Source organism: Lemur catta, chromosome 1, assembly GCF_020740605.2.
Source record: "Lemur catta isolate mLemCat1 chromosome 1, mLemCat1.pri, whole genome shotgun sequence".
In the NCBI taxonomy this organism is placed as follows: Eukaryota; Metazoa; Chordata; class Mammalia; order Primates; family Lemuridae; genus Lemur; species Lemur catta.
The window spans coordinates 154,180,192-154,324,370 of NC_059128.1; the positions used below are offsets into that span (position 1 = coordinate 154,180,192).

Below are 144,179 nucleotides of genomic sequence, written 5' to 3' on the forward strand. Positions count from 1 at the left end.
GTCTATGAATATATTTAAAAACACTGAATTCTACACTTAACACATTGACTGCCACACTGAAAAAAAATTCCTTGGGGCCATGGTGTTTTATTACAAAAATAGAGTAGAAACTTTGAATTGTTATTTTTTATTATTTTCTGTGCATGAGTTATATGCAGCTTGAAAAATAGTTCTTGCAGTTCCCAAGGTGAAGATAGGTATATATGCTTCATGAGGGCCCCAGGCTCAAAACTAGCATGAGTTAAAAACAATTCACATGGCAGTTAATGTGTTAAACAGGATAAACTTTATGGTATGTAATTGTATCTCAATAAAGCTCTTATTTAAAAAATTAAAAATAAATGTTGCATGTAAAAAAAAAAAAAGAAAAAGAAATGTCCCAATTACCCAGTCATATGGAATTCATCAAACATATGGCTGTAACCCTCTAGTGGCATTTAAAAGGATTTTATCCTCACATTGGATATATAGAATTCTTTCCAGAGAAACCCACATTTTAAGTCTTAGAGTAGTGAAGTAAAAATAAACTCTTGAAAAATTATGCTTTGGAAAGAGAAATCTATACATTTCTTTCAATGTGTTTTGATTTGATTTAATTGGCTGCTTTCAAATATTATTTTTTTTTGGCTTAAGTATTCATTTATTCATTCAAAATATCTTAAAGCAGCTAATATGTGCAGGACACAGAGTTAAGGGCTGTAGGTCACTCAGAGAAATGTAAGGCAAGGTTAATGTTAAGACTGCATAAGTGAGGAAACGTGCCCATGCACTGCTAAAAGTCCTGAGTCGGGTGCTAGGATGCCATTCCTACCCTGGCCATAGTAGCTGCTGCTAATTAGACCCTTTCCCATTAATCCTGAAGATTGCCTTCAAAATCTTTACAGAATCCTGCTTAACAGACCCTATCTATCACTAAGCACAAAAATTGAAACTTATTGGCCAGATTCATAAAATCCCCTCATTAGATCCAGTGAAGAAAAAGACTTCTTCATAATATCAGAGCTGGCCAGTGCTTATTTAGGACTAGAATTTAGGTCTCCTGATGCCATGCTCTGTGCCTTTTCCTGTGAATTATTAAATACTAATAAATAAGTAGTAGGTGGATGGTAGAAGTTGTGCTAAGTGATCTATTAATAGAACTTTAGAAGATGAAAGACAAATATGGGCCAGCAGATTGAGACTTCTTGGATGGTACAGGGCTTGCAAAAATGGGAGGCAGAGAGGAAGCCATGCCAGGCTCCAGAAAATGCATGCAAAGGACCTAAATGAGAATGACCACAGCATCAGAGATGCACTGATATCCGCGGGAGATACACCTTCAAGTGTACCAGAAGACTTCCCTATCCGTCATAAATGCAATTACTAGCTACTGGTACTTGAACACAGCAATTTTATCCTGTGTGCATCTTCACTTAATAAACATATGGCCTTGACAGAAGTAACACATTGTGTTCCTTTGTTTTTACAAGTATTTATTGAGCACTTGTTATGTTCCAGGTTCTGGGCTAGCCTGGGCATTCAAAGAAGAAAAGAAGACAGTCCCTGCTAGGGACTTATTACAGGGATGGACCAACAGTAGTCACTGGTTTTGTGAAGCTCAGAATGAGTGTACTTGTCTTCTGCCTTCTTGAGAGTGAATTTTTGTGGGGGTATTGGTAGGGGGAAGAGAAGGGAAGTATAAATTGGGGTCAAACTGTTGAGGACTGATAAAGCCAACATGATAAATTTGAATTTTATTTCATAAACCACAGAAAGAAGACAAGACTTATTAGCAGATAGTCTCCATGACCTGCGTTAGGAGAGGAGCCTCCAGAATGATCTAGCCCTAGTCTCTTGTTTTCACTGAGTGAATTAATTGACAGGGAAAGGCAATACCTTGTCTGGGGCCACACTGCCAGTTAGTGGCTATAAATAGAATTCCAGTGATCTGATTCCTGGGCTTGGTTGTACCATCCTATCCACATTAATTCCCAAATGTCTGCATGGATTGGAGCTAGAATTACAGTGACATAGCTGGGCCTTGGTTCCTGACCATCATGCCTGTTTACTTTATTCGCATAAAGCAAATGATGAATGCAAATAGCATATGGAATAACACCACACAGTGCCACCTCAAACTTGCACCTTCCTTTGCTTCATAGAACTATTAGGTTATTAAGTAGAAAATGTCAGATTTCCTTAAGTACTAAGTTTGACAGTTGATATCTCTGACATTTCACTTTGACACTTCTTGTTTTGTTTTTATTGTGGAGGTACATCTTCAATCTTTCAAACATATGTTTTGGCTTGTGATTATCTTTCAAATTTTTTTACAGCAATTTTTGTGAAACCATGGATAAGTCAAAAATTCGTGTTATTTTGGAATATGAGATCTGTTATGGAACCAATGCAGCACAGACAGCTCAAAATATTAACAAAGTGTTTGGGAAGGATGTGGCTAATGAACACAGAGTATGTGGATGGTTTGAGAAGTTCCTTTCTGGTGATTTTAATCTTAAAAGTAAGCCACCTGAGACCAAAGTGGATAATGATGAGCTGAAAGCTGTAGTGGAAGTAAATCCATCTCAACCTATGCATGAATTAGTAGCAAGGTTTGACATTACTATTCTAACAATATTGGACCATTTCAAACAAATTGGCAAAGTAAAGAAGCTGGATAGAATGGGTGTTCCGCATGAACTAAACAAGCATCAGAAGAGAAATCATCTCGAAGCTTGCCTTTCTTTGCTGTCATGACATAAAGGCGGACCATTTCTACACCGTATTGTTACGTGTGATGAAAAATGGATACTTTTTGACAATCACAAGCATTTGGCACAATGGTTGGATAAAGATGAAGTGCAGAAATACCATCCAAAACTGAATATTCATCGAAAAAAGCTATTGGTGTCTGTTGGTGGTCCAGCGTTGGTATTATCCACTACAGCTTCATAAAACCTGGCCAAGTGATCACAGTGGATGTCTACTGCAACCAAAGGGATGAAATAATGAGGATGCTTTTGGTTAAACAGCCGAGACTGGTCAATAGAGACAGGCCAATCCTCTTGCAAGACAATGCTGGACCACATGTCTCACAAACAATGCTGCTGAAACTACAAAAGCTGGACTTGGAAACTCTCTGTCATCCACCATATTCACCAGACATTGTACCAACTGACTACCACTTATTCCAGGCTTCGAACGACTTCTTTCAAGGAAAAATATTCAATTCTCAACAAGGTGTGGAAAACGCCTTTTGTGATTTCATTGCCACTTGCTCTCCAGACTTCTTTGCCGCTGGCATAAACAAGCTACAGTTAAGCAGGCAAAACTGTGTCTATAGTTTAGGTGCATACTTTGATTAATTGTACTGCTTCTTGTTTGAGATATAATAAACTATACTTTTGATTCGAATTTGGACCTTTCATATTGAGTGACAATATTTGGTTGGCAGTGTGCTGGGCCTGGACTTTAAGAAACCAGCTGCATACAGCACCTTTGATGATGTTGTTTGTAATTAATATCAAGAAGCTACTCCATAGTAGAGGAGTGAGGACACTCCTCAGCAGACAGTTAGTTGCTGCATTTTTTGGTGATAAGGGCAATTCCTATGGCTACAATCATTTCTTTGATCTGAAGGAAGAAGACTTTTGCAGTTTGTATAATATTGGTCTCTTCTATTCCCCCTGGAGCTTGGGTCTCATTGATCATACTTGATCTGGTATCTCCTTCAATGAGAATGAATTAAAAATGGAACTTCCTGAAATGCCGACCTGAAACCTTCAGAGAGAATTGAGAAACAATAATGAGATGCAAACATCTAGTTAACACAATTTAACACAATTAGAAAATTTCCTCCATGAGAGAGAAAAGTCAATTACTTTTAAAAGCAGGGACAAGAATGCTGATGTATAAATTAAGGCCCGACTAGGTATTAGCATCAGTGTGTCAAGTGTAGGAAGGCCATGCATGAATACCAAATGGTAAGGTTCACGCAGCAATCTTTCAGAATGCCTCCTATTTCTGGCCAGAAGACACAGGAGTGGTGCTGAAATGTATGATATGAGTGGGGTAAATATGGAGTAGAGGAAAGGAAGGCAGAGAGGGTGGTGTGCTGTTGGCTCTGCAGCTCTATGGAACCCAGACGTCACTTGGGCCCTTTCTTCCATTGGAGTTTTTAAAGCATGGCTCTCCTTGACATCCCTACAACTTCCCAGTCACAATTCTGTATGGCACCTTCCATTTTGATCCTGTCTTAGTGAGATCTTCAGTGTAGCCACTGTCTAAATCTAGCTTGTTACTCAACTCTACCCTCTTCCTATCCTAATGGCTTCTTAGAGAAATTCAGCTCATTCTTATTCGAATTTTATGGCATCACAGGAAAGGAGGGTTCATTTCATTTTCCCCAGCTCTCCACCCTAATTGCCCTGCTGAGTGCTCAACCCGTCCAGTCCCCGTCCAAAGCTGTGAGATATGCCGCCTGGCTGTGAGTGACAGGATGGCACACCAGACAGAAAACCAATGGAGCTGCCTTTTCAATAACAGAGCCATACTTTAGCTTCATTTATATGATATACAGTGTTTACACTACTTTCCCCTTGCCTGTCTTCAGGAACAATCACTCTTGGGTGACAGTCAGTGACTTTCACTCAGTCATTTCTCTGCAGTGATTGACCCCCAAAGTAAGTTATTAAACAGATAAAACTTCCCGTTCTATATTGCTTTAATGTTTTCAAGCTGCCTTAAAATCATCCTTGAAGTGAAAGATGGTGGGAATGAATAAAAGATAAATAAAAGAATGAATACATGATATGAAGCCAAAAATGAGTACTTCATTCCTCCTTCTTTACCTGCCATATGAACTTGTAATTAAATATCTGAAATATTTTAAAAGTGAGGTCAGTGTAATACACATTTTTATTTCTACCGTTTTCCTCCTCCACTTCCTAACACTCTGAGATTCGTGATAAATGTTGATAACCTCAATATAAAAAAGTTAGTCCCAACAAGAATCTCAGCTGATATTTTCGTTTGTTTGTTGTTTGTTTGTGGTTGTTGAATTTTTTTTTCAATACTGTGAGAGCTTTCACCTTTTTAGAACTGACATTTTACCCACAATTCTGCATATGAAAAACTTTTTCTTGGTATTTTATACTCTTGAAGTGCTCTATACAATTTAAATCTTAAATGAGTTTCTATTTTACAAAGCCGTTAGAAAGTGACTATTCTGTTTTTGTAAATGAAGACTGTGCCCCACCTATGTAGTCTGTGTCACAGACTGAGATCTTACAAGGTGCCTGGTATCTTGCTAAAACAGGCCTTCAGTGTCTTCAAAGAGGTGCTCTTGAGATGGGCCTTAGGTCACCATAGCTAACGTTCCTGCCATGAGGGCCACTGGAGTTTGGATTTATATGAATTGTGTCTCTTTATTCCTTCACAAGAGAATGGGTCCCAGTAACCCTTTCCTCAACAAATATTTATATACAGTGTATTAAACAATTATTCAGAGGCTAGTTTGAAGCAGGCTCTAGGTCAACAACTGGGGATATAAGAATGAGGAAGAGCAAGGTTTTGTAGGATCAATAGAAATTCCTGGTGAGAAAAGCAAGAAAACAGTATCTCCAAGTAGTAGGAGCAGTGGCTGAGTCCTTTACAAACATCACTTTTACTTGAACCAGAATACAACTCTTCTCTCCTGCAAAGATTCTCTCAATCACTCAGGAACATATTTGGCTATGAAGGTACTTTCTGGAGGGAAGATGTGTTTTAGCCTTTCTCCCAAAGATGCATGTCTTATAAGCCTTGCCTCTCTGGAACATCTTTATACACTTTTACAGAGTTTTCAACCATCAGATGTATATTTGAAAGTACTCGTGGCAGGGAACAGAGACCCTTTTAAGTCTTCTTCCAATCACATGGCTTAAAGGAACTGATCTTTTTTTTTTTTTTATCTAGCACCACAGGCTGTGCACCTGTGGAAGAAATACTTACAGACTGTTGAATAATTTTACATGGTTTTTAACTTTACTAACATATTAAGAATGTAAGGCACTTGAAGACATCTTCATTGCTTCTGGATATAACTTCACCTGTAGCTAGCATTACCTCCAGATTATTCACATTTTCTTTACTATTTAAACCAAATTGAGTCATATTTTTCATTTCTTGCCACATTTAAAAAATGCCTAACTCATGCCTGTGTCTCCCACACACTGGGCATGTGCCAAGAAAGAGAAATATAACATAGTTCTTGACTTTAAATAGTGAACAGCTATTTGAAGGAGAGAGAAAAGTATAGAGTGATACTTATAATACAATGTGGTAAGTATTGGTGTAGAATTAATGTATTGCATTTAGAATAACTCAGTTAACATATGTAATGGACAGGAATAATTCCTTCCTAGATCATTTACATAAAAGGGAAATTGGCTGTATTTTGACCTAGAGTTGAGCAATAGCTCTTGGCTAAATTGATCACAATGCTAAATTTCATCATGATAGTTGTTCTTGGACCTGACCACTTATTTGATTACCTCCAGCTGAATCACAACAATTCCCATCTGTGGACACTAGGCCATTCCCCCAGAAGAGTGCTGTAGAATTCATAAAACCTCTGAAGTAAAAGCAGTTTGTCCTTGAAAGAGCATTATTTCTACAGGATTATCACAATTGCTGTGTTTTTTTTTCTTTAGAAAGGAAATGGATCAATCTCTGTCCTCCTTTAACTTTGAAAGTGATAAAAATCACCTACAAGCAGAACTGTCAACTGAAACTTTGCAGATAAAAATAGAAAACTTCCTGCCAGTCACAAGTTTTCATTCTTTCCTTTATCTTCAGCTCCAAAGAAGCTGAGAAGTCATGAAGCATCCTATAAGCCAAATGCCACATTCCATTGCAAAGGAGATAGGATTGTGTGAAAAGAAACTGTCTCTTTGAAAATTCAGGAAAAATATATTTCTTTAGATATTTCATATGGAATATATTCTAGGGGGCTCTGCACTGGGCAAAGGGGAACAGGAAGAAAAGGCCGAAAGAAAGAGCAAAGAATGACAACTAAGAAGAGAAAGAGAAAAAGATAACCATAAGCATAAAGAAAGGAAGTAATAGGACAAAATAGGTGATTTCAGGGATAGGACAAGTTTGCATATTGTATGTACATGTTATTAGTGTGACAACTATGATCCCTTGATCTTATTTTTTTGTACCAACAAAGCAAAGGCAAACCTTGATCTTATTTTTTAATGTGGCAAAACTCCAGACAGGATACAAAAGCTACATCATGTAGTATGTTAGATATCTTGTTGGAAAGGACTACTTTTTAAGAACAAGAGAGCAAAATATTATGTGGCAGAGAGAGGTTTTTATGAAAGGTTCCCTTTGTGTTGATTGAGGCTTTTCAAATCTGCCCCTAATGGAAGGATTTGCAGTCAGATTATCCAGATTAATTCACTGAGCCAAGGAATCATTCCTTCTTTTATCCTGATTTTTAGAAAATTAAACCTAATGTTAAAAAAAATAAATCTAATGTTTAAACCTAAAGTCTAGAATATTCAAGTAAAATTTGTTGACTGGTGATTTAAGGAGAAGAATTCAATGGCTTGGACTCACAATTGAGCATTACTAAGAATAAAAAAGGCTGGTGGGATAGGTGAGGGGGTTTGTTATTAATTCTAGTGAGGATGGGAATACTTCCAGATTTGTTTTACAATGGTTTTAAGAAAACTAACTTTTTTAATAAATGATTCTTAGTATCACTAGAGACCCACATATAATACTAATTAAAAATATAGGTTTGGAATGTGTTGCTTAAACAAATAATGAAAAATAAAATGGAATGGACTATCAGCAGGAAACTGAACACCAGCTTCATTTGTATGGAATGAGTGAAGTATGAAAATGAAAGAAAGAATGTTAAAGTTTAAAATTTTTCCTTCTTTGAGTTAGCAAAATGCTATTTATAAGACAGGTGCTTTTGAAATAGGAGGTAACTTGATTCTCCCTGCTCACTCACATCGGTGCTAATTATTGTCTGCTGTGGAGCATGCAGATAAATTCCTACTTATTTGGTTGAAATAAGTGGGGATTTTTATCCCCAGTTATCCAGTTGAAATTCATCAGGGCTATGATTAACTAAAGGAAGAATTGCCCCAGCTGGACACAGTCTATGCCCTTTCCAATCAGCTGGAGAGAAAGCAGGAAAGCCCATTTCACCAGTCATCTTTTCATGGGCATGAGGCCCACCTGGAAATTCTGGGGCCTGGGCTAAGGCTATGCGTCTGATTTTCCATAATCATCAGACATCTTTAATCACATACCTGGTACCATATAAAGATGCCCCTGAAACCTGAGGATTTTGTACAGTCTGATCCAGAGTCATTTACCCAAATCCATATCTATGTACACTCATCTTCCAGTCTACTGACCTTACGGGAACTGATAAAGTTTCCAAGGCTTCATTTTGCCTCTTGTATTTGACTTTTCAGGCCCCATTTTTTGCTTCAATCTTGCTTTTGTTTCTTCAGCTCTTATTACAGTCTCCTCTTGTCAGTTTTGCTCTGACTTCTAGGACATTTTGCCGTCAGGACTCTTGGTCACTCCTGTCAATTATACCCCAGTCTCCAGTTGGGACCGAGCACATTCAAACTCTGTCTCCTTTTAGAACTGCATGGACACCTTAAAAAAATTGTTTCCATGATACAAGACAATGACTTTGTAGCATCCAATGTAGTCACAGATTTTAGAGTCAAAATTTCCCAGCATCATCCCATGCTCCTTCCACAGCCAATGCATGATCTGCCTTCATCCTTCCTGATGGAGTCATCTGGTGCTTGCATGATGGGTGCGGGAGGACTGACCAGGCAGAGTGGATGCTCAACAAATGTGCAATGTTGTGTTTTCTAAGCAGTAAATTCCCATTTGGGCTGGTCTTTTCTGATCCAGAGCTGCCTCCCAGTAAGTGCCACCCACTGGTGCTGACCCATCTTTCTACATCTGTACAAAATAAGCTCTGATCCACTTCTGAATAATCACTCTGCCCATAACTGAAAATCGCAGCAAAGCTTCCCCTAGGTACCCTCTTTATGAAGCTTAACTGTATTTGTTCTAATAATAGCCTCCTAAAGATACGTGTTTTGTCAATGTTCCTCTTAAGATATTTGCCTTAAAAATGAACATGTTCCATGTGAACACCAACAAGTGAAGAGGAAGTGGACAAATATGGTTTTGGCTGTAGACTCTATACTTCCTTCTGTAAATGATCACGTTAGTTATAATGTCCTCACTACTAGATTATAAATTTATCAAGGCAAGAGATCTTGTCTCATTTTCTGTACATGTACTATCTAGCACTGACTTGGTCTAGTATTTTTGAGTAATTGAAAGAATAAATGGAAGCAATATTACTTATTGACTTAATTTGCCCTTGCATTTAAAGTATGTACATATTTTATATTAATTACTGCTATTATATCAGATCTTCCTATACTTGTAAACAATTGTGCAATTGATTTTCTGAGCCTAAGGTGTAGAGCATGACATTTATTTATATTAGAGTTTATCATCTTATTCTATTTTTTAAAATAACTTTATTGTATGTATTTGAGCTTTACAACATGATATTATGGAATACATATAGATGCACAGATACATGAGAGAGTAAAATGGTTACTATAATGAAGCAAATTAACATATCTATCATTAACTTTAGTCCTCATGTTGTGCATTAGATTTCTAGAATTATTTAATTGCATATCTGCTATTTTATATCCTTTGACCCATTTTCTCTCCTTTCCCACCACCTGTGATAACTACTGTTTCATTCTCTATCTCTGTGTATTTGAGCACTTTCTTTAATATTCTTATATTTTTTAATATAAGTGAGACCATGTAATATTTTTCTTTCTGTGTCTGGCTTATTTCACATAGCATGATGTCCTCCAGGCCCATTCATGTTGTGGCAAATGGCAGGGTCTCCTTTTTAAAGGCTGAATAATATTCCACCGTGTGTGTGTCTATGTGTGTGTATCACATTTTCTTTACCCATTTGCCCATCCATGGGTAATTAGGTTGTGTCTATGTCTTGGCTATTGCTAATAATGCTGCCATGAATGTGGGAATGCAGGTATCTTTAAGAGGTGGTCATTTCATCTCCTTTAGGTATACCCCCAGAAGGTGGATTGCTGGATCATATGGTAGTTCCATTTTTAATTTCTTTAAGAGCCTCTAGGATGTTTTCCATAATGGCTGTACCAATCTTCATTCTCATCAACAGTGTACTAATGTTCCCTTTTTTCCATACCCTTGCTAACATTGTTATCTCTTATCTTTTTTATAGTAGCCATCCTTATTGGTGTGAGGTGTTATCTAATAGTGGTTTTAGATTTGGTCTAACATACTGTATGTCTTTTAAATTCAAATTTTCTAACCCTTTCCATTGGCTAGACATTTGTAGACTAGCTACTTGCTAGTTGTTCCTCTTCAGTTCTAACAAAGGAAGCAGGAAATGGTGTTTAATATATTGGATCATGTCTCTGGGGAGATTTTACAGTTAGAGAACCGTGATCTGTCTTCTAATTTCCCTTTTATTAGCCATATCTCCACTCTAAAGGATCTTGCCCTATCCACGTATTTTCCTTGTGCACATACAAAAATGTACCTACTAAAAGATGACTTTTAAACTCACTTCTAAAGAGTCTATATGATTATATAATAGAGGAGCTTGCTCTAATGGCCAAAGAATAACCAGCAAAAGTAGGACCTAATGCAAAAATGTTACAAAAACCCACAGAGCACAAAACTGTGAGAACATTTTATCATCTATGAATAAGGGTTTCAGACTTGGTTATGAAAGAGTTTGATGTCAAGAAGGGGCATACTTTTTTTTTTGTTTGTTTTGTTTTTCTCTCATCATTGGCAAGAGCACAGGGGCTTTCCTTAAACTCCCAAAGCAGCTGCTGACTTTTGTTTACGTTCCCCAGAGGCTTTCTGACAAGAAAATAGACTAAACCCAAGCTACTCAAAGTGTAGTACATTGACCAGCAGAATCAATATCACTCAGGAGCTTGTTAGAGATGCAGAATCTTGGGCTCCACCTTAGGCTTACTAAATCTAACTCTTCTTTTTACTAGCATTCACAGGTGAGTCCCTCTTCAGATTAAACTATGAGAAGCACTTGAGCTATAGGTATGAGACTTGAAATAACCCAAGAATCTAAAAAAAATACTGATGTCTGTGTTCCACCCTTGTAACCTCTGGTTCAGTCAGTCTGGCTTGTGACCTAGACAGTGTGATTTTTAAAAAGCATCCTGAGTGATTCTGATGTGCAGCTAAGTTTGAGAAGCACTGCCACCAATAGCATAGTCTCTGTAGATCTCCATGCTATCACAAGAATTTCCCAAAACTCCCAAGATGGCGGAGGAATTGAATCTGTGCTTCCTGATGTTAAATGGACCAGTCTAGTGATTCACAATCTTCATTGTACATTGGAAGCACTTGGGGAGCTTAAACTACTGCTGATGTCTGGGTCCCACCCACTAAGATGCTGAGTTCATTGGCCCAGGGTGCGGCATGGGTGTCAGGACATTTAAAGTTCCCCCAGGTGACTCTAATGTGTAGCCAAGACTGAGACTTGCTGGATTATACTCTAAAGGCTGCAGAGCTCACACCATTTTGCCCTAGCTACTCCTCCTTCCTCCCTCTTGCTCATCTCCATTCCCTGCCAAATTTCCACAGGGGATGTTCTGAACGAAGAAACTGCTGCAGAGGCTTTGGCTCCATTTGGGGTGAACTGAGTACCCATTAGTTGGGCCTCAGCCTAATGGCTAGCACAGCTACGTGGGCCATCTTTACTCATGGGGCCTGGTGGAAGGCATTGGCTGCTTAGGCAGGGTATTCTACTCAGTATTTGACTTATTGGTCATCTCACAAATTAGACTCAAATTGATTTTTTTCTATTTATTTATGTTTTATCGACATAGTTCTGTAACCACAAAATGTAACTGAAACATGGTAGCCAAAGAAGAAACTCCCCCGTTGCACCACCATTTTATTTCCTGCTCACTGGTTGGCTCTCTAGCAGAAGCTGGCATGTTGGAGGTTCCCGTGTGTCCTGCTGTGCAGCTGGTCTCAGATAGAAGCCCCTCCCTGCCGTGTGGTTTGTGTTGAGGGTGCCGCTTCTGCCCACCAGTAATCAGGAAGGAAGAGAATGAATACCTTTTCTACTAAGTGAATTTCAAAGAAGGCTTTAAATATCCTTAACTAAGGGGCTTGGGGGATTACCCCAAAGGAGTAGAGAGCTGAGGTAGGGGGATAGAGTGCTTGGCACCAGGTCCTATACCCAGTTTGGGGTAACATCCATGAAACAAGTAATACCGTGTAAGCCTCTGAAAGGAGCTCTCAGCCATGAACCTCCTGTTGCTTGTTTTTCCTTACTTCCTAAACTTTTTCTCCTTTAACTCTTTTTCATTCACGTGTTCTCCATTGTCCATTTTTCCTTTGGGAACTACCAGATTTACCAAGAATATGATCAAATCTTTAATCTCCATCTGTCCCTTCTTATGTCCTGTAAATTTTACAGTCTTGGGCATTGGTTGGCAACTTTTTTATCCTCTGTTTAGTTGACATCGCTCTGTTCTCAGTATTCAAGACTCCTGCAGTGAAGGGGCTGAGCTTGGTTCCCATGCACTCGGGGTGGGGAGGAGAAGAATGAGTGAGGGGTTCTACTCCAAGCAGAAGATGGTTCCCTCTAGGAATATCTAAATTCAAACATATCGTGATGCCATAAGTTTTAATTTCCTTCCCGGATTCTCAAGTCTGGACAACTTCAGAAAAAAACTATTCCTCATATTAATTTAATTTTGACTTTTGTGAACTAATAGTGTGACCTATAATGAGTAAGAAAGCATTTACCACTTTCCTGGGTTAACTCAAAAAGCATTTTGTATTGCCATGACAGAGACTCTCTAAACCCATATCACAAATCTCCCCTAATCCCTGGAAAAGGCTGGTCAATACCACACAGTGTTAGTTATCCAGAGTTTCTAAGTAAAAGAAAGCATCATACTCTTCATATTTTTTAGTGATTGTGAGATATTGAAAAAAATTCATCAGACATAAAACAGATAGCAATGTTTGGTTTAGAAATGGAGTCTCCATTCCAAAACAATAAACAGGGGACAACATATGTGTGTGTCTGTGTGTGTGTGTGTGCTAAAAATTGATGCTTAGAAGCTATTGACATCATTCATAAAACCTTTTAAATGTATCAGTAAATATCCTGTATCTTTCCTACTCACAAAGGCGTTGAGATAATTTCTCAACATACAACATTTTATTTTATCCTGAAGATTAGCAACTCCTTTTAGGTTCCTAATGTGACTTTGTCCATTAATCTGAGCTCTCAAGATGAGATTTCAATTTATAATTCTAATATTTTGACATAGAACCACACCCCCACAGTAGGAGAGAAAGAATTTGGCTTCATATCTTTTTCTACAAGCATGACTACTGGTTTCCTATTTCTTTAGTGGGGATTTTTTATACAGTTTGAAAGGTACCATTATTTTCCTTTAGTGATCATATTTTATGTCACATTTCAACTTCTATGCCTCAGATATTTGTCACCTCAACATTGCTTTGTCGAGTCTTTATTACACCATGGCTCTCTTTTCATTCTGCGCATAATGAACAAGAGCATCAAGGGAAAACTGACACTTTTCATGAGTTTATTTCTGAGGTAGGAATTCATTTACATTGTATCACGATATTTTAGTATCACACTGGGTACACTCCATTTCATAGATAAGAACATTCAAATTGATAATGTTGCTGTGCAAAAAAAGCTAAATGGGACAAAAATGGTATCTCTTTTCATAAATTCTTGGATTTAATTTGCATACTTTGAGTATGACATATAAAAGACAATTTATTTGAAAAACTCACAGGCATTTCCTGCAGGACAATATGTGTCTATGCACCTGCATTTTTGCTTCCTTCTTGAAATAAGGGGCGAAAAACGTGTAGGGTATTCTCAAATGGGAAAGCACAGGTATTTGTTCACCCTGTTTCCACTCTCAGCTGACTCCTTGTTTTCTTCTCATTCTCTTTTCAGATCTTTTCAGACTCAGATTAGTCCTCCACCTTCTTCAAGGAGCCACCAACAACTCTTCTTTCATGCACTGAGTTTCACCTTTATTCACGTTTTTGTTTTTGTCTCTTCAAAAATACTGTCATTTCCTTAAGTTTAGGGACTGTGTTTTATACTTCTTACACTTATTGTAATAGGTTCATACAGGAAATTCATTTCACTTTTCCCTTTTGCATTCATTCAATCAATAATTCATTCAACATATTTGTTGAGAGTCCTCTAAATGCAAGACATCATACTAAGTGCTGTGAAGGCTACAGAGAACAACACAGGCGCTACATGTTATTTAGTGTAATGACTGAAACTTCAGGAAGAAATATTCCTCAGAAAGCAGTAAGAAACAGCGACTGAGGATGTGCTATCTCCAACTCTAGCCTTATAAGAACCTTCAGAGGTCTTCTGTGAACTTAGGTATCTCCTCATTTACTTGGGGGTATACATCCAGCCTCACGGGCCAGGAAATTTCCTGGATGCTAAGATACCAGCAACAACTCTGGCATGTTCCTGGGGTGGTCCTGTAAGATCACAGTGGGATGAAAGATCCTAGAGATGTTGTGATTATTATGATGACTGTGGAACCTGACTTTTTATTACTGCTCCTTTACATTTTGGGACACAGTGAGCAGGAATCATATAGGTTCACAGGCCACTTGGATTCTCCCTAGTTGTGGCCCTCACTACTTTGCTCTAGCCCTAGTATTCAAATGTCAGCTTCTGAGTGGCAAAGGACAGAGGCTGGCAACCTCAGTAGGTATTTGTTTTAATCGTCTCCTCTTCACCACGTTGTAAAGAGAGGGATTCTTGCCTTAGAGCTAGAGGATGGCCAAACAAACAACACCTTACACTGGACAAGTGAGACTGACAGCCATTTATTAGTCACATATATTCATATCTCAGGGGAGAACACAGCACATCATGCAGGATTACACATGGGCTGTGCTCAGGAACAAAGCAAATAACCAGTGGCTGTGGGAGGAGGCTTTGTGGTACCAAGAAGATGAGGTGCCTCCTGGTTGCCACAGGAGGATGTGATTGGCTTGTTTGAATAATTCTGTGAGCTGGTGGTGAACTGAAGCCCAATACTCAGGGATAAGTAAGGACCATACCTAGTTGCCATGATAAGGGGAGTTGTTTAATTAATAGACCTTATTCATGGAGCACGGGAAGGGGAATCTGCAGTAAGGTCATTTGTGTTCCTTACAGTTTCACGAGATGTCAAGGCAGCACATAATGCTGAACCCTAATTTTAGATCTTATATCACATTATTATACTATTTACTTTCTGTACATTATATGCATATTATATGCATTATCTCATTTAACCTTCTTAATAACTCCACTGAATAGTTATTATTACCTCTTGTTTTCTAGACAAGAAAACTGAAGTTCATAGAATTTAAGTCACCCAAGTAATTTCCTGGTAAATCCAAGATTCAAATCTGGATCTCTTTCACTCTATAGTTGTAATGTACACAGTGACATAGATTGTGAGGTACACCTCATGAATCATACCAGGACATGCTTTGAATTAACAATGCATTTTGACACCAGGATGTAAATGAGAAAGTGTGGTGGAAATTTTTCATGCCATTGCTACCTGCTCTTCTCCATGAACTACAGCTCAACTGATGGGAATCCTTTGGTACAGCGAGTATCTTGGTCCTAAAGTAAAGTGCTAATCATCTTGCAAAACCTTGGCAACTTCCATTTCCCATGGATTATATTTCCCCTGAGTTTTATAAAGTTTTCAGGACAATCTCAGGGAGACATTTTAGATTAAAGTTTAGTCACATGACTTGGAATTGTTCTAATTAAACATGTCTATGGCTATTTTCAGAAGTGAGCTAAACCTTAACATATATTCATGCCTACTATTATTTATCTTTTATGTCAGAATCATACTGAACATATGAGAACATCTTGATATTGATGAATGGTTTGTTCAAAGAATTTTACAATGTAAAAACATAAGTTATTCCTATACACATCACATACATAATGTATTTCCTTTTAAAATAAAGTGGTTGTACCCTCCAGACTCAGAATGTAGTTCCCTTAATTAATTTCTCCCCATTGATGTTGGGGGCCATTCACTTATAGTAGGAGACAGAAACCTTGAGGGCATGCTTTTGCTTATCCTTTTACCTTCAGGTGTACTTTTGGGGTTTTTCCTTATGTTTTTAAGGGTTATAGTAGTCAGCTACTGCTGGCATAATACTGCATAACAAACAATCCAAACATCTTAGTGGCTTAAAAGAGGAAGGAAATGGTTATTTTCCTTGCTCATTGTTATGAATGTTATCAGGGGTGACTCTGCTTCAAGCTACCAGATGGTCCACTTCAGGGATTCAGGAGGTCTGTTTCCTTGGTTTCTCATCATTTTTAGAGCAGTGACTACCTGAGATATGTTCTTCTCATAATGAATAGCAGGAGGACAGGAGGGTGAGGGGAAGCATTGACATTTAGGCTTTGAATTGGCACATTGTTACTTTGGTCCAGGGAGAAGTACTGCAAGTCACATGGCACTGGGTAAGAAGTGCCAGAGCATCATCCAATCTACTATAGGGGTGTTTGTTTTCCCCCTCTTTAAATTTTGTCTCCTGATTCCTCTTTCTATATATCTATATTGATAACTATATATAAAATCACAGTAAACAGCTATATGTAAAGCCACTTTAAAATATCATTTAATTTAGGCAAGGCTAAATCCTCAGAAAAAGAAGATTAAAATTATACAGAGATTACTTCACCCTCAAAGCTGGTATTTTTCTTACTTTTGGTGTCTTTTCAGGATGAATCAAAAAGTGTTTTGGAGATATCTTTCTTATTTGGGAAAAATTGGCAACTAAATTTATTGTGTACTTTCTCAAAGAAAAGGTATGTGTATGTTATGGCTAAAGCACCCAATTTGCCATAGAGAAGAGCAATGTGAGCATTCATGACTTGGGATTCAGCATGTGCCCAGAATGTGAAGCATTTTAATTTACTGTCTTGAGTAAGACCTTTTACCTTGACTGTAACTGTCAGCTCCTGAAGTGGTTGATAGATTCTCAGTACTTGCTGTGTACTGCAAAATGGGTGATAAGCAGACATGCATATGGTTATTAAATTGTTTAGTTTATTACTAATGATGAACAAAACAAGAGTTCTTATGCCATCATGGTCGCTTGTTTAAAACATACAAATGATAGACTTCGATAAAGTCCAGTGGCCCTTAATTTGTAAAATGCCCAGCTGTCCCCATGACAGGCAGTAGCTAAATTCAGGATTGAAAGCACAGACTTGGAATGGGATTATGTGACGCTGACACAGGAGAGGCAGCACAGCATATTATGTGTCAGAAGACTGAGGTTCATGTTCCCTGTTCTGCCTTACTCACTTGGAAAACCTGATGAGACACTAAAAGTTCTGGGGTATAGACGATAATAAAAGCACATAATACATGGTCTCAGGCTTAAATGAATTTTCTCAGGTGTTAAATTATCATGATGATTAAAAACATGTAGACCTCTGGTCTCCTGGCATGGGCAGCATGTTGCAGCTGTGGCTTGGTAATGTAGCCTCTAGTGTCAGATTGCTTGAACTGAAATCCCTGCTCTACCATCTGAAGAAGGTGTGACCTTAGGTGAGTTTATCATCCTCTCCAAGGTTCGGTTTTCTCATTTGTAAAATGTGAATTATAATATCTACTTTAGAGGGTTGCTGTGAAGAATAATCAAGGAAGGCATAATAAATTCTAAGCATGATACCTGGGCACATAGTAATTGCTTAATAAGTGTTATTAGCTGATAAATATTATTTTTGTTATTTTTCAGTGTATGTTAAATCTATTCAATACAAAAGAGTTCCAGAGAGCATTTTATTATATTGAGTCTTAAAAGCAATGCACTTGTTGACAAAATAACTTCTTTTCCTTTGGATACATACCCAGTAGAGGGGTTGCTAGATCAAATGGTAGGTCTACTTTTAGTTCTTGGAGGAATCCCTACACTGTTTTCCAAAGATGTTGTACTAATTTGTAGTCCCACCAACAGTATATAAGCATTCCTTTCTCTCTGCATCCATGCCAGCATCTATTGTTTATTGACTTTTTCATAATAACCATTCTGATGGGTAAGGTGGTATCTCATTATGGTTTTAATTTGTATTTCTCTGATGATTAGTGATGTTGAGCATTTTTTTCATATGTTTGTTGGCCATTTGTCTATCTTCTTTTGAAAACCTTCTGTTCATGTCTGTTGCTCACTTTTTGATGGGGTTGTTTGTTTTTTTTCTTGCTGATGTGCTTGAGTTCTTTGTAGATTCTGGATATTAGCCCTTTATCAGATGTATAGTTTGTGACTATTTTCTTCCATTCTGTAGGTTGTCTATTTGCTCTTTAGATCATTTTATTTGCTGTGCAGAGGGTTTTTAATTTAATAAAGTCTCATTTATTTATTTTTGTTGTTGCTGTAATTGTCTTCGGGGTCTTAGTCATAAATTCTTTGCCTAGGTTGATATCTAGAAGAGTTTTTCTTACATTTTATTCTAGAATTTTTATGGTTTAATGCCTTACATGTAAGTCTTTTAGCCATCCTGAACTAATTTTTGTAAATGGTGAGAGAGAGGAGTCCTCTTTCATTCTTCTGCATGTGGCTATCCAATTTTCCCAGCAGCATTTGTTGAATAGGGCTTCTTTTCCCCAGTGTATGGTGTTGTCTGCTTTGTCGAAAATCCATTGGTTGTAGGTAGATGGTTTTATATCTGCGTTCTCTATTCTGTTTCATTGGTCTATGTCTCTCTATTTTTTGTACCAATACTATGCTGTTTTTGTTACTATAGCCTTGTAGTATAGTTTGAATTCTGATAATGTGATGCCTCTAGGTTTGTTCTTTTTGCTTAAGATTGCTTGGGCTCTTTGGGCTCTTTTTTGTTTCCAAAAAAAGCATAGCATTATTTTTTCTAGATATGTGAAATATAATGATAGTATTTTGATGGGGATAGTATTGAATTTGTAAATCACTTTGGGCAGTATGGAAATCTGTGCTTGAATATTTATTACAGCACAATTCACAATTGCAAAGATGTAGAATCAACCTAAGTGCCTATCAATTCATGACTGGATTAACAAAATGTGGTGTGTGTGTATATATACATATATATAATATATGTATATATACACATACACATATATACACACACACCGTGGACTATTACTCAGCCATAAAAAGAAATTTACCACAGACTATTACTCAACCATAAAAGGAAATGAATTAATGTCTTTTGTAGCAATTTGGATGGAACTGGAGACCAATAACCTAAGTGGAGTATCTCAAGAATGGAAAAACAAACACCACATGTACTCTCTAATAATTTGGAACTAATTGACGGGCACACGTGGGCACAGAGAGAAGTCAAATCATTGGAAATCAATAAGGTGGAAGGGGAGAAGGGTAGGGGCAAAAATTTCCCTAACAGATATAATCAACACTATTCGGGTGCTAGGTACACTAACAGCCCTCATTTAAGCATTATAAAAGCTATCCATGTAACAAAAACATTTGCACCCCATTAATAGTTTGAAGTAAAAATAAAACATGCACTTCATCTTATTTTGGCAACCAGACATTAATCCTACATAACATTTTTGTTTGGTCTTTTAGACTCCACGAGATGGCACCTGAATGATTTGGGAAAGAACACTGAGTTTTCACACACCCTTAAAGAACATCTCTTTTGGTGAACTCAAGATATAGCATCCCTCAGCCTAATCTCCTGAACAAAAACCTCAGAGATTGGGCAAGCTTTCCAAGAAACAGGTCCACACATGTGTGGAGATGTAGAAGGAGCTAAAAGGGCAGAGATTCCAGCTGATTATAACTCTCAGGTCAAAAGTTAGACAAGAAATTTAATAAACTACATTAACATGAACTCAGTCATTTTCCTACAAGGTGTCAGGCCATTGCAATTTTTGATTTAAATCTTTCATTAAAAGAAGTCTTTAATAAAATTAACTCCATCTGTTTCTGACAACTAGAAGAAAAGATTTGAGACCATTTAATATGTGATACAGTTTAAATCAAATCTATTTTTGACTAGATCAGGTTGAACTGACAGTGAAACCATGTTGACTGGCTAGAATAATTAAGTTGGTTTTATGAAGCTTCATTGATTCCATGTATTTTCATCACCAACCTCATGATCATCAAACTTGAGGGCCAGTGCACAACAATAATAACTACCAAAATGATGATTGATAGCATCTCACACGTCTGGTTGCATCTCCCAAGAATCTCTCAAATTCACCTACTTTCCATCTCCTCTGACACAACTCTAGTCTAAGCCACTAGCTTTTTTCACCTGGATTTAGTGCCATAAATACTTGGGCTTCTTACCTCCAATCTTTCCCTACCCCTGACAACTCATTCTGAACACTGCTGAGAGTTAGCTTTCAGAAATACAAAGTTGATCATGCTCCCACCCAGCTTGGAACTCTTCAAAGGATTGCAGTGGGTGGGAGAAATGGGGGGGTTGTTATTTCCAGGAATTCAAGATAGGAGAGGCAAGAACCTAGTGGGTTATGGGGATAGAGACAAGAGATTATTCTGAAAAACTAGATAGGGTTGATTAGGAAGGGCTTTGTTAGCATTAAGGGGTCTGGCCTGAACATTATCGAGAAGGAAGTAGGGAGCCACTAAATGTATCTGAATGGTGTGCATATGTCTCTTTCATATGAAATTTTATAACTATGTACAGAGAAAGAGAGGTCTAGAAGAAAGTTCAGAATACGAAAGAGCAGTTAATTCTGAGTGGTGGGCTTTGGAATCATTTATACTTTCTTCTTTGTGTCTTTTAATATTGCAGTCATTTTCAGTATGATTCTATATCCTTGTGTTTTTAAACATGGAAGTAATTTTCACTTTGCAAGAAAAATAAAACAAGTCCTTCTTTTTTTAGCACACCACAAGGCAAATTAAAACATTGGGTTAATTGGGCCTCTCTGCACTTGTGTCTCTCACTGTAGCTGATTCTGTGGCACAATGAACAGTTTTCTAATAGGCTTCCCATCGTCTCTGCCTTCCAAGTTTCTTGCCTGCAGAAGTCTTTTGAGTCTCTCACTGGCAGAACCATAGCTGCTGCCAGCTCAGCCGAGCCAGCGGTGTGCATCATTGACCAAATGGTAAGCCGATTCTAATTACAGTGTTTTTGTTGCTCTTTGAGAGAAGAGAGACAAGAGTCATCATTTAAAATCCTGGTCAGAGTTTTTAGAGCCCTTAATCAGAGAAGTGATCACTGGTGTTATAATCCGAGCCAATCTACTGTGAAAGTTGCTGGCAGGGAATTGAGAAAGACTTCCTGTTTTAAAGCCTCTGTTTTTAAGGAAAACTATATTAAATGAAGTAGTCAGGATTTTTAGCTCCGAGGAAAATTCCTAATGAAGCTGGGACAGGGATGGAGTAAGAATTTGGATGTAATTAAATATGGAGCATGCAGATAATTATATATTAATATCATCCTCTCAGTTAAGATGCTTTATTACGTATGGCCATTTTCCCCTTGAAAATAGTTACCTGGAAATGAAGGCAGCACAATCTGATTATTTATTCGTTTGGTCTCATTTGCTCATATAGCTACATGAAAGTCCTTATGTCTCAGAGTTACTATACTTCTTAGCACCAGGCATTTGCAGAAGACTGAGTCAGATCTATTTCAAAAGCAAAGTTGCCTCTAAAAACTAAGGGTAACACAGAAAGATCCAGATATAGCACCCAAAATGTGATGGACTTAATTGATTGATTGTATTTCCTAAAATTTTCACCTATTACCTTCCAAGAAAACCTTCCAAAATACTCCTTGTAGATCAAGGATTAATATTAGTTTTCTAGGACTGCACACAGACTGTGTGGCTTAAACAGCAGAAATGCATCGTCTCACAGCTCTGGATACTAGAAGTCTAAGATAAAGGTGTTGGCAGGATGGTTTCTTCTGAGGCCTCTCTCCTTGGCTGGCCGATGGCTTCCCTCTCACAGAGTCTTCACATGGTCTTTCCTTTGTACACAGGCATCCGTGGCGTCTCTCTGTGTGTCCTATTCACCTGTTCTTACGAAGATACCAGTTAGACTGGATCAGGACCCACTTTAACAGCCTTATTTTTATTTATCTCTTCAAAGGCCCTGTCTTCAAATACAGTCACATTCTGGGGTACCAGGAGTTAGGGCTTCAATATATGACTTTTGAGGGTCATAATTCAGTCCATAATATATCCCATCAGTTGGATAGATTACATTGAGAAAACCCAACAATGAAGCAAGTAAGATATTACTTGTTTTCTTATAATATCAGCAATGATGATGACATAATCTGACAATTCTGAATATGGGCCTTTTTGAACTCCCCCTCCTCCCCCAACAAAAACAACCCGAGGACTTGCTCAAGCCAGATCATTACTCTTCTCCTTGGAATTGCCTGGGGCCCTTCCTTGGAATCACCTTCCAAAGGTGATTATGCCTCATAAATGAGAAGTGGACAGTGCATGAGCTCTGGTGTCAAACAAGCTTCCTGAAAGTCCCAGTTCTCTCAATTATTACCCAAGGACACCTTGAGCAGATCATTTAGCATCCCTGGGTCTAAGTTTTCTCATTTGGAAAATGATGCTCTCATCCACTCTACCTTCCTCCTTCCAAGGTGGGCAGGGACCAAATGAGCAAAAGCCACTGGGGGGCTGTAGGATTGGGAGACTTGAACTTGTGCTTGATCTGGAATGTTGGTGATTCAGTCATGGTTTCATAGCAAAGCATGACTCGTTATATGACTTTTCTGGAACATGAAAGCCAGTTTGGTGAAACAAATTGTAAGAAATCAGAACTTAAGCAATACAATATATGAAATGAGTCTGGGAACAATCTATAAATTTGAGGAAAATGTAAAAGGCAGCAAATAAACATATTTTTCCCCATTTCATTACATGAAGGGTTTAAGAGATCTTAAAGAAATACTTGTAATAAAATGGAAATGTGCCAATGATAAATCACAAACAATCCAAAGTAACTGATGACACGTATAATAGATGGTCAAAAGTAGAAGAAATTAGACTGCAGCTAGATGGGCTATGAGATCATATGTAGTTACTAAATTTGAAGCACAGATTTCTTTTTCCTCCAAATTTCCCAGCATGCAAGGCAAAATAAGGAACATTATTGTGGGTACACACGACACTCACTCTCCATGAGTGGACAGAGTTCATTTTTTCTATGGCACCAAAGTTTGGCCAAGTGCAATATTCCAGAAAAAATTTCTCGTGCAGGATGCTTTATAGGTCAGTGTTACTACTCTATTACCCTAGATCTTCAGCAGAGAAGAGGATCAACAGAAAAGGCAGGTCTGAGCCCAACTTCCAGAGGTTTCCAGTTCAGTAGATCTAAGTAGAAAGTCATATTTTTCAAAAGCCATCTTAATCTGTCTGATCATCAGCCAGGTTTGGAAACCATTGATGTAAAGTATATTCAAATGTCTTAAGTTTTGTTTCCCCCAATAAGTGGGCACTGAGACAGGATTTGAATGCAAAGAGTTCATTTGGGAGACAGCAATAGGGGAGTGGAAAAGTGAGAGAAGAGAGGGAAGACAGCAAAAAATGATGCCTCACCAAGCCCATTACCAAGATGTGTGAGTGGAGCTCCATCTTGCTGGGGAAACTCCGCCAGGCAGGGTAGGATATATGCTGCTAAAAGCGAGAGATCTGGGTGTTTATACACAAGTTCTCAGTAGTCATCGGTTGAAGCTTCCCCCAGAAGGTGGCAACTCCCCAGCATTGCCACCCTGCTGTAAGTGGCAAAGTGTGCTGTGGTGCCAGTTAAAATTTTGCTTGTGTACATGGAAATGGAAGGGGTGAGGGCAGATGTGGCTGCCACAGAGCAATGCATTGACACCACCCTCACCACCCTCCCAGGAGCACCCTTGGAACTAAGGACAATCATTCCCATTATTGAGGGTATATATACATCCGCCCTGCCCAAGAGCCTGGTTTACTTTAGGAATATATGGGATTTCAAAGCTGGGCCTTGGGGGATGGATGTAAAAAGGGATGAACCATTGTGGTCCCCAAACACCAGGCTCTGCTAACTAGCTGAGAAAGCTAAGGCTTGCTTTGTTCTTCTGAACCTCACTTCACTCTTGTGCAAACTAAGAAAAATGTTTTTCCCTGTCCTCCCCCACTTACCGTCATAGCTCTTAGATGAGGCTTCATAAAACTAAATGATGTTGCCTAAACTAGGCAATGTGATATAGGTGGAGCAAAGGACATTGAAGACAGCTAGACTCCCCTTTCACAGACCAGCTGTGTGATCTTGGGCCTAGTTGCTGAGCCTTAGTTTCCTCATCTGTAAAATGGAAAAAATGATAATATCTACTTGATAATAAATGTGTGGGAATTAGGAAAGGTAGGAACAGAACTTTGCACTATGCCAAGAAAATGATAACTGTTCTTAGGGAAAGATGGAATTATTTGGTAAGAGAGTCTTTATTGTAACTTATGCACAGGGATTCCTCAGTTCATGTTTTAATGTGAATATAAAAGGTCTTGTCAATGGTAAAATACTGAAAATGTCAGTTTAAGTCAGTTCTGGTTGCCCCCCTCCTGCCCCAAAGCCTTGCTTCAGGTGCACTTTCCCAAGATTTTCTTCTTCCTTTCTCATTTTACATTCTCCTTTTGTCACTGCAGCTGGCTTCTACGGGAGCTCAGGAATTGGCAAGGTTGACTGTAGGGATAAAAGGCTTTGAGGGAAGACCAGCATCTTTCAGATATTTTCCTTCAGAAAAAATGTAGACGATCTCAAGGAAGAGGGATTTGTATGAATTAACCCCATCCTGCTCCCTATGGGCCATTTTATTTAAAAATCTATTCAATAGTCAATGGCATTAGCTCAACAGATTGCTTGCTAATCCTTAGGCCAACAGCCAGGTTTCATATTGTCTTCCTTTTTATATACTCTTTTCTGAAAGAAAAAAGTGTTAATAAAGGAAAAATAGAAGAAAAAACATGGGGTTTTTGTGCCACCCCCAGAGAGACCCACAAAGTATTCATTTCAGGCCTAGCTTTTAAAGTCAGATCCAGAGAACTTCTATTAATATCATTTGAATGCCTGGATACCCACAGGGAAAGAAAGTAAATGCATTGATTCCTTTGTGAAAGTAGTTAGCAAAATTCAGAGCATTTGTCAGCCAAAGAAGGAACATAGTTCATGAAGTTGATCAACTCAGTTGCTGTTAGTGATGAGTGTAATGTTTTCCCTGAACTTGGAGATGGCCTTAAAAATATATCTAATATTAATAATTTCCCAAGAAACCTGAAGTCTAGGCTATCCCTAGCCAAATTACTGGCAGATATACTTTGTTTTTAGTGTTCCTATGATCTTTTTTCCTGATGTTTTCAGAACCTAATTCCCTACGTTACCCCAATGTGCATGTGGACACACATACACACACACACACACACACACACACACACACACACACACACACACACACCCAGGGGCATGCTTCTTAAGTGGCTCACACTAGCTTCTGGCTTTTTTAATATTGAAGAAGTTACAGCCATAAAAATTGGTAACTTTCCTTTTTATTGTCACACACTGATGAAACTGTGGAACTCTATGTCCATCTTGTTGCCTCAGCAGCATAATTTCCCTGAGTTGGAAAGAAAAGGTCTTAGGGCTCAAGGAGTGCTCCTGCCTGGGTCTGTGTGACCCACTAAGTCATTCGGCGCATTTTGGACCATCCATATAACGAGCATGGACAAATATGAGATGAGGAACGCAGGTCTTCCTTTTTCTAAAATTCTAATTCACCTATTTGGATTTGGGAAGAGTTGGGTATTTACAAATGTATGGTAATTGACTTAGTCTCTCATTGGCTTTGTCTGGGTCAGACCCAGCCAACTTGATGAATCAGGGATACCATTTTGGGAAGCCAGGCTGACAAGAGCTCTGGAAATAGAGAAGGGCATCATTTAAAAGTAGTCACTCTCCTCCTGCCAGCAGTGCCGTACTCAGGGTTTATGTCATTACTCAAGGAAACCAATGCTAATCGACTCTCCCTTTCCAGGAAGTCACACCAGGATCATTCTCTCCACCTCTCGCCTTGGAAGCCAGGTCATGCACAGCAGTCAGCAGGCTATCTGGGGGGGCTACTTGTAAAGGCACACAGATCCTCTCATCATATCCTAAAGGAACAAGAAGGTTTTTAGAATCATAGATACTCTTTATTATGACTCAGAGGTAATGTAGGAGCCTTACATGTTATTCTGCTTCTTGATGACTGGAAAACAATTTATCAGGAAAGGCAAGTGATGCCCTGTAAGGGACATTGGATGGGGAATGTGGATGCTAATCCCCAAGCCAAAGGTTTCCATTACAACATCTATAAAATAAATAGGTGAGATCAGCCGTAGGACTGTTCCAGTCCTGACAAGGAGCCCACCTATCTACAGCAACCTGGACATATTTTTAAGCAGAATTTTCTATTTCCCACCTTTTCCAGATAGATGATAGAACTTAATGTATGAATTGAAAGTCATGAGCCAATAAGGAAAACCTACCCACATCCCACACTGCCTTGTGCCTGTTGAAGTCAGACAAGAATTACTATGAGGAATCAGCGAAGGATGTAAAAAAGAACAACGTGTACCTGGCAGAATTTGTATATCAGTGCATTACAATTTGCCAAAGTGTTCTTGAAACTTAAGTCTTTCATTACATAACTTTTCATCAATTTGTTAAAAATGTTCTAGTTGGGTTGGCATGTTTTATGATTTTCCTTGCTTTAAAGATAAGCACATTGTCAAAAATTAGACTAGCATTCCCAGGTATTTTTGGATTTAAAAGGCTGAGGTTAAAAGGAGAGGGTTGAGAAAAGACATTGTTATTTAAAATATTTAGCAGGTAAGGTGGCATGTGCCTCAGATGATGAGATGATAGTTAATTTCAAAAACCTTACAGTCCAAAAATAGGTAGCTCTCCATGAGTATAAACATATGCAAGGGTCTCGAAAATTAAGGAACAATCTGGGAACAAAACTGGAGGGTGCATGTTGGGCTTTTTTCTGTATAGACATGAGGCTCAGTAAGTTCTTCCACTGACTGGCAACATATACTGCTGGTCTAGTGGGACAGAACATTTCTACAAGCTGACAGGAAGAGCACGTCCTCCAATTCTGGTCAAGAATGGGCCCAATAGTCTGTTATTTGTTTTAAAACAAACAAACAAAAAATTAATTTTCTCCTCCAATGGTTTATAGATAATTCATGGCAAATTAACTTAAAGTTTCTTTTTTTTAATAAAAGCACTTAGGGCACTGTTAACTGATAATCTACACATAGAATTCAAGCAGGGGAATTATTAACCTATGACACACTTCTTAGCTCTATGTATAGGGAGAATTTCAAACTAAATATGTGGGAATTTAACTTTCTTGCATCTGAACAAGGATATGATTACATACAACACTCTTCAGAGATTTTTTTTTCCTTTATAAGTACTTTTACTTTACTAATGCAATTGGCCATTAGGAAAATAAGCTGTTATTGGTACAGATATAAAGATTATTTTGGAAGGAGCAGCCGAGAATGGATTATCTAATTTTTCAAAGATTTTCCAAAATGAATGTGACTAATACACTCAAATAAACACAATCAATTTAACTTTTTAAAAGGTTGTCTTAGCAAAGGCTTGATTTTTCTTATTCTTTAGGGAAAAAATATGAGTATTCAGTTCAGTTAGGCGTCACTCTGTGGTAGTACTTACAGAGATATATTATAACATTGTCCTCCAGGGGGCGTTAATTCTTCAGCAAAGCTTCAATTGCACTGGAAAGACATTCAAATTCAGTTAGCAAAAGCAGACAGTCTGGCTTCTGTTTTACTGGGATGTAGGAGTTCTAGGGCCCATATCCTGAATTTTACATCTGGGAGTTATCTCAGGCTTCTAGACTAGATCTTACACTTTTTAGTAAGTCTAAGGTGGGTGTGACAAGTCCATGGTCCTGGGGTGTGTGCTCTGAGCCTAGTCTGGCCACATTGCTCTGAGTGCCTTGCTAAGGGTCTTGGATGGGCTGACCCTGACTGTCCTCTCTGGTAAACCTTTAGAGAGACTATTGCTACAGATAGGGACTCGAGAGCTTTCCAAGGGCAGAAGTGGGACTCGTGGAGGCCCAAAGATAACCTAATATGGGTTCGAGAAGGCCATGTGCTTCAGAATGGCAGAGGATCCCTCTTCCCTACATCAGTCTCACAAAGGGTTATTTTTAGATGAAAACATCACTTAGGAGGCTGCAAACCTATAGGTTTTAGGAATCAGCAACTTTAGGTAGTAAAGTTTATGAGTTTAAGGCAGCACAGTGCAGTGGGTAAGAGGTCCACACATTCTGGACTTGACTGGGTATTAAATATTTGTTATACTTCTTATAAACTCTAGGATTCTGAGCTAACTACTTAATGCCTGTGTCTCTGATTCCTCATTCACAAAAGTCTATCTCGTAGGTTAGTTGTAAGGATTAATTAAGACAATCTAAAGAAAGTACTCAGTACATAGTAAGTGTTCCATAAATGGTATCAGTTCTTATTATTCCTTAGTCTGGAACCAAGATCCCCACGATATGGTTTCAGCCTTGTCTCTCACTCCTCCCCTACACAGACTGCTTCTTTCATCCCAAATACCTCCCTATACTATTATTCCTTGCTACTTCTGTTGCTTCTTTCTTCCTTGCCTACATCATCACCTCATGAGATCCCACTCAGGTTTCAAGGACTATCTGCAATAGTACCTTAAAACCAATCCACGGCCAACCAAATGTGCGTTCTCCCACCTCTGACAAGTGACAGGAACACAATATCTTGATTATGTGGCAGATGCACAGGTTTATATGTTTTTCAAAACTCAGAACTGTACACTTAATATGGGTGCATTTTTTTAACATATAAATTATACCTCTATAAACCAACCCAGTAGGAAAGTAACGAGAAGACCTGACTTCGGAGACAGAAAGACCTGTTTCAAATTTAAGTTCTAATACTTCCTACCTAGCAAGTCATTGAAACTTTTTCATTTCCAGTTTCCCCCTATGTAAACAAAGCAATTGTCACTTTTTCCTCTTGTAATAAGGGTTAAGAGACTCAATAATAGTATAACATGCCTCACACAGTGCTTGCACACAGTTGATGCTACGTGATTATTAGGACTGTCCTTCCTAGCATAGCTATTTCCATAGCTATTTGTCACATGCCCCTGTCCAACAGAAGGTAATCTTGAGGACAAAATATATGCTGTCTTTTTCTTTACTGTTCTGTCTAGCATAGCATAGAAGCACAATAAGTATTTGCTCTCTGTAGCTAATCATACCTATTTTTGAAGAGTCAGTGCCAAAAGGCATCCTGACTTAAGCCTCTGCAGAATGCCACACTTGTGTACAATCACCTAGTAAGGCTCAGTATTTTAAAGTCTGAGAGATATTTAACGTGGTCAATAATTCAGCTGTGGTTCCCCAGTGTACAGTAGGGCTTAATAACACATTTTTCATTATGATTGTTCTTCAGGTTCACAAGGATTGTGTTTTTCTTTAGAACAAGGGGAATGACTGTACTGTTTTCTTGTCCAATAAGTCACTCTGTTTTCCATGGTTCAAAGTTAAACTTTTATTTGGTTTTAAATTAAAAAAATAAATTTCATTATTAAATAGTGAGATGGATCTAACTAATGTTCAGATAGTAGCTTACTCAGGAACATACCACCAGGGGTACAATTAAGGGGGTGGGTCACCTAAACTAAAATTATTTGTTAAGTTGTAGTGTTTGTTAAAAGTTCAATAGTGCCATAATTCAAAAGAAACTGAAATACAAAGTTTTAAATGTTTACAATGGATGGGAGAAGTAAACCACTTATTCTACTGCAATCACAAACTACTTTCTTTCTCATTGCCAATTTGGACACTATACCACAGTGCTAATGTCATCGGGTTCATCTGCTTTCTTTTGCCTGCTTGGCAGGGATTTCAAGTATTCGAGGTGTCTCCGGGCATCCTCCTGATTTTGCCTCACGTAATATACCACATATGAGATCACCATGGTGAACCAGCCAAACATGGTGACCAGCATGGCATAATCGGTAGTTTTTTTAGGGAGGTTACAAAGGTCAGCATCGTTGGCAGCATTGAGGAATGGTCTCCCGGCGTGTTCATCCAACACGGAGGTCTTACAGATCACATTGTGGGCTGTCTCGTGATTGGACGCCATGCTCCTCAGAACTTGCTGTAGAGTACAGTCGCAGTGCCAGGGGTTGTTGGCAATTCTGGCCCTGGCCTTCAGGTTATTGAAGGCATTTTTGTGCACACTTTGAATCCGATTGTCGGACAAGTCCAAAGTCTGCAAGGTTTCAGCTACTCCTTTAAAAGCATGCTCATCAATAAACTCTATGCCATTTTTGGACAGGTTGAGAACTTTCAGTTGATGGAGGTCCTTAAAAATCTCATTGGGGATAGATGTGATCTGATTGGAGTCCAGATACAATAAGACTGTTTCAGGAGGAAGATCTCTAGGTATTTCCTTGAGATTTGCATTGCTACAGGTGACATTTAAACCCCCAGAGGAAGAACACAGACAGCCCTTGGGACACATACTGGCAGAATGAAAGCACAGTATCATAAGAACAAAACTTTGTAGGAGGAGACACATGGAGAGGGAACGGGTCAGCCACAGGTCTACCAGATTCATGCTGGAATGTCAGCATAATCACGAGCCCATTCCTCATTTACTCCAACGCATGTGGCAACGGTTCCAGCCCTGTCCACACCGTTGATTTCCTTCTTGTGTGGTTCAAAAGGCTGCAACTAACACATGTGTCTCTTCATTATTCCTGTCCTTGCTTGGGCACCTAAGGAAAGGGAAACAGATGCAATTAGCTCTTTTGCAGAGAGAGGTGCATTGCAATTAGAGGTGCTATCAGATGGCTGGCATTCTAAGTGGGCAGGAGGGTTCGTTATACAGGTAATTTCCATCAAAACCACTGGGAGTTATCTGTGAAATGGGAGTCTCCTGCTCAAATCCCAGGTGCTGGCAGAGAGAATCGTCAATAAATGAAAACATTTCCGAATTCTGTTGCCTTGTTTTCAGTTGTGCAGAATTAGAGCAAACACTCCCCTTTTCTCTCATCTCTACTGATTCTCTCCACATCCTGGACCTCTTCTAAATTCTGCACCAATAAAATTTAATTACATCTTTCATTCTTTCTACAATAACAGATGCATTAATACAATTTAGCCCTGCACTTGGGCAGCAGTGAGAAATAATACCAATATTTCATGGTTAATGACCATAGGCAGGAATATCTGTCATGGTTTTTGAATGGATGTCCAATTTCGGATATTGTCTCCAAAGAAACATCTTACTTGAATTAAGAAAATAATAAATGCATTCCAGCCTTCACAACAAAATATTGCTGGAGGCTGACAACCAAGAACCTCTAGAAGAGTTGCCTCCCTTGTGACCTTCTGATATTACATTATCCCGGGGAGGAGGCTTTTAACTGAATTTCCAAAGGATTCTCTCTCTGTTTTCTAAACAACAAATCCCCTCCCCAATATATCTTCAAATATGACACACACTTATAAGACATTTTTTATATAGGAAGAGAATTAAAAAAGAGTAGCTTCTAAGAATTTCCCAATAGACTATTTTTTCTTTCTCCTCTCTCTCTCTTCTCCCACCATATACACGTGTGTGTGTGTGTGTGTGTGTGTGTGTGTGTGTGTGTGTGTGTGTGTGTTTGCAGGGGCCTCAGAAATTATAAAATTAAGTGATATAAGCAAGGTTACAAAGCTTATTCAACAGCAGAGAGCAGAGATAAGAATGTAAGTTAACCCTCAAAACTACCCTTCAATATGAAGACAGGCACACTTTTGGGACCAGTTCACAGAGGAGATGAGTGGATTTCAGAGAGATTATGTGACTTGCCCAAGGTTAAACAGCTTGTAGGTGTAGACATAGGACTCAAGCCAAAATCTTTGTTCTGACTCATTACTCTGCTCACTGTCCTCACGGTTCTCTTCTGATCCCATCTGCTCTATGAGGATAGTCAGGATCCAGCAAGCATTGCTTGTGATTTCTGTTGCTGTTGCAGCCCAATCCCTTGTGCTATGGATATTGCTCTAAGTTGAGGACCCCATGGAGCTCAATTGAAGGGGCCCTCTCCATTGTGGAGAGAATTCACGCCTGACTGAGAAGATTTCCTCCCAGGATCCAAGAAACAAGGAGAGCATTCACACTCCTTTTACAGCAGTGTGAAACAAACAACTTTCTGCATGAGCAACAAATGACTTTCTGCAAACTTATCTTTTATGAACATCCCAGATGGATAAATACAGAGGGAAATGACTCCAAATGTTACCAAACTCACAGAAGAGAAGATTAATGTGAGCTGAAAACATAATGAACTGGGTTGTTAATCATGGAATAAATGAGATTAGCAACGGCAGAATGGAGTGGATGTGCTTTTAGAATCCTGAGTCTCTTAAATGCCAGAGAATGCTAAAGTAAGACCCCTAAGCTTACCAAGCCATCCATCAACAGCTCTTTTCATTTGCAGTGAAAGTGTCCTCCCTTTCGTGTTTTCCTTCAAAACTGCATGGCATGGCATTTGGGGACTCTGGGAATTATCTAGATGGGAGAGAGAAAAAGTAAACAGGTATGGAAGGGGAGACACTCAGAGAAGAAAGAGAGGAGCAGAAGGACAAGGCAAAGGATGCTAGGAGGAGGGCATGGAAAAGATACAGGAGATGGGAGAAATGATTGTGACTGTAGAAAGTATAGGGGGCCACATCAATCAAGTGACTCCCATTCACTGAGTATGAGTGACCAGCCTAACACCTGCTGAAAGGTGAGAAGCCTTTTTTGGAGGACACATGTCACATTTCTTCTGAGATCGATTAAAAGAGTATAGCTATAGAAGAGTGTTCCTTAATCAGACTGTAAGTTTCATGAGGGCAGAGACTTTTTCTGCCTCATGCAGAAACAACATAAAATAATTATAAAGTGGAAAATACACTGGGTTTGTATCCCAGCTTTAATCCTTATTAGCAGTGTGCCTTTGGGGAGGTTATGCAATCTCCCTAAACCTCATTTTCCTTATCTTCATATAGAGATTGTAAAAGCACCTAATTACAAGGTTGATTTGAGAACTATATGAGATAATCCATGTAAAGCACTTAGCACAGTGCCAAATAGGTAGTAAAAGCTCAATGCTTGTCAACTATAGTTACTATTATTATTCCTGAATATATTCTCAACACCTAGCATAGTGTTTTGCATATAGTAAGGGCTAAAATATCTGTTGTATGAATGAAGCAATGAAATAATTAAAGAGTCTAGCTGTGACTTTTCTTTTCTATGGTGATTATTTTTATTAATATTTTTGATGTAAACATTGGCTCATCAAATGTCTACTGCTTTTACATGTCAACATGGCAGACTTTCTTTGGATAAGTCACATAAGTGCAGGTTCCTAGGAGATGGAAGGAAAAATGGAACTCTTTCTTAGTAGGCTCCTCTAGACTTCGCCATGGTTTTTCCATAAAGACCACTCCAATGGTCATGGTTACAGATTAGAAGTGTTTAAGACACAGCTTGAGTTCTCTACATCAGATCTCAATCCCTCTTGAGAAGGAATCTGCCCCAAATGGTCCACCCGTGCACTGGATGGAATGTTTGTTAGGAGCATCAATGCAGAGCATCCCTTGCATTGAAAGAGGTTGGATTCAAACTATGTCTTTCATCTTCTCTCTATGATGTTTGATAGAAAGAGAATAAAACCTTCTGGGATTGGCTAGATTTGCCAGCCACTATAACTCAGTCTCTAGAGCCTTCACTCTCAGCCAGGATAAAGTCACAAAAGGCACAGGATGTAAAATTGCTGAGCCTTTGGATGTTGCTATGGTCTGAATATTCCTGTCTCCCACAGATTCATATGCTAAAATCTAATCCCCAATGTGAAGCTATGTGGAGGTGGGGCCTTTCAGAGGTGATTAGGTCATGAGAGCAGAGCCCCCTCAGGGTGGAATTAATGCCTATACAAATGAGGCCTCAGAAAACCCCCTCACCCCTTCTGCCTTGGGAGGACACAGAGAGAGAAGATGGCCATCTAAAAACCAGGCAACAGGCCCTCACCAGACAGCAAATTTTCTGGCACCTTGATCTTGAACTTCCCGGACTTCAGAACTGTGAGAAATAAATTTCTGTTGCTTTAGTAGCACAGATAGACTAAGGCAGATGTCCAGGAGGCAGACAGCAAGGTCAAAAATATTGAGTCAAGGTCATCTTCACCAGAGGGGATGGAAGAACAGCTCTCTACTTCATGATATTGAATCACCAGTTTCTAAAGAGACTATCAGTTTGACATTGCCTTAATCATTGGATAGGTCAATAGTGGCTGTTGAAAAAGGAAGATGAGGAGATGTGCCTCAGAGAAAAAAAGGTGGACATTCTTCTGACATTGGTTATCACCCAGCAGAGTACAGTGCTAAAGAAGAGCTTGAAAATCTAAAGCTCCCTCCTGCTCTGTTTCAAATCAAACCCACACAAACCTAAGGCAGCAAACAAGCTGTATTACTGGGTAAAAAAGGGTGCCTCCTTACCAACTTCAGAATGAGCGGGAAGAACATAAAGAAGGGCCTGGGGTCACATTGATGATGGCACAAACAGCCACTGCAGTAAATGCTGTCCATTTGATAAGGAACAAGACCCACTAAAGAGAAAGACCAAGTTAAACAGCATATTTTCTACAACCTAACTACCCCTCTGCAATTCCCAACTCATGAGACTACCTTGTTTGCATCCACTCATTCCCTTTAAGTGTGTCTGGGCCAACCAGGAAGCCATAATGTTTCTGGATGTGCTGTTTGGATGTAGGCAATGCCCCAGAAGAAGATGATTTTATCCCCAAACTCAGGCCTTGCTCATATTTTTTGCTACACAGGTTTCTGAGGTATAGCAGTTAATGCTGGGATTGAGTGGCAACCATCAAATATAGTTTCCAGAAGACAAAAAGGGCACTTAGCAGGGTGTTCATTCAGTGAGAAGACAGTTTGTTCAGCTGATTAATAGCTCTGTCTTGCTTCTTACTTCTTTCTTCTCATCATTAAAGGATACTTAGGGACACTAAAGGGTTCCAACACAAAAGCTTTTATTAACCCTCTGAAATAACCGAGTGTACCAATTCAGAAAGAAATACCAGATACACCAATTTCTTCCAATTTTATAGTCTATGCAACTTTGCTACAGAACAGGAGGATTTGATTAAAAAGCAAAATGTAGCAAAACAGGAAGGGCTTTTAATTTACAACACAAACTTCAAACCAGTGGGGAAAAAAATCCTCATACATTTAATTATTTAAAATTTAAAACTTCTGTATGGCAAAAACGTAAGACCATAAACAAAGTCAAAGAGCAGATGACAAAACAAAGGGCTGATGTTTTTAATATACAACAACCTTATAAATGAATAAAAAACTAATATAAAAGAAAAGTGGAGAGCCAGACACAGTGCTATGAACCTATAGTCCCAGCTACTTGGGACACTGAGGCAGAAGGATTGCTTGAGCCCAGGAGTTCAAATCCAGCCTGGGCAACATAATTAGGTCTCATCTCTTAAAAAAAAAGGGGTGGTAGTGGGGGGAGCAGAAAAACAATATACACTAATGACAATATATATAATGTATACTATGTATACAAAATAAACCACATGAAAATATTCTTGATATCACTCACAGTAAAATAAATTCAAGTTAAAGTACCTATCATCATGGTTAAAATTAGGAAGACGATCTAGTCTCAATGAATGTGTGAAGAGAGAAGCACACTCAAACACTTGAGAGGATAAACTGGTGCACTCTTTACATAAATATATGAGGATTTTAAGAATATCTATCAAAATTCTTAAATTTAAGAACAAGCTTGTGCTGATGTTAAGATGTCCAAAGATGACCCCCAAAAGCAGCTTGAAAAAGAATATAGTATAATCACATTTGTGTAAATGTTTTTAAAGGAGATAAATATACAAATATATGTGTGTGTATATATATAATATGCTTACACATGCATAGATAATTTCCAAAAGGATATATCAGAAACTATTAATAATAGCTACCTCTGAGTGAGTAGAACTGAGGGGCTGTCGGGGTGAAAAGAGAAATTGTTTTTTATTTTATATCCTTCTTTATGGTTTTAACTTCTTCTGGTATAAAAGTGTATTTTATTTTACAATAAATTAAAAAATATAATAATAACATAAAGGGACTAGAGATTAGCCAAAATAACTAACCCAAATTTAATGCCTCAGAAAGTAAGTGTTCAGTGCATGACAGAGTTGGACAATGTTGGCCAAGAGGGCAAAGGCAAATGAGAAAACAATGAATTTTTAAAAGCAGAACATGTTCCATGATGAGAGACTGAATATACAAATGGACAATGGGCTAACCATATATAAAGATAGAGCGCTGATCCACAATCTGCAGCAATCAGCCAAGGAAAACAAACCACAAGCTCTGTAGCAATTGGCCAAATTATGCAGGATCTGATTAATAACTGAAGATTCCCTAATTTTTGACCCTGCTTCCGTCTTAGGACTAACCAGAGAATGCCAAATATGCACCCATAACCAATCACATAGGATGTTCTTCTAGTTAGCCTGCCTTTCGCTTCCTCATGTCAACAGCCTCTAATCAGGGCATACCTAAAGCCTTCCTTTCTTCCCACTATAAAGCTTTTTACACTCCCAGGCCTACCTTTGAGTCTCTGTCAAATGCAAGGGATGGTGGCTGCCTCCTTGATATAGAAAGATCCGAATAAACAGCATTTGCTTGTTCTCATTTGGGTGGTTTTTGTTTTATTTCCACAAAACCTAAAGTTTTAGTACTTGGTCTTTTCCATAAAAAGTTTATACTTTCCTATAAAGTGAGTATGGGTTGCATAAGCCATCAATCTGTGTAATTCTAAATAACTAGAGAGAGTTGAGACCTGAATAATTCAGGTGAATAAACTGTGTAGGTAATTTTCACCACTGCTGCTCTTTGGGATCACGTTTGTAGAGACAACTCCTTCATTCACATCTTTAGCGCTGAGTGCTGTCATGAATTTTAGTTCTATATTTCCATTCACAATCACCTACCATAGGAAGAGCCCATCATGGCCTCAAACTGGGCATATCTAAAAGTAAAATCATAATTTTCACCCTTCAGCTCCAGCCAATGACCTCAGCCCTCCATGATAAGCTACCCTTTCTTCCTTCTTGATTTCTTGAAAAGTTTCATTTTCATTCTCCCTTCTACCTGTCCCTTGCTTTGCATTCCCATTGTCTCTTTCCTGGTTCAAACTTCCATCTTATTTTGAAAGAGTAAAGCCGCCTTCATGGACTGCTTCTGTCAGGCTCTCTCTGGTTCCTTTTTTTTTTTTTTTTTCCCCTAATGTCAGGTTAAAGTAATGCTCTAACCGTGTCATCCTGCTGTCAAAAAGCTTTAATGACCCCTTGGTGGTTCATAACAGCCTCCTTTTTCAATTGTACCTGACATCACACTTCCTTACACAGACCTAGAAACCTGAGCTCAATAAACATAGCTTAATGACAAAGCTGATGATGAAAGGTACTTTATCCCACAGATAGGAGATTTATTAGAAGCCACCCCAGCTGAGGATCTCCACAACTTGGAATAGCTTTCCTGATTTCAAATCCAATTAGGAAGATCTGGCCCATGAGTCATTTAGGTGGCCCATTAATAACAACAGCTGTGATCATTTAATCAAGGATATGAACTGACAAGGCAGGCAGATACACCAGGAAGAGCAGATCCTTATACTTAACAGGAGCATAATCTGGTTGCAGATCCAAAATTGTTTCAGGCAGGGCACTCCTGAATATCTCCAAACTCTCCTTTCTCTAATATCCTGACTCTACTATATTATTTACCATTTCTACTTCAAATTAAAGACCTCAGTTTATCTTCCCTACTACTTGACCATGAGGTTTCAGAGTGTAGGGTCAGTGTCTTACCCATTTTTATACCCTCACATTCTCCTGGTAAGAATTTAATAAGTATTTATTGAAAATAATAAGGATACATTCTCATTTCATTATAAAATAGCTGTCATTTACTTGACATTATTACATGTCCAGTATTGATTAAGTGATGAACTCATCTAGCAGGATGGTAAAATTGAAATTCTGACTAGGTTCCTGGTTAAATGGATATAGAATTCCAAAGGGTGGGGTTAAGTTACCACATGAAGCTTGGCTGATACACGTTCTGTGAGTCTAACATCTCCTAGCCTACTTTGAAGATAAAAAGGGTCAAAAGGTACCTACCCTCTCACCTCCCCACGTGACCCTTGGAGCTAGACCAAGATCCAGCTCCTAGAACAAGATCCAGGTTAATCTGTTGTTTGGAGATAGAGTTGGTTAGGAGCTCGGTGATGGTTTGATGTTGTGGTGAGCCTGCACCCCCAGAATTTGTCAATAAAGGATGGGAAAGTACTTCCTATGGGCCAGACATGCTTACTAGGGGGGAAAGAGATCCCCAAAGGAAAAGCATGTTGGGTCTTATCTCACCATCCTGTAGAATTCCTTGGTAGGGCACAGGGACTCCAGCAATTGTAGGGTCAATGCTTAGATTTTGGGGAAGTGGATCATGTGGAATGTATCTGTTACCAGAGTCAGGGGGGCCATGTGTGGGAAAGGCATGAAAGAGCCTTATGAGAAAAGCAGCAGGCCCAGGCACCATGAATCCTCTAGTCCCGTTCTACCTCCTGGAGCTGCTGGCACCTAGCTATGCCCAGCTGTGGGTGCGGAGGGAAGGAAGGGCAGAGAGGAGAGATCAAGCTGCCCACTATACTTCCTTTCCCTTTGAGCCTGAAACAGAGAGAAGGGGAGAACAGGTGAATATTAACTGAAATTCAGAGTTTTGGTTAATCTCTTGAACTAGACATTTAAATGATGATATTTACATTTAACTTTGATTTACATTAACTGAGTTTGTGACTTAAAATAATGGTAGGACAATATATTTATCCTACATAAAATTATGGGGCTGACTGAAGTTTACATTTTAGAGAGTAGAGAGGATGATCAAGAGAATAGAAATTAAAGAAACAGTGGAGGCAAAAAGTAAAGTTGCATTTTATTCTCGTTACATACATATCACCTCACACAATCCTTACAACAACCCTAAAACGTAGCAATTGTGACCCTTGCACGGATGAACAAAAAAAAGAGGTTATGTAACTGGTCCATGGTAACAGCTGCTAAGTGACAGAGGCAAGACCTTAACTTTGGCTTCCAGAGCCTGTGTGCGCAAACATGGTGCCATACACAATTTTATACCGAAACTATATATTTTTTCCTTCTCAACTAATTCCACTAAGATGTGGAACAAGGACTGGATTTTTTTTATTGAGGAAATTGCTGAATGCTGAAAAGAAAGACTAGTTGGCTAGGGAGAGGAAGGAAGAAAGGCTGAAGTATGCATCTAAATCAAAAGCTCTAAAATTATACATTTGCTTACATTTGTGAACTACTTTAGATGCTTGTAGGGCAAGTTCACAGATACACTCTCATTTGATTATATCTAAACATCCCTGTGAGATACACATGGCGGACATCATTAGTCCTATTCTAGTATAGTAGAGGGACTTACAGGATGGAAACTCCTCAAAGTCACACAACTGGTTAACAAAAGGACAGAACCTGGATTTCAAATGTCCCCAGAACAGGTCCCATTCAACATGCCTGGGATTATACATCTCTTTTCCAGGCTACCTTTTGATATAAAAAGTCTGTAAACACAAGTGTTGAGTTTCAAATGCCAAACCAGTCCTCTGTTGACCTTTTCCTACAAATTTTGGGAAAATCAAAGGTTGGGAAAATCTCCTGTTAGAATTTCTTAAAGGCCACTCTGACACAAAGCTTTTATTAGAATCACATGAAATCCATTTGTTCCAGCTCTTGGTCAGTTTAGGGACTGCTTTTCCTCTTTTGAAACTTATTTCGCAAAATAAATCTTTAAGAAAACTTTCAATGTTTTGGGAAAAAAACTGACTCTTCTGAATGCACTACTTCCTTCCTACATGATCTAATGCCCGTATATCCTCAGGGTGGATTTATAAGTTCTTCCTACCCGTGAATCCAATGGAAAAACAAATTTTTAAAATATACTTTTTTTTGAACCAGGCATGCATCCCTCTGTGGGTATGGAACACAGAATAAAGATACCACTATGCCTTTGCTAACATCTGTATTTATTATGCAACATGCTGCATGTTTATGGGGAGACTGAGTGGGAACCTATCCATCTTGGTTTCTTTCTGTTTCTCTACTATTTTTTCCCAGCAAGTGCTTATGGCATTTACAATATGAGAGTTTTGCAAACTTTAAACGCATAATCTACATAAATGTAGGCTCCCAAAGACTCACCAGAGTCTAAGATAAGTTGAAAGCTGCCTTTAGAAAGCCCTAACTTATGCTGACATCAGTTGTATTTCCAAGTAGGATGAGTGACTGTTACCATTTAATAAAAAAACAAAATAAAACTTTCCTGCTTAACCATGCATTATCTTTCTTACAACAGATGCTGTGATAAATATTCATTGACTTGGTAGGAAAAGCATAGGATTGAGATCCAAAACCAAGGTCCAGAAACTAGATTCAAACCTCAGCTTCCCAAGGAATGAATTCCAGAAATTTAGCAAATTCACCCATACGTCCATGCTTTTGTTATCCTAGAACTATCATTATTTATATCCACCTCACTGGTCTCATAGTTACAAGGATAAAATAAAATATATGTGAAATGTGCTTCAGAAACTGTCAATGACCATTCAAAGATGGTGCTCTACCATAGGCTTTAGTATTTAGTTATTTTCCTAAAAGATCATTCTGTTTTGAGAGGCTCACAGTTCTTTTTCTTAACTATAATCTACTAAGAAATGATTCTCACATTACCTATACAATTCATGACAAAATATATATGTAACCTGAATCTAATCAAGAGAAAAGGACCAGATCAATCCAGAAGTTGAGGCATTTTACAGAGTGACTGATCCAGACTCTGAAAGGTCATTGATGGAAAACAAAAAAGCAAAATACAAAAACAAAGAAAGAAAATAAAACAACAATAAAAATAAGCTTTAGAATTGTCCTAGATTAAAGGAAAAGAGATGTCACAACTAAAGACAATGCAAGAGATCAAGTTTTGGATTTAAAGAAAATGCTAGAAAGGGACATTACTGGAACAACTGGGGAAATTAGAATGTAGACTGCATGGTAGATATTAATTGTGTCAAATTTGTATCTCTTGAACTTTATCATGATGTGAGTAGAACAGAAATAATCCTTATTCCTAGGAGGTACATGCTGAAGTATTTTGGGGTAAAGTGTTACAACAACTGCAACTTTCAAATTATTCTGCAAAACAAACTATATCTCCCTATATGGAGAAAGGTAAAACAGAAGTGGCAAAAAAATTAACAATTTGTAAAGGGAAGGTGATGGATACATAAGTGTTCATTGTACCAATTTTTTCAACTTGTCTGAAAGTATCACATTTTTTCAAATGAAAATTTGGGGTAGGAAAAATTCTATTTTTTATTTTATTTTTTTTTAAAAAAGAACTTCAAGAGGAGAAGAAATGCTTTTTTGGTGAAACACGAAAGCCTTAGGAAACCCAGTTGGCCTTAGAGTGACACAAAAGGAAAACTCAAGGTCAAATAATAAACAATTCTCTGAAATTGCACTTCATAAGCTCCAGGACTAGATAAAGGACAAGTACATTGCCATATGAGACATGCCAGGTGCACTTGGTGGCACCATGGAGACCATGGCATGGCCACTTACTAAGTGTATATTCTTTTTGCTCCACAGTTTTCGCATCTGAACATGGGGGTAATAAGGGTTCCCACCTCACAAAGGTATGATGAGGATTAATTGAGGTAACACATGTAAAGCACTTAGAAGGGTTCTGTTATATGATAAACTCTCAGTAAGAGTTATTACTCCCACCACCACCACCACCACCATCATCATCGTCATTATTGTCGTCTCACACCTTGTCTTCTCTCTGCTGTCACAATGTGCAGCCTACAGAGCACTAGCCTCCTCTTATTGCTCCCATTCCTATGGTCCTTTTTCCTATTTTTTCTAGAGAGTCAATAATTGTATTTTTAATTTATTATTCACTTTCCTACGTTATTCCAAGGAGGATCTGAATGTCCACATTCAAAGACACAACTACAGCAGAATCATGGAATGATAAAGAAAATAAACCATGTAATGAGGGAAAAGGATGAAGGGGATAATTGTGATGGTAGCTAAAATCTTATGGGCACCAACTATGTGAAAGGCACTGGACCAAATACTTTGCTTTAAAGGAGGAAAGGAATTTTGCCCCAGGATGGCCCATATCCAGAGTCTTTCCATATCTGATTTAAATGATGAGGGCTGACATTTTCATGCTGATGATATTTAGATGTGATTTTGGACTTTGAATTGATGCTTCAATGGGTTGAAACTTTTGGGGTATGTTAGGATGTGACGAATATATTTTGCATGGAGGATAAATGCGAATCTTTGAGGGCCAGATGTGGTAAGCTAAAAAATGTCCCCCCAAATATCTAAGTCCTAATGCCTCGAACCTGCGAATGTTACCTTTTATGGAAAAAGAGACTTTGTAAATGTGATTAAGTTAGGGATATTATGATGGAGAGATTGTCCTGGATTATTGGGTGAGCCCTAATGTAATTTTAAGTGTCCTTATAGGAAGGAAACAGATGTAGCCACTATTTTTCCTAAGAATAGTCACTAGGGAAAAATGATGTCTTTATGTGTTTTCCATTAAAAACTTAACTGCAAAGATATATGTATAAAATTGTTTTCTCATTGAGACATTGTTATATCAAACAACTTAAAAAAAGAAAATATTTTTAAGAACTAAAATTAGTCTAAATATTCATCACAAATAAATTGATTTAATAAATATGGTACATCAACAAAAAGAATGAAGCAATCTGCAAGTCCTGACAAAAAGATGTCAAGTACATATCACTGAGGGAAAACAGCACGTATGATGCTATCTGTGTGAGACAGAATAAACAGGTCTACACATACACACACAGGCAAAAGATTTAAAAAGTTATGAAAAAATAATAAAAAATTGATAATAGTCTTAGCTTTTAGGGGATCATTCTGGAGCCTGATGGAGTGGAGGAGAATTTTTATGTTTTATCTTACACCATTTTCTACTGCTGTAGTCTTTTTTTTACCATGAGCATAATCACAATAACAACCAGGTAATAAACAAAGGGTTTGGCCAGTAGGCATCGTTTGATAACCTATCCTCTGCTGGGAGCTACAGAAGATACGAAAGCGTATGAGACATGGCATCTGTCCTTCCCAGCTGAGCCGTCCTGGACAGTCATTTAAACTTTCTGAACCTCAGCAAAGTGTACAGGAAACACCACAGGCCTGAAGCTTGATAAACCAAGTTCAATTTGCAGTTCTGATACCAGCTAGGGGATCTTGGGCAACACAATTCACTTTTCTGAGTCTCAGTTTCCTCAGCTATAAGGATAATACCTATTTCATGGGTTTCTGATATGGCTCTGATAATGCCTGTCTCATATCAGGCACTTGACAAATATTATTGACTCTGCATATGTTTCCTAAGGGATCAGAATCACATTCAGATTTTCTTAGGGTTCTGTGGAAAGTTAGACTGCTGAGAGTTTTACCAAAAATGAGTGTTCTGAAGTCATGTAAGTCTGAAAAACACTCTTTTGAGAAGAGGCAGCAGCCTGTTAAAGGTTCTGAGAACTCTCAGCAAAGTAATTATTAACTCAGAATTTCCCAAATATACTTGGCCCCCTGCTGAAACCCGCCCCCCATGCCTCATGACTTTTGCAAGGTAACCACCCACAGAATAAGACATTGCTAAATTCAGATGTCATTGAACAACATTTGATACTACCTCTACTACTACAACAACTAAGAATAATAACACATTCTCACTTTACCCAAATATTCTGGAGGAGTATGAGGTGACAAGTTTTGCAAATGAAAATTCTAGTTGTACTTGATTGCTATCAGCCTGCATAATATTATCTATAGGGAAATGCCCAACACTAACTAATGTCTATTGTAGGCAGAGATGAAAAAATTAATAATTCCTAGCTATGAATAACAGTTATTTTGTTTAATTAAATAAATGTCCCTTGATTAAAACTATTCATGCCTATATGTAAATAAAAATGAATGGGCTATTATGTTTCAATTTTATACTGATATTTTCTCATCAGACACCACTTTTATTTTTGAAAAGATCATTTAATAATATGACCTTTAAAGTCATTAAAAATCTTATGAAGTAGTGTTTTTTAAAAAAAGGGCTTTGGAGTTAGGCATACCTATATTTGTCTGACTTTGTCATTCAACCTTTTACTAGTTACTAGTTACTGCTAGTAATTTGTTACTTATTCGTTTTGTGATTTTTAGGGCATATTGCTTAACACTGCACATCGATGTTTCCATCCGTAAAATGGGAGTGATAATATCTATTTCACATGGTTTGGTAGATTGTTCCCAAAAATGACTTCCATGAATCCTCATCTTATATTATCCATGCCCTTTTGCAATGTTACCGTAAAGCTCTTCCCATGAAGAGGTGGAGTCTATTTTCATACTCCTTGAATCTAGGCTGGTTTGGGACTTGCACTAACTATACAGTGAGGCATAAGTGACACCATGCCAGTTCTGACCTAGGCCTCTCTAAAGGCCTTGCATGTTCCTGCTTTTGTTCTTGGAACCCTGCCCAGCTACCATGTGAACAAGCCCTGGCCAGCCTTTTGGATGATGTGAGAACATATAAAGGAGAAGCCAGCTGTCCTGGCTGAGGTCCCCCAGCCTAGAGCCAGCCACACTCCAAATATATATAAAAGTCTAGCCTAGATCATCAGAGCCAACTACCAGATCTGTGGCTGACCACAGACTAGTTAGGCCAGCAAAGACCAGAAGAACCACCAAGCCACTCATAGATTCGTGAGCAAAAATACATGCCACTGGGTTTGGGAATATTTGTTATATAGCAAAACTAACTGATATATGACTATTTTCAATTAATATATTCATATTTCTTATCACAAACCCTGATTAATATTTAACATACATACACTAATAACTAATAGAAGAGTATGTTTCTTGATAAAAGTATAACAGAGACCTCATTCAAAAATGTTGTGATTGCCCAATGCTGAAGGACATCAATAGTTTCATTATCATTAGAAACCAAATTATTTAATTCTATTTGCTGACCAGGACAGTCAATAATGTTCCAACTTGTTATAGTAACCTCTAAGCAGCCCAGAAAAACTGATACACAAATGAAATATATTCATGCAATTCTAAGGTCAAATCTGAATGATACCTTTAGATATTAGTGTTTGCTCATATATCCCTGGTGTTTAACACAGTTCCTGGTATGAAGTCAGTGCTGTATTAGTGCAGCCCATTGGTTAAGAGCAGGAACTCAGGAGTAAGACTGTCTGAGTCTAAACCCCAGTTTTCTTTATTAACTTTGCCTTGCCTCAGTGTTCCCATCTGTAAAATGAGTAAAACAGCAGTACTTACGTCTTCTATTTGTGGTAAGAATTAACTGAGATTATTTAAGTAAAGTACTTAGAATAGGACCTGGCACAGTCAGTGCACAATAAATATTAGCTGTTTCTCTTTGTTGAATGATTTTTGTTTTAAACACATGCTTGGAAACAGAGCCTGTGCCGTAGTTCTAGGCATATGTGTATAGCCATCCTAGTGCTTGCAGCTCTCAAAAGCTGTTTTACAAACACAAAGAGAAACATCAAAGAGATGACTACAAAGGAAGCAAAGGTTCTAGAGATTCAGTGAAGAATTTAAATGCCATGTCTTGGCAATTCTGATGAAACAGAACTGAAATAAATAACATTTTATTAATTCAGGGGTTATTGCCAGCATGCGGATAGTATGAGGTTCTCACTCAGTACTTTGTCTGCAAAGGGCACACTCTCCATTATTCAGGCCCAAGAAGCAGGATGCCAAGGGAGTGCTCTCCCCCACTTCACTTTGGCCATTTACCACCCTCCCTCCAACCCTGCAACAAGCCTTGTCCATATTTCACACAAATTCTCGCTGAATTATCCACTCTGATGACCTAAGACTGAGGTCTGGATGCTGATTTCAATTAGAGATGAATAGAGAAATCATTTTCACTGGCTTATTCTTGCTTCCAATTTTCCTCCTAACTAGGAATTCAAAACTCTGATTCCAGAGTCAGTGAAGTAGGTAGGGGGTTTGGGGTTGAGTCAGATTACACAGCTAATGTATAAAAGGGAAAGCCAAGAATCATCTCATAACCAAAGTAGCTCCTCTGAATTTCATAATTTTTCCTTTCCAGAACTACTATCCATCAAATCAAGTGGAATTGCTACCCCTCCAGTAAGTCAGCAGAAGCCAAGTGGTGTATCAATCATCTCTAACCTTCATGGGGTTTTCCCTTGATTTCAGATTTAGAGTCTTCATTCTGTGAAGCAACCTAATGTACATTTTCAAATTTCATCTTCTCAATGATCACATGGGGAATCATGTAAGGGCAAAGTTTTCCTCATTTACTTTATCCTGTAATATGTTTTCTTTAAAAAAAAAAAAACAAAAAAAAAACTTAAGCTCTCTTTAAGGGAGAAAACAGAATGGAAAAACCAGCCAACCGCTATCTGTAGAATTATGAAGTCTACAAAGAACTTGGTGGAACAGTATCAATGGCAATTTAATTCTAACAGTAGGATCATTGGATGGGCTGCCTCCTGCTTAACTAATGATGCCAATGGACTAAATGGAGCAGCTCTTCTTTAAACCAAAGGCTTGGATATAGTCTAGAAATATTCTTCCCTCTCCGTTCTCCACCTAAGCCCTCTACCGTCTCAGTTAGACACAGGTTTTTTTCCAGCCAAGAGAAATTTTCCTTTTGCAGTAAAGAAAACCCCAAAAAACAAAAAAGCCAATCAGAACTGAGATTATGGCCCATCTTTTTCATACTATACAGTTCACTGAAGTTCCACAGGAAAATAATGTTGCCCTGAGTTAGCTTGATTGTCCTCTGGGAACCACCCGGAAAAATTAACAGCTACCCAGGGACTTAGCTTTTGTCAACAACAACCAAATAAAACTTTCCAAACCCATTAATTGCATGATGCAGTAAGACTTCCTCTATCTCCTTTATAACATGCCAATTTAAATAAATATTCTCCATCCCAGTATTTGTGGTTCTTGCTGAACAAACCAGCAGTTAAGAAAACTGAAAATGGTAAGAATCAGTTCAGGTGAAGCTAAGAAAGTCAAATGAGAGACAGTCATATCCAGAACAAGATAATGGAAATCCCCATCTTGTCTCCTCTAAATGCTTGCATAATTTTTAAAAAGTAACACATCATCATATTAACATGCAGCCACAAATTTCATTGCCTGGTTTCAGGAAGCATGACCAAATTGCTACCATATTAAACCAAATTTTACCCACATTCAGCTCAACACACCCGTGTTGGGTCAAGTGTGACCCCATTATTTTTACCCTACCTGTGGATTTTCCTTCATGCAGAGTTGCAGCATGTGAGAACAGGAAGGTGGTGAGCCTGGTGGGGTCTCCCCGATTCCCTGATAATAACACTCAGGCTAAGTAGAAAGTCAGCCCACCTGAGCACTTCTTTGCTTTTCTGTTTCCAATTCAGCAATTCCCAAAATCACAGATGGGAGGATTGGACAGAGCAGAGCAAAACAGCCATGCGTGGGTGGGCCCGTGAACCATCTGACTGTCTCAGCTGTGGGTATCCCCAGAGCTGCACTGGGGCCAACGACACAGTATGTACTCAGGACACGTTTGCTCAATAAAGGGCTGCATGACTGAAAACATGACGGGAGCTTCTCAAGAACCTAAAAGCCTGATGAGTTGAGGGCTGGAGTCCTGGGGGCGGACCACCGTACCTTTAACAATGCAGACTTTGCCAGCCTTGATTTGTATGGCAGTCCATATGGAAATGGAGGAGGCGGAGGAAAGAGATAGAGACACTAATTGTGAGCTGCTCCCGTGTAATCGGGTTCAAAAGAAAAGCAGAGAGCCTCCCACACTGGGGAAATGGACAAGGCAGTGTCCAGTTTATGAAAGCTGACATCTGGCAAAATCAAGAGGACAGTGCCTCTGCTCTCCCAGACAGCCCCCCGGGGATGGCTACTGTCAGAGGGAGGTCAGGCTCTGGGGGAGCCAGCATTGTTTAACATGTCGAGACTGGTCCTGGTGTCCCAGCTGCACTATCATGGAGCCTGTGACCCTGGTCTGGCCAGCATGTTTGAGAAACATCTAGTCAAAGATGGAAGCAAAATACTTATGGAGAGTGAGAGTTGGGGAGAGACTGAGTCTGTGCTAAGTAAATTTTTCACGTTAAATGTACCAGCATTTCTCTCTTTCCCCCTACTTTGTCTGCACTTTAGAAGCAACGACATCATTATCAACCCTAGGGAGATGGAGCGTCTGAGAGTCTACAAGGGCTCCTTGTGTTCAGCTGTTGGAACTCCCTGGAGTCGGGGCAAACATCGTAGGGATGCAGATACTGAGGTCTCTCCGCCTGCAAAAACTGGTGGCACTCACCCCAAGAAGGGGAAACTGAGGCCTGGCCTTGTAAAGAGCTGATTCTTCTGCTTTCCAGAGAGTATATTATTGTCTGTTGAGGGATCCAAGCAGATCTCTTCACAACTGACCCACAATAATTGACAGCAGGGGCCTGAAAAGTATACTCTAGGCAGTGATTCTGGGGGTGGAACGGGACAGTCATAATTCTTTACTGGTGCTGGCAAAAATTCCCTGACCAGGCCAAACCTTCTCCCCCAGGACAAAGCAGCAGCAAGTATTATTCCTTCTGTAGTCCTGTATTTAAAATATATGCCTGTGCCTCTCTGCAAGGGAGCATTCTTCTCTGTTGACCAGAAAAGAACATTTACACAGGTGTCTAGAAAGGCCTGAGGACATATTTTTAAAGTTTCATCCTTTTCCTATTAAACTGTTAATTAATCCCATCATAAAACATCTATGTTATGTCCTCCCAGGTGCACCAGGAATACCTGAGTTTCTTTCTGAGATGACCAAGATGGAAGCTTCAGTGAAGTGTTTTTGCAGTGCCAAAGCAAGGAAGAATCTAGCAAGTCTCTCCAGAGGCTGCTTGTGAAGCATCCCTGGTTTGGCGGCTCTGTCCAGCGCTGCTGTGGGCTGAGATAAAGCTGCAGGAGGTGGGGGAGCCAAGGCTAATTCTTGATTATTCAGGATCTGCATTATCTCAACCCCTGATCTCTTCCCATCCCATCTGCCTCCTCAGTCCTGGGTCATTTTCACCGCTCATTATCGTCAGCACCAGAGGGAAGGCAGAGAAAATGAAGGGAGATGAAATTCAAATGAATCAATTTTGCCACTTGTTAGCAGCTCTCGGCTCCCAAGTACACAAGGGGAGGAGGCTGCAGCTCTTCTGTGGGTTTCAGTTCTCTGTGCTATTCTTGTCCCCCGTGCTGCCAGGCAATATCGAGTGGGATGTATGGAAACGATCTGTGGGATGAAAAAAGAAGGCAGGGGGAGAGCTCCCTGTAACAGTAGCTTCTTCAAAGACAAGAAAAAGGAATTGTATGCTCAGCGGCAGCATGCCACACAGAGTAGCCAGATTTTATTAAACAAACTCATGTTTGGAAGCATACTCTCCCCTCAGAACTCGGGGAAAAGGGATGCTAAGACCATTTTTAGAGTCATTATAATGCAGAGGATACACTGATTGTCATAGCAGCAACAAGAAAATGAGGAAGTCTCCTTAAAAGATTATGCCAAGGACAGCAAAAGCAGAAGCAAGCAAGGGCTGTATTAAAACCCCAAAGGATAATGAAAAGGAAGAAAAACACATTAAGACCTTTAAAAGCACTGTCACCAACACAGGTAGGATGGCAGGGAGAGGATAGAGGCCCGAAGCAGACAGAATTGTCTTTTTTCTCTCTGAGCTTATAAAACAGGAAGGGGTTGGACTATAGTCGCCAATGTCCTGTCCTGTTCTGTCTGGGGTGGACACTGTGAGGCACCACCCAGCTGTTCCTGTGACTAAGGACTTGCCCCAGCTGCTGGGAGTGCTGGTGGCAGACAGCTTTCAGCTATCGGCCCCTTCAGAATTGTTTCTGAAGCTGAGAACTACTTTTATCTCCAGAAACAGCCCACGTCCAGTGACTGGCCAGTGGGGGAAGATAAAATTCTGGCCATCTCAGCCCAGCGGGGGACAGCTTTGAAGGGCCAGTCTAGACCCAGAGCTGCCTATGGGCTGCCCAAGGCTGTCGCTGGGTCTGCATCACAGCTCGCCTCCTCCCTCTCTCCATTCACAAATGCTGATCCCAAGGAACTCCTTAATAAATCTACCACATGCCAGCCCATCTCTGAGTCATCTCTCCTTGAATCTCAACATGTAATAGTTTATGGTCACTACTTTTTGTTCATCCTACCTGCGATGTTTATGTTGTCACTTTCTCTGAGGTGAAGATTTACTTTTGTATATGAAGTTGGTACATATCACAAGAAGAGAAGCTGTGTAACACATCAAAGAAGAAGTGCAAGTTGGGGAGGGGGGGTGCAGGAGAGGAAAAGGTGATGTATTATCCAAATGGGAATCGAATAAAAAGATTGGGCTTCAAATTAAATAGGAAAAGAAACAGTGTTGAAGTTATCACAAGGAACATGGCTAATTAAGAAGTAACAGTTTGCCTGAGCAAAGCAAGGGTCATAGTCTATGTAAATCCTGTAAGTAACTTTGTATGACTAAGCCTAAGAAGATGGTATTTTCTATTTGGGGGAACTGCTGGCAATATAATCTTAGAGAATGTTTCTCTCCAGATAAAGATATCGTAAGTGAGAGACTGGACTAAGTTATCAACAGAGCATATCTGGACATATTCCCCACTGAACTACTGATGGGCATTTGACATGGCATTTAGACCCCAGGTCCGAGAGGAGTAAAGCAAGAAACTCCACAGTAAACAGGGATTCATGAAACCCAGATATTCCTGAATTATCTTATAAGAATTTCCATCAGTTGAACTGCCTAGGTAAATTAAGGTATCATCATAGAATAGTACACAATTGTTTTATAAAATGAGTAATATAGATAGATATATGTTTACATATGAAGAGAGAAAGATATAGACACACATATAAATGAAGTGGGTATATATACAAATGAGGTATATATATGAGATATATATATATAAATGAAATATATACATGAATATATATATAGAGAGAGAAGATCTGTCACATCTTAATATTAAAAGAAAAAAATTCCAGTTGCAGAGCAGTGTGTGTGGTGGCATCATTCCATTTTAATCAGCATATATATATGCAGCCGCAGGTACCGCTCTCTGATAATTTCACAATTACTAACTTACTCAGTACTCATAATCATTTTTTGAGGTGTTCACAATTATTGTCCCCATTTCCCAGATGAAAAAACTGGGGCACAGGGAAGTTAGTTTTCCCAGGGTCACAGAGTTTAAGCTAGAATTAGAACCCAGGCAGAATCCATGCTAAACACTATATTGGGTTTTCTCTCACTGTTATGCCTGTGCAAATACACAGCATATTGAGTGAGTCTCTCCTCCCTCCCTTCCTCCCTATCCCTCTCTCCCCACCCCATCACCACAGTGAAATTTAATTACCATTGCAACAATATTAAGAGGTGGGACCTTTGAGAGGTGATTGTGGGATTCATACCACTATACAACAGTGAATCTGGTGCCCTTTTGCCGCTTCACCCTTCCACCACATGATGGCACAGCAAGAAGGCCCTTGCCAGCTGCTGGTGCCTTGATCTTGGAATTCTCAGCCTGGTCCAGAACTGTGAGAAAATAAGTTTCTTTTCATATATGAATTACCCAGTCTTAGGTATTCTGTTATAGCAACACAAAATGGACTAAGACAGTAAGAGAGCTGAAGCAGAAGACCAAAAATTGTCAGAGAAGAGACAGGAAAGAGCAAGTGTAAATGCAGCACATATCGTAGTAAAGGCCAGGAGATCATCATAATTTTCCAACCAACCTGCCCAATTCCTGATGCTGCATGGTCCTTTAAATACCACATAGATTGAGACTGACTTGATTTCGTGGGCACCAGCTGGAATGACCAGTTTCATACAATCTGCTTTCCCCCTTGGTTTCTTGGACACGATTAGAAAATGTAAAGCCTTTACAGAGAGAGCTGGAACTTTTCCAACTTTGTTTTTAAAGGGGAGGGGGGAAGCTTCCAAGGAATTGCTTATCCAGCCATGATCCTGGTTGAATAACTTGAGCAAATCATCTAAACTGGCTGATTCACCAGCAGAAATGGGCTAAGTCCATAGCAGACAATTCAGCCAGACGGATCCCAAGAAAATATTGAGAGAAACAAGTCCTATGGACTAAGGATCAGCCTCTGTCAGACATCAATATGTCTTATCCTCAAAAAGAGCCCAAAAAGCTGGGGTCAAGATTGGTCCAGCAAAGTGCTATAAAGTAAGAACAGAAAATTATTCCCAAGAAATTCTGCAGGAGATATGTTAGGAAAAATGGGCATCCCAACTCTGCACAAATAAGCAGGGGTATGGAAAGTGGATACAAAAGGGAAATAAGGAGAGAGGAAGGTAGATAAAAAATGAAACTCTGGCAAGGCTGCTGTCTCAAGTTAGAAGAATTGATAACTAATGGGCTGGACAGAGTGCTGGAAGTGGTCCTGCTTTGAGTAAGCAGTATTTTAGGAATGGAGTCTGGGATTAGTTTCATTGCTTCAATGGGGTGCAAGTTTTAGGCACCTATGGGTCTACCTAGCCACAGCCTTTCCATGCCCACGTTGCACCAGGACATTGAAAATGGCTGTGCTTTTATTCCTGATCTGCATTCAGCATCTTCTGGTGGGGCCCTCCCATGAACCTCTGCCCCTCGGGGATCCAATCTCAGCATATCTTTGCTAAGCACCTTCTTCATTTCCTTAGACCTTACTGGAGCTTATGCTCGGCCTACATCGATGGGCCCCAAGGAACTGTGATGCCACAACTGCTCAAATCTGGCTTTTCCAATATTTAGAGATTACAGCTGCTCCTGTCGCAATGTATCAAACAGATCAGATAGCTGTGGTGTTACTGTTACCATGTCCTATAGGTGTGACTTGAACAGCTGTTCCCTTCCTCGGTGGGACAAGGGATGCCCCATAGCCTAAGTTTCTCTGTCCCTGGTACTGACCTTTCTTAAGCTTCTCCCTTTCCCAAACGGTGCCCTGGAAGTCCCAGCATGTCTTGCAACTAACTAAGCATGACTATAATACAAAAGATCTTAGAATTGAGCAGCCTGAGTTTAACTGGTATACAAAACAAAGATGGGATTGTTTGTGTGTGTCATTCTTACATGCTACAGAATGCCTATATAGAGAAATACAGGGTATAAATTAGGAAATCTCAGATCTTACATTGTTTTGGATAAACAATATGGAAAAGTGAAATAGGAAATAGAGAGCTAATTGAGGTAGAAGGAGGAAAAACAGCAATCTTTTGGCACTGACTGTGCTGCACTGAATACCATATGCAATGTACAATGGGAAGGGGAGAACTACCCCACTGGGGTAATGCCACCCTGACGTGGGAACCCTCAAGGAGGAAGCCGTGGAGAGGCCCAGTGGTGCTTGAAAGTGAACAATAGCTACCACCAAAGGGAGCATTTGATTTTTCTCCAGACTGGGGAATGTCTTCCTGGTGGCACTATGCCAGTAAACAGATTTTCTCAACTCCATGACAGCACTTCCTGGGGAAAAATAAATAGCTCTTCCCACCAGGAACAAAAACAAAAGGAAATGTAGTTACTCAGTAAACCAGGTGACTTGATGAGAAAGCAACCATAGAAGTTCTGTTCTGCAAGTGACAATGTATATATGTATGTGGGAGGGGGAGGAGGAGTGGGGGAGGGGGAAACAAAGGAGAACGACGCAATGAACTTGAGAGTTTGCAACGGAAAGGGTGGCAATAATGAAATTCAAGCTATGTGTAGAGGGGGACTCAAATTTAGGTAATGTGTAAGAAAACAGAGTATAAGATAAAAGAATTAGATAAGAGGAGAGGCTGCTACAAAGCTATTGCCAAGTCCTGTGTGACAAGTGATTGGGGGTAACTGCAGTACCTCTTACCCACTGTTTTGCCTTCTGAGGTTTCAGTTACCTGTGGTCAGCCGCAGTACAATAATACGTGAGTACGGTATGATAAGATATTTTAAGACAGAGAGAGGGAGAGATCACATTCATATAACTTTAACTGCAGTATATTGTCATAATTGTTCTATTTTATTATTAGTGATTATTGTTAATCTATTACTGTGTCTAATTTGTAAATTAAACATTATTATGGGTATGTATGTGTAGGAAAAAAATCATACTATATATATTTTCAGTACTATTCACAGTTTCAGGCATCCATGGGGCGCCTTGGAATATATCCCCTGCAAACAAGGGGGACTACTGTATTCAACTCAAGAGGCTTTGCTCATTTCAGAACTACATTTATTTATATCATATCTATCAACCATCTGTTTACTACTTCAGTACCTGACAGTGATTGACATTAATGATAATTAGTGATAAGAATAATTATTATAACTATAGTAGCTGACATTTATTTAACCCTTATTTGGACTATATGCTTTATACATGTCATATCATCCTATTCTACCTTCAGAGCTACCCTGGATGGTATGAACTACTATCATCCCCTTTTACAGATGAGGAAATCAAGGCTCAGAGAAGCTGGCTTGAAAAAGTTGCAAAGCCTGGATTTCAGTCCAAATCTGCCAATTCTATCTGAGTTCATAGATGTTATGGAATATTGTCTCTTACTGAGCAGAAATGATGGAATTCATTTCTACTCCTCCTTAATGGACTATGAGGAAGAGGGGTTTCATGTGCTACTAGTAATAATATGTTCTCATAAATATATTTAACTGTGCCTTAATTTTCAAATCAACTTCCCAGTTATAACTATATATTCAACATGACACATTTTTCTTCCACAAATTTATACCTATAATTATGTCTGTAAATACAACTGAGTGTGATCCCAAGGGTTTGATATCATATTAACTATGTCTAAAATAACTTCCATAAACACAAAAGAGCAATAAAAAGTATAAACAAATGTCAACAAGAACAGAAACTATATATTATGATCTCTCTTCCAACCTATCCTTCCTTTCTTCTTACCCTCTCAAAAGCTACTTTTTTAAGCCTGGTCCAGATCACAATAATTACATTGTCTTGTGCAATATATAAGTGACAAATAAAGATTTGAGAGAACAAAAGAATAGGTTTTCTCTTCTCTGTCCAATGTTACCTTTGGTCTGTGCTTCCCAAACAAAATCCTATGATTAATAAAACAGGAAACATAAAGCCATCTTTCTATTATAGATTAGGATATTTCTCTAAAATATTTGGAAGTCTGTGCTTTATGGTATGCCAAAATAGATCCCCTCTCTTGGCTAGCCTATACTTTGTTTCTTTCAATCACAAAGAAATAAAAGTTGTTGGAAACCACAAGGGGAAAACCAGCCATAGAGTTCCCCTACTAAATGTCATGCAAAAAAATCTTTGCTTATCACTTGCAGGCTTTAGGGATTCTGTGTGAAGGTATACGTGGTCAACCATTTGGACAATCTGGGCTGCAGGGTAAGAACTGCGTGCTGTGACATGGGGTGACAGAGAGGCTTTGGGGAACTACACCGAGGCGGCTTATGTTTGGCATTTCTGGTCTACCTTTCCAGCAAATGGATGAAATAAAAACTCATATTTCCCAGGTCCCTGGGGAAATTTATAATCTCTGCCGATGACACTAGACCTCAAATGGGAGAAATCTTGTCAGAAATTTCTTTTACTTTATTTATAAAACAGAGATATGTCATTTCCTCAATAAATGAATGAGGCATATATTCCAAAAGTGCAATTTAGCAGGATTCCTAAACCCAGAAACTTCAAGAAGAGAATTTACACATGTAATTTTTCTTTCTCAGTGAAGATTTTTACTGGGAAACTTCTTGAGATCTTGGGACAATAATCACAATTTATTGATACCTTCAAATTAATATGAGAAGGAAAAATTTTTTGACATGGCAGGAACCAGGAGATTTAGCTGTCTATAAAAATTTTCCTGAGGATCTGCCATCAAAGCCTTTGCGTATTCTTTTCTCAATTAAAAAATACAATAAAAATAGGTTTAACTATCAAACACATTTGGCAGTTCTTCCATAAAAACAGAATTGTCATCCTAGGCTTGAATCTGCTAGTTATCAATCGTGTAACTTTCAGCAAGTTACTTAACCTCTTTGTACCTCAATTTTCTTATCTGTAAAATGGGGACAATAATTGTCCCTACTTCAAGATTTACTTATGCTTCTCCAGTCATTGTACTAACTCTCAAATTTGCCCTTATGTGGAGTCATAAAGACAGGTGATCCAAGCCTACAGGTGAAATGGAAGAAAGTCACATGCTGGCCATGAAACTGTTGATATTCTTGCAAAGGCAATGGTCAGAAATTCCCTCTCATAGGATAAAAAATAGCAGTGCAGTGGATCCTCAGGACAGCGATTCTCTCCTGAAGCCTGTGAACTATAGCATGGATGTTATTGCTATTAATTGAATCTCTGAAATCATGAAGTTATAGATCTCCATGCTGCATTGTGACAGGTAGGTGGTAGACTAGTATCTAGTTTCTAAATTACAATCCAGGCCGGGCGCGGTGGCTCACGCCTGTAATCCTAGCACTCTGGGAGGCCGAGGCGGGTGGATCGCTTGAGGTCAGGAGTTCGAGACCAGCCTGAGCAAGAGTGAGACCCCGTCTCTACTAAAAATAGAAAGAAATTATCTGGCCAACTAAAATATATATAGAAAAAATTAGCCAGGCATGGTGGCGCATGCCTGTAGTCCCAGCTACTGGGGAGGCTGAGGCAGTAGGATTGCTTGAGCCCAGGAGTTTGAGGTTGCTGTGAGCTAGGCTGACGCCACGGCACTCACTCTAGCCCGGGCAACAAAAAAAGCAAGACTCTGTCTCAAAAAAAAAAAATAAATAAATAAAAAAAATAAATTACAATCCACACTTATAAAGCCTGGCTTTGGGCTGGGCCTTGCTTATCTTCCCTTTTTCTGGCTAGGGAAGGTAGTGGTAGAATAAAAGCCCAATACTGGATGGAGATCCTAGGGATGACTTTGCCCCTTTTAAGTGGGAGTAGGGGGAGTGAGTGGAGAAGAGAAGATGTGAATAAAACTTACAAACTTACAAACAAGGATGATAATAAAATGTGAATAAAACTTACAAACAAGGATGATATACAACACTACTAGAGGGAAAGAGCGTGGCAGGTGGAACACAGCCACAGTGCATTCCACTTAGCACAGACATTGCTACATTCTGAGTCCAGAACAATTCTCCATAAAATGCAATGGCATTCTCTCATTCATTAACTATTTATTTTGGACCTACTATGGGCTGGGCACTGAATAGGGAGTTGTGGATGCAGAAATAAATACAACAGAGACCTCCTGTCTTCATAACAGGGACTGCAGCTATCACACCACAAAGATAGCCACCACCTACCTATTTGACAGATAATTCCTACATCTCAATATTACTGACAACAAAGTATCACAGGGAGGAAGAGAGAGCTCAGGGCTCACTGACTTGCAGTCTTAGCTCTACTATGTAATTCTGGACAGATGACCTAACTGCACTGAGGGTCTGTAAACTTATTTACAAAATGAAAGCAAGACCATATGGTCTCTCATATGTCTTCTTTAATCTTCACCTGGTATTTATAAATAAAATACAGAGAGAAGCTACTTTCTTGTTCTAGCAAGAAAATCTTCAAGAAGGTTATAGATATGGGATACTTCACGCTATCCAACATGCAGTTCTTATTTCCTAGTGGAAAAGACGACCTATCCCTGGCTACTTCAGAACTTTGAGCTGCCTAAGAAATTATCCAATCATGTTAACTAACACTGTACCAGATTCATAACCAGACTATCAAAGAGGGAGTCTTTTTTCACTGTCACTAGAAACAGTGAAAAGAAAATAAATAACTATAAATTGATATCAAAATCCAATAAGGAACTATCCAACTAAAAAGCTCTTATGTTATTTTCACTCTTTAGCAAAGATGAGACATGTAGAAATAGAAGAGAAGGACCTAGGACAAGCTTTTCCTTTCCCCTTGAAATGCAAAACAACACCTGGGAAAACGTTTACTTTTAAAAATAAATACAGTAAAAAATGTAAATCTCAGAATTCCAGGTAGTCTGGGTTTTGATATTTTATAGTTTCCCTGATCTTTAATAATTTTCTTAAAAACAAAAAATAGCATGGATTGAGATGCTCCTCAGAACTAATTCAGGAGGAGTTTGTCTTAACTGCCTATGGGTGGGAACCTGGTTCAAGCCTGGACCTTCCCTTGGCCAAGTTCTCCCATTTTCCTTTCTGTGATCATAACTCCACTTCACCTGAGACCCAAAGGTGGGTAGAGGGGGCAGGAAGGGAGTCAAGGAGGGCTGGGAAGCACCTGTGCCCATAGCGTAGTCTTTATAACACTTGTCCTTCCCTGGCCTGCGGACCAGCAGCATCGATGTCACCTTGAAGAGAATTATAAATTCAGAATCTTAGGCTCTGCCCCAGACCTACTGTGTCAGCATCTGCATTTTGACAAAATCTAGACTTGTTGCACATGAAGGTTTGATTCTCTGTAACTGTCTAGCTATATTTTTGCACCCATTAGCCATCCCCACTTTATCCCCATCTCCTCACTACCCTTCCCAGCCTCTAGACCATCATTCTACTCTCTGTCTCCATGAGATCAATTGTTTTTAATATTTAGCTCCCACATACGAGTGAGAACATGTGAGATTTGTCTTTCTGTGTGTGGCTTATTTCACTTAACATAATGTTCTCCAGTTCCATCCATGTTGTTGCATGTGGCAGGATTTCGTTGTTTTTTGTGGCTATATAATATTCCATTGTGTATATGTACCACAATTTCTCAGTGCTTAGGCCTCCTTTGCAGGCTGAAGAGGAAAAACAAGTGAGTTCTGCAGAGGATGGGGTAGTGGCCAATGGGAAAAATGAAGCTCACGGATTCCATGTTCTCCTTACGTAACATTCCTTTGCTTTCCCCACCCCAATCCTTCCAGCACTCCCTCTCATTCATTCATTTGGTCATTTAACTAATACTTTCTTATGAGCCTTGTAAGTGCCGGGCACTGTTCTCAATGTTGCAGACACAGCAGTGAACACAACAGATCAGTCCCTGCCCTTATAAAGCTTCACATTCTGGGAGAGTAGGACAGACAGGTGACAAACATAGAAATAAATGATTTAATGTCAGGAGAAGTAATAAATAGAAAGCAGAATAAGAGGATGGATGTCATGGTGTGATGATGCTATTTCAGATAGGAAGGTTATTAGAGGTAACACTTGAGCAGAGAACTGATTGAACTGAGAAATGATCTGTGAAGATAATGATGGGAACAGTGTTCTGTGCAAGAGGAACAGCATGTGCCAAGGTGTGCCAAGACACTGAGACACCCCCAGCTTCTCTGAGGAAGAGTGAAAAGTCCAGTGTGGCTGAAGCAGAGTGGACAGAGGCACAGTGGTAGAGAGAGATTTGGAGAGGCCAGCAGGGGCTGACCAGCGAGATCCTCAAATACCATGGTAGAGAGTTTGAATTTTATTCCAAATCTGATTAGAAGCCACTGGATTTTTCATCATAGAAGTGAGATGATCTAATTTACATATTTAAAAGATCACTTTAGTTGTTGTGACAACAGAAAGGCTACCACTATCACCTTTCCTGCAGAAGAACCCACATGATACAGACTGTCCAACCTTTTTCAGGATTTTGTACATTCCTGTTCAAGTATTTGGATGACTGAAGGAATAACTGAATGAATGGGTGAATGAATGGTTCTAGTTGCCCAGATTATGACTACTCATAATAGTCCTATATTTATTAAGATCTTTTCTCATAAAATATTTTTATATTTTTTAAATGATAGCAGACCTGCTGCTGTCAACAGAGAGTCTACCCAGATATTCCTAGAAGTTCTGATCTTCTCAAAGAAATTCCAGTTTTCACTTTTTTTCTAATGAAAAAATGAAAAGAACACATTTTTCTCATGGAAAGAACTTAAGAAAGAATTCATAGCTCTTCCTCCCAGAAATCCTTTATTCCTTCTTTACTCTCAAAGGCTTTCGTGTTAACCTTCAACAGAATATGAATTGAGTATTAGATGACCTCCCAAGTCATGTGTATGTCTGGTTCTATGAATCTATGATTTTATATCCTCCTATTGTGGTACTTTTCCAGTCCTTCTTCCAGAGAAGCTTCAAGAACCACATCATCCTATTCATGTGGCTTTGAGGGTCCCCTGGCTCTTAGGTGTAAGCCTTGGGTATAGATACACCTCAGGATGCAAAATCTGATTGCTTGGGTGCCAGCACTGACCAAAAATCCCACTACCTCTGCCAGATGTTCACAAGTTTCACCAATAAGGCCTCTTGGAATTTCATATGTACTTGAAACAACTTTTAAAAATCCTAATCTGGCTACTCATCATATTGATCTTTAATTCTGGCTAACAATAAGAACATGTTACAGATATACAATGTTGGTTTTTTTTTTGAATTATGACATTATCATTCTTATATGCTCTAAATATTCTTCAAATGTCTATGGCATTGGCACAGGGGTGCTCCCAGTGTCCCCAGCAAACCGGCACACTCGTCAATCTGCTTTCACACAGGCCATCCCTTCCCCACACACAAGCTGCCAGCTCCTCCAGAGTGGGCTACAACCATGGTAGAGGAACCTGCACTCTGGTAGCAGTGCTAGTCCATGACAGGCAAATGCCTGCCTCACATAATGCCTCCTGCCCAGGGCTGTGACCACTGCCAGACCTCCCTCAGATTCACCCTCGTGTGGGAGCTTATGGAAAAGCACAGTCTCTGTAGCGGTGGTTAAAAATTTTCTATATCAGCCCCCTCCCCAACATTCCTATCCCCTAGAGATAAACATGGCCTCCTGGTACGATTAGTGCCTTCTTTTTGTTTCATACTATACAAATATCAAAGTACTCCATGCATATGGTTTTCTTTTTCAACATCCTTGTGAGGAAGGAGGGTATGGTTTTTATCTCTGTTTTGCAAATGAGGGGACTGATGACTCACCTTCCTGACGAGTCAATGATGGAGCTAGAATAAGAATGCGCACTCTTAACCACTAGACTAGCACCATTTCTACTCCACAAGGACGCCTCACCCAGCCTCGGCTTTATATCGTGTCTCTGAAGCACTAACCACCTCCATTACACTGCCACCCAGGGAGTGTCTACCGCGAAGCCTGGATGCCCTCCTTACAAACCACACTGCCAGACCAGTGTTCAGGAGCATGCAAAGTTTAGAAATGAAATAAAGCAAGGCCTGATGTAGGGTTGCCGCATTTTATTTTACCAGCTACTACCATTATTTTACACATGAAGTAACAGCTTTAACAGCAAGAACAAGAAGAGAAACATTTTCGAATAAGGGCTAGTTTTTCCCAAGAAACAATCATTAAAGCATTTTATATCACCCTATTTTAAAAATACTGTACATATTTTTAAATAAAACAAATTTCCTTTAGTTATGCTATCTACATAATTATTTAATTGATATGTTTGTCAACCTGATCTATTCAACTATATAGTGAATATATATATATTTTCAACAATGCTAGAAAGAACAGTTATTCCAATTAACTTCTTTTTTTTTTATCAATATCATTGTCAAACCTCCAGTTTCACATACTGTTTGGCAAAAATGGAAACAACACTCACTGGGGCTTCTTCACACAGCTTGGAATATTCTGCGCAAACTGAAAGAAGTTGAGAATTAATTGTTTCCATGCCGCCAGCTGCTTTTCCCACCTTTCTCTCTCCAGAGCGCCAAGAAGACAGTGGGTAGTTGGCAGAGTGTGTGTCTGGCTGAAGGTAGCAGATACTGCACGATGTCACCTGGAGCCACTGCTCAGACCCAGGGCTAATGGCATGGGCCTGACACAATCTCCCCCCGTCAGTTGGGAGTTCATCTAATCAGACTATCCCATACACATTAGATTTGCTTTTAAGAATCACTGGCTCTGTTCATATGCTATGCCTCACTGTATCCATTTTATTTTTAAAAAATGACAAAAGTTTCTGCCTGTATGGTAACTACCTACCTACACAGGTATATACTTATATGCAACAGAAATCAAGTGTGAAGAACTACACAGAGAAGACATACTACTAAAGGACACAGAAAACAAAGATCAAAGACAAAAAATGTCAAGGGAAGGATTTCTTGGCCTTTCTACTTGTGATACTCCAGGGTGTTTCCAATTATTTCAAGTCAAGTCATGGAACAGCAACACAATAGCCCAATATGAAATTATTTTCAACCCATTTTAAGTTATATTTAAGCACTTGCTATGTGAGAAATATTCGGGGGGGGGGACAATGGACAGGCCTCGGTCTACACTGACACCTGGGTGTCCAGCCTGGTGACTCTTCACTGAGAAGGAAAAATATGGGAGAAGCAAAAGGTGGAGGCCAGAGCAGCTAAGGAGGGGGCAAGAATGAGTTTGTTTTTAGAGATGTTCAGCTTGAGGTGATGTGGAACTTCCAGCTTGTCTAGTAGGTACTTATCATCTAAAATATTTATTAAATATATTTACTAATTGTCAAATCCTGTGCTAGGTGTTCTGGGTAAGAAAGAACATGGGCCCTGCTTCCATGGAGAACCTAAATTTTAAATAGCAGCAATTTCTAGTGTAACTGATAGAGTGTTTTTATTCCTTGAGGAAACTTGTTTTGAAATATATAATTCATTTGGAAATTTGAAAGAGCATCCTTCTTTCTTTTTTTATAAGAAAACAAGAATAGAAGCCAAGTACTAAGTCATTTGCATAATCCCAATATTTTACTTTATTTTGATTTGGCTAAATTTGTCAAAAGCTTAAATTTTATTTTTGTCTATTTAATTTCATCTAAATGTTTTTTTACATTCATAAGTAAATGTTTTGCTTCTGTCCTAGGACAACATGACAAAAAATATTTACCAAATATCTGTCATTAACCTGCTGAATCAGAGATAGTGCAACCTCCCACCCACTTCTAAAGGATCTTCCCCATTAATTAACTTTTGGAGGTGATGAAAGTCATCCCCACAGTTTTGATAGTGCAGCATCATTAATCTGAAAACTAACTCAATGTAAACCTCTCCTATAAAATGCAGAGTTGCTTACTTCAAAAATTCAAGTGGTTTAAATGATTTCTAATCAAAGCATGAAATTGACTTAGTTCAAAAAACTCACCAGTGACAAGCCTATTTGTTTCTTTGTCATTTATTTGTTATTTACAATCTACACTAGATCAGGAGATGAGATTGGGCCTCCTGCAACCTGCCTGGCTTTCCAATGTGGTCCACAAATTACTCATTCAAAATGGATAATTTTAAACCCATTTGAAATGTATTTCAAAGACACAGGAACAAGAAACTCAGAAGAGTGGAGGGGAGAGAGTGAGTGTGACTTACCACTCACTGGCTGCACTGAGAAAACTCTCCTAGGGCTGGCTGATTTTGTCCAGACTTACTGCCTGGGTCAAGGAGGCTGTTGCCCAGTGGGCTGAGGTAGGGATGTAGACAATCTCAGGAAGGTGGCAGTTGGGACCTCACAGGGCACATGATGCAGTAGGAAGGCAGAGCAGCTAAGAGACCCAAGCCAGGAAGCAAGATCGAGGGTACTGTATCCACTTCATCCTATGCCAGGGACTGGAACCCCTGGAATATTCTCTTCTCTTTTAGAGGCTGAGAATGGGTATGGGGAAAGTAAGGACTCACTAGTAGGTATGTCCACCCCACCCTATTGCACCGCCCCATTTTCTAAGACTGCTCCTCAAACCCTCCCCAAGTAGCTGAGAAAACCTTAATATTATATTAACAGAAGGGCATTTTCATTGTTCTATGGCCCAACTCTGGTGCCATTTTTTCTCCCTATCTACATATCTCCCAATACTCTCTTTAGCATCGAGTTTTCATCTCACACTATGTCTAAAGGCACAGAACTATAATGAGTATGGCTTGAAATGAAAACCTTAGGATAAGAGAGAAGACCGCATACACTCAATTTTAGGTACTTCATGCTCTACACTCAATTTTAGGTACTGCATGCTCTGTTTTTCTTTTCAAATATGATTTCCAGAAAAAAAAATTAAACCAATCTACGAACATTTCGATTTTTCTTGATTTGACATTTGTGCAAAAACAATTGCTCACCACTGCAGCAGACCTTTGTTTGGACTATTTAAGAGTAATCCCTAAGATTCATTTCATGTGGCCATGTTGACATTTGCCAAGCCTAGAATTTGAATCCCAGGTGCTTTGAGACTAGGCTAGTGGGGTGAAACTTTTGGGCAATGAGTGGCCCAGTGGTGGCCTAGTGGTGACCCAGCACCCTCATCTCACCTGCAGACTGGCTGTTCTCTCATAGTTGTCTTGCACAGCTGCTCTGGTAGAATGCTAAAAATATTGTTACTCTCCAAAAAGTGGCCCACAAAAAAAAGCATGCTATGAAGTTGTTTCTGAATTAAGATGTTCCAGAAAGACTTGGATACATTCTATTAGAAATGTATTTGAAAGACACAAAAAGGGGGAAAAAATCAAATATTTTGAATACAAAATCTTAAGCAGCTACTTAGCATAGTTACTCTAATTTGAGCAATAGATTTGGGACTGAGAGTACAGTTGCTGATGGAAACTATTTAATAAACTTGAGATTTTATGTTTAATAATAAAAATGGTAGCACCATTAAGCTGACTAGGTTGGAGGCTGAGAGCAGAGACTAAGTATGAACTACCAGTCCAGGAAGAGGATGATAGAACTAATGTCCTTTTTCAAAAGCCAGGTAATGTTCCCAGTGTTATTACCTTAGAGAAAGATCTCCCTTCTTGGATTCTTTACAATTAACTTGAAATTATGGGAAGACATTTCCATATCTCTGCATTGTAACCAACTCTTACCAAACAGTTAAGAACTGACCTAGCAACTGAGGAATGAAAATAAGAAATCAAGCAAGCATCTGTGCATGGCCTATTGCAACCTCTTTATCACTACCTTCCTCCCCCATAAAATGCATTGACTGCGATTTCTAGGATGTTATATAATCAAAAGCTGTGATACTTCTTCTTTGATATCTTCTGCTTTGCCTTTTGAAAAATCAAAATTATTTTCTTCAAAATGCATTTTGTTAATCAAAATATAAATATAGAAACACAGAGTTGCATACTCAGAAAGCATGTTTTGGGGGGATGAATACCTAAGTTACTTGACAACAGTTTAACTGGTTGAAGCCTATAGCTGAGGATGTGGGGGTTCAGAGAACACCATGTTTTTGAAAGGTCTTTAAATGTGTTTAAAAATGAGTCACTGTTACTTTATTGAGGTTTCAATTTTCTACCATCTAGATAGATTTTGTATTTAAAATCCACAACATTTTAATTTTTGAACTTTCTGAGAGTTTTCTATCAAGGAAGGATGTTAACCTCAAGTTTCCATATGTAAAAGAAAGAACTCCAGGACATATATCTGAAGGCTCAGAGTGATTCTGCTTAAAATAATTTGCTTCACATCCTGAGTGTGTGTCACATAGTGGACCTCAATTTCTTCATTTGCAAAATGGGACTAGTCTTGATCATTCCATACATAAAAATTATTTTCTGTAAGATACCTAAGAAAATGGACTGTGCCTACCTCTCCCAATGCTGAGTACATTATTATCCAATTGGCATAACAGGCAATGAACACACATTAAATGAAAGAACAAAAATACCAGAATTCTCCTTGATAGTTCTTTGTATGTAATAAAGCCATTAATGGTTATTGAGCTTTTAGTATGTTCCCAATACCATACTGATCTTTTTATGTAAATTATTGCTTTCCATTTTCCCAACCTGTTAAGGTAGTAACTATGATTATATTATGCCTGGGGAAATTGATACACAAAGAGGTCAAGTAACTTGCTCAAGGTCACACAGTTAACTTGTAGAACTGGAGATTCATGTCTGGACTCACTACTTCTCTCCACAATAAAGAAACAAATGACTTTTACCTCCAGCTTGTTAATAAAACCTTTGTTGCAGTAATAATTCCTGACATTTTTATAGCACATGTGGTATTTCATGGGATTTCCAAATGACTTGGGAATATCCTTAGCTCCATTTTATAGATTAAAAACCCAAGGCTCAGAAAGAAGAAATAATGTGCCCAAAGGATGTGGATGGTACAGTAAATAGGAACTCAAGTCTTCAGAATCATAACCCAAGGAACATTCATTCCACTGTGTCATCTACTGTGATCTTCTAACAAGGAATGAGGTAGGAGGAAGGGGATAGGACTCAAAGCCAAACCCCTTTAGTTATTCTTAGAAACACTACTGATGTGTCTGTCTATATTATAGAAGATTGCTTTATGTTTCTCATTTCTGAAAGGCAAAATGATGAAATGACTTCTCTTTGAACCGAAGCATTCATCAGGAAATGCACATCCTTTCCTAAAGCACCCTCCCTTCTTCTCCCGTGATGAAAGAACTAGATTAATTAACCGTACATACAGGATTAAAACGAATGGGACCAAAAAAAAAAAAAAAAAAAAAGATTAGAATGAGGCACTAAACTGATAGTGAATTCAATCAGGTCCAGAAAGCATTAGGAATATTAATTCAAATAACTTGAAAAAGCCAAGCAGGTGGAGAGAGTGGAAAGAACACTTTATTAAGCTCAAGAAAAAGTGATAAAAATTAGAATGTAATGGAGTGGATGAGGACGGCTTGATCTTTCACCTAGGAGCCATTCCTCACCCCTAAGGAAGCAAACTCAACCAAACCAAACCAAAATAAACTAAAATAACATAATCAGCATAGAAGGGGTATCTGTTAGCACACCCTGCTTACGTCCACGAAGTCATCTTTCATTAGCAATCATATGACTTTAAGTAAGCTCCAACTTTGGGAAAGAAAAGTAATGAAGCATGAAATAGTTTTTTTCTTTAAATGGTAAATGTGAAACTTCTTTTATTTTCCAAGTTTTAAGTTTGCTCTTTTCAAATAGGACAGATTTTACTAAGAGAGTAAATCTTAAAGAATAAAAATCAAGCAATTAGTAAAAATTGGGGTTCTCCTACCTGACTCTTGGGGTCACTGTATGGTAAAAAGATAATATACACCATCTCCTTGTTTTACAAATACTTGTAAATTCAGGCAGTATTTTTGATTGAACAATCAAATCTTTCATTTTCTGTATCTAGCTAAGCCAGTTCAGTTTTGTTAATCCAATGATGGAATAAGAGCCGCCTAACAACGTGAGCAATCTGCTCTACAGCTTCATGAAACAAAGGAAAATGGAAAATTCAAGGGGAAGGAGTTGTTCTGGAAGGACACAACCGTCACAAGCTCAAGTATGACATAGTGGAAATAGCAATGGCTCTGCAAGTCACTCATCCTCCCATCACATTTTTGCTTTCAACTTCACAAACACAAGGATCCTTTGAAACATCAGTTTATCTGTGGACCTACCATAAAGTAGTTGCACTCATTTAATGTTCATTGACTGAAACAAATAGCTAATGGCAGCATGCCCCTCTAAACTCAGTAGGATTTTTGAATGAATTTACATTTATTAATCTCAGTGAATAATAGTATCTTTGTGTGTTTACTCAACAGTTGGATGTGTGTGTGACCTATTAATTTGTTCAGTCTATAGACTGTGTTTGATGAGCGTGTGGATTTGAGGACCCTTGTAAGTAATCCATGGCTCCCTGGGGTTCTTCAGCTGCCAGATGGGAACTACTGAACCTTTTTTCTCTTCCTGAAGACTCCATGATATAAAATAGACTTTTAGAAGGCATTCCAGCATGTCACCCAGCAAAAATTTGCAGTCTACATGCATAGAAAAACAGTGAGAGGATCATACACCAAAATGGTAACTGTTTGTTTCTGGCTATAATAGTTTAAGGAGTTTTATTTGCTTTTCTGCATTTTCTAAATTTTCAACAATTACTTATACATTTGGTAGTAAAAACAAACAAAAAAATCAAAACGAAAAACTTAACAAAAGGTCTCAAAGCTACTACATTAGGAAGGCCCTAGTGGTCTTCTACAAACTTTAAAACCCGTATTCTTAGAAAATGTCCCTAATAGCTGCTTCTACTTTTTCCTGAGGACTCATTCCTGCGCAGTGATGTAGGAAACTATGGAAACCTAAATGTGCATTCTTCAACTATGACACATTCCACAAAAATTACATTTCTAACCAGAACAACTATATTTTCATTGAAAAGTCATCCTGTCATGTTTCTTGAAGTCCTTCAATGGCTCCCTCATTGACTTGTGGAGCAATTTCATGGCCCCAAAAGCTTTCTGACACTGCCCCCCTAACTTCTTTAACTTCATGCCCAGCCACTTCCTAAGTAATCAGCTCTGGCTCAGTCATGTCCCTTCACAGCCATCTTATTTGCTACTTCTTAGCAGAATCTAGTTATTTCTCAAGGCACATTCTGCAGAACAGAAGTTCTCCAATTCTTTTAACAGGGCTCAATTATGCAGGGGAAAAAGACAATTTACTTACTCTCTGCATTCCCACCATAGATTACAAAGAGAGTAAACCCATTTTTTTTTTTAGTAATTAACTGCAACCCAGATATGCCCATCATGTAATCTGAAAATTATATGTCCAAAACACTGTTCATACAAAAATTAATGATAGGCCTAAAACAATGCCCAAAACTTCAATATTGGTGCTGCTGCACTGAAAATTGTTGGTAATCCAATGATTTGTGTCTATGTTCAGGAGGAGTTGGACAACATCACCAAGTGTGGTAGTGACCACTACTTGTCTCCCAATGCCCAGGCTCATCCTCTTGTTTGGTAAGAGATATCCTAATTTTTCTAGGTACATCACCACTCACAATGAAGATCATATTTCCCAGCCTCAGAGTGCCCATGTGACTAAGTTTTGACCAATAAAATAGAAAGAGAAAACACTGTGTATTATTTCCAAAAAAATCTTCTTTAAAAGGAGAAGGAACACCCTTCTCTTGCTCCATCTGATTGCATGGACTGCGGATGGGATGACTTGAGTTTTACCAGCTCTTCTAGATCATAAGGATGGCTGGGGGCTATAACTGCCGGGATGCTAGAGCAGTGGGCTAGGAGAAGCTGAGGTCCCTGAATAGTTTCTGTGGCTCTCTTTCTTACTCTGGACTGCCTACTCTGAATTGTTGCTAAGTGAAAAAAGAATAAATTGTTTCTTTCTTTAAGTTTCTGTATACCCAGGCCAATTTTTTTCCCGTCTCTGTACTTGCAGCTAAACCTAGTCTTAAAGGAGATATGGAATTTTGCGTGAGACCACAGGCATTTTAGCAGAATATAGAATCAGAATGATTAGTATACTTAATAAATACACTAAGTCCACTTAGTGAATATAAAGTGTTAATGATCCTTAAACATTTACTTAGAAGGACAGCATCCTCATCAAATCTCCCAGGGGCTGAAAACACATGGAATTGGGTATATAAGTCCGAACTGAGGCTTTTTTTCTTGAAAGTGAGCTTTTACTAACCGGGAAAAAAATCACAGAGGGACAATTTACCAGAATTCAAGGAGGCCAGCCATCACTATAAAACAGTTAGTTTTAACTATTGTTGCTGGCAAAAGTTGTTAGTGATACCTTTCTTTTTAGCCAAAATCCCTATATTTGATGAAAATGTTGTAGTTGACATATTTCTATTAAAAACAGCAATTTCTATTCTACAAAATACCTGACTAGTACTCCTCAAAACTGTCCAGGTCACGAAAAACAAGGAAAGATTGAGAAACTATCAGAGCCCAGAGGAGACAAGGGCAGCAAATGACCACTAAATGTAATGTGGATCCCGGAAAAGAAAAGTGCATTGTGGGAAAATGGGTGACGCCAAAACAATGTCTGGAGTCCAGGTGATAGTGAGGTACCAAAACTTGAGTCTTAATTGTGACAATGTACCAGACAAATATGAGATGTGAACAACAGGGGAAAACTGGGTGAAGGTACATAGTAACTCTCTGTTCCAGACTTACAACTTTCTGTACATCTGAAACCACTCTAAATTTTCAATTTTATTTTTAAAATAGCAATATCTATTGACAAGTATCTGGAGAACTGGCTGAGATAATAGGTATGAACCCCTGGGCTTGTAGTAGGGGTCTAATGAGCATCCTCCGTTCCAAGCACACTCCTGAAATCCGGCCAATCTTTAACATTTTCTGCTCTCAGATAAATTCTTTGAGATGTGCTTCCTCTGTCTTCACATGGCTGAAAAACTCATCCTCTTATGATAAATTTTCATAAATTTGAAGACATTTTTATGTTTTCCTTTTTTTTTCTTCCCCATCATCCATAACCTATTTGTCTTTACCTTTTTCTCATGATTGCTCTTCTTTCTTCTTTGAAGTCTTTGCTCCCTGTAGTCTTTCTAAATTCATTTGACTCAATTTAGATCCGGATCAAGCTCAGTGCTCTCCAAAGGCATCCCACAGGAAACCCCAGGACACAAATCCTCTTTGCTCCATGATGCGCCCTCCCCGCTTCTTCCTTTGGTTTTACACAGTAGGTAACTCAGTATGTTTCTGTCAAATTGATTTGAATTAATCAAAAAGAAGTACAGTCAACGGACTGTTCCATAATTCCTGAATGATTTATCATCTTTGCAAACACTCAAGCATGATGTCATATTTAAATACAACACTAAACTTTTAGCTCTCTCATATTTATTTCAAAGTACTAAGTTAGACAGATTTTTCGGTACATGAGCTACTCTAGTGAGCATCAGACGATGCCTCTGGGACCTCTGTGAACTATTTCAAAGAACTAAGATGAATACAGTGAAGGAAACTCTCTTTTAGAAAAATAAAAGCATAACTAAGGTTTGATCAGAATTTCCACAGTTGTCTATACAAATAAGGTTTCTCACTTATTTGCAAAGAAAACATGGCAAATAAACATAAGAGGTTTTTTTTTTTTTTTAATTCCAGGTTCTTTCTTGCTCATTGAGCCAATTTTAGTGTCTGTTTATTTCTTGCACTATATTTTTATGGTTTCTTACCTCAACTCTCTTCTCTATAACGTGACAATACTGAACTCCACTCCTTTCTGACTAGATAGAAACATTTTGAAGTTTGTTTTGGTAGATTATATTAAAAGAGAACACAAAAAGGAGTCAGCTGGGAATAAAAACACATCAACAAGACAAAGCAATGGTGCCTCCAGAAAGTATTTTTAGCAGAACTGAATAATGACGGCTAGAATAGAACAACGATGATGAGAAGAAATAGTTTAGTAAATGTGATTTTCAATCACAGCAATGTGAAGTTTGATTTAGAGGTTAAATCCTGAGATAAATTGGCCCTTCAAATTGGGATCTGGCCTTGGATTAGAAATGGGGCTAGCAGGAGGACTCTGCTCTGAGCAGCTCAGATCCTCTTGGGCATTAGTCAGGGCCAAATCCTCAGAAGCAGATGCTATTGATGCTCTATTCATAACCTCTTGGATCCCTTGGTGATTTCCAGGGACATTGGATTCTGATGTGCTTTCACTCAGAACATCCTGCACCCATACCTTTATGGCAGAACGGCCCTTGGGCTGCTGTAACCTCTTTGGTTTAAACATGTGCTTCTCAAAGTATGATCTGCAGACCAGCAGCATTGGTATCACCTGGGAACTTGTTGGGATTGCAAATTCTTGGACCCTACATCAGCCCTACTAGATCAGAAACTCTAGAGCTGGGGCCCAACATTGTATTTTATTAAGCTCTCTAGATGATTGTGATACATGCTCAATTTTGAGACCCACTGACCTACACATACAGAAAGCTAAGTGACTGGAAGTTTATATTTTAGGGGGAAGGAAGCCCATAGCCAATGCTGATGAATGTGAGAGTTTTCAATGCCTTCGCTGCCTCATCCCTGATGGGAACAAATCAGAGGTGGGATCTAAACTGTTTCCAGAAATCCCCTGCAGAACTGAGCCATTATGCTCTGTGGGACTCTCTTGATAGCACAACCTTATTTGGCCTTCATGTCCCTGTCTCACTTCCCCAACCCCCTACTAGCGTTTCATGAAGCCACTTCATAGTAAATCAATTCCACAGAAATCTTCAGCACAGGATCCACTTCTAGGAAGTTAAATTAAAAATATCTCCTTTGGTGAAAAATTCAACTTCATTGCTTAAAGTCTGGTGATCTGGCATTACATTAGCAATAGCTACTAGATGACAAGCACTAAACTAGAGGCTGGAGACAAGATAAATAAGACCCTCTCTGCCCTCAGAGAACTTAGGGCTAGTGGCCATAGTGGTGGGGGAAGACACATGAATGGATATTATAAATATAACAATATTGAAATTCCTAACAATGGTAGGGAAATGTTTTGCCCAACATTCCCGAAAGAAACAATAAGCCAAGCTAACTGCTGCAGTGTGGATGAAGATTAGGTAGGCTATGAAAAGTGAACAAAGTATTCCAGCAAAAATCATGGACCAAACCATGGTAGTAAAGAACGGAGAAGAACCTGCATAATTTGGTGTTCATGTGGTGTCAAGTTCAAATTGGGAACAGCAGGTGATGAAGTTGAAAAGGTGGGGAAGCTCTAAAGCACAGGAAGACGTCCATGTCATTCTAAGCAGTGTGAGCTTTATTCTGCAGGTAATGGGTAAAATCTGTGCTGACAGGTTTTAAACATGAGAGTTACACGTTTGGATGTATTCACTGAAAAATCCTCTGGCTGAATTAAGGGCAACAATTCTATCACCTGGAAGACCAAGTCAAAGGCTATCATGATGGTCCAAGCAAGACATGACAGGGGCCTGAACCAGAGGCGGATATGGAACTCAAGAAATATGTAGGAGCCAAAATTGGCAAGATGTTGACTGAGTAAGTACAGCGCTGAATGACAGAGAGGAACAACATGAGGGTAAATCAGTTTGGGGCTTGAGTGAGCAATTAACTTAGTCATAATCCTTTGCACTTTGTCAGTTCAGAGTGAGGACTAAGACGGTCACACTGAGAATTGCTCCCTTATCTTGGGAAAGCTAGACACAACCAATATTCTAAATCAACACAGTCAGTGGAAAACTTTGTCAGTGCAGGAAAATGGAGTTCTGATTGGCACTAATACAGAATTGCCTAATCAACAAAATCACCAGGTTCAATTAATACACAAATCCTTCCAGTTAAACACAATTTAGGCATGATTAGCTTAAATGGCATGCTTACAAATTTTTCCAGTATTTTTTAAGTAATCAATGAAATTCTAACTCTTAAGAGATTTAAACCCAGAGATAGGCAGAATTTTACTAGAAGAACAAATATTAAAATGAAGATATACATGTGTGTTGGGGAAGGGGGAGTGAAAACATAATATGAGTTTTTGACAAGGAAAACTGCAAAATGAATTGCACAAATCACTATATGGGTAGAAGCAAACACAATATCTAACTGTGGCACAAAAATATTACCACTAACATATTAGCTGCCATGTGAGTTGTATTTAACTCACACTAGTTTTGAGCCCAGGGCCTCGTGAAGCAAAATCTGGGCAAAACCCTACAGATGGTTTGTGAAAATCTTACTTGTTGATGTTCTTATTGTTACAACTAATATTGACAATTTAATACTAAAAATGTGAGTTTAATGAATAGAAGTCAATAAATTTCATTTTTCTATTTATGTTTACTTTTAAATTACACTAAAGCCTGACAAGTCAAGAAAACCACTTTACTCTTATCTATTTTTCAGGTTTTCACATTACTTTTTACATTACTAATTTTCAAGTTTTTACATACTTTTTATTAAAAACAGAAAACAACAAAAATAACAAATTTTTCATTAAATTAGAAAGGATCATTTTATTTTCAAAGTTTTTATTCTATTTTCATAATAAAACATCATGGCCCCAAGGAAAAAAATTTTTTTTCTTTCCTAGTGTGGCAGTCAATGTCTTAAATGTGTACCTTTCTCAGAGACAACTCAGTCAAGCCAAAAGCTGGCCAGAAAAAGGAAGAAGTCTATGGAAATGGATTGGAAGAGGATTTTACTGGTGTCATTGCACCTGGGAGGGCCTAAAGCACAGCCCAATCTAGCCCTAGCCTCTGGAACCTGAGGCATTGGGAACAAAAGTGACAGAGTGGCAGAGCCAGCACAAGAACTCAGGTCGCCTTCTGCCCAAGTGTTCAGACTCTTGGTTCCTAGAAGGCTCCCCTGAGTAACACAGATGCACACCCTCACATAACTCCTTCCCTTGCGCTCCATTTGACTTTGAATCCTCGGTACCCAAAATGAGAGCACTGGCAACAGGAAAAGAAAAGAACCAGTTTCAGGCTTTCCAAAAATTAAGGTCAATGGCCATTGACCTTATCATCCCACCACTAACCTGAGAAAAGACTGTCGACTGAAGAAGTGGGCTGAGCTGGTAAGGGGAGCAGGCAGTGTAGGAATCAAGAGATATTCCCACCACCAAAGGAGCCACACGCTCTCCAAGAAATTTAGATGCATACTCAAAGTCCAGCTTGAATAAGGCAAGGGTAGTGTTAAAACTCATTCCCCTCCCCCCCACACACACATACATAAACAGTCTGGATCATAGATTTCAGAGGAAGGGCTGGGGCTGCCAGGTTATAGCAGGAGTGGGAGGAAGTTAAGGGGTGAATGGGGACACTTTAAAGAAACAGAGTGGCAGAAACTTTTAATCAGTAGTAACGTATTTGGATATTTCAACAACTATCTGTTTGTACCCATGCATATCAGATGAATATTAGTCCTACCAAACAAGAATATTTTTCTTGTATTAAACTGTCCAGATTCCAGAATGTGGAACATAAGTTGCGCCTGGTAGAGGTCTAAGGTCAGTAAATGAATTTAATTGACTATAACAGCCTAGGGCGTAAAAAGATAGGTGAGGCTAGCATTAATAAGCAGAAAAAAAGACTCAGTTATTGGGGGGGGAGGTGGGGCAAGGGCAATATACGTAATGTAAACTTTTGTACCCCCATAATATGCTGAAATTAAAAAAAAGAAAAAAAAGACTCAGTTATCAAACTAAAGACAATAAAGGAGGATCTTCACTAAAAGATCTGAACAACATGTTTCTTTTACTCTATTTAAAGTAGTATGACTGGTTTTTGGAACAGATAAGTGAATGCTGGGGTGATAAGTTAAGGACAATAGCATTTTTCAGAGAAGACTCAAGATCCTCAGGGGATTACCAGTTTTTGAGAGGTCATTGAGATCATAACCTGTAACTCTGAGATCATAGTTATCTGTGTAAATTATCTGAGTAACCACTCTCCATTCTGGGCCTTTCTGTGATTTCCTGACCTTGCAATTTTTAAAAGGCTTAGACAGATATGTCAGAGACCAACTTTGGGCATTGATCTTGAGCTCGAAGGATCTGAGGAAATTGGGAAATGTAGTGTAAGAAATTGATGGCAGCTGTATCAACCAAGCTCCAACTCTATTGACTTTTATAGATTTGTCATATGCAGGAGGGTGTGACCACTGATACAAACACTGCAGCATTAAAGATGTTCATGGCAGCAGTGTTTATAACAGCAAAGACCTGGGAAAGCATGAATGTTTTACTCTATAAAGTTGGCTAGAATAGCTACAATATATCCATTTGATGTGAAGTTATATTGCTAGCAAAACGATGCTTACAAAGACTTTGTGATAATGCTTAAAACCATTTTCAAATATAGTAAAAAAAAGAGAAATATAAAATAACTTGTACAGTATGATCACAACAAACAACAATTAAACACCTAAAGATATATGTATCACTAAAATATAAAACTATTTGTGTTTGAGAAAGGAGACTTTGAGTGGCATTTCTTCCTCTGATTTGTTAGCATTTTCCCAATGTACTTTAAATATGCATGTAGTAACAATATGAACTGAAAACCATAGCGAGGTTTGGATAAAGTGTGGGCATTTGCACTACCTACGGTAGGTAATAAATGTAGTCTTAAGTGAGGAAATCACCCTCTTGGCTCCATACTGAGAGCCATAACACTTTGCATTCCCTTTATACAAGACTTTCCCCTAAACAAAGGCCAATGTCTGTACATATGTATGCGTGTATGTGTGTGTGTGTGTGTGTGTGTGTGTGTGTGTGTATGTGTGTGTGTGTATATAGTGAGGGGATTTTCAGTCAGTGATGTACATACCCCTGGGGTCAGTATTTCTATTGACTGATTTGAAAAGCACTCATAATCCATTCAGGATATTTTTCAAATTGTTCAAATATCTAAGAAAAATTATGGGAGCTATTATGATCCCACATGGATTAACAATAGGTCAAGAATAAAATTATCTAAAAATTAACTCTGGTATTGACAATTTTTATTATTTTAAAAGATATTTACCATATGCCACACACTATGATTATATAATTCCCACCATAACCCTGTGAGATAGGTGCTATTATTATCTTCATCGTAAGGATAAGGAAACAAAGGTTTAGGTAAAATACTTAACTCACTCAAGGTCAGACAACTGAGAAATGAAAAAGGTAGAATTTGAACTGAGTATTCGCTGACCTCAAAGTCTGCATCTGTGACCACTATCCTATATCGTCTGCATTTTTTTACATCAGAAATATACATCTAGATACCTCGGAAATTAGTAGTCCTCATGGACCACCTTTCTTTGTGAACATCTGCTTTAGAACAATACCAGAGAAGGCAAACAATGCTCTGTAAGACACAGACACATTTGACTACTCATCTTACTCTGGCCATTTAAAAAACTCAAATGAACCCTATCATGGAAGCCACAGTTAAAAGCAAATGATGATGTTTGATAATTTTCCTCTTATTAAATCAGCTTTAAAATGTTACCTATTTACACACAAAATTCATTCTATCTTTGTTCTGTTTTGAATTTGATAATTTATTTAAGAGACCTAATCATATCTAATTCTAACATTTACTCTGAAGGACTTACCATAGTCTGTGGCCTAAAAGGAAACAAATTCTGATCTGGCTAAATGAAATGAAATAGAATAAAGTCTGGTTAAAATTCACTGGCTTTTCTACCATGTCTTTCTGACAAAGGGAAAAGAAAATTCATCTTTAATCAGGGGGCATCTAGGAAAGAGACATAGCAACACAAGCAAAATCCCCATAATCCTTCCTTATCAGAATTCTGTATTTTCAGGTCCTCTGAATTCTTGGACTGAGTAATATAATTATGAGAGGAGCCCTATATCATCTCCTGCTAAAATTCAAAGGGAGCAAAATGAGTGCAGCTAGAAAATTAAAACTCTAAGACAAATGAGGGCTTTTGCAGAATGAGAAATTTGCTGGGACAAGGCAAGGCAATAAGAAAAATTATAGATTAAATCTGAGACCAAAATTCTATAGTGAAATTGCTGTCATCATAAAACACCTTTCCAAATAAAGAGCTAAATGCAGAAGGCATTAGAGAATTATTTCAACCCATATGGGCTAATACTTCAGAGAAGTATTTACAGGGAATGATCTTTCACAATGTAGGAATGAATGAAATCTGCTGATGGGTCTTCTATTGGCTTTTAGCCTCTATAGAACATTCTATTTTCAGAAAACCTACACAAAGCAAATTCCAAAAAAATTTTGTTGTTTTCACTTAAGTGTCCAGGCAAAACTATTTCTTCCTGAAGAAGTGGCAAAAATATAGAAATAGAGACTAAAGAAACATAAGTTGGATATTTACACAATACTATTTAAATTATCTCAGTGGTAATCAAATGTACTATTGATGTGCTTTCATCTAATCCTTGAATCTGTCTTACCAGCTGTGTATCATTTACAAAATTTCACATGCATTATCTTATTTCAACTTTCCAAAAATCCCAAACAGGTTGCCAGGGCATCCTCAGGCCCATTTTGCAGATGGTAGAACCGAGATAGAGAGACAAAAGGACATGTTCAAGGACCAAAGCAAATAGAAGGATCTGGACTTAAGTCACATGTATGTGAGTATATGAGTCCCATATATGAGCCTGGTAAGAGAATGGTCTCGGCAGCCAGTCTGCCTAGATTTAAACTCTGAGCTCTGCTGATTTGGGGAGTATACCAAACCTTTTTGTGATTCAGTTTCTTTATCTATAAAATGGAGACAATAATAGTACAGACTTCATAGGACTGTTGTGAAGATAAAATAAGTTAATATCTGCAGTGTTTGGCACTGTACACATGGCTGTATTATTAATATACATATGGATACTTGGTTCCACCTCCCCTTTTTAACATAAGAACATGTTTATAAAATTGTGTTTTCAATATTTATATTTGGATATCCCAAAACTCCCAATGCACTGTCCAAAATTATTAGGAAGTTAGCACCTAATCCCAGCCCAGATCCTTAATCATCTGTGGATTCCCATACATCCCTGCTCTGACGTCATCCCTTCTGGCAGGTAATTTGTTGTAGCCACGCCCACATCACCACTCAAATGGAACAGCATCAATTATTTTCCTGTTTGTTGTCAGTGTAGATGCAACCTTAGACTTGGAGCTGCCTAAATGATGAAAACTCACAATGACCTAGAGGTGGCATTTTGTAAAAATACCGTAGGTTGAAAAAACGTAAAAGATCCTGCTTTCACCTTGATTGCAATTTTTATCTATTTCCCTAAGTGCAGCCTGGTTATTACTCCTTATCATAGAAGAGAACACATCATCTGAGTCTGAAAATGTTTTATATAAAGAACGAGGCTGGTAAGATTGGGACCTGCCTCATCAACTCTTCCCTCCTTCTCAATGTGTAGGACCTGGACCAGCAGCATGCCGGGGGAACTTGTTAGAAATACCAAATCCCTGGCTCCATCCTAGATCTACTGCATCAGAATCTGCATTTTAAGAGGATCCCAGGTGATTCCTACACACATAAAAATTTGAGAAGCATGGGGCTATCTCTTTGCAGACACTTGATTTACAAGTTCTTTTTCACCAGGAAGGTCATTTAAAGAATGACGCCCTGCTAGTTGTTGAGTGGGTAGGTAAAGTCAAGATTCTCTAAATTTGATAGAAAGTACTGTGATACAATGCAGCAACAATTCTGGAACCAAAGGCAGCCAGTCTCTCCCTGGTTTTCTCTGATATCTCTTGTTATTTACTTATTAAAGCTTGAAAAGGCAGATGTGGCCTCACCTGCAACAATTCAGAAAAATAAGAATGAGTCATCCCCTCCCACAACTAGAAGAACAGGCTATGCCTGTCGATTCATAGCTGGGTGAGCCCAGAAATGAATGAAAATCCAGGCCAGGCAATCATCCCTCTGTCAAATGCTGCTCAGAGGGCAACCTAGAAGGTAATGAGCGCCTCGGCAGAAATTAAGAAGTTTCAAGAGAGTTCAACAGAAAAAAAAAAGAGGAAAAGGAAAATAACTTAATGAATCACTCTAACTCTGGCACTACTTAAAGCACAAAAGCAGGCATGAGGCTGTTTAAATGACTAATACTATCATTTCAGAGACATGATTTAGCAAATAAGAAAAGTGGAAAGTGATCACTCAGGATAAACTTTACCCTCAAAGGGAAACATGGGAGTTGTAAGAGCATCATGTTCCATCCCAGAGGAGTTAGTCACTACTGTTGTGCCAGCCCTCTGCACACTTTTGTCATTGACCAGAAAGTATATTTTAAAGTTCAATGTAATTGAACAGTATCAATTAGGCATGAACTATATAATTGAAATATTGAGAATTTCAAATATGGAGGTAATTCAGGCTGTTCTTTCACAGATTTTACAGTCATTAATGGTGTGTGTTGAGTGTAAGCATCTATTTCAGTTCTTGGACAAAATTTACTATTTTCATGTATAAATGTCCTACTTCATTCAGGAGGGGAGGGCGAATCTGGGAGACTAGAGTTTGGAAAGCCCCCTCCAGGCAATAGGCCCTTAAGCAAATGACTCTGATGATATTAAAAACAAAATTTTAATATCTCTGACATTTAATGATTTTCAAACACTTTCTCATAGGCTACTGATCTGCATACTCTGGACCCTATAAAGAAGGTGAGGCCAGTGCTTTTACTCCTAAATTATCAGAAAGGCTTTGCAGCTCAGAGAGCTTGAATGAGTGAGTCATGACTGCACAGCTATGAAGTGGCAGAAAAAAGAATCTCAACTTAAATTTCACCTCCCAGTCTAAGTCTCTGTCTACTCTCCCTTGCTGAATCCTAAGTTGCCTTACGAAGTATACCCACATATCTTATTTCACTCTAATTTTGATCTTAAATTATCCTGTGGAGTAGAAAGCAACTGGGACCATTGATTCTGATTTTCAAATGAGAAACTTGCCAAGTGGTCTCCCAGTGCTCATCAGGACTGAGACCCTCATCTGTGCATTCCTAGTCTTGGGTGCTTGCCTCTGCTTTGCTGATGTAAGTGCTCTCTAAAACCCATTTCCTCTTCTTGGATACTTGGCTTGATTATATTTCACATCCTTCCTTGGAATTAGGTGTAGTCACATAGAATGGCTGGTAGAATGGGAGTGCAAGAGTTGTGTGCCTCTTCTGAAACTTGATCTGTAAAATCATCCCATGCATGCTTCTCTTAGCCTTTTTGTCTTCTGGCTGACTAGAATAGAGACAACAATGGCAAACTTGGGAGGCATGTATGGAAGATAATAGAGCCGCAGTCAGCCTAGGTCTCTGAATGACTGCCTGCAGCAAAGTCACCTTCCACTCCCACTTCACCATCAACCTCTAACTTCCCTGGTCAATCACGTGATTGAGAAATAAACTTTTGATCCACGTTTGGATCAGTCTGTTACAGCGATTAGACCATCTAAGCTGCAGTACACAACCAGCCCTGAATGTCAGCTCATTTGGGACAGCAGTAGCAGTAGCAGCAGCAGCGAGAGCAATACGCCTCTTGTTCTGACTTACAGAGACTATCAAATCCACCCCTGCAGTGATTCTTCAGGACACTCGTAAATCATTTAGCCAAAATAATCTGGGGAGATGAATAACCAGGGACAGTCATTCTGAGGCAGGATAGAGATGTAGGTGAGGCCAGGCTTTGCAGGCAAACCAACCTCAGTTTGAAGTCTAGCTTTATCATTTATTAGCTATGCAAATTCTGGCTAGTCCCTTAGCCTCTGAGTCTTGGTTTCCTCATCTGTAAAATGGTGATAATAAACAGCAATAAAGTTATGATGAATTTTAAACCACATCACTATGTATGTGATATGCATAGCACAGACCTTGGCACAGTCCCTGGCACATAATAGAAACTTGGTAACCCAGTAGACATTATTAATATTTAGCCTATGTACTGCTGAGCTTTTCTGTTATCATGACACAGCTAGAATTGCAGCTGAAGGTAATATGGGTGGTTAATAATCCTGAATTAGAGATATGAGCTCTTCTTCACTTGGGATTATAAAATGAACACATCTATGAAAGACAACTAAAAAGATAAAGGTTAGTATTGTTAATGCAAACAGGAAAGATGAGTCAGTGAAAATGAACATAAGAATATTTTTCTCTAGCACTACTGGATTTTACTAATAATCCTAAATCCATCTATTAAGCCCAATCTGTTTATTAGTAAAATGCCTTAGTCATGCCAATCATAGGGAGATTCTAGATTGGCTTTTACTAATAGTCTAGATACACAAAACAGCAGGTAACTCAGGATATAAACATTGTTATGCCTCTCACAGGCTTTAAGAGAACTCTGGAGAATAAGAGAGAATTATATTTCCTTCTCAGTTGGTCACTGGCTTTCAGAATAGGGTCATAATGTTTGCTCTATAACTGCAAGCCTTTTCTTTCTAGTAATACCTAGTAATTTCTTTACCTAGCAATTTTGAAACTTTATTTTATAAAGTTCCCATTTACCTTAGTACTTAATGAACATAACACAGATACATAGACACACATGGACACACAGTCTTCCCGTTGATTCAAACTTAATCAAATAATCACCAAAATAAATGTGTCCCTGTAAAACTATAACCATTCAGTATGTGAATTCCAAATTCCATGGCATTCCGAATGTTCATGGTATTCAATATTGTACTTTAAAAATGGCAATCTATAAGTCAAAGTGTATGTGGTGACATTATATGTTACCAGCTAAATTCAATCACATTGAGGGCAAGTACATTTTGCCTGAGATTACCAAACCGACATGGGCTGCCCTTTCTGCAGGCAGAATAAGGGGATCATTGGATCTGAAAGCACCTTCAAAGATGGGCCGCTGTGATCTTCACTCTGTTTTTCAGCCACATCCCTTGTAGGTATTTTAGCACTCAAGTTGACACATGGCAGACTGGCTGTGATCTTTGGGGCAATGTTAACAAAATGCCCATCTCCCTGGTGCAGAGCCAACAAGGGCCACTGTCCAAAGGCTGGGTATGTTTCCTCTGAGCTGTCTCACTTCCATTCCCTCTTCTCCATCCCCATGGCGACTCCATCTTCATGGCAACCATCTTGCTTACAGTGCTCTGTTTTTAACACCACTTGCAAATCTCCCTTTCCAACAAAGAGACCAGTCCTCAAACTCAGATTCTGTAGCAGGTGAGAGTATCTAACAAGTCGTGACTTTGCTTTAATTTTATGGTATTGATTTCTAAGGTTTCTATCTAATTTCTATCTATGAAAAGTGATACTATTAATAGTTTTCCACTGAGGGAGCTATATAAGTATTAGAGAGATAAATGGATGGGTGGGTAGATGAATGGATAAACAGATAGATAGCCTTTATACATCTATTTAAGTAAGAATAAGTAAATCCATTTGAAGATAGATATTAGGAAATTGTATTCAAAAATCCTGAAGATGGTAAGATAATGACTCAAGTTAGGAAATGCCATTTTAAAGCAACATCAGCTTTAAAAGTGACACAGGTTTAGAATTTCTGTTTTCTTCCAGGCACGTTTTACTCGTTGGTGCTATGTCCACTAAAAAACAACAAACTCTTCTCTCTTCAATGATTATTTTTACCTATGAAATGACACATAAGGTTTCCTCAGCCTGACATCCACGTCCTTCTGCATCATATTTTGATACTCTGACATCCCCTCTTGCTGTTTATTTATGCCTCCAGGGAACAGCCAAAATGAACTTTTCACTGTCCCATTACACACATTCTCATCCCCCTGTTTTTACTAATGCTGTTCTCTCTGCCTGTAACATCCTCCCTATTACCTGTCAAAGAAGTCTTTGCTATTTCTCTTTTCTCCAAATTATTCTGAGTATAGGTATTTATCACTAGTATTTATTATATCATGCCTTATTTTATAGCTGTGTATAAGAACCAACTGGGAAATGTTTAAAACTACTGATGCCTTAGCTTGAGCCTTAGACATTTGGGTTTAATTTGTATAGAATACAACCTGGCCCTTGGATGTTTTTCAAAGCCATCTAGGAGATTCTCTAATGTTCAGCAAAGTTTGAGACACATTTCTATACATGCTCATGATCTTCTCTAAGCCTCTGCTATTAGACAGTCAGTTCCTTGCGTTTGCTTGTCTTGGTATAGGTGAAATGGCAGTGGAGAAATACTCGAGCAGCCACTTCAGCATTTTTCTAAGTCCGTCCTGGTCTTGTTCCAGGACACCCAAATCTCTGACAGATTTTAAATCATGATTCTATTCCATTATTGTGCAGGTTATTAGAAACAGATCACCAGGAACAGGAAAACATCACAGCAATTCAGCCAGGCTTTGGACTGCTTCCCCATCTAGGAAATGTATCAAGCAGGCTATTTTAGGTTGTTAATTAGACATGGAAAAAAATAGCCATCTGGTGCCACCAGGTATGGACATTATAAACTTTTTCTCCAATATCCATATAGCATAACTCATCTCTTTATAAACTAAATGCCACTAATTAGATTACTATTATTTTCAATATGTTGTCTTTCAGGGTGGCCGTGCTAACTACTTCAGGACACACACATGGGTACAGTCTGCTCCCAAAAACAACAGCTCACAGTGTGTTTAAATGGGTGACATTATAATTCATGGTAAAAATCTAACACCTGGCCCTGAGCTATAATCAGAGAAATGACTTAAGGCCTAAAACACCCAGCATGATAAAAAGATCTCAAAACTTCCATTAGATTTCAGGTTGCCCTACTGTTATTTAAAGGACACTGTCAGATTTCTTTTCTATGAGTTCTTCCTTTTGACAATTTACATGTTTTGTTTTATATTCCATCTCTCTGAGCCTCCCAGAGACTTAAGTTAGTGAGAAATGACATGTCGGCTTCTCCTAAACCATTATTAATGACAGAGCAATTTTTGCAACATCTGAACTCATGTGTATATCCATGCTCATCTTTGAGAATATTTCAAATCAGCTTTCTGCAGTCTTCAATCCTCTGTCTGTAGAAAAATGTCAGAAATTCTAGATTTCATGGAGGAACTGTGCAGGCATAGGCTCTGGCTAACACAAGTCAGTTGAACTGAAGGTCAGGGAGATGCAAGTTATTTTCCTTTTGTTAATTCCCACTAATATTTTGTTCTTCCCTCATTTTTTCTCTTTCCCCACCTATGTCTATTCATTTTTTTTTATGCAGTCCTTTAGATACTTCTGTTTCCTCATTCTTAGCATTTTCCCTGATATTTCATTCATTCTTTTTATCTCAAATTTCGGCTTCAGGTTTTGGGGCCTCCTCTTCCTAAGCATGAATGCACCAGAGGGCACTGTCATCCCTGTCCTCCCTTCCCTCTTGACCCGGCAATGCCTTATGCTGGTGGCAGTGGGGACAGCAGTTCCCTCCAGAAATAGATTTGGGCACATTAAAAAAATGGGTTTATGCCATAATAAAAATGTGCATGGATATGGACAAGGACTGGAAAGGGGAAAACTCAGAACAAAGCAAAAATATTTTTTAGCATGGTAAAATTTAGGGAGACACTTTAATTTCTTTAGTGCTGTTATAGTTTTATTAGTAGAATTTTAAAATTTTAAATAAAAAATTATGCACTTTTTAAAAAGTTGACTTAAAGTCTCTAAAACATCTGTGGATTATTTTTAAAAAAAGAATAAAGGGGGGTTGGATTTGGGTAATCCAAGGAATGAGACAGAAAATAATGAGCACTTTTGCAGAAACGTAATTAGTACATGGACATAGGAAGCTGGTCCAGCCTTTTTACGTACAGTTGACTCTAAAGACTAAAGGATTCCTATGCATTCTTCACCAAGAGGACCATCTCCTTTATTCGTGCAAGATTTGAGCTGACACTCTATTCTCCTACTCCTCTGCAGCTTTGCATTTAGTTCCCCGGCTCTTCTGTGTGATTCCTTTGGCTTCTTTCTTCCGCCCCACTTCACAGCTGTGTGGTGACATCTAACACTTCCCAGCAGCATATGCTGGCAGAAGCAGGTGCCAAAGCAGCGGAGACTGTGAGAAATGGAGAGGATCCCATAAAGGGTTGGGCTTTGCCTCACAGGCCCCAGCTGTCCTTCCTTCCCAGTCCTAGGGATGGCCCCCCCAGTTGATCACAGTGGTGTTATTTCCACACGTGCATATGGGATTCTTTAAGGTTTGCAGAAAGCCAAACATCACCTCAGCTGGTTGAAACCCCTCGAGCTTTTCTTCCATTTCACAGGAAGTGCTGTGGGATCACACACTTTGTACCTACCCACCCACCACTGCCCAGTAAAAACATAGTAAGCAGCAAAGCATCAAGTGTGTATAATTGTTAAAAGCCAGGCTCTGAAAACCACAATGAGATATCACCTTACCCCAGTTAGAATAGATTTTATTAAAAAGTCAAAAAACAATAGATGCTGGCATGGATGCAGAGAGAAAGGAAAGCTTATACATTGTCAGTGGGACTGCAAATAAATACAACCTCTAGGGAAAACAGTATGGGATTCCTCAAAGAACTAAAAGTAGACCTACCATTCGATCCAGCAATCCCACTACTGGGTATACACCCAAAGAAAAAGATGTCATTTTATCAAAAAGACACCTGCACTCAAATGTGTATTGAAGCACAATTCACTATTGCAAAGATGCGGAATCAACCCAAGTGCCCATCAATTCGTAAGTGGATTAACAAAATGTGGTATATGTACACCATGGAGTACTACTCAGCCATAAAAAAGGATGAATTAATGCCTTTTGCAACAATTTGGGTGGAACTGGAAACCATTATCCTAAGGGTAGTATCTAAAGAATGGACAAACAAACACAACATGTAGTCACTATTAAACTGGAACTAACTGATGAGCAAACATGTTCATAGAGGGAAATAAAACATAGTGGAAATAAGGCAGAGGGGAGGGGAGGAGGGGATGGGTAAAAATCTACCTAACAGGTACAACGAACACTATCTGGGTGAGGGCCACACTTATACCCCTGACTCAAGCATTACAAAAGCAATCTTTGTAACCCAAAACATTTGTACCCTCATGATATTTTGCAATAATAATAAAAAAAGAGCCAGGCTCTGCAGTTAGACCTAGGTTCAAATCTAACCTCTGGTGCTTGCAAGCTCCAGGATCCTAGGCAATGTCTAACGTGGTAAGTGGTCATTTTCTCATCTACATAATGACTATTCTTGAGAATTCATTGATATAACAAGTATTAATATGTACTAACTATAGTAAACTCTCAATATATGTTAATTTTTATTACAGGGTAATCTTTTGAGTTAAGTTTTCAAGCTAACTGAGGCAATTTCCCATGTACTTCAAGAGGATCATATTCTTTAGGTTAGGAGAAAGGGTACTTCTGTAACCCATTGGAAGTTCAGCTTCATTCTCCCCACTTCAGATGAGCTCCAGAGAGAAGAGAATAGATGAAAGGACTCTTCAGCATATATTATGACACTTCACTCATTCATTCATTCAACAACTATTTATTGAGCATTGACTTTATGCCAGATTATTGTATGGGTGACCAGAATGCAACATTGATAAAGAAACTTCCCTGACCCCAGAAACTTAGAGACTAGCAGAGGAGACAAATACTAAACAAGTAAATAGATACACACATACACACATACATGCTCATTTATAATGGTTCAGATGGTGATAAGCACATGGAGAAATCAAACGAGGGTAAAAATGATAGGGAATAGGCAGAGAAGGGAGAGGGATGATTACGTGTTTCATGTGGTTGATTAGAGAAAGCCTCTCTCATAATATTTGGGCAGAACCTTCTCTGGTGACCTCTCAGGAAATTGTTCTGTAAAACAAAAGTACATCTGATACACAGGAATTTCTAGTATATATAACTCTCAAGGTAAGTCATTTTTAATACACCCCCGCTCTACATGAGAGCATGCTTTTCAATGATAATCATGAAATGGAACAAATATATTTCCAGTATAAAGTGAAAGGTGCACTCACCAAACGAAACCATCTACTTTGTAATATCCAAATGTTAAACACCAATAGAAGCCATAAGTGTGGTCATAGAGAATGACAGAATTAACGTACCTCAAGGTTCATTTGTTCATTTTTAAAATCACATTGCTCTCTTTGCTTATTTAAAATCTACTGCTTAAATGCAGGAATACATGGTACCAACAGGGGCTGAAGACATGAACTATGCTTGAAGCAAGAGAAGAATCTGAAACTGTTATGTACTTATTGTCCATCATCAGGTGTCAGGCAGGTGGGGTGGGGAGGAGGGGATGGGTATATTCACACCTAATGGGTGTGATGCTTAAAGCTCTGACTCGGGTAGGGCAAAGGCAATACATGAAACCTAGACATTTGTACCCCTGTAATATGCTGAAATAAAAAAAATTAAAAATTAAAAAAAATTAACAGTAACCACCACAACAAAATATTTTGGGCACAGAAGAGTATTTTACCAATAACTTTGTTCAGAAATGCTAGTGTTTGGTGACAATAAAAAACAGAACACCTCTTAATTCGTATTGTGAGTGTTAAATCTCTATGTACTTGCTTACTGCCTGTCTGCAGGGTGTGCTGTTCCCACTGCCCTGACCTTAGTATGCCACTGGTGGAGGGAGCTGTGTGATCTTTCTCTCTTCATTTCCAGATCTAGCATAATCTCTTCTTCCAAACACATTTTACACTCTCCTTCATGGACCTTTCACACCCTATAATACAACAGCCCAGATCCCAGAAGTAAAGTAATTGCTGAGGCTCAAAAGAAAAGCTTATTTGCTTTTGGGAGCCAGCCAGCCTTCATGTTTGTTAGAAAGAGCATAACCTCACTTTCAAGAACAGATAATAGATATTTACTGAGTACCTATAATGTATATGAGGACAAGCTAGACAACAAATGGGGATACACAAAGTTATGAGATATGGTCTTGGACCTTAAGCTTTTTATAATCAAGTTTGAGAGACAAAACATAGAAATATACACAGCTTTAAAGGGCAGAAAACATAATTCAAAAGATATGAGTTTATTAAAAAAGAGAAATTACTTTCATCAGGGGCGGTCAATGAAAACTTCTGTATTAGTATCTCTCCCGGGTTTTAGAAGGATGAAATAGCATTGGATAAGTAAAGAGAAAGAGGAGAAAGAAAGTTCCCATGGAGACTACACCAGGGGTGTAGAAAAGGCAGAGTGAGTTAAGACATCAAGCAACATTTTGGATAATGCTCAACGTGAGTCTAGAAAAGCAACTTGAAACATATTAGGAGAAGCATAGTGGGCTCATAGGATGCCTTAGATGCCGGGTTAAAGAATTCAACATCATAGGTAGGTGAGAGTCACCAAATGCCTTAAACAAGGAGGTAACCGAATTCACATAGTATTTTAGGAAAATCAATCCGGAGGTAATATGAAGTCTGAGGCTGAGGGAGAGGGCAAAGGAGGAGCAAATTTGGACACAGGCATAGAGTGGTAAAGACCTGAGTTGAGGAATTGTGCCCTCAAATATGATGGGAATGCATGACATTGGACAACACCACAACATTAACACTCAGAGTTTGAACTGATTTTTAATTTGGGGAATGTGAGGAGAAGGGTCTGGGAAAGACAGTCACACGCTGGCATCTAGGAAAGTTCTCTTTGATTCTGTGATAGAGTATTCCGTGTTAAATATTCTGAACTAAAGATTTCCAAAGAAACAGTATAGAGAAATCAGAGGGGCAAAGAATTCTTTTTGAATGTTAGAACTCAAATGTTGGTTTCTCCACAAAAGCTGGTAAAAGCTTCCCATCCTAAAAGGCAAGCAAACAAGAGAAAGAATCACTTGCATGATGTCCTAAGAATGTTCTGTCCAGTGTTTTGCCCTACCTGGGACGGCCAGGCCTTGAGTATCAGACGATACAGTAGGAAACCTCTGGGCCTCTTTAGGAATTTAAGATCTACCCGCTAATTCTAATTCTTTTCTTAAAAACATAAGTAGCTTCTATTATAAACGCTTTTTTAAAAAACAGTATTTTAATCCTCTGAATGGGCTGTATTTCAGGGCTGCATGTAATTTGTGATTTCTTCTGTGCTAGTGAATCTACCTCTCCTCTTTAAATAAAGCTCCCTACAAGAAATGTTCAGCTCTCCAGTAAAGAAAAATGTCCCATTCTTATTTGTGAGTTGTCTTTAGAGAGAATCCATGTAAGCTTTGAGAACTGAAGACAGCCAATACATTTACTATTTTTATTTCAGATAATTTGGTTTTGCAATTGTTCACTCTTCAAGTCACTCAAAAATTAAAAATGCTATAGGTAAAATATTACAAATCAAGCATCAAAATCCTTGAGCTATACACGGTTCTTTTTCCCAACAGATATAAGCATTTGTGTGAGGGTTCCTCTCAGGAGTTAAACAAAGAGACTCGCATCCTAGGAGGTATGGGCAGGATTCTGGTTGCCTGGGGAGGGCACAGGAGAAAACAGACTGAGGACAAAATCTTATACTTCAGGAAAGGGGGAGAGCATCCCTTTTGCAAGCCCCAAGCGAAGTGATTTTTCCTAGATTCAAGATTTGGTTTCATTTTCTTAAACTGGAGATTTTAATTTCCACTGAAACAAAAAGGACCTTTGCTCATTTCTTGTAAAAATGGAAAGAATGTGGGGAACAAAAAGGCACAGCACTATTCCGTACTGTATAAGGTTGCAGGGAAGGAGGGGTTTCCACCATCTGAAATCAGCGCCAATTGCAGCCTGATTCAGTCTTTATCAGGATGATTTTCACACTTCTAAAAAAACACATCTTTCTAAACATCATGAATAATGGATTGAGATTTCTGAAATCCCCTTTCTTTCCCTCCACAATTTAAATCAAGCTCTTTCAAAGCCAACATACTATATCTTGATTGAAACCTGAAAAGGTTATAAATATTAAAGGCTAAAATTTTTCCGACAAAGGTAAGTAGATGGAAAAAAATAAAAAAAATTCTTTATATCATACATGGGAGAGATGTACTCATCACCAACTCCAGCCTTCATCACTTCATCACTGCACTGTTGTCTGAAGGAACACAACAAACAAAACTGGGCCATGGCACCACTGTTTGCCTCCAAGGTGACTCTCTGCATATATTTCTGGCCTTCCCTAAACCAGGCATATAATGCTATTTTCTTTAAGCAAAACTTGGCATAAGGAGGCTGTATGTAGCTTAAATTATTAATATAGTCTCCTTCTGTTGCTGGACATTGTTTAAATGTTGTATGCCTTGTGTACTCCATGGGATTGAAGTTTACAACTCTAAACTGTTTGCTGAGTAGCAATTTCCAAGCTGGGTGATTTTTGTATTGCCTCAAATACCTCTAAATTTCATTTGAAACTTCTGCCAGTAAGCTGTATCAGGAGTTCAACCATGTGTCAGAAACACCAGGTCTTTACAGTGATGCATAATGTTATAAGAATATGAAGATGACACTTCAGGCTGGGGCAGTGGAAGAGGGTTCTTCATGGACGAGGTAGGGAAGGCTTAATAATAAGTTTTATTCACATAGTGTTTTACAATTTCCAAAGCATGCTCAGAAATGTTGTGTTATCTAATCCTTAGAACTGCCCTGCAATGCTGTTCCATTTCTTATAAAATTCCAAGTCACTTCCATTCAACAAATATTTTGCATGTGTGTATGTGTGCGTGCGTGTGTGTGTGTGTGTGTGTGTGTGTGTGTGTGTGTGTGAGAGAGAGAGAGAGAGAGAGAGAGAGAGAGAGAGAGAAGGTCTTGATCTATTGCCCAGGCTAGAGTGCAGTGGCGCAATCATAGCTCACTGCAGCTTTGAACTCCCCAGCTCAAGCATCCTCCTGCCTCAGCCTCCTGAGTAGCTGGGACTACAGGTGCAGATCACCATGCCCAGTTAATTTTTTTTAATGTTTTGTAGAGACAGGGTCTCACTATGCTGCCTGGGCTGCTCTCAAGCTCCTGGTCTCAAGCAATCTTCCTGCCTTGGTCTTCCAAAATGCTGGGTTTACAGGCATGAGCCACAGTGCGTGGCCATCCAACAAATATTCGCTGAGCAATGAATATGTGCCAGGTGCTAGTATACAGGTGAAAGTGCAACAACAAGAGTCTCTGCTCCCAAGAACTCAGGGCTGAGAGGGAAAGACTAACAGTAAACACAAAGCCCAAATGAATCATCAAAGTAACTTCAGATAACAAGAGATACCTTGAAGGAAAACCATCAGGGTAACATGTTGGAGAGTGACCAAGGTTAGGAAGGCTACTCTCAGCAGTGGTGTCTGAGCTGAGAACTGAAAGAAGGGAGGAGCAAGCCATGGGGTGATCTAAGGGAGGGACATGCCAAGCAGAGGGAAGTGCAAGCTTAGCAGCTTGGAAACAGGAGTATTCTTGGTATGTTCTACAAACAGAAAGGAGGCCAGCATAGCTGAAGCTGAGGGAGAGAAGGGTAAGAGATGAGTTGGAGAGAAAGGAAGGAACTACCTACTTGAGTGAAAAGAATCAAGACAGAGAAGAGGGAGTGGGGCTCATATTTGTCCAGTACTTGCTATAGGCCGGGCCTCGAGCCAAATTCAGAGCCATAAGTGCTGGGACTGGGACTCAAACCAGGTTCTCTGACTTCAAATCCTGTCCATCTTACATCACGCCACACTGCCTTGCCCACACCCTGCCATCTGGAGGCCAGCTTTGGTTCACCCAGGTGGAAACAGGGCAAATAGAAGAAACATTGATATTCCTAAGCTTACATAGGCTCCTCTTTACCTGCTGGCCTGTCTCCTGAGTGATATTTACATGAACAGCATTTTTTTTTTTGCCTGAATTTTAAAACTGGTAATTTCCCTGAATGCTAAGGAATATTGCCTTTACCTCCTATCCTTAGTGGCTTCTGGGCTGAAAAATCAGCTGACTGGTTCTACACTCTGGGGTAAGTTCAAGTACTGCAGATAGAATATAATTATCAGCAGAAACTGAAATGGTGACTGAAAAAGGAAGATAAAACATATTTAATGCCTCTAGGAAATGAATCCAAATGGATCTTGATCGGTGTTGCAAGGAGAATGCAATATAAGTTCTCTCCCCAACTCTCCTTCAAGCAAGTTTGAATACTCTGTCGCACTGCTTTTACCTGAATTCAAATTGCTTTAGAAACCTGTCATATTGAATTAGTAAAAGCTGATAGTAATTCAGAGGGGTGCCAATGTGGCATTATTGAAAATCGCTGGTTGGAAGGCTTCCTGCAGCATTATTCAGGGATTATAACTCACTTTCATCACCATGTGTCAGTATGAACAAATGATAGGATTTCTGTGGCTTTTGGATTAAACTTCTTTAAAAGTCCATCATAAATGAGATGGCCTACACTGTGAATGATAAATGCACACAGAACATCTGCATTCATCAACACAAGAATGAGAAACCAAGAGCATACATTTGGGTTGGACCCACTCGCTGGTCACTTGGAATGGACCACAAGCTGTGGTAACAGAACCTGTGGTAGCCCAGCAAAATGGTCAGGTTTCAGAAGACTCTTGACCTTGGCGTTAGGGCAATTTCAAAGACTGGGGGAATTAGGGAATAAACAGCAGAGATGTGGAAAATAAAATACTCTTCCTCCTGATGTTAATGTTTGGTCATCTCCTCAGAGAACTTATCCATGACTACCCTCTGACTTGTTATCCTCATACTTTTTTTTTTCTTTACAAGACTTAGTAATTTTTGACATCACTCCATTTAATGACTTGTTTGGCTAATTTTATCCCTCATACTCCAGAATGTAATCTCCTGTAGAAGTAGAATCTTAACTGTCCTACTGCCAGCCCCTGAGAACAATGCCTAGAACATGGTAGTCACTTAATAAACATTAATTGAAGAAATACAGAATTCATAAAAATTACATATATCATCACAGGGGCCATTCTGTGGATAACACTACTGTTGATCAGTTATTATAGTAAAGCCTATGCAAGCTAGAATCCAGGCAGTCACTATGAACTCTCTTTATCCCTGCTGACCAGAGACCAGATTTATGTCTTTTGGTTACTTTGTGGAGGGAATCTGGTCTGTGGAATAGCTGTGAACCAATTACCGGTCTCTGAACGACGTAAACATGCTCCTTAGTAGGTGCAAAAAAAAATTTATCCAACTTCTTAACATCTTCTTAATACACATGATAAAAATTTTAGATTTATGTCTGAACTTGTCTAACTCAAAAAATCTAATATTTTTTCTGCAACTATTTATTTTGAATATTTCAAGTCTAAGTCTAGAGAAAGGTTGTAAGAATTATAGAATGAACACTATGGATTGACCAACTGTTAATATTCTGTCACATTTGCTTTCCCTCTCCATATACAGAGGTGAGCATGTATGCTTGTATGGGACTGTGTCTATGTACGTGCATATGTGTATATGCACATATGTGTGTCTGTGGGTCTGTGTTTTTATATGCATGTGTGTATGTGTGTATGTGTATATTTATTATCTGTGTATGTACTTATACATGGACATTATATGTGTAAGCGTATGTTTATATTTTGGCTGAACTATTTCAGAGTTAGTTGTAGACATTGATGTACTTCATCCTTAAATACTTCAGTATGAATTTCCTAAGACCAAGAATATTATTCTATACTGCAATTATCACACTCAGGAAATAGAAAATTGATAACTATACTATTTTCTAATAAGCAGTTGGTTTTCAAATTTCCTTAAGTGTCCAAGAATGTCCTTTATAACTTCTTATTTTTAATCCAGGATCTCATCAAGCATCACTAGTTATATTTAGTTGCCATATTTCTTTAGTCTCCTTTAATTTAGAATGGTTCCCCAATGTGGTTTTTTTCTTGTCCTTTATGACACTGACATTTTTGCCAAGTCCAGGGCTGGTTGTTTTGCATAATTTCTCCTCATTTTCATTTGTCTGATTGTTCCCTTTAATTATATCCAGGTTAAAGTCTAACATTCTAAGTACCAAACATGACCAATACTAAGTGATGTGAAATAACTCAGGCTCCCAAAAGGAATTTGCAGGCTGAATTATCAAACCAATGAAGAATTAAAACACTTCTAACATAGGTAACAGGTATGACCTGGTAAAGCAGTCTCCTCTTCTGAATTTGTTAAAATAAAAGCCTTATCAACATGATTAAGTTGGTGCTTCACACACATTAGTCTCTCAAATACTACCTTCAAGATTTTTGCTACATCCAAGTTCTACCTTTTCTAGCACCTATGCTATATTTTCTTTAAGTCATTTTAGTTATTTAAACTATTTTTTATCCTAAGACATAATATCTGTAAAATTGATACGCTATGCTTGCTATATTTTTCTTAATGTTTATTAAAGTATACATAAATACCAAAAAACAAATTTGCACACATCTAAAACTATCTATTATGCCGCAATGGTGTACCTGGAAACACTGAGCAGAGTGCAGCCAAATTGTTGTGTGTGTGTGTGTGTGTGTGTGTGTGTATACACGCTTGCATGTGAGTATGCATCTGTGTAGAACTAGCTGGCAAGAAAGGTTTTCTCACAAACTAAGAAAAAAAGAAGCTGCCAAGGTTGCCAGGCCAAACTGAGGGCTGTACCCAAATAAATGCCAAGACCTGCAACTCCTGAGACACACAGCTGCTGTGTAGAGTCCTCTGATATCAGACCGACTGTACCCTCATTCATTTCCAAACACTCAATGGGCAAGACTGACAAGGGGCTCAGGAAATGCTACTCAGACAAACCCTGACAATGATGGAATCCTTGTATCCTCCAGAAGATCACTCTGTGTTGCCCATAAAAAGGCATACTGGATGACAGGATTCCTGACATTTCACGCCCACCACATTTCCCAGGCAAGGAGACTGAGGCCCAGCAATCCTTGGTGAGCTGTCCAAGGTCACACAGCTAGTGGGTGGGGAACCAGGAGCTGCATCCATGACTCCAGATGCCCAGCCCAGCTCTTCCCACCACTCTGTGCTGAGTCCTGGGCTGATACAGACATTTATTTATGTATAAAACCACCTACACAGGTACACAATAATCATATAGAAAACACAGACACACATATATGTGGGTATATATAAGTATGTGTGCATGTGTATGTGGTTTTATACATATAGTCCCACAACCATATACCTATATACATATATACATACACATAAACACACACATATATATATAAAACCATATAATCATTCTGGTTTCCTGAGTCTCCCCCAAATGCTCTTACAACCACAAATATGCTTATCCCTAAAGAGAACAGCATTCTGTAAACTTCACCCCTTGTCTTTGCTGCTCACCAACCAACCACTTTTTCCTGTGTCACTGCATATGTGAACCACGCAGACTGGACCAGCCCACACTTAAATGCTTCTAGTAACTGCTCATCTTAATGCCTGCTGATGCATAATCATACTATAAAACGTCAGTCATCATTCTAGGGCTGGACTCCCTGCCTCCTTACCACCTCAGGTCAAGGCTTGTGGAGCAGACTGGTCTGGCTCTGGGTGGTTGAGGAACACCCTCGAGCCTGTATTGGCAGCTGGCAGACATCCAGCTATCCCTGGGCCAGAACGTTCTCAGAGACTCTGGTCTCCCCTTCATCCCCATACTCTACTGGTTACTAAGTTCTGTGGTTTCTGTCTTCTTGGCTTTTCTCCCATTCATCCTTTTCTCCTTTCCTGTGGATATGCCTTGGCGTAGACCCTCATCTTTCCCCCCTAAGCTGCCACAAGGTCTCCTTCCTGGTGTCCCTACCTGCCTGCAGGGCCATCCTCTACACCACACCACTAGCTCTCAAAGTGTGGCCCAGGGACTCCGAGATGTCCGTGAGATCCTTTCAGGGGATTCCTGAGGATGAGACTATTTCCACAATGCTATCAAGACATGACTTGCCTTTTCTACTCTTATTCTCTCACAAGCATACAGTGGAGTTTTCCAAAGGCTCCCTGCCTGGAATATCACAACAAAGTGAATGGAAAAGCAGATGTGAAAAACCAACTATCTTCTATTAAGCCAGATATGAAAGAGATGTGCAGAAATGTGCAATGACGCCACTCTTATCACTAAATTATTTTTGTTTTGGAAAACAAAATTATTTTCCATAAAAATGTTGTTATATTAACATGTAATGAGTTTATCATTATTTTTCTTTTAAATCAGTAAACATTTAAAAAATTATTAGTTTTAATTTCTAATGGTTAACATGAACCACATTTCATATGGTTAACATGGATAAATATAAGCCACATAAACAAAAAAACTCTTTGGTATCCTCTATAATTGCTGAGCATCTAAAAAGTATCTGACACCAAAAAATTTGAGAACTACTCCTGACATGGGTATCAGGGTGATTTTTTAAAAATTAGATTTATTTTATCAAGTTACTCCTCTATTTTAATCCACTGACAGACAGACAGTGACCTCAAGGCCAACCACTGCTGCTGGACCTCTCCGCATGGGCTAACACCCTGCCTTTGTCTCTCCCTCCTCTGCCCCACCATGCTCCATCCAGCCACCCGAGCACAGGTTTCCTAGGCCAACTGCAGTTGCTGTGTACTGTGTTGACTTAGCTACACGGGACCATGTTTTCCACATTTCCCTTCCCCGTGAGATTCTGGTGGAGGTTGGCCACAGAAGAAGAAGCCTGCCTGAGATTTGGAGGGCAGGCATGCTGCACAGCATTACACATGGATGGCACCATCCCAGCTGAAACACACCATTGCTCATCTGCTGACTCACTTCATTGGCGAGGGCACAGGCAGGCCCACAGCGTTCCTAGGTCCCCTGGGTCTCCCCGCTCAGTTTCTGAGTCTATGTGTACAGCTCTGGAGCAAAAGGCACCAGCTTCTTCTTCAGGCCACCTGAGCTGCTGGGGCACAAGTCCCACCTCATCCTCACAGGTTCCAATTTGCCCTCACCTCGCTTCATGGCAGTCCTAGTCTCTTCTCCTCGGAGGGTGGCTAACCGACAGCAACTCCAGGCACACCACCAGTAGTAGAGGCAATAACCTCCGCAGATCTCTTCACCAGCCCCCCTCATGGTCCCTGGCCAGTGATTTGTGTCTGCTCTCTACCTGTGCCCTGCCAGACTTCGCATCCAGAGCAGCTCCCACAGTGGCGGAAGGTCTGATTCTGGCAATAAATCCATTATTCCATGTCATTCATTGTGGCTCTGCTTCCCTGTTCACACCTTAATTCATATGAAGTCTCCAGGTGTCCTTCGCTGCCTCTCTCTGGCAGAACACCAGTTTTATCTTTCCTGAATCAACTCAGGGTCCCTGAAGCCATTTCAACAGCTCACAACCCAATAGATATGACTCTTGTCTTCTTCATGTCCTCACTACACCCAGAAGGCCCAAGTAGTACTCCACCCCCAGGGCTTTATGAACCCAGTTTTCCATAGGTCTGTCCCTCCCTCCTATGTCTGCAAGCTCTCTGAGATCAAAGACAGGATCTCATGGTCTGTGTCTTTGTAACCCCAGTCCCATGTGTGTTAAATAACCTGAATCTCATCACTACCTTCACCTGCAATGAAGCAGCCTTTGGGATAGCTGATGAGCCCCTTCTGAAGAAAAGCCTTGGTACTTTCAAGTCCCAACCTGTTGTTTACATACCTTGATAACCCTCTACAGCAGCCATACTTCAAAAGACTTAGGCTTACTTCAAAATACCAGACTCACCCCAAAACAGTTTAAGAATGAACATTGATGAGAATTTTCAAAACAGTACACCACTGATTCTCAATGAAGACCCAACACTATTTCGAATAAAACCTACGGCATCTCTCTCCAAACAATCTAGCTATAAAATCAACTATAATCTCGAGGTTGAATTCTAGCATATTTGTTAAATACATTAACAAACAGAAAATGACATTCTTTTAAAATCCCATATATAGGTCTCATCTGTCTGATAACTGCTTTGGTTGTTATATTCCATGTCATCAGCTGTTGATTCACACCTTAAGAGACAGGGTTTTAACTTGGGGTCCATAGCCCCACAATGAGGCTGCGGCTAGAATGCAGGGGATCCACACCTGTATAGGATATTTTTTTATTTTTCCCATTGACCTTCAGTTGAAATTCAGCATTTCCTTCCTAAAGGACAGGCAACAGAATAGACTACCTTAATCAGTACCTGTGACACCACCAACAAAACTCACAACTATTTTTTTTTTCATGTGGCAATACAGTTACTGTTCCACAAACCCTGAAATATCACTTTTGCATGTCACAACGTTAAAATATTGATAGTTAATTCCTCCTGACTATAGCACCTGCCTCATAATACATAGAGGCAAGTATTGGTCAACTCTACTTGGTAGTCATTCAGCCATAAAAGGTGGAAGATGTATCATTTCACTCTAGTGACCCAGACATCTATGACGCTTGATGGTCTTCCCTATCTACACTTGTTTGTTCTTCATCAATATATGGAAAGAAATCAGTTATTTAAATTAGCTATTCTAGTTTGGAAAAATTGGACAGTTCAAATGAGAATTTTTGATTCTTTATAAGTTATTTCTGTCTTTTGAAATATGATAGACATATGGGCTCTAAGTCTAGACCAGGCAAGTTCAAACACATCTGATGGTTAAGCAAACTAATACAAGTGTGCTATTTAAAGTAATTTTTAATTATTATTGATGACACAGTGGGCAATGATACTAGTCATGCATAATATTGTAAATTCTGTGAGAATCAGTGTTTTGTATCATTTGTTTTGCACTTGGTAATCCTATGTACTTTATATTTTACATTTACAATATTATTCCGGGAAAGGGTACATAGGTTTCACCAGAGAACCAAGGGATCCACGGCAGGAAAAACAGCTGTTCTAGGCATTCCATGAGTAATCCAGGCCCCTGGACATCCATGCATTGTGAGAGACACCTGCTACCCACAGAATCCACAAATGTTACCCAGCCCTGGGCACAGTCGTGCTCACACTTCCCACTCCCCTCACAATGGAGGAGAAAAAAGACTTCTCCACTGCTGTCAGCACAAAGAAAAGGCAAAGGAGAGAAAGGAATATGATTTTATAAAAGAAGTAATGGCACACAATTTCACCTGAGAAGGCCCTAGAAGTTGATGGTGACTTTGAAGGGCCTGAGGCTGGGAAGTAAACAGCAACTTCCCAGTAACTCAATAAATTGTCACTAATTTTTCTAGAAACCAGTTGGCTCTTCCACCTTCAAGATGAAAAGTGAATTATTCTTACCTGTTATTACTGAAGCTATTTCCCTCAATCAGTTGAGTACAACACTAATGTATATTTAGAACCACTACAGCACCCTCCATGTAAAAAGAAAGCTATGTGGGGTTTCCACAGTAAACCCAGGCTGGGCAGAAGAAAGTGCCGCATATTGGAGGCCCATATTTCTCAGCACTGTTGTCCCAACATTTAGAAACGCCACTGGCATAAAAACAACGCTGTTGCTTTTAGAAATTTTGTTCTGTTTTTTTAAACACCAAAAACAAGATTCAGCCCACAATTTAATATTGTCAATACATATTCTTCATTACACAACTGGCATGCCAACTGTTACCTAAGCACTTCAAACTCTTCAAATCCCACACCCACACATTGCGAACTCATCTGCATCCAGATATGAATAAAGATGAATAGCATCTTGAGGAAATAGCTTCTCCATTCTCAAATGGGAAAGCCATGGAGCACACTCCTCATGGTGTCTGAGGAATTTCTAAGAGCAACAAGAAAGAATTCTAAAACCACCATTTTGTCAGAAATATCACATTCTTCTATGGCAACCTGCCCACTGGCGGTTTTAAATTTAAAAAGACCTCAGAAGTCCCTTCTTATGATTTTGTTATTTTTAAAAAGACTTTTTCTTTATTTTACTAAACTCAAGTTAATTAGGTTTTTGGCAGGTCAGCAGCCCAACTCAGCATCTCTTTATTGAGAATATTTCTAGGAGACCTTGATGAAGTTGCAAATGCTTAGAAACAGTCTCTTGCTTGCATGCTGGGTAAATAGGAAAGCATGCTGACTGTATTTATTTTACTATCATTATGTCTCCGTGGGGTGAGCTAGTAAAAAAAGTAGAGGCTGTTAACATCTTGGGGTGTGTGTGTGTGTGTGTGTATACCCTAAAACAATTTATTTTTCCTTCATCTCAAATCATGATTACAGGATTTCAGGAAGTTCCCAAAACTAGAATAAATTGTCTTCTAAATGTTTATTTATAAACTGTATATTTGTCACTCCATTAGTAAATTTATTCATTCATTCAACAGGTAGTTACGGAGTGCTATTATGTGCCAGGCTGGTAGTATACACCAGATACAGAAAAATAGGCACATTTTGATCCCAAGAGATGTTCACCAGGTGACTAGGTGCCCAGGCTAACCTATAGTAACTTCTTCCTAGTTAGCTAGGCTGCCATAACAAATTGCCATAGACTGGATGGCTTAAACAACAGGAATTTACTTCTCACAGTTCTGGAGAAGATGCCAGCACGTTTGGTGTCTGGTGTGGGCTCGTTCCTTGTGTTGCAGATCACCGCCTTCTCACTGTGTCCTCATGTGGCCTTTCCTTGGTGCATACGGGTAGACAGAGAGGAAGGAAGCTCTCTGGTGTCTCCTCTTATAAGGATGTTAATCCTATCATGAGGGGCCCACCTTCTTGACTTTATCTAAATCTAATTACTTCCCAAAGGCCCTGTCTCCAGAAACCATCACATCGGGGATTAGGACTTTGATACTTTCTTAACAGCAAATGTGCTATTTCATCTATAATGTTAGTTGAGTAGACCAAGGTGTTTCAAATCCACCACAGAAGAGTGAGGCCTTAGCTCTTCCAGATCTCTTGCAGTGGTTAGGAGAACAGGGCTCTCGAGACCAGCAGTGGATAGGAGCTATAGAGGCACCAGACACCTCAACTCTGAAGGCCCAGGTGGCTTGGGGCTTGGAGGAGAGTGAGACAGACTCTGAGGCTCAGGTCAGCTCCTGAAACAGGCAGAGGTGGTAAAATCTCTGCAGTGGAGCCAAAATCCATAACAGATGTGTTTTTGTAAGTCAGGTATCCTTACTTCCAGGCCTGCCTGTATCTTTGAAGCTTCTTGTGATCAAGTTTAATCAGGCAATACAACAAAACAAAGATAACACAAATCAGACAACACCAACATTCAATGTATTATAATAAGCCTGAAGTTTTCACAAAGTTGTTATTACAGAGAGCTTTTAACCAGGCCCAATGAAGCAGATTGGTACACAGCCAACTCTTGGCAGTGTCAAAGCCAACATCCACCCAGCTCAGCCCCTCAACCAGAAATGATTTGACTTTTCTAGAGTTTGATCATTTCCTTAAAAGCCTGTACGATCAAAGCCAGCCTGGAATGGAAAGGGATCAAAAGACAGAAAATTACAGAAAATTACAAATGCAAGTGTAGATTTTGACATAACCCCGACTAACAACTAGTGCAACTGGATTCTTTTCAGAGAATCTTCCCCCCATCTCAAAGAAACAATCAACACAAACCACATAGACATAGAATGTACCTTTTCTGTCATCCTGAATCCATGCAGAATCAATCAATAACTCTTAGTGGGATCTATGACATACAGACTTTCAAATTGGAATGTCAAGCTACTTGTGATGTTTTTAACAGAATGAAGGTGAAAATACACCTACCTTTTTCTTCCCCCATCTATTGTTAAAATTAACAAGGCAGGTGAGGACATTCAGGTATCTTTGGGTGACTTAAACCATGCTGTGTCTGTACTGAGTATAAGGCTCTGCCACAGCCTGCTAGGGCCTCGGAATAATTCTAACACTTGCCTAGTTCTTTGCAAGAGTTTTTATCTCCATCATCCGAAATGCTCCTCGCAGCAAGGCATGAAAGGCAGTAAATATGATAGCCATAAGACAGAAAACTGAGCCTCAGAGAACTGAAGGTAGTCTCACCTGTGGCCACACAGTTAATGGCAGAATCATATTCAAAATCAGGAATTTCAATTGCGCATCATTTTTAAACAAGCTCTGGAACCCAGAGCTCCACTTTTCTGCAGGAGGCTGAATATAGCCTGCAGATGTGTTTTGTTTCACTTTTTGTTTTATTTTGTTTTTAATTAGTTCTACCATGTTTTAATTGAATTAGTTCTACTAAACATCAGGAGCTCTCACATGAACATCTGGATTTCTGACAGTTTTTTGGATAATCCAAAGCTCAGACCTGTACTGGTGCAGAAAACAGAAATACAGGACAAAGAGGAGACTGCAGTTCACTTCCTGGAGGATCTTGCCGTAACCCATAGCTGATCAAAGACTTCCTTTGTGATCTCATACTCAGCTACCCAAAACCCTAACATGTCACTCCTTCTGTTCCCTCTCCTGAGCCCATGCGCATGTGATTTCCTCCTCCTGGGATCCCCCTATCTGTCTTGTCAGTTTGGTGGGTATATATCCAATCACTTTTCAGAATTCAGTTCAAATGTCCCTTGTACCATGAATTTATTTAATTCTGAAATCTTTGGAATAACTAACCAGGCTTTGTTCAGGGCTCTTGAATATTTTCTTGTTCTTGTTTTATTGAACATCTTTTCATATGTGGATATTCAGTTCTGGACATACAATAAGCAATCAATAATGACTGCTCAACACTAATAACAATGAGTTAAGTAGTCATTGCTTATCATATGACAGACATTGTTACAAGTACTTCATACATGTTGTTATATAGGTTTCACAACTACCTTTTATTATACCCATTTCACATAAAGAAAACTGAGTCATATTAAAGGTTAGGAAACTTCCCCAGTTACTCACCCAGCTATTAAATGGCATAAGAGGAATTAGAAGTTGGTCTGGCTACCTCTGGGTGGATGGGTGGATAGGTAGGTGGATGAACAGTTAGAAGAAAGGAAGGGAGAGAAGGGAAAGTTAGAAGTAAGGAAGTAAGAACAGGTGAACTATCAGGAATAGAAAATGACAAATGGAAAGAGATGTGAAAAAGCACTTTCTCTTGCACGAACTGCAAGTCTTTTTATGAGGCAGGGGCTGTGGTGTGTGCTGGTAAATTTTACAACCACTTTTTTGGGGGAAAAGGCCTGCTTTGTAGTGTCCATGGTGTAAATTCTTCTACCACAGCTGATTTCAAGCTACCAACATGACATCACCAAACACAGAGTTGGAGAGAGAAAATGTGGACGACTGTCAGTACAGGCCAGTTCTAATGCACCACAGTTTTAACACGCCAGGCCATGGGGTATGCCAAGGAAAATGACAGATGAAGAGACAGGTAGCAGCCAGGTGACAAAGGACCTATTAAACCATACTAAGGATGCAATCCTCCTGTGTGTAACCAGGAGTGATTTAAAGGTTTTTCAGCAGAGAGTGATATGACCATATGGTTACAAAGAGCTGGACAAAGATGGGCACACAGTCCAAATTTTAGGAACCTCCCTTTATCTTTCCTATATCTTGCCTGAGTGACAATTATTGCTGCAAGGAAAGTTATCAATTGTTTCACTTCTTTCCTACCTCGTCCCTTTGCCAGTCAGCTAGTCTTCTTTCCATAGCTCCCACCCTGCCACTCCCATCCCTTTATTCTAGGCTCCCAGAAGTGCTCCAGGTGTCACAAACCCTCAGGATTGTAGTGTGTCATCTTTCATTGTTGGATCGGTAGCGTGTAAGGGCTGGAAGGCCTATGCAAAGAAAAGAGTCTCCATCAACTTAAACAGAGAAGCTACCATATGGAGTATAAATAAAACAGTGTCAGACACATCCTTGACACTATAAACCACAGAGCTGGAAGGAGCTTTAAAGACCATTTAGTTCCCAATCATCCTCTTTCTTGGGAAGTAGAGCTCAGGACAGTCAATGCAACCTGCCCAGGGCCACAGAGCTGGTTACAGCTAAAGCTGGAACTAGAACCAGGTTGCCGGGTTCCCACTTAAATAGTCTACATGCACATAAAGAGGGTGTTTCCTGAGATGTTGCCTACCCCTGCAAAATCAAACGCTTTCTTAGAAGAGTTTTTTCTTCTGCTAAGCAGATTCCATCTCACTAATTAGAACAGAAAAAAAACATGTTGATCTCCAGGAGCAGGACATTCTATCATCTCCCCCCAACACCGGACAATATGAGCCATCTCTTTAGGAAACACTCCAGGACCACAGTTCCTTCTTCATCACTCACGACCTTATTTTTGAGTTTAAGAATTCTTCAGATCCCAGCCTTTTCCCATGGGTCCCCATCTACCTGCCTATGCTGAGGCCATTTCCTGATAACTAGGAACTGGGCAGGGAAAGGAAGTGAACTTTTAAAACCACTGTGGCAGCTCTGATTTAAAAAAAAAAAATTGTTGGAGGGGAAGTGGAAACTTGGCTGAAATGCAATGTAGTCTGGTAATTCACCCTCACTATAGGTGATATTGGCCAAGGCTCCAGGGAACCTAGCCAAGGGGGCCATTGGTAGCTAAATTACAAGCCAGTGTTCAGCCAGCCAGGATCCGGGAGGCTATTGCTGCTCCAAGGAAGCCCATTTTTCAGTTCTTGCAAAGGTGTCTTATAGCCGGGCTATGGCCCTGAAATGGGACCTCTTGCAGCTAAAGGTCTTCTCTACTTCCCAACGCCCATCAGTATCCATAGCCTTGATCCCTAAGAATAGGGCAGATGAAGCCAATTCCCTGAGCCAGAGTAGTGAACACTGGCCTGATGAGGAAGATCCCAGAGAGGCGAAACAGCTAGAAAGACTCTATATTACAATTTTCCCAGACCCATCCAGTGCATGTCTACTGTCTGGAAGATATAACTAAGATTCTTTTCATTCTTCAAAGTATCCCAGTGCTAGATGATAAATTATATGGTCACCCTAGTCCAGAATTCTTGGGGTCATAGACCTCCAAGGTATCTACCAATAGAATTTAAGGGATTCACGAACTTAAATGAAAAATAAAAGTCACAACCTGTTCATTAACCTTCAACAGCAATGTGGCATTTCATTCCATTATGAATGCAGTCTACGAGCCTCAAATGTAGTAGCAGTACCAGTGATTTTGTCACCAATATAAATCAGGTATTTTCATACCATAGTACAATTGCTACAATTATCTCACAGTAGCATTTATGCTCACCCCTACTTTGAAAAGATGGTAGTCACAAGTCCCATCACTAGATCTTGTTATATATGCATTATGTAAGGAGCACATACATTAGTAAGGAACAGTAGGTTATTTTATAAGATTAAAAGGTATTTCAATAAAATTGGTTTGTGTTATAATCTTATGTACTGCATTTTAATACATTTAATGCATTTAAAAACATCATTCTGGGGTCCCTAGGCTTTGTCAGATTGCCAATCATCATGGCATAAATAAGAGAAAAAACTCTTGGCCTGGTGATTGAGAAGCCTTGTTAATGAGTATTCTGGGATGTGAGCAAGCGACCATGCCCTCTGGCTGAGGAGCTAGCCTGGCTTTGAGTTGATCTAGACTATTAGGAATTATTTAGGACATTCTTTTTCCTTGTACACATCTTCTTTTGGTCTTTATTAATCCCATTCTCTTTCTTTGCCTTCTCTTACTCTTACGCCTTTTTTCTCTTATCCTCTGGTTTAGATTTACTATTAGATATCTCAGTCTTCCTGTGCTAATTGCTGGTTTCTCTTCCTTCTCCTTCAGGTGGTTTGTTTTCCCTGTGGCCATGCCTCCCTTACTCCCCTTTCTCTCCTACCTCTACCCTTCTCTGCTGCTTTTCTGCCGCTCTCAGTTGGCCCTGCTGTCCTGGCCGGCCACATACCATCCTTCTTCACAGGTTTTGTAGCAGATGCACTGACAGTCTGCACTAAACCTTCCCTTTGGGAATAATATTCATTTAATTACCAGAAAATCTTTCTGAGGCACAATTTAAAAAACAAACTGGCCACCCCAAAAAATGACTACACAACACTCCATTGCAGGAGGATGAAAGCTTTGAAACTCTGAGCTTAAATACATTAATATTCGTGGACAGGGTGGAAAATATTCTGCTTGATAATCCCTGATAGCCAGACGTCTACGGAAGATCAGCAGGTTAGACCAGGACTCTTCTCAGTGCAGAAATTCCCAGTGAAGCATAAGGAAAGCATACTGCTTAGTCACTGCTAACAGGGGAGCCCTCTGTAAGCAGGCCTGCACAATGACTGCTTCTGCAAATCAGCGCTGAGGGTAGAAGACAGGGGAAAGCCAGAGCCACCTCACGACCTTTGTGTTTTAGCTTCGGACAAACATACAAGTGCACTGTGCAACAGCTCTGCCCTCACCAGGGGGCATATTTGTCTTGAAATAGCAGTCTCTCCCAGTAAGGTACTGAATACCTATTCCAGCAATGACCTAAAAATGGAAGGAAAGAAGGAAGGCAAGAAGGAAAAAAGAAAGGAGGAAAGGGAAGGAAGAAGAGAGGAGGGAGGAAGGGAGAAAGGAAGGAAAGGAGGGAGGGAGGAAGGAAGAAAAGAAGAAAGGAAGGAAAGAAGGAAGAAAAAAGGGAAGATTGCTTGAGCCCAGGAGTTTGAGGTTGCAGTGAGCTATGATTGAGCCACTACACTCTAGCCTGCGTGACAGAGTAAAGCACTGTCTCAAAAAAAATAAAAAATAAAAATTGAGAATAGCCTCACACATTTTTAATATTTTTTTTCCATTTTATTTCTAATAAAAAGCACTGAAAAGACTTCTTTAAAAACTGCCTGAAAATGTAGTGACATTTGCACTGGACAAGTATTAACATAAAACGTAGCTTAGAGAGCTTAGGATAAAATGAAACCATACATTTCCTAACCTTTACTAATCTGTTCATTTATCCTCTTAAAGAATAAAATCTTTTTTTATTGGGAGTGGTTTTTTCTTCAGTATTTATACATTTATTTATTTTGACAGAAATATATGGCCCTTACTATTAATTTAACTCCTGTGCGGACATAGTGTGTTCCAAGCCTACCGGCTGTCGAGAAGATTCCAGATTTCATTCTCATATGAAATGGCTATTTCATATGTTTTGTTGAGATGTATTAATTCATTAAGTTTTTATAAAGTATATGTAGATATACATTAGTATCTCAGATATAAGAGCATCCATCACGGCTCCAAACCATTTATCAAACAAAGCTCATCAAAGTCACAGTCTGCAGATAAAATGAATACTAAATTTATTAATCTTACAAATTATTCAAATCTAAATATAGATTACACTATTATATATTTATTCAAAGTAAAATCCATTAAAGTAAAGCTTCTCAGCCTCTACTTTGGTCTTTTTTGTTGTTTCCAATATTTTCTTTAAACTCTTTCTACAGAACCTTATGATTTTGGCTTCTCTTGTTATTAAAAATAGGTCAAGCTCAGGTGCTCTGAACCTTAATTATTCTTTATTTTTAAATATCTAACCAAAAATGAGAATGTTAATTCATATTTGAGTTAACATAACTCAAATATGCATAAACATATTCACTGTGATCTGAATAAAAAGTTTTTATTTTTTCATATCCTTTGCCTCTGAACATGTTGTTTAACAGGATTTTTTATTCTAAATGTAAAAAAACTCATATTTATATGATTTAAGATAAATACACACCCAAAGAATTGTCCCAGAAAAGTGTCGTGTGTGACCTCTGATACTTCACCACACATCAGCCACAGTAAAATAAGTACAAGGGGTTGGACCACATAAATAAGATGAGTATATAGCTAATTCCCCTACCTTCCCTGAAAAAGCTAGGAGTTGGAAACCTGGAAGTCTTCCCAGGTTCCAACAGATTCTCCTTCTTGTGGTTCCTAGAACAGAGACCACTTCTTTTTAATTTTGTCAAATCTGATTTCAATGTTACATCTTTTCCCTTTAATGCTGCTATAATCCAACTAAACTGGTATCCTCACCTTCAGAAAGTTACCCTTCTGGGATTATCTGATTTTTGAATGGCTCTTCCTAAAGAGTGGGGCAGCTGTGCAATTGTTTCCTACTTGCATAAAAATAATATTCATTTTTAATAAATTCTCTAGGAAGAAGTGAATGCTTCCTCTTGAGGTAACTGGGGCTCTGGGATTCAGATCAGTCGACCTGAGGCAGATGGCAGATTGATGCAGAGAGGAGGAAAGGAAGGAGGCAGGGGAGCAGCTCTTACTGCATGCTGGATCTCTGTGGGCATCTGTCACACCAGGGCCCCTCACAGCCAAGCCTGATATCCATCTTCCCCCACCCATGCCTCCTCTAACAACACTGTTGCCTCCCTCTCATCTCTTCCTCTTCCACCCCAGTCACTACCCCAGGGCTTCGGTCTCGGTGCGTCAGTATTAGAGATGGAAATCCTGTTCCAGGTGACACAAAAGACACCAGGCTTCCACCACCTACCTGTAACTCTTACCCCTTGATGTGATTCTGAGAAACAGGCTCCCCCCACCACAACCGTTTACTCCAGCTGATTTTTCCTTGGTCTGTCTCCAAGAGGAGGATACTATGCTGATACTGATACTATAGCTAGGTGTTAGAAACCAGACTTCTATCTCACAAGAATGCGTAAAGGGATGTGAAATCCCCAAGCGACTGGAGAAAGTCCCCTTTGTTGAAGGGGCTCAGTGGGTGAGGAAGTGGCAAAGGACTACTGTCTCTTCTTTCTGAACCCCAAGCATATCCACTAGAAATATATTGTTTTGTCTCAGATTTAAAACAGCTCAAAATTTAACCCAAAGTAAAAAATTCAGTAGAAATCATAACAGTTCATTTCATTGCATTCAAAAGAATTTTTCCCTCTCTTGGGAAAATTCTTTTGGGAAGATGGGAAGAATTACTTCTTATTTTCACAAACACTTGAGAGTAGGGCAGGACAGAGCTACTCCTCCTGACAGAGGTCTTTGCTAGAATGCCTGGGAATCCATTTACTCTTGTTTAGAATCATCCACAGGGTTGCATAGTTAATTTTTGTTGACTTGAAGGCTTATGAATATTCCACTGAAATTTTTTTTTTTTTGCAAAAAGAGGCACATTTATTTGTGGCTTATTCAATATATGTATGATACAGGCTTTTTCTGGTTATGCTGATTGAGAAACATTTATGAAAAATAAGCAAAATAATCTTTCTTAATAAAAACGTCTTTTCCTAATTAATTTTAAGATACTGAAAAACAGCAGCAGTGAACATAACTTATTTATGTATAAATGTGGTTTATTTAATCAAGGGTAAAAAGACAGTGGTTCCAGCACTAGTTACGTTACAAACACTCTTAATGGCCTTGAGCTCAGCTCTGAATCTCCTCCCTGAGTCTGGATTGGGAGGGATGATATATTAGATCCCTTTTGGCTTTACCATTCTGTGACTTAATCCCCAGAGAGGCACTCATTTGCATAATACAGTTGCTACCAAAAACTGCCTCTGGTTTTCCACCACAGGGCAAATCTCTCTTCATATTTGGAGCTCTCTTTCCATTCCTCCTCTCATTTGAAAATGGAATGTCTACTGAAAGGTTCAGAAGAGAAGTCCCATACTGGTAGCCAATTCTCTAAACTGGCTTCCAGTACTAGCATTCTACCATACCAAGGTATATACCAACAGACCCTGAGACAGGCGGTATGTAACATCAGTCTCCACAGTAGTCTAGCCATGGGGGCTCAGGGACTGGCACTTATAGTATGGCCCCTTGGATCTTGAGTAAAGGGTTAGCGGATTCCCATGCTTCCTTTTGAACAAAGTGGTTTCAGTACTAAATAAGGCTGGGAGCATGGGACACTCCCAGTGTTCTCTACCCACCAAGTGAACCAGCCCCACCATTTACTGGTTAGATGACAATGAGCAAATACATTTCTCCCTGGCCTAGTTTCCGTACCTATAAAATGGGAAACATAACTTTGTCTATCTGCACAACCTATCTTTCAGGGTTGTTGTGCAGGTTAAAATTAACACAAGCCTATAAAATATCTATGATAGTGCCTTGCACATGCTAATTAAGAACTCAGTAAATGCTAGCTAGTGCCGATTATTATTGTTACTACTTGCCTCCCCAGAATAGTTCAGCATCCTGAAACAACCACGTTGGTGTGGGTCTTCCTTCAAGTTCCCAAAGGGCATGCTCTAACCTGTTTCTACATGCAAAAAGAAGTGGCCAGAGCATAAACCCGGATGATAAACATCCAGAAAGAAATGGGTCCTGGGAGGGTCAGAAGCTAAATCTTGTGGAGTGCGGGGGTGGGGGTGGGGATTACGTCCGGGATCCTACCTCAGGTATCCAGGTAATTCGGAAGAAGCCAGCGCTCTATCACCAGGGAGGCCTGGCCTGTGAAGGTGTGGCTTTTGTGCTCAGGAGCTGCACCAGGAGCCTGCGCGGAGGGAATCCCCGTTCTGCTCCTTGGGACTCTGGAGTTTATCACACCAGGGCAGAGGAAGAGGCAGGGAGCTCCCTGCTCCAGAGGTGCCCCTGAATGGGAGTGACTGACCTCGGGATTCCTCCCCTGGGAGCCCTGGAAAGTTGAAACCTCCACAGGTCTGACCAGGTCAAGGGGCAAAAAAAAAAAAAAAAGGGGGGGGGGGAGGGGTAAGGGAACTGCCCTGAATTCTGCTTTCCTCTAACTTAACCCTTTTCTCCCAGCTGGTATAGGAGAGCAGGAGTCCTCCACAGGGCACCTGCAGAAAAGGTTGTTCTGCCCCTAAAAGCCCATATGTGGGAGATCTGAACAGGGGGGACTGGAAGGTTGTCTGGGCTCTACACCCATGCAATCTCCAAATGCTTCCCGTATTGGGCTAGTAGGAACCAGAGACAAACTCTCAGCCAAAGGAGTGTGCAGCTTCTCCTGGGAAAGAAGGGTTAAGTCAGGCGGTTCCTGGCCTTAGCAGTCCAGTGTGTTCCTCAAGCGGAAAAAAGGGACTTGAAGCTTAAAGGGTGGGGGGGTGCTCCTTCTTTGCAACAGCAGACTAGGCCCCCTCCTGCAAATGGTCTTGCACTCCAGATTGCTGGGATGCAAAGGAGAAAGAGCCTCGCCTTCCCGTATCCGCTAAAGCATCTGGAACAGCCAGAAGGATCTACCTGGGGACTGCAAGGTGGACAGACCCACCTCTCCCCGGGGTCCGGGGTCTGGGAGCTGGGTCTCCCCTCACCCGATGCCCACACCCTCTCGCTCCTCGTTTTCCTTTCCCCGCAACCCTCCAGCTCTGCGCTCCGGAGCCTCCCAGCGCAGCATAGGGCTCCCCCTCTCCCTCGCTCCTCCCAGGTGCGATTTGTGGAGGGGCGGGTGAGAGGGGGAAGTGGCTCCCACTGCAGCCTCCGCCCCTGCACCCTCCTCCAAATGGTTCGGACCCCTACCTACTTTCCAGGCGCTGGGGAATGCCCCCTACCCTGCACACATGTCTCTTTCTGGGGGCCAGGAGTCCCCTTCCCACACTGCGGCTGTGAAGACATCCTTGACTCCCGAGCGCCTGGCGGGGAAGGTGGGCGTGGGTCTACCGACCTGGCTGCGGAGGTGAAGGGGTGTAGAAGCAATCGGGTGTCAAAGAAGGGAGGGAACTATGGTCTTCTTAGAGCTAGGAGAAGCATCCCTGGTCCACGATCTGACCATCAGTCACCGCCCAAGATACCAACGCATTCAGATTCTCTCGGAGAGCTTTGTTTGCTCCTGGGGAGGGATATCGCCCCGTCCCAGGCACCCAGAAGTCTGCCTTCCAAAGTCCCCCAGGGCCCCGGCATTCCAGGGCTCCATTCTGTGCCTCTGCGCCTACCCAGGTACCCAGCCCCTCCCCCATCTGTATTTATACACCCGGGCCAGCGCCCTCCGGACTGAAATCCCTTTTCCTTCTCCTCATATAGCCTATCAGAGTTGGCCACTTGCCCACATTAGCAGAGTCTTTTCGTCTCCCTCAGCCATAGGCAGATCTACTCCCGACCCTCAGCTTCCTCCCCACCCCTACCGGCAACCTTTCTCTCCCTGAACCACTTACTTCACCCACCCATATCTGCACTTGCAGTTCCCCACGGCGCACAGCCGCAAACCACTCCAAGGGTTTCATGACAGAGTTGGGGGTGGCGTGCGCAAGGGTGGACAGACTCCAACTGCGCTGGACAAAACCCCAGGGGTAGCCATAGCCTCCTCCCACGTCCCACTCCTCCTATTTCACCTTCTCTATTCCTACCCAGCTTCTATAGGCAGGAGGAGCACTGCCGAGTCCCAAACCTTCGCCTCTGGAGCGGGAGCTGCGGGAGTGAAAAGTCGACTGGCAAGAACACACAGAGAGAAATGGGCAAATGCATATGGCAAGGGGGGCTGGGGGAAGGGCGCACGCAAAAACTAAACGTGCAACTTGCATGGCACGAGGTGAGAGCATTGCGCAGGGAAGGGGTCACAAAAGTTTGCAGACTATCTCATAGAAGCCGGCTGAACCGGAGCAAAGAGGGTCGACTCTATCTCGCCGGGCGGGGTCTCTCCAAGGGTCTAGCGCAAAGAGGGTCAGGAGGTTTAGACAGACGTGGCTCAGAACTGGCATAATAGTTCTCCTCTACTTGTTCCCGGAGGGATGGCCTAGGCACCCGGGCAGAGGGACGATCCCGCGCTCTGCGAAAAGCAACAGGCGGCTGCACCTTACCTTGCGCCAGTCCCGGACCGGGGTGGCTGCTCCATCCTCGTGGCGCAGGGAGGAGGCGTAGGGTGCGTATGCCTAGAGGTGTGCGCGCTGCCAGGGCTGCAGAGGCCGCCACCTCCTAGCGGCTGCAAGCCGGGCTGCCCACCTGGGACCTGCCGGGCCGGGAGGGCTCGGCTCCCCAGCGACGGCGGCGGCGGCGGCGGCGTCGGTGCGCCGCGGCTGGGGCGCGGGACGCAGGCGGTGCGTGGCGCGCCTGGCGTCTTCGGGCGCCGCCACCGAGCGAGGGTGAGGCCACGGGCGGCCGTGCGGGGCACGACTTGGCTCGCTTTGCTGCGGCGGCCGCTGCAGACCCTGCTCCCGGCGCCGAAGGCTGGCAGGAGGAGGAGACAAAGACGCGAGGGAGGAAAAGAGCGACTCGCCCAGATGCAATCGGCTCAGTCACTAGAGGGGAATCGCCTCCAAACCCGGGCTGGGGATGAGGGAGGAGGGGCGAGGCGGCTGGGGACTAGAAAAACAGCAGGGAATTAACCTGACAGTCTGAGCCTTCCGTCGCCTCGCCGGCGCTGCTCTCTCTACTCCAGGTTGGGGGGTCCGGAATGGAGAGAGGAGGCGGGGGCTGAGCGTTTGCTGCGGGAGGAGATGAGCTGAGGTAGGACTATTAGCTCCCTCCGCTGCTCTCGCCTTCCTTCCTCACACCCCCCGGCACAGCTCCCCTTGCAGGAAGCTGTGGCCCCATTCTTTTTCCTGTTTTTCTAACTACTGAGATCCACGCTGAATCAAGCTGGTGGAAAAAGCAAAATGTGGCGATGGGTTGATTGCCCTCAATAGGGAAAAAGCGGATGCTCACAGTCTATTCGACAAATGATTGCCTACTGGGTGCCAGGTCCTGTCCTAGTCTACTGTGAGGGAGGATGAATAAGGTGAGACATCCTCCCTTCACCCCCAAGTCTCCATAGCCAGATCTCAGAATGAGTTTCCTAGCATTTTTTAAAGCCCAAAGTTTTGGGGTTGTGTTGTGGCCCCTAATCTCGACCCCTCAGTCAGTCCAGCTTCTCAAGACAGAATGTGTTACAATTCAATTTTCTCTTCCCCTTCCAGGGATGACTTGAATGTACAACTGAAACAGGCCTCTTAAAAATAGTGTGTGTGTATCTGTGTGTGTTTTAAGATAAAGGCAAATTACTGGTTTTAGTGATGTTCTTACTTCATGATTTTCATTATTTATAAGATTTACACCAGAAACCAATATGGAACAGAGGAATTCAGCCTCTACAAGTACCATCTTCTTTAAAAGCCCTTTTCTATTCCAGGCATAATTAACCATTCCCTTCTTCTTTTCACTCACAGAACTTACATATTTATAACTTTCTATCTCTTCACTCACCTATGAATATTCCCTCTGTTTTTTTGATGGTTCCTACTGCCACATCCAGCAGTGTTTTGTATCTAATGGGTACATACTCAAGGAAAGCTTAACCAGTTGAAGGTCATTTTCTCCTTTGAGATGAGCTAAAATCCCAGTATCCCTAGAATTAAAGAGACACTGGGATGAAACATTTAAGAGTTTTGGGGTGGGGGACACATATAGTTACACTCACAGCCCCTTTGCTGGAAAGGAAAAACTATTTAATTCATTTTGTTTCTAGACATTCTTCTTCCACTGACCACCCCACCTATATCTGCTGAATTCCCAAAAGCAAAAGAAAACCAAGCTGTTGAGCAACTGCATAAAGCAAGAGAGAAGTATTCAGCTGCCAGCACCTAGAGCAAACCCATTCCAGGTGGAGAATGACCAAAAAATCTTTATCATTTCATGACCTGTGTCAAGTGTGTTGAAAGCCTGCCAAAGTTTCCTCATTTGCAATGAGGCTTTCTTATTCTGGATGCATTTTAAAACAGTTTGAGCAGTGTTCCATTGCTGGGAGATGAAAAATTTTACTTTGTAGTTTAAGGAAATTTTAAATCATTCTTTGCTTTCTGTCTCACCTTCTACAGAATAGATAGACCAGCTCAGGAATGTTCTATGAAAAAGGTCCATAATGTAGGAGGTTACACTAAATGACTCCTGTATCTTCCATTTCTTAGATTCTATAATACTGTGATTTAAAAGGTTGTGGTTTGAAGGGGTTTTTTTTAAGTTTTTGTTTTGTTTTGTTTTGTTTTCAATGAGATTTTAGAACCCAGAGAGAGGTACATTTCGATAGCAGGTATGAAATTTGGTATAATTTTTCTGAAGGGAAATTTGGCATTACTATTGAAAGCATAAAATTTTTGCATGCCATTCTCCCAGTGATTCTAATTCTATAAATTCTTCCTCAGGAAATAATTAAGGATGTACAACAAGATTTATCTACAAGGATATTCACTGTAGTGTTGTTTATATGAGTGGAAAGTTAAAAGGAAATAAAACTAAACTCGAATGTTTAACAAGACAGGAATAGTGAAATATATTATAAATCTATACAATGGAATATTAGACATTGAACTGTTGTAGGTGAATAGGTGAATATTGTTATGAATCATAGTTAAATTTTAATTGAAAATTTCAGATGTACAAGGTGAGATATAAAACAGTAAAAATTAAAATCTAGAATTGACAAATCTAGGTTTGAAACCAGGCATTTCTTCTTGCTGGCTATGTGACCTTGGACCTGAGCCTTCAATACATCAATTGATGTTATTTATCTGATAATGTGTTTGGATATTAAGTAAAATAGCATTTATGAAGCACTTAGCACAGTGCTTAGTACATAGTAAAATCTCAATATAGTTTTCTTTGGCAATTATTAAATGTATAAAAGGGAGTTTAAGGTATAATGTATTTTCTAGTAAAAAAAACATAGACTCATATGTATAGTAATACATACTCCAGCAGTTATTGCTGTTGGGATTTTTGACGTCTTTAAAAAACTTTCATTTAGTAATCATGAAGTAAAAATCATATAGTAAAAAGCAGTGGAATTTGTTTTTAACTTAGTTGTCTTTTAATGAAAATAAGAAAATATTTCAAACTATTGACATGGGAAACCTCTAGACTTGGATGTTCTCTGCTTTAGTTGATTCATCAACAAGTCATCAACATGACTTGCTGGCTGTTGGTGTCACCCATTCTATAAAAAGGATAAATGACAGGGCATGGAGTTTGTCACCTCTGATATAAACTTAGATTTGTTTTGTAGCAACCAGGAGTCAAGTCCAGCTCAGCAAAATATGCTGTTTAATATAAAGAGCTGATTGGTTGCTACCCCTGCCTTGTCTTGACAGCAAATACAAAAAGAAAAAAAGATGAGAGAGAGAGAGAAAAGGCATCGGAAGTTATATTTATAACTTTCGATTAGTGAACTAGAGAAGGAAGCCCAGTGTTGAAGGGCCATGACCTTCACATCTACAGTAGTGGCTCCTCTGGGTCAGAAATGCATCTTTTGTAAAAGTTGTCTGCGTATATTATAAATGTTACAGAAATATAAAGGGGAATGATTTACTAGCATTTTCAGTTTAACTTTCTTTAGAAGTAGGGGCACATCATTTTAAAATCAATACGTTCCAGAAAATTTTGCATGTAGAGGAAATTCCTTGAATTTTAAATTGTATTCTCCCTTTTAAACTCTTTACAGAAATGGAAATTCCTCTGAGTCCTGGAATTGAGTTTCTGAAATCTGAATAGCTGAGTTGCCTGAAACCCTGCTGTCTAATGGCTGAATGGGATCAAGGCATAAAGATATTATTATCTAGAATCCTTTGTGGAAGGTGTTCCAGTTAACCATTTTTTAATGACAAACCACCCTAAAACTTCTTCCTTAAAATAATAGCAATCATTTATTTAGCCTGAATCTAGAATTTGGACATCACTGAGGAAGGCTCACCTCTGCCCCATTCCGTGTCAGCCTGGGGCCCCTGGACTCATAGCTGGAGGATGCATTTCCCACATGGCTCACTTACATGCCTGACAGGCTGTGCTGGCTGTTAGTGGAACATTCAACAGCACCTGAGAGTCAAGGACCTTAGTTTCTCTCCACCTGGGACTCTCCGTGTGCGTCTTTCCATAGGTTCTCATAGACTTCCTCACCTCATGGTGGTTGGGTTCACAGATAGCATCAAGAAGTATCAGACCTTCCCTGGATAATGAAAAACTGAACAGTTTAGCCTTGTCAATTATACAAATTTATCCAGTCTTCATATCATATTATAAATTTTAACCCAGAACACACCAGGCACAGTAGACTAGGTAATCATGTCAACGATTTAGGCAAATGGATCAATTTTCTTCCATTTATTGAGAAAATTTCATCAACAATTAGAGAACTAGTCAATTAAATGAATTCATAATAATTTCTATATATTTTTTAAATTTTAGTGATGACTTCATATAGTGAAGGCCAAATTCCTTTTCATGGTTTTTAAATGCCTCTATAATTTAACTCTCCCTAGTCCTATCTCATCACTTCTCTGGCTTCTCATGTTTATCCGTCTTATCTAGGCCTTGTTTAGATTTGTATTAGGGCTAGCTGTTGACAAGTCTGCCTCCCCTACTAGACTCTAAGTTCCTTGAGAGCAGACTTTTTCCCAATCAGTTTATGTCCCCACAACCCTCAGGACAGAGCCAGGCATGAAGTATGTGCTTAATGCATATTTATTGAAAAGATGAATAATTCAACACCTCTTGCCTTTCTAACTCAATCATTCCCTCTCCAAAATGGCAATATTGCTCGTGAGCTACTCCACAGGGGAGCTAATTAATTCTCTGAAACTGGCAAATGTTTTGAAATTCCACAATATCTTAGAAGCTTTCAAGAACATTAATATGTGCAATAAAGACGTTATTATTACTTCCATGACACATAAATGGTGAATAATCCCTTTTTAATGTGTTTGTTTTGGATATACTCAACAAATTTGCAGAAAGTAATGTATTGTTGGCTCATTTTTACTAATAGACACCTTGTGTGGACTGAATAAGATGTGGCCTCCTCTAGCTCTATTGTTTGTTCATTTCTCCAGCTTTCAGAGCTGCTATTTATGTGTGCTTTTTGCCATAAAGGTGATCATAACCTAAGAATCAGCCTTCTGGGTGTTCTATGTCTTAACAGTAGTATGGGTATCTATGGGATTCTGGGAGTACCCCAGCCATATAATTACTGTCTCCTAAAGCTGCATGATCTAATAGAGAACCCCTGTCCCAAGATAGAACTGTCTCTTCCCTGAGAATTTTGTAGAAGAAAACTGGGAGAGTTGGGTTAGTCTCTCTGGTAACCAAAGCTACAAGATGTAAATCATAGGAGCCGTGAGTAGGTATGTTGTCTGCCATGTGGAGAAAGCCACACCAAAGTGTGAGTGATAAAGCTGCCACACTGGGACAGGTGTGAGAGACAGAGCAATTCGCTGTGGTATCTGTGTCCCTGGATGAAGCTCTTTAAAGGTCCAGCCATAGCTTTTCCCACAGCGTTTTATCCATCCTCTTGTTTCAATAAATTTGCCTTTTAAAGTAGTTCAAATTTGATTTCTGGCATTTGGGAACAAAACAATTCCAACTAATGGAACATTGAAGAAAGATTTGAGAAATGACTCTCAGAAAATGTTTGATTATAAGTTGGAGAGAGAGCATTTGGGGATGCTCTGATATGAGGCTTACATTTTTCTAAGTTAAGAGCCCAGCAAACAATATAAACCAAATTCTATTTTTCCAGACAATAAAAATAGGACTTTAAGTGTAAATGCATTTGGATCCTTTGCCACTATACTCTAGCAACTAGAATTCTACATATAGTATGAGCTTAATAAATATTTGTTGAATGAGTTAATGTATTTCTTTGTTGTATCTCTTCCTTATCCCCAGTAAAAATATGAAAAAGTATCATGTCTTTAACTCATGCTGTAAACTAGCCATTGTGCGAAAGTGTTGCCAAATTTCATTTAGTGTCTTACCAGACCTTGGGGTGTGTGTGTGGGTGGGGGGTGGGGAACTTGGATTGAGAGAGGACTTTTCTCATAGATTATACAATTTTCTCAAGGGAACACAGGTTCTATATGTTAGGGCCAGGGCTTGAACCCAGGATCATCTGTCTCCAACATGTGTGTTCTTTCCATCATTCTACAATCACATAGTAGCTACTTCTCTTTAGGACAGATATCTCTTCTGGGGCAAGTTACTGAAAAAGGGTAGAATTGGATGGGTATTTTACTTCATATACAATTCCAGTTTTAAATATCAAGGGTTTAGTGAACACAGAATCCATCCCCATTTTATAGTCAAGTAGGTAGAAGTCTATGTGTTTCCATGTGAAATCTCATTATCAGGATGGAAGCTCTACTCTTTTCCCTCTTGCCTTTCCATGAGGAGACTTCATAACACCTTAACCCAGGGGTGGGGAACCTTTTCATATTGGAAGGCCACATTTAATTTAGCTGTAATAAAATAAAGCCACATTCAAGAAACTTCAATTAGATATACTTAAAAATGTACATCCTTTTGTAAAAATCTACCATGTACTTAATTTCAAAAACTTAAAACTTTTTTTCACTACACTGAAGTTTATTGTGAAAGTAAATTAAACATACAAACTCATATAAACATACAGTATGGCTAATGGTGGCAAAAGCAATCTGGTAGCTTAAGGCAAGTTTTAACGGAGATGAATTTAGAAAAGATGATGCAATGATGTAATTTTGTTTAAATATAGATTATGAAAAAATATCAAACTGCATCAATAACTTAATAAGTTTTCAAAGGCTGCAATATTGGAGGAAAAGGGCTCATGATCTTAATGCCAGCATTAAGACAGACAGACAGAAGCAGTACAGTGCTAAACGACAGGAAAAATTCAGTATTTGCAGAAGAACGGCAACAGCAACATTTAATAACATTTGATCTCATTTACTGGTGGATTGAAAGCCCTTAGCTAGAAGCCATAGAGAAAAATGTACTATCATCATGATGTTAAAAAAAATTAAGTGCAGAAGTCAAAAACCAAGGAGCTTTGTGATAAAGTAACCTTAAAACACCACTATAAGGATCACTTAAAAAGTGATTCCCTTGGGGGAAATGAGGCCACTGAGTGTGTAAACATGTGAGCCGCACAACACCAAATACCAACCAAGTTTATTAATTTTAAAGTTAACTAACTTTTTAATGACTTCATTTTGTCTGCTTTTTGTTGTAAAGCATTTGAATATTTGGTTGCAGCATGGAGGTCCATGGTTTGTTGATCCTCTAGATGGGTATTAGTCATTTATGACCTTAAGAGTATCTTGATTTGGGTTAGGTAGGAGAATATAGATTCACAGCAATAAGTGGTTGAAAAACAAGAAAGCATTTTTCAGGCATGTTGCCAAAGGCATGGGTATTCTGCATTTTTCCATATTTCAGTTGGATCTTTCTTAGCATCAAACAATCACTTTAAATATGTCATCTACTGAGAGCACAATCAATTCCATCTATAGTTCTTCAGGTGCCTTAGTGATACCGGCTAGGTGGGGCTGAAATGCTAATTTGAGTGTGATGTCATAATTCTCAAAATCAGTGAACCTTTCATTGTATTCTCCAATTAATAGGTCTATAACAGCTGCATATTCTTCACATGATTCATATATATCATCCTGCTCATTAATGACTTTTGCTAACTGGGGAAAATGTTCATCTGAAATTTCCTTTTAAAGAAGTGTTGAAAAAAAGATAGCTTTCTTTGAAATGCTTGGATTTTACCCACATATCAGATATAGATTTAGTTTTATCTTAAAAAGAAATATTCAAGTCATTTTGATTTGACATGATATCACACAGAAATGCTGCATTCCTATAGGAATCTTCTTTCAATAATTCACATTGCTAATTATATTTTTCAAAAACTTTAACTATCTGTTCTCACAGAGATAAAATTTTGGCCAACATCTGTCCCTGAAATAGCCAATGCATGTTAGAACTATTAATATATGGCAAATCCATGCTGAATACCTCATTGTTCAACTTTAGCATGTTCCGAAACTGAGAATGCCATGTTGAATTTGCACAAATATAGTTAACAATACTTACAACTTGTTACAAAGTGTCACTTAAAATAGTAGCTTTAGCACAGAGATTTTGCTGATACAAGATACAATGAAAAGAAATGAGAGCGTCTGGATCTTTTAATACTTTTTATCTGTGCAATAAACCTTTAATGTTTTCTCGACATACAAGGTGCACCATCTGTACACACACTCACTAAATTTACCAAATTCAGTCCAACTTCATGGCATTTGTTTTGAAATTTGTTGAAGATATCTATTCCCCATGTTCTGTTCACAAGAGTACCCTAGGTGAGTAATTCTTTGTAGCAGAGAAAATCTTCTGTTTTGACCTGAATGAAGTATAAAACCTGCACCAAATCAGTAGAATCAGTTGATTCATGAAAGCAATCGAATAATATATATTTTCCTTTTGAAGTATTGTGTGAAGTTGTTTTGTTAAATTGTATGCTAATTCAAGCTGCCAATCAGTTATGGTTCTACTTGAAAGAGGCAGTTGGTGGGGTAGTGGCACCAGTCAGGCGGGGGAAGTTAGAACTAAATCATGAGCATAGCAGCCATCAATTTAGCCCTTATGGCTTACTAATGTTCTAATTGTGCTGGCCAATCTGGGAGGATTATTTCATTGAAACATTTCATTCCTTTGTATTTTAAACACATTCATTTTAAAAATAAAATGAAAATATAAAAGATGAACAAAATGTATTCATAAAAATAAAAAGATTTGTTCTGTAAAATTTGCATTCAGTCAAAAGGCCACACTTAAGGACCTAGAAGGCCACATGTGGCCTTAAGGCTGCAGGTTCCCCAGCTCTGCCTTAATCCCTTGTAGTTGTTAGTGGTCCACCATGTCCCCTTGGTATCACCGTTCTCAACCTCACAGGATCCACCTGCAAGCACCTGCTTCTCTATGCCTGGTCTTTTGAGGAGTAACCTGGAAGTGCCAAGGTACTTATTGCTCCATCCTCAATGATTAATGGATACATATCCCACATATTACCCCTCTGTTGTTATGACTTAAAGCATGATCTGTACTGTCTCCCAGAGATCCTCAGTATGAATGAGCACTAATTACCCACACCACTAACTTGTTCAAAAGTGAACCCTTTATTGGCCTTCCTTCTCATCCTTGTCTCACTTCCCTAAACCTCTACCAAAACTTTCCAAATAGATTACTTGAATTCACACCCTTATCTCAAAGGTCTGTTTCTGGGATAACCCAAGCTAAGGCCCATTAGCCCATTCACTCCTGGTCCCTAAAGGAAAGGATCAAATTGCCTGATTGATGAGTTTATAGGAAGAAACTGGGCATTATCCATTACATTCCTCTCTTTTGGAGATAGCAAGTCCATAGCAGCGATAGCGAGCCCCTGCGTGTTTGGGCTGCCCTCTGCCATGTGTTTAAGGGCTTGCCCTCTGGGGAAGGTCTTAGTAACTGGATGAACAAGTCAGCTGAATTCACCAGTAATTTATTAAGACATCTCCAGGTCCTTACACATCTAAAATCACGTTTTTCAATCAGCTTTATCAATAATGCAGTACATCTTGGAGGAGTTTTTTTGCTGTAAATATTTATCTACCTTTTAAAATTATTATTACTTCAATAGATTTAGGGGGTACAAGTGTTTTTTGTTACATGGATGAATTGTATAACGATGAAGTCAGGGCTTTTAGTGTATCTTCCACCAGAATAGTGTACATTGCACCCAAGAGGTAATTTTTGATTGCACACACCCCTCCCACCCTCCTAGTTTTTTACTTTCCAATGTCCATTATACCACTTTATGACCATATATACTCATTGTTTAGCTCCCACTTATGAATGAGAACGTTTGACATTTGTTTTTCTATTCCTGAGATGTTTCACTTGTGATAATGATCTTCATTTCCATCCAAATTGCTCCAAAAGACATTATTTCATTCCTTTTTGTGACTGAGTAGCACTCCATGGTATATATGCCACATTTTCTTTATACACTCATTAACTGATGAGCACTGAGATTAATTCCATACCTTTGTAATTGTGAATTGTGTTGTGCTAAACATTTGGGTGCAGGTTTCTTTTTAATATAGTGACTTCTTTCCTTTTCATAGATACCCAGTAGTGGGATTGCTAGATCAAATGGTAGATCTACTTTTAGTTCTTTGAGGAATCTCCATATTGTTTCCCATAGAGGTTGTACTAATTTGCAATCCCACCGACAGTGTATAAGTGTTCTCTTATCACTGCATCTACATCAACACCTGTTGTTTTTTGATTTGTTAGTAATGGCCATTCTGACAGGGGTAAGGTGGTATCTCATTGTGGTTTTAATTTGCATTTCCCTGATGACTAGTGATTTTTTTTTTTTGTATGCCTATTGGCCATTTGTCTATCTTCTTTTGAAAACCTTCTGTTCATGTCCCTGCCCACTTTTTGATGGGGTTGTTTTTTTCTTGATGATTTGTTTGAGTTCTTTGTGGACTCTGGATATTATTTCTTTGTGGGATGTATAGTTTGTGAATATTTTCTCCCATTCTGTAAGTTGTCCATTTACTCTGTTGATTATTTCCTTTGTTGTGCAGAAACTTTTTAGTTTAATTAAATCCCATTAATTTATTTTTGTTGTTGCTGTATTTGCTTTTGGGATCTTAATCTAAATTCTTTGCTTTGGCCTGGAAGTTTTTCCTCAGTTTTCTTCTATATTTTTTATAATTTCAGGTATTATGTTTAAGTCTTTAATCCATCTTGAGTTAATTTTTGCATATGGTAACAGACAGAGATCCAGTTTTGTTCTTCTGCATGTGGCTATCCAATTTTCCTAGCACCATTTATTGAGTAGGGTGTCCTTTCCCCAGTGTATATTTTTGTCTATTTTATCAAAATATTTGCTTGTAGCTATATGTTTTTATTTCTGAGTTCTATATTTTGTTTTGATCTCCCTCAAAATTAGGTCCACATGATTCATGATAGCCTGAAGGTAGAAACAACTCGAATGTCCACCAACTGACAAATGGATAGGTAAAATATGTTATAGCCATACAATGGAATATTATTTGGTCATAAAAAGGAATGAAGTTCTTATACATGCTACAGTGTGGATGGACTTTTTTAACAATATGGTAAATGAAAGAGGCCAATCAAAAAACACGTATTATATAATTCTATTCAGGTGAAATATACAGGACAGGGAAATTTATAAAGACAGAAAGTAGATTACTGGTTGCTTAGGGCTGTGGGGTGGGTGGAGGAGGGAAAAGAGGGTGATAGCTAAAGGGTGTGAGGCTCCCTTTTGAGGTGATGAAAATGTTTTAAAATTGACGCGATGGTTGCCCATATCTGTGACTACACTAAAAACTATTGAAATGTACCTTTTAAATAGGTGAATTATATGGTATGGGAATTATATTTCAATAAGGCTCATAAAGTTAGGTTCATGTGGTGATGCAAAATATTAACATCTGGGGAAGCTGGGTGAAAGATACATGGGAACTCTGTACTATCTTTGCAACTTCTCTGTAAATATAAAATGAACTTCTCACAAAGTGCTTTTAAGAATCAACTGAGATTCTGTATATGACAGCACTGTATCTAGCAAATATTCTCCCTCCCTCTCTCTCTCTCTCTCTCTCTCTCTTCCTGCCCCAAGCAGCTAAAATAGGGACCCAGGGGCATAGGACACTAGTGTGCCTGTGTCTGGGGTATCCCATTTCTTTCTAAGATCTCCATTATCCTCCATGTCTTCCTGTTACTTTAGAGATGTAAGATTTGGCCTGACAAGGTTCAGCCAGAGTTCCAGCAGTGGGATTAATATTCTTATTACTATAATTTAATAGCTATAATAAGCAAGCTTAGTTTGCAATGACAGAGATTTGCAAAATAGAAAAAGAAAAGCAGGGTGACATCAACAATTGATGTCAAAGTGGCCCTCCTCAGCAATTATTTGCTCTTGTTTCTTTTGCATACCAGCATAGCTATTTTTGTTATTGTGTTTTATGAAAATGGTAACATTCCATCAGACCCACATGTAAGCCTCCAGTTGCTGATGCAGGCTTTCCTTTCCTCCTTCTGTATCACTCATGAAAGCCAGCACAATATTTCTGTTAGTTGGTCTGGAGTCAGTTCTGTATCTAATTATGGGGTTGATTTTCTTCTTTTGTGTCTAAGTTTTCTCCACCCACTGGGGGTGTTTCAAGGATTTGACAAGTAAGCTTTCCCTATTGTCCCTATTTTATTGTAAGAAGCCAAGAGTGTAGGGGAAATGCCCCTGCTCAGAATAGAGGCTGGGGTTTCAGTCCTTTTTCTAAGCCTAAGGACAAAGGAAAGGACAGACAAGTCATCTAATCCTCGCAGGCTTCAGTGTTTTCTTCTGTAAAATGAGGGGATTGGCCTGAATCATCTCTGAAGTTCCTCTCAGGCCTGCCATTCTCTGAAACGCAAGCATTTTCCTGAAGTTTACTGACAAGTAGTTGCCAAACATCAGAGGAGTGCTGATGTGTTGTTAGCTAATATTATCTCTCATCTATTTGCAGCATTTTGCTGGGAAATCATCCCTGGGAGCAGCTCAGTGTTCTGATGTCTGCTGTGAGGAACGGTTTAGAGAACACAGGAAGATGGAGTGGTATAGAGGGTAGATCCCCCCAACGTGGGCACGGATTGTACTTTTCTGTTATGACGCTGATACAGATACAGTGAAACCGACTGAAGGCTGGTATCAGTGCCTGAAAGATGAGTATTACATAAGTGCAATTTTACTTTCTGTGTTAATCTTTGCTGAGGTAATTACCTTCATTCTATTTTCAGTGTGTTGTTGGCAATGTTGCGTGGCCTACAGACAGTTGTTCAATAAAAATAGAGATCATCCCCTAGAGAAAAAGCGCAATATTTACACGTGGCCAATGCCCTGCTTCTATGAGCCGTGGTACCAGGTCCTTAAGAGTTAAATGGAGAGAGACACTCACTAGAGTTTTACTAGGAATGAAGATTGTATTATGTTTACAGGTTGTTGCGTCTGTCTGGTTTACAACTTTGTAAACAAGGAGCCATGCAACAATTGCAGCAAAGAAGGATCTTTCCAAAATGAAAGCACCTGGATGTTATATTCTTCTCTTCACATACCATGTATTCACCCCTAGATCATAGTCACATTTATCTTCCATTTGCACCACCAAAGAAAACCAAGTTTACCTCCTAAATATCTCTCCAATGATCTATACCACACAATTACCCTCTTTCCTGACCCACTGCAGTATTGATTCAGACATTATATTTCTCACCTGAGTACTGCAACACCTTCCTGAAAGATCTCTCCATCCTTAACTCTCCTGTCACCCTCCCTTCCATTCTCTGCAGAGCAGTTGGAGTGATACTTCTAGCCTCTAAACATGACTGTGACTGCCTTGCTCAAAATTTTGCCATCGTTCATGATAAAATTTTAGCTTCATTACACAGCCCACAAATCTCATTACAATCTTCTGTCTGCCTATTTCACTAGCTTCATTCCCTGTCACTCTCCCTTCTACGGTCAAGCCAAGTTTAGGTGCTCACAGTTCCCCCAAATTTAGCACATTCTTATGCCTTTCACTGGAATGCTGCCTGGCATCTGATATAGCCTCTTACCTTTTAGGTGTTTCTCACCAACACCATCTTGAGTTGCTTTTCCTAAGTCTCCAGGCAAACCTAAGGGCTATTTCCTCCCCATTTTTGATACTATATCTAGATACTTCCAATATGGCAATAATCAAACTAGCATTGATCATCTAAAGGCTGAGACCATATGTTGTTGGATCTTCATCTCCTTAGCACCAAACCAGATAAGGGGTGTTCAATAATTACCTAAGGATGAGAGTGGAAAGAACATTTATTAAGTGCCTAAAATATGTCGATCAGCATGCTTGTGATTTTCACTAAAGCTATCATATTTGGGGCTTGAGGGGCAGAAGGGAAACAGTAAACAGTCTATGAACTATATTTGGCAAAAGGATGAAAGTAATGAGAAGATGGGGAAGGTATATTAATATACCTATATTACAAGGCTATAGTAACCAAAACAGGATGGTATTGACACAAAAATAGAGAGGCATAGACCAATGGAACAGAACAGAAAACTCAGCTATAAAACCATCCACATACAGCCAACTGATTTTTGATGAAGCAGACAACAACATTCACTCGGGAAAAGAATCCCTATTCAATAAATGGTTCTGGGAAAACTGGATAACCACATACAGAAGAATAAAACAGGATCCATATCTATTGCCACTCACAAAAATTAAGCCACTTTTAATTGGGTATTCTGTTGCTTGTAGTTGGAGGCATCCTAATTAGTACACTCTCTATACACACAGTTCCTTTTATAGCTAGATTTAATTGTATTTTCTTTTGTTATTCTACAATATTTGACCACCCTCCATCACAAAATGCATTTTATTTTGTCATGTATGTGTAGTAGAGCTGGACTATCCATGACCATCTGACCCATGCAACTATATAAATTCTCCAAGGGTAGGCTCTATGTCCTATTCACTTTTGTATTCCCCTTCCTGCCTAGCATTAAACTCTGTGAAAAGTAGGCATTCCACTATTTGTTGAATGAAAAATAAAAGCAGTAATCATTTATTTGCAAGTCCTCTGGCCAATGAAAATTTTAGAACCTCCAACAATTAGGTACAATGGATTCTAAGGTATGCTGATGATCTGCCTTAGGCTATAAATGTATGCTGTTTTCTTATGCACCATCTTTTCTCTATAGACCCTGTTTCGCAGAGCTCTTCAGAGTCAAGATGCTCAATAAATCTTGGGTCTTCTTTATAGTGAACCACACCACTGCCACCTTCCTATAGTTTATTGGCCTGATTGTCACTGGAATAATCAAAGTTATCTCAAGGTTATCCCTGTCAAATTCATCAGATCCAGCCCTCTGGGAATACTCTATACACACAGATGCTTAATTTAAAGTAGTCAATGCCACAAATCAATCCACCATTCAACATCAAACATTGACCATGAATAAAGTCAGGAAGGAGATCCCTGGCCTCCTAGAATTCCGGGAAAAGCCAAAAAGGGGCAGGCACATTTTAGCTTACTCTGCTTTCCTTAAAAGGATCTGGCAGTGATCGAGCTTAGAGAAGCTAGAATGCAAGGATAAATATAGAAAATTGATTTATCTTTTTCATTTAATAAAAAGCATCTATAAATTTCATAAAGTAGAAACTCTACAAATAAGTCACTCAGAGAGAGGGCACACACAGAGAATAGCTTTTAGCCATCCTACAACATGTGCACAAATATGTAGCAATGTCATTTGACTTTCTGTTTTATTCATAATTTTGTAAATACACATTGACAGCCCATCCCATAAATCTGTGGGCTGGCCTGCTTCCTCAATAGCTGGAAAAGCAGTAGGCATTGCAGGTATAGTGAGCAAAGCTTGAGATATAAGAAGAAAAGATCTAAGCTATGGTCCCAACTTCATTTTGATTTGAGGTTGAAGGTGAACCTCTGTCAGCCTCAGTGTATTCAAATAACCATCATTTTGAGTATGATCTCTCCTCAACCTCACATTTTGGAGTGGATGAGAAAAATCATACAATTGCTTAGACTAAGTAGTTTCAAAAAAATTCCTTGGAGTTTTGTGAGATAATTTAGAAGAGATTGCTACTACATCTGTCTGTTATGACAATTTTATCTGTTTATGGACAGCTCTCATTGGGCAAAGGAACAGATGTGATATAGCAAAATGATCCTCAGCAGTGCCTACAATAATTCAGTATTGTCAACCCAAAGCTAAACATATTGGACTGAATTTCTATATAAGGACCACAAAACACACACACACTCGCACACACACAAACAGACATAGAGAACTATGGTGATAAGTCCTCAAATGTCCTTTGAAAATAGAGAAATTACAGAAGCTATTTCAGAATCTGAGAATACCTATCAGCATATTTGCCTGTTCAAGTTATGGTCTAGATTGAGAAAATTGACTCTTTAATTGGTGGGGGCATTTTTTTGCTTCCAGAAGAAAAACTAATTTTATGTTTATATTAATAAGATAGTTTTGACACACTTTTTATTTGAAATTCAGTGGAAGTTAATTCCCCAGAAGGAAGGACTTGATTAAGAAATTTATATAGTTTCCAACTTGGGTTAACTGCTGTCTTACTCATATTTATGATAAACACACAGGAAGCAATAGAGCCCCAATAGGTTCAGTGGCTTGCCCAAGGTCACAAAATTGGAGGCACACCCAGGGCCACAGACTCATTGTCACTTTTGCTTAGAGAAGTGACTCTCAACTGGTGGCAATTTTTCCCCTCAGGGGACACTGGGCAATGTGTGGAGATATTTTTTGTTGTCACAATAAGGAGGAAGGTACTAATTGCATCTAGTGGGTACAGGCCAGCGATGGTGCTAAACATCCTATGACACACAGAACAGCTCTTTAACAAAGTCATGCCAAGACTGAGAAATTCATCTGAAAGTCACTTTCACATGTAAAGGCATGCACACATGCACACACACATACATACAGAGATATACATGAGAAAATAAATGCAAAGATGACCAGAAGAGGATAAGATAACTGTCTACATTATTTCTAACACTTGCTTATAAGTAAAATTAAGAACAATAATAACAATAGCAAGCCTTAGAGTTTTCTCTGATTCTTCTCTTTCATTCACACTTCGTTTCCACTGTCAGCGTATCCTGCCAGCTCCACTTTCAAACCATGTCCCCAAACCAGCTGCTTGTCACCCCTTTCACTGATAACTATCTCTGGCCATCATCATCTTTAGCATGGACCACTGCACTAGCATACTAACCGGTTTGTTGTCTTCAACCCTGTACCCATTCAGCCTGTTTTCTACTCAGCATCTGCAATGACCTTAACAATGTAAACCTGATCGTGTCACTTCCTTGCTGGAAGACTTAGTCCTCCACTGGGACTAGCAATATATCACACTGTGTATGAAAAATGTGTAGGATATATTTTTTGCTGTTACAATAAGTGGGGTGGTGCTGGCATTTTAGTGCCTGGGGCAAAGGAAGCTAATTGTCCTGCAGTGAGAGAGGTCATGAGGAACTGACTTGCCCCAGCTGCTTAGTACCTCTGGTGGGGTGCAGTAGTTCATTGCCTACCCTACCTTCATCTTGCTCTCGGTGCCCAGCCATCTACCCTCCTAGTGTGCCTTGAACCTGCCAATCATGTTTCATTCTCAAGTTGATCCTCCCTAAATATCCATATGTCTCATCCTCTCACTTCATTCAGGTGTCACCTAAATTGTCAACCCATTATAAAAACATTATTTCACAGTCTTAACTAAATTATCATACTCTTCATCAAAGTGAGGGGTTAGTCTGCTAAATGTTTCATTTCATTTATCAATATCTGATATTATTCTGTTAGTGTATTCTGTTTATTACCTGTCTCTGTATTAGAAAGGGAGCTCCAAAGAGGCTTTGTTTGTTTGCCCATCTTTGTCTCTTCAGTGCTTAGCATAAATAAGTTCCTAGACCAACATGCGAGAAATGAACGAATGAATATATGTCTTCACTTAGACCTCTGGAAATGTGTGTGTGCACTCAGAGTAGACAGAAAAATCATAAATTTCTTTCTTTCTTTCTTTCTTTTTTTTTTTTTTTTTTGAGACAATGTCTTGCTCTGTTGCCCAGGCTAGAGTGCCGTGGCGTCAGCTTCGCTCACATCAACCTCAATCTCCTGGGCTTAAGGGATCCTACTGCCTCAGCCTCCCGAGTAGCTGGGACCCAGGCATGCGCCACCATGCCCGGCTAATTTTTTTTTCTATATGTATTTTTTAGTTGGCCAGATAATTTGTTTCTATTTTTTAGTGGAGACGGGGTCTCGCTCTTGCTCAGGCTGGTCTCAAACTCCTGACCTCGAGCAATCCACCCGCCTCAGCCTCCCAGAGTGCTAGGATTACAGGCGTGAGCTACTGTGCCCGGCCATAAATTTCTTTTTAACCTGATGTCTGTATATTTTAAAAGCCTAACATTACCAAAAAAAAAAAAAAAAAAAAATCACACATCCACCAAGGATTGCTTGCAAAATTATACTTAAGAAACAGTCGTAATTGTGATTTTTAATTATTTAGAGACTATGTCTGTCTTTGTAGACTAAATATTACAAACAGGTCAAAATGTTTCTCAAATACTTCAGGTATCATGGACAGAAAAGGAAACATTTAATCAGGTCTATTCACATAAGATATAATTAATAGCCTTATTAAGGGGTACAAAATTTCATGGACTATTTTGTGCTGACAATATCAAATATGTAAATTCAACAGGAATGGTGAAGTAAGGAAAATTCCTCCCCATTAACTTTGATGAGAGCTGAGTGTCTGACAAAATTGCAATTGCCTTGGGGTCTGGTTTCAGGCCAAGGAGACAAACTTCTCTCAGAGAAAAGTTTGAGTTTGGAGAGACAGGCTCCCAAGAGTCCCATGATTAGCAAGGAGAGTGTGTTGTCATCTCTGACCAAACTCTTTTGAGCTCTGACTGTCCCCATGTGTCTCTGTTAGCCTCCTGGCTAAAGAAAAGACACGTGGCAGAGTGAGGAGAATGCTGTTACAGAGAAAGAAGCATCTGAAATAGTCGTCAGCATTTGTATTTGTGGACTCTGTGCATTTTGGATCAGGTTCCATAAACCCAGAGCCTGCAGTGGGTATTTTTGATGTTTCATTAGGGGATCCTGATGTTAGGAGAAGGGGAGTGTAGGAAACAGAGTAGGGCCAGGGAAGAAATCTAAACAAAGATGTAGTCTTAACTGGAGTCTAGCTTCAGCCTGATCTTATGGGGAGCTCTGGACTAGAAAGTGTACTGCAGAATTGGTCCTCCTAAAAGCAAGGGGACCACCCTTTCGTACCCCTTAGTGAGTACTTGGCCTTTGGCCCCTCAGTAGGATGGGGCTTAACCTGCCTGGTGAGGAGCTCCCCTTCCATGGAGGACAATTCTTCAAGAAAGGGGCAGCTATGCAGCCTTAGCAACCAACACTCACGACAGCTGTGAGGGGAGAGGTGCCCCGATCTGTGAAGGGGATTTGGATGAGGCACCAACAGCATTTGCCTCATGTCTGCCAAAGTGCCAAAGAGACATGAATCACAGATACAATTAGTTGGAAAAAAATACCCCAAAGCATTCTAAGTATCACTGCTTGGCAAAGCATTATTCACGGTGGCCTTGAGAATCATGTCTGGCATCCTGAGTTTCTTCTGAGGGAATTCTGCTAATATAGGGCAATGTCCACATAGTATTTGCAATGCCAAATAATATCTTCTTCTCTCCTTGAAATGCTTCAAGCATTTTACAAACAGCCATATTAACAAGCCTCAGAGAACAGTGGACAAGGTTAAGAACAGATGTTAAAACATCAAACTTAAAGATTAAAAAAAAAAAGAGTCTATTTGCCCAGCAACTTTGAATAATGATCAGCTGAAATCATTTCAGCAAGTCCTTCAGAAATCTTATTTGAGTGTATTTTCTTTTCATTTATTTTCTTTTAAAAAAATTCTCTGAAGCAGCGTGATACAGCTCAGGGTTCTCACCCTCAGCACTATTCACATTTTGGGCTAGATAATTTGGAGCTTTCGTGTGTATTGTAGGGTATTTAGCAGAAATCCTGGCCTCTGCCCAATAGCTGTCGGTAGTATGCCTGCCCCACCTCTTCAACCTCACATTGCCAGATATGCCCTGGAGGACAAAATCGCCCTGATTGAAAATCACTGATAAAACCAAAGGAAACCGGGACCACCTTTGGGTTCATGGCTAGGCCATTCACTAGCTATGTGTCTTGGACAAACTAAAAAGTTATTCTAAGCCTTAGTTTTCTCGTTTGTGAAATGGGAATAATACCTACTGTATACAAGGACTATTCTAATGTTTTAAGTAGATAGTGTTGGTATAGCATAGAACCTGGCATATTAGTTTCTTCATTTCCTTTCCTTCTGGACTACAATACTTTCAAGAAGTGTTTGCTATTTTTATGGATAGAATAGTGATTATAAAAGACCATTTTATACAAATTAGGACATGATGCAATGTTTAATTTCAAAAATCTAAAATTGCTAGAAAAAAACTAATTCCTTCTAAGTGGAAAAGATGTCACTCCTACGTGTCCTTTTCCAGTTTTTATTAAATATTCTTTAAAGAAAGTATATTTGGAATTTAAACAGGCATTTAAAATAACTAACATTTTCTGAATGCTTGAATATGTGCCAGATTCTGTTCTAAGCACTTTATGTGCATTCTCTCCTGAGTAGATAGTACTATGCCCAATTTATAGATGAAAACAGGAGGCAGAGCAAGATTAAGGAATTTACCTAAAATAGCAGAAAATGGTGGGTTTGGGAATTATACTAAAGTAGTCTATTGGAAAGCAGAAGAATTATGAAAAAATCTAGAAAGACAGCTGGTGTTTCAGGAAGAGAAATCCACTAAGAGAAGTAGCCACAGTTAGTTGACAACACTATTTTGATCTGTCTTTGAAGCCCAGTCCTGGAAACACAATTCTTCCTTGAATTGAATTAAGACCTCAGAAGCCTTAAGCATGGAAGAGCTGAAGTTGCCTCTTTCTGTCCCCATGTGTCATATGCAGTTCAAATTAAAACAATAAAAATCATAAAATAAATTTATGAAGCCACAGGAAAGTTCTATTTTTCCCATAATGAATATATTGGTGCTTTTTTAAAACATCAAATATTGCATTTTTGTAAAAATATTTTCCCATGCCTGTCTGGTGGGTATCCAGTTCTAATAACTCTGAGTTCCTTCATCGTCCTGCAGATTTCTTAATATTGAATCAGTGTTCTTGACCTTGACCTTCACTATCCTAACTGGTTGGACACCCTCATTTGTATCCTCCATGTTCCTTTTGATCTAGAGCAGGCACCAGTAGACTTTTTCTGTGAAGGGCCAAATAGTAAATATATTAGGCTTTGTGTACCCTGGGTCTCTGTTGTAGCTACTCAATTCTGTCACTGTAGTTCAAAAGCAGTAATAGACAATGTAAATAAATAAATAGACATGGCTGTGTTCCAATAATATTTTATTTACAAAAACAGGTGATGGGCAAGATAGGTGATGATTCATTTTTGGCCTTATGACCCAGAAGGCCTGGCTTCCCTAGAAGTGATTACCCCATCATTTATGCCAAATAAACAACTCTCTATAAAAATGGAAAAACACAATAAATGCTCCACTTAGATTTACAAATTACACACTTATAGAAGATGAATCATAATTAAAAGAAGTATTTCTGGAGAATGGTGCCTGGAGAAAGTGTTTGAGATTGTGCAACTATGTAGGGACAGATCCAAGAGAAGAACCGAGCCTCATTCTGGTGCTCTTTACTGTACCGTTCTACTTCCTTCCTCTAGTCCTGCTAACCCTGTGGTTTGAATAACACGCTTTCATCCACTCTGTGTCTCTGAGTATAGGGTTAAATGGCCCTGATACCTGTGCGCCTTTGGGTAGTTATAGGGTCTCTTCACCTGGTTGTGGCAAATGAGAAGGACTAATGATTAAGTAACAGATCCAGTAGCGGTCTCTTAACCCCCACTCCCCTTGACCAACATACTTCAGGTGACCTTTTCTTTCCATAACCATCCCTTCCTTCTACAAATTTCTTTTTCTTATGGTTTCCACAGCATCATTTTCTCAGGTTCCTCTTCCTCTCACAGCAGTTCATTTTAAATTTCTTTTACTGGCTCTCTATTTATGTAAATGCTGGTGTTTCCCAGGGCCTTGTCGTCAGTCCTTTTCCTGTTCTGCAATTTCTCTCAGAGAGCTCTCGTCCATTCCCCTGGTCTTGACTACTACTGACCTGCTGATGATTGCAAAACCTATAAATTATCTCTTTTCTGAGATCCATATTTCTATTATCAACCAACCGTAGTTCTGCTATTATGTGACATATACATTCCATCATTACACAAAATCATGCAATAAAAACAGCAGGACTCATGGGAAGATGAAGTTAGGGGAACAATAGTCCATCAGTAACTGCAATGTTCTGAATGTTCTGTTCCCCCTCAAATTCCTATCTTGAAATCCAAACCCCCAAGGTGATGACATTAAGTGGTAAAGCCTTTAACAGGTGATTAGATCATGCAAGTAAAACCCTCATGAACAAGATTAGTGCCCTGATAAAAGAAACCCCAGAGAGCTCCCTGGCCCTTTCCCACCATGTGAGGTTACCATGAGAGGACCGCTGTCTATGAGGAAGTGGGCTCACCAGCCTCCAAATCTGAAGGTACCAACTTCCAGAACTGTGAGAAATAAATTTCTGTTGTTTATAAGCCATCTAATTTGTGTTATTTTGTTATATCTACCTGAATGGAGTTAAGACAGTGACATAGAAAAAGATAGGTACCTGATAAAAGCAATATTACAATTTTACATGTTAAAATGGTTAATGACACATGAATACTACGATAAATATTGCACTCCATATCTGCTTGTAGAAGTGTGATTTGGAACTGTTGTGCTTTGTAAGTTATTGTAAAGTGGTAGAAAGAGGGAACATGTTAAATCAGGGAGAAAGTTTTGACGCTAGGTGTGGATGGGTGTGGCTCATAACACATCCTGGGAACCTAGGTGGCTGGTAGGCAGTCGGGATATGCATTTGTGTGAGTTTGGGTACTCCTATGGGCTTGATTCAGCTAGGTGCAGTTTTCTGCATTCACCTCGTGTTTCTTGTGGATGAAATTACACATAAGCAAATGCAAAATTCTTGTTATGCTAAGTTATTTCCTACTAAATTAATGTCATTGGGACAAATTCAAGGTTCTACAACAAGTATTATGGCAGAATTGATGCCTCCCAGGCATCTCAATGCCAACACCTCATAGCCTAACATGTCTGACTCTCTCTGCAAAGTCTTGCTCTCTCAGTAAAATCTATTGGTGCCATCAACAACTCCCCAACTGCCTCAAACAGAAACCTCAATGTGGTCTTCAACTACTTCTCTCTCACTCTTTACGTACAGTTAGTCATCAACTACAGTCAGTTCCACCTCATAAACATGTCTCAAGTTCATCCCCCCTTCTCCATCATGGGAGCTGTACTTATTCAAACTGATCATTCTTTTTTTTTCTTGCCAGGGCTCTCACAAGAGTCTCCTACTTAGAATTCCTATCTCCATTTCTATCTCCCTATACCCAATCTTCCATACAGACATCATAGTGATTTTTCTTGGAACAAGCTTTCTAAGAGTAAAGGCACTGGGTTTAAATCCTCACCCTGCCCCACTGTCTGTATGATCTTAGGTAACTTACTTAACCTCTTTACCCCTCTGCTTCCTCATTTAGAAAGAGGGAATGATAATAAATCTTGTGTCACAGATTTGTTGTGAGAATGAAGTGTATAAAGAGCTTAGCAGAGTGTTCAGCATATGTGTTCAATGAATGGCACTTATCATTGTCATCATCATCACCATTGTCACCATCAGTATATCATCATTCAGGAGACCTTCTCCAAAACAAAAAACTAGACTGTTTACCCTTTATCTCATTTACTTCAATTCAATGTGACACTTATTGAGTGCTTACTGCATCCAAAGCAGTATCAAGGGAGATACTCAGTTGAATCTAACCACTCAGACTGACAAAAAGTGTGTATTAATATCTCCATTTTAAAGCAGTTTGTCATAATGGCTATAAATAAAGTGCAAAGGGAGTATAGGGAAGGAGATAAATTCTAATGAGGGATTTGGGAGGCCTTTGGGGAGATAAGATTTGACTGGTTCTGAGGATGAGAATGGCTTTGAAAGGCAGTTATGAAGGATAACTTCTATTTTAGAACCATTGTGAAGTTTGGATGTGGCTGGAAGAGAGAGAGTTTAGAAAATGACAGCTTTGCCTGTTGTGGCTGGAGTGTGGGGTGCAGGATGAGAAGGCTGGGATGAAACACAGATTACTGGTGGATGGCGTTGGGGTGAGGGGTCAGCAGGTCCTGTCCATTCTACTTTACAATGAAGTCTGAACATCTTTTCATCTTCGTCTCCACCTTTATGGCCCCAACCCAGGACATGACTCTGGCTTACATGAAATACTGAAAAGGCTTCCTACGGATCCTTCTTTCTTCTGCTTTTGCCCTGTCCCCTGGCTCACAGTCTTTTCCACACATTAACCAAAGTGGAAATCATATCATGTTACCCACTTAAAACTCTCTCAATTGCTTCCCCTTTCTCTTAGGGTAAAATCAAAACCTCTTTTCCTGGCCTGCAGGGCTTTGCACCATCTTAGCTTTGCTATAATATACCTACATAACTGCACTCATCACAGACAAGATGGCCTTCTTATGTCCTTTGAAGAAAAAAAGATTGTTACCACTTCCAGACTTTGACACTTGCTGATCTTCTGCCTGGAGTTCGTCCCCTTTTCTTTGGATGACTACCTTCTTCTCATTATTCAAGTCTCAGCATAAATACCCCTTCTTCTGAGAAAACTTTCCCAACAACCCTACTCGAAATAGATTACCCTAATCACTCTCTACAGCATCACCTTGGGTTACGTATTCATTTATCACCTGTCTATGCCACCAGGACACAAGCTCCCTGTCTGTCTGGTTCATTGTTTTATCTGCAGTGCACAAAATAAAGCCTGAGTGTGTGTAGTAAGTGCTGAGAAGTTCTGGTTCACTGGTGCATGACTATAGGTAGGTACAGACTATACAGTTGGGTGGGAAAGGCCCTGAATGTCAGACTGAGGAAGTCGGGCTTTGCATTGTGACAGTGGGGGTTTGTGCGTGGATGTGTTTTCTCTTCTTTCTCAGCTTCTTCTTCAGCTTCTTCTAAATCCCACTCCTTCCTCATGGCTCAGCCCAAGCCCCACCTTATAGTGGTGGTTATCCTGGGTCACATCACCTGGAGACGCTCTCTCTTTTTCTCTCCTCTGCATCCTGGGATCTTTTTTTTTTAATCATTTATGTTGTTTTTGGCACTAATTATATGCTGCAAAGAATTATTGGGTATTCGTCCAGCTGTTTAAATTTATCTTTTCAAATAGATATCCAACTCTTTTGAGAACTTTATGTATGACCTGTGCCCTGTGGCTCCTGGCGTGTCTCTTGTAGGTTTGAGGTGACCCATACATTTCTTGCATGCTATCTGGTTATATTTAAGGTAATTCATATACTTTCAATTCAGTTGTATGGATTATGTTCAATTTAACGCATATTTACTGAGTGTCTAGAATGTGCTGCATTCTGTGGCATATAAAGATGAGGATGGTAGAGAGTTCCTGCAGTCAGTAATCCATGGTCAATGTGGGAGAAACAGATGCATATATCAGATGTGATAATTAAAGTGCTATTATATTGGCTGTACTGACTACAGTGATACCATGAGTGAAAGACCAATTGATCCTGTCAGAAGTGATAGGGGTGGTTGTACAAAGATAAAAAACTCACTTGAGTTGGGACTGGCAGGATGTGCAGTGTTGCTTGGGAGCAAAGCATTCCAATTGGAAGAATGGCATGGACCAAAGCTCAGTGGTGTGAATGTGCTGATGACTCTGTGATAGCCAGTAAACTTCAGTGGCTTAATGACAAGATTTAGGGGTAGAAAAGGAGTAGCCCATAGTAGGAGTTAATTTTTTAAAATATTTCTCATGTTCTTTAGGAGGAAGAGTACATACAAAGAAGATGCATGTACATGCCTCACTCTTTCCAAACCAGTTGCACTAGCACCATCTTGTGATAATGAGCTCCCAGAGGGTGGTGGCACTGGACTGCCTGTGGACAACCCAGCCCATCCTGGTGAGTGAACCCCAGCTGCAGAGCATCCTGGAACCCACAGACCTGTCTCTGCCACATCTTGCTTCCATGTGTTTTACACTATTACGAAGTTAACATAACCCAACATGGATGGGCTGAGCCCACCAGAAGTGTAAGCCCTGGGTTTCATCCAACGTGACTCAACTGCAAAGCATTTCTGAAAATGTATTTGACATTAGCAACTAGAATTTCAGGTCTCTGGGATGTGCTTGCCAAGGGATATGGCTTGCAAACAGCACATGGGAGAGGTTGTTTATACTGAGATGAACAGGATGTTCATTTTGAGAGCCTGGTGGAGGCTCTGTGCTGATCACATAGATATCGGTGTAGAGTCAGGCAGGGTCAGGCAAACATGTCTTGTCTGGCAGATTAGGAAGGGACAGGCCTAGTGCAGTGTTGTCTCAACAGGGAAGGGGAAGCAGAAGACGGGGTGATAACAGGCCAAGTGCACTGTCCTTTTCCAGAACTTGATTAGACTGCTTTCTGATACAACAGAGGATATGTGCTTAAGAGCTGGCAAAATCTACTGACCTCTAATTTCTAATCTGAGTAAACCAGAGCTTTAACAATTCCTAATCTGAGTTAATTAGGTACTGAAATGTGACAGCAAGGAGTGAGATCAGCCACATTGCTCCCTGACACCGGAGAGATAATGCTCTGAAGCAGCCGTCACCCAGTGAGCGACTGATGGGACTGGTAGACAGATATCACCACGGCATCCTTGCTCCTTTGTGGAGAGGATGCTGAGGTGCCCTCTGAAGGACTGAGCCCCACGGCGGTTCCCTGATCGATAGACAACGCATCCTCTCCTGGGGGCCTGTCCTTTCCTGCCTCACTTCCCTACCCTGCATTGTTGCTTTCTGGTGTCCCCTCCCAAATAAACCACTTTCCCTCAAATCTCTGTCTCACTGTTCCTGGAGGAATCACCTAGGACAGCCAGAATAGAGTTAAAGATCAGTATCTGGCCACAGGGACTTTAAAGAAAGTATAGATGGAAAGTTTCAGACATTTGTTGAAAACCCACTAAGAGCCAGGTTCTCTGTCTGACACTTGCCCGTAGCAGGACTGTGCTCACCCATCTTCCTCCCCTCAGCACTCACCTCTGCACTTCTCAGCTGCTCACCACAAATTTCTCACACCCTCTGCCTGAGGCCTGGCTTTTCTGGTCTCAAGAACATACTCTGCTTACAAACTGGACAACTCAGAACTGAGGTAGAATGAATATTTTTGAAGCAACTCTCAACCAATGATGGGTGGCAACCAGTGGATGAATATGCAAGTCCCTCACCCCTGAGAGAGGTAGCTCTCAGGCCTGCTTGACCCATTTCCCAGAGGTCGCTTGCAGGATTGGGTTTCCAATGCCCATAGCAGTGCCCTGACCATACAACACCTTGCGAGCTGCCTTCTCTATCCTCCTTTACCTCCTGAGCCTCCTGCTGGGGCCTCCTGAGACCCCCTCCCAGACAAACTACTAACATTCAAATCTTTGTCACAGGGTCTGATTCTGGGGGAGGCTGACAGAAGATGACATACATGTTTCATCTGATGCTAATAATAAACAACTGAGTTAGATAACATAATAATGATAATGCTTACTCTTCTAAGTGCTTTACGCATATTAACTCATTTAATTCTGACACCATCATAATCTAAATTCATGCCCATTTACAGATAAGGAAAGCAAGGCATAGAGCATTAACAGACTGGCCCAAGGTTGCACAACTGGTTAGTAGAGGAACCAGGATTCTAGGTCAGGCAGTCTGGCACCAGAATTGACCCTATTATTCATATAGGGAATCAAGACTCAGAAAGGTTAATTAACTTGCCACAGGTCCCACAGATGGCAAGTGACAAGGCGAGATGAGAATCCATATCTGTTCTGTAGTCCCTGCTCTAATTAACAAACGTTTTCCTATGGGATTCAGCCTCCCTCTCGGTTCTCTGGAGGAACGGGTGTGAACACGTCCCCCGAAGCCCCATCCAGAGGTAATCTTGTTCACTCCACTCCACAGTCCTGTGCTGAGAGGGAAACAAACCCTGCTAGGGTGCCATAGGAGGGATCCCCAAAGCTACTCGATGCTTTCACCTGGATGTTTTCCAATATGTGAAATTGCTTAATGAGGACAACAAGGAAGACCTTGCTTTATATGTGTTTCTGATCTTTGATCCTAGTAGAAAAATGGTGCTTGATGAATTTATTGTTCTTGAAAAGAAAGTGGGAAAAGAATAAGTTTGGGAAAGAAAACATCAAAACCTTTGGTTTTCAGAATTCTTCCCTGTGGCATCAAAAAAGCACTAGCCACATCCTTAAGAAGCAAGCACTCAAAACCCATAGCTCATTGCAGTCAGATGCCTGTCTCAAGTCCGAGCTGTCACTTCTTAGCTATATGCATTCAGGAAAATCATGTTGCCACTCTGAGCCTGACTTTTCACAAAATGAGGACAATAATAGCACAGGCCGTGCCAACCTGAGATAAGGCTGAAAATGGGGCAAGACATAGGAAAGATTTTGTGACTATTAGTACACTAGTAACATTGAAACATTGTAAAGCAGGGTGTGTGTCCTGTCTCCTAATTTTGTCAATATTAATTAATGTAGTAAATATTATTGAGTATATTTGAGTTGCCAGGAACTACTCTAGGTTCTGAGAATATAGGACAAATAAAAAATTGTAATTTGTTCTCACACATTCTAGTGTAAATAAAATAAATAAACTATATAGCTTGTGCGAAGGTGTTAAGTCCTAAGGGGAAAAAGAAAGCAAGGAAGGGCAAAGGCAGCACTGGAGAAAGAGCTGCACTTTTAGATGGAGTGTCCAGGAGAGGCCTTGCCAAGTAGGTAACATTTGGGTAAAGACTTGGAGAGGGGATCAACTCAAAAGGAATCAAAGACTTAAACATAAGATCTGAAACTGTAAAAATACTAAAGGAAAGCATAAGGGAAGGCTCCTTGACTATAGTTTTGGCAATGAATTTTTGTATATGACACTAAAAGCACAAGCAACAAAAGCAAAAATACAAAAAGTGGCACTATATCAAACTAAAAATGTTTTTGTCCAGCAAAGGAAACAATCAACAAAATGAAAAGGCAACATATGGAAGAGGAGAAAATATTGCAAACCATATATCTGATGGGGTTGATATTTAAAATATATAATGAACTCACACAATTCTCCAACTAAAAATAAAATAAAATATCCCAATTAAAAAAATGAGCAAAGGACCTAAATAGACATTTTTTCCAAAGAAGACAAGCAAATGGCCAACAGGCATATGAAAAGATGCAATGAGATATGAAAATCACAATACAATATCACCCTGTAACTATTAGGATGGCTATTATCAAAAAGCAAAAAAGTAATAAGTGCTTGTGAGGATGTGGAGAAAAGGGAACTTTATAGACTGTTGGTGGGAATGTAAATTGGTATAGCCATTATGAAAAATGATATAGAGGTTCCTTAAAAAACTAAAAATACAACTACCATGTGATCCAGCAATCCTTCTATTGAATATATAACTAAAGAAATGGAAATCAGTGTGTCAAATGATATCTGTACTCCCATGTTCATTGCAGGATTACTCCCAATAACCAAGTTCTAGACACAACCCCAGTGTCCATCAACAGTTGCAAGAATAAAGAAAATGTGTATGTGTGTGTAAGTATACAAGAAGCATTATTCAGCCTTAAAAAGGAAGGAAATCATGCCATTTGTGACAACGTGGATGAACCTGGAGGACATTATGCCAAGTGAATTAAGCCAGATAATAAAAACAAATACTATGTGATTTCACTTAGGTGTGCAATCTAAAAAAGTTGAACTATAGAAATAGAGAATGGAATGGTGGCTATCAGGGCATGGGGGAAATCGGGGGTTATGTATGTGTCAAAGGGCACGACCTTTCAATTAGAAGATAACTATGTTCTGGAGATCTAACGTACAACATGGTGACCACAGTTAATAATAATGTCTCATATACTTGAAATTTTCTGAAATAGTAGATCTTAAGTGTTGTCACCAAAAAGGGTAAGTGTGTGAGGTGATGAATATGTTAACTTGATTGGGGGAATCATTTTACTGATATATTCACATATCAAAACATCATGTTGCACATCTTAAATATATACTATGTTTATTTTTCAATCATACCTCAAGGAAGATGGGGAAAAAAAGACCTGAAGGAGTGAGAGTGCACACCATGAAGGAATAACCAGAATTGCATGACACTGTTTGGTAAGCACTGCCCTGCTGACTAGCCCAGCATTACTGCACCCTCTGGCACTTCATGGCTGTGGCTCTTTGAGACAAGCAGAATGTGCCCCAGTCTGGCAAAGAGAAAAGTGATATTAGCTGGCCCTCATTCTGAGCATGCTGCTATAAAATACTTGTGATCTAACAAATTCTAGTAACTGGAGGCCCAGTTTGAGATACCTGGAAAATAGCCCCCCAAAATTTGCATGAAACTGACAGCTGGGGAGAATCATTCTGCAAAGCCGACAACCATTGCAGACTCTTGAGACTATTTGGGCTGTAATCATGAGGGAACCTTCATGCACAAGGTGAGTGCAGAGCTGGCAAGTCCTCCCTGTTCCTGTCTGCACAGGGAAGCTTTGCTTTTCAGCAAGCTGCTTCTGACCATGAGAAAGTCAGCAGCGTCCCTGGTGCTGTAGAACTCAACTTTGACACATTCGGCAGCATCCTCAGCAACCCACAACCAAAGTCAACAGTACCTCCAACAGCACAGAAGCATTAGCAGGTCAGCAGTGACACCAGTATGATGGGACCCCAAAGGTGGCCTCAGACTGCATCTGGACCACCTGTGGAGTGATCAGATTTAGTGTGTTTGTCACTGTTAAAGCTCTGCATAAACTACATTTTACATGTAGACAGCAAGAATTAGAGCATTGAACAGAATTCCCAGGCAATCCATTTGGCCTGAGTTTCACTTAACAAGTGTTAAGCATAAGTTGTTACACTTGGCTTTGTAGTCACTCTCCTAGCAAAGCAAGCGTGAGGAATTGAGTATGTCTCAGCTGCTCTGGGATGTATGGTTGCCGCTCAGAGCTGAGGTTCGAGACTTAAAAGCAGAGCACAACATGAGGGTTCTAATCCCATGCATGTGCATCCTGGACTTCTGACAGGAGGCT

The 144,179-nt window shown here is 39.6% G+C and overlaps 1 protein-coding gene across 1 annotated transcript; it reads right to left on the minus strand.

The window, feature by feature from the left end:
- Positions 1–29,758: 29,758 nt before the first annotated feature.
- Positions 29,759–113,858, minus strand: LRRC3B (leucine rich repeat containing 3B). Its single transcript, XM_045555762.1, has 2 exons — positions 113,257–113,858; positions 29,759–31,017 (listed from the first exon to the last, which is right to left on the minus strand). The coding sequence occupies exon 2, from the start codon at positions 30,855–30,857 to the stop codon at positions 30,078–30,080; it is 780 nt and encodes a 259-aa protein (XP_045411718.1). The 5' UTR covers positions 30,858–31,017; positions 113,257–113,858; the 3' UTR covers positions 29,759–30,077.
- Between the last annotated feature and the right edge of the window lie 30,321 nt (positions 113,859–144,179).

What these genes read in the sequence shown, in the direction of transcription:
- LRRC3B (XM_045555762.1), bottom strand. Translation starts at nt 30,857, where the DNA reads ATGAATCTGGTAGACCTGTGGCTGACCCGTTCCCTCTCCATGTGTCTC.